We start from the raw sequence: 110,279 nt of genomic DNA, 5'->3' as shown, positions 1-110,279 counted from the left end.
GAGAAATTAGGTGACAAGGTCTTCTACCATCTAGAAAGAAGACACCACTGACCACATACAGCAATTAATATTTTCCAGCTTCAGTATTTTTTTCCACTGACAAACTGGAGGGGCTTCACATGAGTCCTATGTTAAAGGACTACTTGTTTGGGGCTCTGTAAAGGAAGGTCTCTCATTTAAAATTAGAACTTGATCTCTCTTCATTGCCAAGGTAGCCTAGAAAATATAATCAATGCAAACGGATTAATAAGATTGAAAGGAATCTAGAGCTGTATGATTCCTTTGCATTAGGAAAGTGGGGGATGGGGAGGAGAAAGGGGTGAAAGATCTTTTTTCTCTCTCTCTCTCTCTCTCTCTCTCTCTCTCGCTTGCTCTTTTTTGTGTAAAATAGATCAGCCGAATTGGAAGTGTAACCCCAAGAATCTTTCCCCCCTGGCTATGTTATGATCTGGATGCAACCAGGTAAGACAGCTGCTCACCCAACGCAAGCCAGAGACTGCAGGATGACCCACCTGACAACACTGCTGATGGTCTCAAGGAACAGCTACCAAGTAAGGGAGTTGCCTACAAGCGCTTCTATGAGGTGCTGGGAAGGGGAAAGAATACAGTGGGTTGGAAGGTACTGGAACAGAGGATTGGGGTAGGGAGGGACTGATGGATTTGGAAGTATGGAGTTGATTTTTATTGTTGGGAATGGGAGAAGAGTGTGGTGCTGACTAGATACTTGGAGAGGGGAGAAGTATTTTTACCCAGGGGACGTAACACCCTGAAGTGGAATTTTTTTTTTGAGTGTTTCCTGTTAAAACAAAAAAGGCAGCAAATTGTAGTAATGTAAATGCCAATAACTCAGTTCTCAGATGGGGGGGATTCAGGCAAGGTCCTTGGAGCAGATGCAGCAGCAGCTAACCCATGACAAACCACGAATCAACTGGGAGGTGGCCGATGAAGGACTCCATCGGCAATGTAGACTAGATGGGCAGTCTGTTTAGGGAGGCAGCATGGGGATGGGAGATCAGAGACTGAGGGTGTGGTCAGGACCACAAGGAAGAGTCTATGTCGAAAGGCTTGATGTACACTAGGGGAGTTGAGCCAAATTTCTGTGGCTCTGGGCCTGACCTAGATCCTGAATTTCCTCCCACTGAAATCAGCAATAAAACTACTATTAATTTCAGTGTGAGCAGGAGTTAGTCCTCTGTCTTCATCCACACATGGGCCTCAAAAGCATTCACAAGTTATTGCAATGGTATTAAGAGAGCAGCTGAACACCCCAGGTAACTTCTCCTGAAAGCTTTGGCTCTTTGCAGCAATTTGTAATGAAAGAGGTGCTGGGGCTCAAGCAATTATTTTACTTTCACAACTGACTCAGCAAGCCCTGAGGTGCCAGCGTTATGAACTGCCAAGCCCAGGCTCAGCCCTGGGAAGCCCCGGCACAAATTAAGCACTGCTTTGCAGGAGAATGCTCTAAATCACATGCAAAAGAAATTAATCCCTAATGGGTTTTTTTGAATAGATTCTCTTCCTCAGCTTGTCTTCTATATTGTAAAGAAGTTAAGGTGAACACAACCAGGGCCAGTGGAAGGATGTTTCGCACCCTAGGCGAAACTTCCACCTTGCACGCCCCCCCGTCCCCGAGCCCCGCCTTGAGGTGCCCCCCCTGCGCCAGCTCCCCACCCCCCACCACCAATCAGCTTAGGCGCCGCAGGCCTGGGAGGCAGGAGGAGTGAAGCAGCCACGGCATGCTTGGGGAAGAGGCGGGGCAGCGGTGAGCTGGGGCGGGGAGTTCCCCTGCGTGCCATGCTCCCCTCCCCCTTGCTGCAGGCGGCCCTCCCTGCACTCCACTGCCCCAGTTCCCTCCGCCTAAATGCCGGCGGCGACCGGGGCAGCCGAAGATCTGGTCGCTGCCAAAGAAAATGGTGCCCCCCAAATCCTGGTGCCCTAGGCGACCGCCTAGGTTGCCTAAATGCTTGCCCCAGCCCTGAACACAACCAGTTACTGACAGCTGTGTGACTACCTGTCATGTAAGAGAGAGGGTTCTGCAACAATTTTATAGTGGGGGTTTGGAGAGCCATTGAACCAAACTGAAAACCCTGTATATAATGGAAACCACTTCAAGATGGGGTGCAGCAGCACCCCCTCACCCTGCTAGTTCCAGCACCTATGGTAAGAAATCCTGCTGCTTAACTCCAGAATCCTTTTTTTTCTTTTCTTTTTTTCCCAAGAGCTGGTAGCTGCCATGCTATCAGAACTTGTATGAGACCCTGATCCCATTGAAGTTGATAGCAAATCTCCCACTGACTTCAATGGGGGCCAGGATTTCACCTGTAAAACTGTAATAGTGGAAAAATAGCCATCACGTTAGGAGCAATCTTCTGACACCAGTTAGTGAAGTCACATGTACACTTGATGTCTACTTCTGACCATCCAAAAAAGATGGAGGAAAAGGGAAAATGTAGCAAAGAGCTTTCTTTAAAGGGGCAATCTAAAGACATTACTCTTGCGTATGAACATTTTAAAACTATTTTTGGTTACAAGTAACACCCAAGCTGGCTATCGCTGAAAAGGCTAGAGAAAATATTTCTCTTTATTTCAGTTAGTTTATTTTGTGCATTTGGCAGTAGGTGGTGTACAGTCACTTTCACCATTTCTCCTGAATAGTCCATTTCTCCTATATGTTAGTTTGATTCTCTCACAGCAACAAAGGGGAGAGAAATACTTTTCAAAATGTAATTGTAAAACCACAAACAATGGGAAGAGGATTTGGAAGACACACCAGGGGACCGCCACAGCTTAGTTTATCAACAGTGCCCCTCTCTGTAGTCCAGGAGGAAAACCTGCTCTCAGGTGTCAGCTGTTGCCTTTCTTGGGTGGAGACCTGTGTGTCTCTCCCTCCTGAATGGGGTATCTCAGGCTGATCAGTTCCCTGCCTTCACTGTGCTAAAGAGAGTCTGCCTCAGCTGACCTGTTTCACTTCTCTCCTCAGAGATGGTACACGATGTGATTGCTACAGTTATAAGGTCCCAAACATCGTTTCCTATGCAAGCCTATTTTCTTAAGGCGAAAGCACTACAGAGAAAACATGCTGAAAACAGTAAGAACTTGCATGCATGCTAATAAGCTTACCAGAGATCACCCCCTCCAACATGGGCTCTGGGAGGAGCAATCCTTCAAAACCCCACCCAAGGGTTTTCCTGTGATTTCAAGTTCAAGAAGAAGAACTTGAAGAACCCAGTTTTATGAGGGCCTCTGCAGGCCAAAGTCCTTCCAAACCTTCCCTAAGGATTGGGACCCTCCATGGTCCTGTTCATCTGCTGTATCAGAAAGAAGGCCCTGAATCAGTTTAAACTTGGGCTACTTATTCAGAAGTCCTTTCTTTGTCTGTTGGTCCCTGGAGAATCCAGTGTGAGTCTTTGAACTATCCTTATGTAACAGGTGATCAGCAGACAAAAGGTCTCCTCCTTCAAAGGCTGTTCATAAGTGGGGGTTTACAATTCTCCCACCCCAAAACCCAGTATTTCCTAATAATTCCACTTCACATATATAGTCCCAAAAGATCAGTTGTCTGCTACGTTGTTAAACAGTCTTTTTTGGAGTTCACAATACCCCAAATATCGCATTAATCCGGTCCTCCAAAAGTACTTCCATATATCCCACAATAGTATGTAAACATTTGCATTTTTAATACAACCAGCTCCCAAAATACTTAAACTACATTCAACAAGGTTTAACTTAATTCACTGAGGTTTGTCCAGGAAATTGCCCTTACTCACAGAGATAAGGAGCCAAGGATTGGTAGCTGTCACTCTAACAGACCCATATCCTCGGTGGGTTTGATAGATAGGGACATGTTTACACACACATACTTCTTCTGGACAAAGGAAGTTCATCCAAAGGATCTGAGGTCCACAGTAGCTTGGTTCCCAGACATGAACTCTTTCCCTCTGTGGATCAGCATAGAGGGAGATCTGTAGCATGCATTGACCAGTGGGTTACAAGTGCATGGCCTTGTCTTAACTCAGAGGTTGCACCAGTACAACTTAAATCAGTTTGAAAACAGACATAGTTGAACAGGCACAGACACCTGCCTGGGCACACTTTTCAGTTGAACACTGGCTATAAACCAGGTTTAAACAGACTTTTAAGAATGTACATACATAAAGTTGCACCCCGTTTCACTAAATCAGTTTAAAATAAACGTTTAGTTGATGTAGACTTGCATCTAGACCAGGCCCATGAAAATGCACTTAACTCTCTAGCTTTCAATTTGATGGCGTTCCTTTGAGAAAACAACACAAGATTCTTATTTTAAAGATGGTTGAATGTTGTATTGAGCTTATAAGTCAAAATATAGTTTAAAAAAAACCCTCAACTCCTTAAGTGATTGTGTTTTATAATTAGGGCAATAATAGTTTGTAATTTTCTGTCCTGGAAAATCCAGTTGAGAACACCAGCTCCTTTGTTTGTTGGCAAGACATGTGTATGTAACGAGATAATTTCTAAACATTAAAATAAAGACACATGCTGCTTAACTTGACATTTCTGTCTGACACACATAGCTTTAGCTCTGAGTTATGAGTTTGTTTTGCAGCCAGAATGTATGGCTGATTACAAACCGGGAGTGAGGGTGTTCTCCTAGTTGCTTTTAGTCTGGCAAAATATACATTGCTTAGCTACATGGGGGGGAGGTTGTGGAAAGCCTGTCCAGCATGATTTATGCTGAGAGTCACCTTCCTTGTTTTTCCAGCTTCTGCTGTAAAATTACATCATAATGTAAATACAACCCTTTACGTGATGTAATGCTTGGTGCTGCTCTTAGCAATGTTTTTTCCCATGCACTATGTTCTACAAACATTGCTTTAGATGGCTTACATTCTTTTACCTGGCTTACACTGAGACCCCAGTCCATATCCCATCAAAATCCTTGACACAACTTCCATTACATTCAATGAAAGCAGGACTGGTCCCGAAGGCTATTTTAGGTATCACAGCATCACTATGGTATAATTTATCTCCTAAAATAACGTGTCTCCCATAATTTTTTACGTAGAGAAGACTGTAGAAGGGCTTCTGTCTTCAACCATATTTCTATAGATGTACGTAAGATATACAATTTTATAGACAATGGGCATATTAAATACCTGCTCAATCTCCATTTCGGTGCAGATTTAGATCCCTACAGTCCATGGAAAAGTGCCTTGACTATTTTTTTGTTTAAAACACCGAAGTCATGGTGCTTCCATCTCTTTCCTTGGGAGAATATTAGATGTCCTAATAGATCTCACTGTCATCAGTGCCTTCCTAAGAGGGTGATTCTAAAGCTTATTGAACTCAATGGGGGTCTTTCCACTAACTTCAATGGCCTTTGGATTAGGTCCTATTACTGCTAGAGCTATGTAATCCCTTTCCTTGCTTTAAATTATTTGTAGACTCTTTTGTGCACATTCCTCCTCTTCCTGCCCCACATTCTCCATTGATCACGCTCCAAACCCTGGATCATTTCTCTTGCTCGTCTCTTAACTTCCACCATTTGGTCAATATCTTTGCAGGTTTGGGGAGCTGAGGAGCAGCTGGTCTCTATGGCACACTACTTAAGAGACCATAATGAGTTCCAGTCTCTAACCCACCTGCAAGTAACAGCCGCAGTGACCTGCAAAAACTGATCCTGTGTATCTGCAAATCTCCCTCTCCACCAAGATTTTTTTTTTCCTGCCACTGATAGGAATGCATGGTAGCTTGATTTCCAAGACACGTTGCTATACTAGAAGGGAACATTAAAGGAACTGTGCTGAGGCCCAGAGCCTCCAGGCAGTTGTGTTCCATGTACAGCAATGTCCCCAAATCCACATGCTTCTTGGGCTAGTTATTAACTTTAGAAGGTTGAACCCCTGCCAGGTGTGCTGAGGAAGGAGCAATCACGCTGCTTATTGTACTCCCAGGGGAAAATCAGGGAGAAGCTCTTATGGTGTTTCCTGGCATCTACATAAGGAAGTCCACGTAGGAGTAGCATGTGACTCATAGATTTCTGTGCAGTGAGAACTCAAAGCATGAAATATTTGGGGACTACTTTTAAAATAAGTATGCTAGGAATCCAACTTTTCCTGATTTGTAGCCAGCGTTTATCACTACCATGACAAAAGAATGGACTTTGTCCTGCTAGTTGGTAGCACTAGAGGAATACTTCACATTGTTCCCCAAATAAGATGTGGAATCAGTGACATGGGAACAAGGCAAACCTAGTTGCTTTCTTGCCTTTCTTGTACTGCAAAAAAGAGGTGCAGGTTGGAGGGAAATTAGTGCAGGAACAAAAACAAGGGTTTGTTTCTGAAAACAGTGCAACATACTGGTAACTATTGACAGTCTTTTATTGCAGTGATTTAGCTGTTTATTTAGGAACTTTCAATAATTTCTCAGCTTTGTTAAATCCCACATACTTCCTGATGCTTCATTTTGGTGCTTTTCTTGGCATCTATAAAACAAAAAATGGCAGATGACATCACTTTCTGCTTTTCATTAGATTGGACTGCATTAGCTGAATGTGAATGTTCAGTGGTGGTTAGAAACTAGGATACATCCTTCCAGAGTCTTGCTGATTGTCGCACCTATTTTAATGGCCAGTGTGCAGAAATATTGAATAATGCTATAACTCTTATGCATCAATCTCAAAGCATTTTACCAAGGAAGATAATGACAGTTATCTAGCTTATATTATGGATGAGGAGGTGCCTAAAGCATTTGTGAACTTCAAAGCTTGTCACGGTGGATTTGAACTTTTCTCATAAAAATAACCCCTCTGATAATCTCAAATCTTACTAGATGTGGAGAGTTAATTTATGTTGGCTTGTAAGAAATGCTTGCTAAGTTTGATAGGTAATATAATGGCCAGTGGCAGCATTCACAAGAATGGCACCATCACATGCTCTCTTATCTGATCTGAGAATTCTTTAAGGTCCACAGCTAGTCAATGGTAACAACTTTTCTTTGCTACCAACCTATGCCTCACATGAACCAGTGAACTGAAGATGAAAAGTGCAGGGCAATCCAGTCCTCTCCAGTCTAGTGTGTATCTATATTAAAAGATGGCTGCCTAGACAGAATTCAAGTGCAAGCTCCTCTGCTGAAGTATAGTCTTTGTTTGGCACTCTCCAATTCGCAATCCATTGTCAGCTATGCTCCCTTCCTCCCTAGCCTATGGAAACCATCCCTTGACTAGTCAAGTACGAGTTGACTTGAAAATTCATAACTATATCTAAGTTATACAAGCCAGTTACCACAGCTTCAAGACTTGCCCTGGGATCAGGACAGAACCTCAGTTCTGCCTCTCATATCTGTGTAGTTGAGGCAATGTTGTTTGTTTTCAGAGCACATAGACTGCATCTCATTGGGATCTTGCCAAAAAAAAAAAAAAAAAATGCAGGCCTGGGACACGTCTTTTACTACAAGACCTTTCTCAAAGTACTTCATGATGGACTGAAGTGCGAATGCAATAAGAAACTAGAACTACTTGAAAATCAAGTTTTTAAATGCAGCATATATAGATACTGGGAATCATGGATGGTGAAGGTGCAACATGTGCTTGACATTATGATGAAATACTCCCAGTTTTCAACAGTAAGCTGATACATCTTTGTAGATAGAAGAATGCCTAAAGCCCCTACAAAAGAAAAGTATGAAATGGGATAGTTGCACTCTTACAGAGAAAATGCAAAAAATGAGGATAAGTATATTATCCTCCTCAATGTACAAATGAAGAAACTGAATCTTGGAGACATTAAGTGACTTGCCCAAGCTCTCGCATTAAGTTGGGCTGCAGTTGGGAATAAAACCTGGGTCTTCTGAGGCCCAGTCTTGTGTTCTAACCCACTAGACTTTGCTGCCTCCATCCACACCAGGCATTTATGGGCCATGCAGTGTTTATTCTCTAAGGGGTGGGGGAATTTCTTGAGCAAACTATATCCCTTTTTTTATATGACTGATTTCAAAGCAGGTTATAATTAAAGGACTTATGGTATTAACTTTGTTTTCAAAGCCAATGCTCACAAAACACAGAATCTGTTACATTTCCTTTATTGTCCATGTAACTCTCCAACACCTTTCTGAGATATAGCAGATGCTGACATTCTCACCCAGCTCAGACCAGCCTGAACAGTACTCAGCACCTTCTGATTCTCAGCTACTTTTATTTCCTCAGCACCCTCTTTCTCCTCCCCACAATTGCACCTCTGCATTAGTCACCTGACAGGCCAGGGGTAGTCAAATATGTCCAGCTATTACTACTACCTCTAACCTGCCAAATAGTTATCACCCCCAATGACTTACTTTCTTCTATCCGCTGGGAAAAGTTTGATAATTTATTTGCAAATGGTCAGCTGTATGACCAGATCAAAGTGGTCTACAAAAGCAGCCCGAGTATCAACCTTGCCACCTTCATCAACACATCAGCTTCTGGCAGAACATGTAAGTGAGAAATTTGACTCTGAGCTAGATCACAGTTGATATAAATTGGACTTCACTTCAACAGGGCTATGGCAATTTAGCTCAGAATCTGGACCTATAGAGATGAATGAGCTCTCAAATCATAGAAACAACAGTCTTTGGTTACAAAGGGATTACCATGGTTACAGCAATGGATGCAAGAGTCACCATTCCTTACCCAGCAAGGCTGCATTTGAAGCTCAGAAGTGGATATTATGGGATGAAAGTGCAGCTTCAAAATTATAAATATGAGGAAGGAGATGCATGGCAAATGTTTCAAATAGATGCTGATTATTTATTCTTCTCTTTTCCCTTTCCCATGAAGCTCCATGAACTATCTGAGCTGGATATTTTAAATACTAGTAGTTAGAATATGGTTTTATGATCACTTAATAAACCTCATTCATTTTTTTTTTTAACTTGCTGAACAAGATTTCTTGTTGGGGGTGGGGGGGGGGGTATTGTAACCTTTGTCAACTGTTTAGTGAGATATTTTGATCATTTTTTCTGACTGACAGAACTCTGAGCTGCAGGCTGACCCCTTTGTTCTTTGTTAGTTGAAGGATGGCCTTGTGGGTAAGGTACTGCAACACAAAACCCCAAGGTTTTATTCTTGGCTCTGTTCTATTTTTTGTGATTTTGGGAAAACCACTGAATCTTTGTGGGCTCACAGGGATGTTGTGAGGCAAAATTGAGAAGTGCTCAGATAAATGCCATGGGGAAAAAAAATCTACCAATAAAATACATTATTTGGAATTGCAGTAAATACTACACATATTGTGACATTTGTACTATTTAAAAAAAAAAGAAAAGGTTTAAAAGTCCTAACCTGTTAAACAGTTTAGATCATTAAAACTGCAAGCATTTTTAAATGTTTATTTTTCCCTATTTATGCTGTTTGTTAAACTCTTGGATTTCTCTGAGCTCAATCAATGCAAATAGACTGGTCAAGTTTACTTTTTTGAGTGAATTACACTTTTCTTCATACATGAACAAAATGTTGCAGTGTTTGGGCTACTGGGTGTGACATTCCCCAGGGTACAATCTGGACTGTTGAACAGCTGTGTCCCCTCTCACTCTCCAGTCTGGGATGCCTTTTACACTGTTTGCCTTTTACACCATTCCTGGTCTGTTCACACAGAGCCTGTAGCATGCAAAATCACTCCCAGCTGAATATATGAGTGCTTCTAGCCAGCCACTCCTGAATCATATTACAGAGCGACATCAGCAAATTCCCAGTCCCAGACTTGTCCCCAGAAACGTGCATCTTGTACTGCCCAGCTCTTTCGTTCTGTGCACTACAAGCTCATAGCAAGTCTGTCATTTCATTAGTAGAAAATGGTATTCACAAACCCTGTTTCTCAGTGGAGGTTCTCAAGTCCTTCAATCCAAACAGACTTGCTTAGATAAAACAAGTTTAGTAACTACAGATTTTAAATGATTACAAATAATGAGGCATAAAAGAATTGGTTACAAAGAAATAAAATGTAAAACTAATACCTAATTTATCAAGCTAAGTGAACTCAAAGCAAAGATTTCTCTCACTATAGGCTTACAGCAGTATGGCTGGATCTCTCAGCCAGGACCACTCTCCCAGTTCTATGATTCTTCTTTTGTCTTTCAAACATTTTGGATGCCATGAGTAGAGATGAGGGGACAGAGGTGACTTGTGTTCTCTGTTCTCCCTTGTTATAGCCTTTCTCTTCTTTGAGAATCATCTCCAGCTGTGGTTCAGGCGATAGCAAGTCTGACTGCCAAGATGTAAATTTCTCGCTCACACCCTTCTTCCTACTCAACCCAATAATAATCCATTTGATTATGCTGACAACTCGCTGAGGTAATAGCTAACCTTTTGTCTCCGAGGAACTGGTCTGTGCCTGCTTTTCTAAACTTGGAACATGTCTCAATGTCATATCGTAAAATCTTATAACTTCACATGTAGTGTTGCTACCCACATTTTACCAGGATACTAGTGCTCAGTAGATTGGGTTTTCAAAGGATACCTTACAAGGCATACTTTGTACAAAATTTATCAAGAGTCTTGTAAAATTGGTGAATATAAGGGTACAATCTGTGACACAGGAGCATGTTTATTTGTTCAATAATTGTTTAAATGGAATTTCCCTTTAAATGAAGCCTCTTTATCACTGGTAGCTTTTGTGGAAGTTTGTTCCAAAACCTGAGTTTGCAGTTCAATTTGACGTTGCACTGTCCATTTAACTGCAATGAGCCAACTAAAGTGTGATGTAATCATGGGCAGCGTGTATCGTAGGCTGGGGGAGGCTATACCTCCCCCAAGCAGCCCAGCATGGCCCTGCACACGCTCTGTCTGGAAGGCCCCCTCTTGTCCTGCTTGCTCTTCCCCCTTGGCTCCAGCCCAGGCAGGCTGGCTGCTCCTCTTAAAGGGAGTGTGCTGGTTGGTTCTATGCGTAGGGATAAGGTGGCTGCGGCCGGCCGGGCCAGGACTTGGGGTGACTGGGGCCACCCAGCGCTAGGGGGCCACCAGGGTGCTGGGGCTGTGCCACTTGGTACTCAGGGGAAGGGGGGCAGGAGGAGGAAAGACTGTTGGAGCTGCTTGCCCGGCGCTCAAGGGTTGGGGGAAACTCTGGGCTCTAGTGGGGATAGGGGGGTGGGGCCGGCCAGGGGCTAGCTTCCCTAAGCCGGCGGGTCACCTACTGCCCATGGATGTAAGATTGGTCAGATGTGAAGTCTGCTATCAGTCTACTCCAATGTTTTAAAATATTATTGTGAGTTGGATAAACCTTGTCATGGGTTCAGTTAGGCCGCATTGAAACTGATGGGTGTGAATGTGTGCTTCATTTAAGACTGCTTAAGAGATAGTTAAGAAGCCTCACCTGAAACAAAGCATTATGAAGTCTGCCCAGGCATTTGCACTGCTGGGTAGAGGGGCTTAAATGAATATTGTCTGGATGGGTATGTGGAACAGACGTCACAAGAAGTGACGCTCAGGGACAGAGAGAGCGCACAGAGATAAAACCCAAGCAGACACAGCCTGGAAGCAAAGCAATGTGGCCCTTAGCTTTATCTAAGTCCTGGTGTACACTTAAAATTTAGCTCAACCTAGCTATGTTGCTCAGTGGTGTCAAGCCCCAGAGTCAAGCCGATCTAATTCCTGGTGTAGATGCAGCTAGAACGATGGAAGAATATCCAGGTTGAGTAAATAGACTGCACATCTATTTTAAACCATACTACTTTAAAAATGCAGCAATATTTCCATATTTATCTATTGATAAATTAATCTTATTGCTGAAATCTATGGTAAGGATGTAGGAAAGCAAAGGAAAAACAGCAAAACACTGAATCTATGGAGCACCATGTTCAAAACTCTCATTTTCAGCAGAGGAAATAAACATACTTCAGAGCAAAGAACTTATCTTCATTTTTTCCCACCTGCCTTTGCCCTACCTAATTCTGTGTTGCACATCACACTCCTACTCAGCATGGGATGGTTTAAATTCTTTTATTTAGTTAACAAAACAGTACTTCACAACATGAGGGAAAAAATCAATATTAGAGGGTGTCTCTCAGCTCTTAGTCAGAACCTAAATGACTTTAACACATAATAAAGCATTACAGCTTGATCTAATAAGGGAGGACTTCACTTTCATCACAGAGTCTACAAAACCATTGCTTTCAGTAGCTCAACCCAAAATGTTCTGTTTGCAGCAATTTTCCCAGTCACCTTTAGGCCTGGTCCACACTAGAATAGTAGGCTGGCATAACTACATTGCTCAGGGGTGTGAAAAATCAACATGTCTGACTGGCAGAGTTAAGTTGATTTTAATCACCGTGTAGACAGCACTAGATTGACAGAAGAATTCTTCTGTCAACCTACCTACTGCCTCTCAGGGAGGTGGATTACCTATGCCAACAGGAGAATCCACTATTGAAAATTTTCTTTACTCTATCCCTTCTCCCTGGCCCCTTTCCAGATATTGGTACTGTGTACTACCCTGGGGGCTCTGTATAGGTCACTATAAATATTTGAAGGGAACATATCCAATGTTTAAAAGACCATCCAGATGATGAAAAGCACTTTCAACAGGAAAGTAAAGCAAACTGCAACCCTTAAAATTGTGTTAATCAGGTAAAATGTTATGCGATCTTCAGATCTGCAAATCAGACCATTCACTGAGGTGTTATATGGGTTTAGGTACCTAATTTCAAACTCTTGTTTAGGACAGTCTAAGGCCATATAGTAGGTCAGTATCAGAAGTTGGAGTAGAATGCAGGACTTTCTGACTCTCTCTCTCTCATGTTGAATTCCCTAGGCTCTAATTAGCAGGGAAATTCTTTACCACTTTTCTGTAAAACTTATGCTGTTTCATCAAATGCTGTTTTAAATAGGTACGGCTATTCCTGCCTTAATGTTAGTCACATACATTACTTTGAAACTGAAAAATCCACAGAAAACAGGAAAATACTTTAGAAATACATCAGCTCTTTAAATATAGATGTAAATATTGTAAATCCTTTTGGGAAGAATTTAAACCAGAAAATCCAGAAGCCTGAGATGTTTGTATGGTATATCAATGCAGGGAAGAACGCAGCTGTTAGCCTTATCTCTGTGCATTAAAATAAAAGCAACACAAAGTCCATCTGTGACTGCTGTTCACAAATAAACGTCACCTAGAGAGTCTCTGTTTCTACCTTTAAACTGTCTTCACCCCTCTCTCTTGTTAGTGTTTAAACAGCTAAGCAATGTAAATATGTTGGTGTAACCTGAATGCCACAAAAACTCACTTATAAAGAATAAAACCTATAAAATCCTTCCTTTGGGAATTTACATTCTGCTCAATACAAGTAATTATCAGTCCGTTAAGTAACTTTAATGCCACTATTACCATAGTATATAGGTGTAGAGTATGCCAGATCCAGGCTCTGCATACTGTGCCTCATCCACTAATTCCTCATGGTCTGGGTCTGGTCCACATAAGATGTTTAGCTTTGCATCATAAAAGAAATGGATAAAAGTTTAAAATTGAACTCTACTGACTTTCTTATTCTTGGGTGCTATCCTGTCTTCTTTGTCCCTCCCCCCTCCTTCCTTGATTTCAGAGGGAGTTTGGGGTGTGCATGGAATGTATTTTCAGGCCACTCCTGCCTTACTATGTACTCCAAAGAGAGCTAGTGAAAGTTTTTTAAAGCATTTATTCAATGTAACAGCCGTGTTAGTCTGTATCTGCAAAAAGAGAAGAACAGGAGTACTTGTGGCACCTTAGAGACTAACAAATTTATTAGAGCATAAGCTTTCGTGGACTGCATCCGAAGAAGTGGGCTGTAGTCCACGAAAGCTTATGCTCTAATAAATTTGTTAGTCTCTAAGGTGCCACAAGTACTCCTGTTCTTCTCATTTATTCAATGTCACTTTGAACTTGCTTTGGAGGATTTTGTATTGATTTCCACTGACTCTATCCCTCATCTGCTTAGCTGATGACAAAGATGTTTAATAAAAGAGGATAACTGTGTCCACAGAAAAGCTGCAGTGGTATGCAATTGAAGGGGGATTTGTTCCAGCAGCGTGAGTTCTGGCTGCCTCCTGGACACATCCAGGACTGGATAGAAATCGGTGAGAATGCTTTCTTTTTTTTCCTTTGAGAGGGTGTCTCCACCCACACCACTATCATTTTCTTCTTTCATTTAACAGCAAGAATCTGAAATCTCTGATATTATGCATCTCTGTGGGGATTGCAACTATTTACTCATGGAGACTAAGTTAATAATGTGGAATACAATACAGACAATAAAAAAAACAATTGTTCTGAATTCAAAGCAGGAGTGAGAAAAATGTGAGTTGTTTTAGTGTGTCGAATTGGTGGTAAATTTAAACCTGTTTCTGCACAGGCTTATTAAAGTTCAAAGTGTCATTCTGTGGTAATTTATGCCCTGAAATTTAAGATTTTTTTTTTAAATGCAAGTCCTATAATCAATAGGAACGTTTTCATAAAGTGAATTTCTAAAAACAGCTTGTGTTGAAACATGGTGTTTTTATTGTACTTGCAGTAACATGGAGCTGAAAACTCTGCCAGCCCCATGGCACAGTGGTATTGAGACAATTTAGATTTTAATGCCTAATATTTATTACGCATTTATTATTTCCTTTTCCCTCTTGGTTGAATGTTCTTGAATTTTAAAACCCTTGTTGACCTAGCCTGAATATCTGTTTTATACATAACTTTTAAGGTCTGATACTATGGTCTTCATTCAGGCAAAATTTCCACTGGCTCATCTGGGAGCCATCCCTGACTGCCCCAAGTCCAAGGGCTGCAGGGCTAGGCCTAGAGTGTCTGTGTTGACTCAGTGATGATCCTTTATTGTACCTTACTGACATACAGAAACCTTTTTCCTTTACAGAGCTTCCTGCTGGCACACGGGATTTTCTGAAAATACATAATCTCGACTAGTTATGCAATATAGTGCAGTCTAGTGCCAGCTCTTTGTTTAAGAAGGGTGTGAAAGGATTTGACCAACGAGAAGGTGATGCCAAATGTTAACTGCAACGTCATTCAAGCACCTGCCTCATGAATAATCCCGGATCCTCTCACAGATGTACGTACACTTGGAACTTTTATCAACTTAAACATGAAACCAGCCATAAAAATCACGTGACTCCTTTTTAATTGTAGTTACTATACTAAATAAGAACTAGTTTTTGTTTTATATGAACCATGAATGTAAAGGACTTATCAGACATTTAATACTTATCAAACTGCTTTAAACTCTATGTTCTGGACAAATTCCAACTGTAATAATTATTTTGACATTTGTAAATTTCTCCTGCTTTTTCATTTTGGTACTGCAATCTTCACTTCCTGTCTTAAACTATTGTGTAGTGTTGCAGGGTGCTGCTAAACAACTGAGAGTCACATCGGGGTGGCTGTACTTCATTAGTTGTGGGTTATTCCTATATATCCCTTTCTTGAAATAAAAGGTTGTAAAGAGCTTTGGTTGTGCTTTACCAATGCAAAATTATTCAGCAAGGCAACAGCTGAGAGTCTTTTTGCAGGACCTGATGAAAATGGATCCTGAGTAGTCACGAGATTTTGGTTCAAAATTTTATTTTCTAACAATTTAGGGCCCTCTGCCTTTGCATGTTTCTATTTATTTAGGTTCAAAATGCCAAATCTTCTCTTTGTTACTTTGGTGTCTCTTTAGTAATTTCATTGACGTATAACTGAGTGAATTTGGCACAAAAAGCAAACTTCAGTTTTTGTATGTGTTTGGGCATATATGTAGTGAGTACTTTTAGCAATCTTTAAGATGAAAAGCACTGTGTGACGCTAAGAAAACAGTACAGATTTTAAAAGATTTACTTCTGTATTTATTGTCCATCTTGTCAAGGGCTGGGATTTTTTATGTAAATAAAGTTTAGATATGAACAGAGAAAGGTATTTAACAAAACACTGATTGCAAGTAAAGCTGCTTTTTGAAATAGTTGGCTTAGAGCTCAGGCAAGTGTTAGGACTCAGGGTAGGGTCCTTCAGTGAACAAGTACTGCCTTCGCTATTCAGTCAGTGATTATGAATCTTTTAGAATTGTCAGTATGCTCAGCAATGTAGAATTCAGAGGAAGAGGGTCCTTGCTGAAAGGTGCAATTTTGTATTAGAATTGTTTAAAAAAAAACCCTCAGATTTATAACACAATGAAATTTTTAAGATGGGAAAATATAATATAGGTGTGAATTAGTGAAACCATTATCCCCTGATACAACAGTTGAATATGCTTCAAAGGAGACTGAGGTTGGTCATATAATTTCTGTGTTTACACACACACGTGCATCTCTGGTATACTGCACATGTCAGAGACTATAGGATTCTCTGTTACAAAGCTCTGTGTGTATTTATAAAATGAAGTTATAGGTGGGGCTGGTAGTGTTTCCTATTATTAAGGTTGCCTGACACTTCCCATTTTAAGATCCTGTTCTCAGTTGCTCATAACTTTGCTAAATTTTTATGGGCGAGGCTAAAATTTTCCTTGCTCTGGGTGTCTGCCTCATGCTGAATTTGTTCTGGAAGATTTCAGCCAAACAGTTCAGCTGATTCCAAGAATAAGGCCAGGAAAAAATACATTGTTTTGCTCTTTTTTTTAAACAAGAGACCTTTTACTTGAAATGTTGAAGGGCCCTCTATTTTAGAGCAAGGACTTGAAAATCGGTAAGGGGAGGTGACCTTTGTATCATGGATGTGCCTTTTGCCATCCCACAAAAATCTGTCCCAATTTTGACAAGTTATAAACTTTTGAAAAATCACAATGTGCACATGCCTAGACACTTCTTAGCTTTTAACAGCTTAAAATCTCCAATGTCCATCCTCTCTGAGCATGCTCCATCCCCTCTGCTGACTAGACTGCACATGAGCAACTGAATATGCTCCAAACCAGGGATACAGATGCGAAGCAGGACTTGCCCTGTAATTGCTGCTACCAGCTGTTCCTGTTAAGGGCCAGGCACTGAGAATAAGGAGCCTGTTGGCCCTGTGCTCTCAATGATCCGCCATCCCTGCGGGCACCCAGGCATATGGAGAAGGAAGCCATCCGATTCAAATGCAGAGGAGACAAAAGCCAGACCAAAGGAAAGGGAAGGAAGTAGATTTGGAAAAGGAGTCTGATGAGATTGGGGTGGAAGGAGAAGAAGAGATAGGGTTGCCAATTTTGGTTGGATGTATTCCTGGAGGTTTCATCACATGACAGTCTTTACTTAAAGATTAATCGTTAATTCCTGGAGACTCCAGAACAATCCGGAAGGGTTGGCAACCCTAGGGAGAGAAACTATGACAGTTGGAGGGACAAAACTGGGCCTGGCTGGTCAGGGAGCATGGGATCAGGAACCAGTGGGAGGGAATGGGGTAGAGGGGTAGGAGAAGAGAGAAGTCTGAGAAGCAGCTGGGGAGAAATGGAACTGGCTAGGCAAAAAGACAGATTGGAAAGGAAAGACAAGAGACTGAAGGAGGAGAATAGGACTGGGTGGCTGGGACAGGAAGCTGGTGTGGGTAAGCCTAGGACAGGGGCAAATTGGAGGGGGTGGAATAAAGAGTCAGAATTGGGGAAAATGGGCAATAGGTCTGTGTTAACTAGAGCACACTCCCCACTGGAGCCTGGAGTGGACCCCAAGATGCCTGAGTCTCTCCATTCCTCTGCTGTGAGCAAATACCTGTGAAACCCAGTGGCAAAGTGAGTGCTCCATCCCCCACTAGTGCTGGTCCACATAGAGGATGACAACCTATTATTCCTAACATTTTCTCCATTAGCTCAAGTCTCCATTAGCTCAAAATCTCAAGCAGAGGTCTGTGCCTTGGATCTAAAAGTTCAAACCCTGCTGATGACCCATGTAAGTGTCAATAAGATGCCACATGCTGGAATTCTTGTGTTTTTCATTTTGCTTTTACAAAAATCTAGGATATTTCACAGGAAAAATGTTAGAAGAACATTAAGGTTGCAAAGTCAAGCACTCAAAAGTTAGGAAATACAAGAATTGAGATTGCCCGTGTGCATTATAATATTATCTTTAATTACATGATCACAAACTATTTTTTTTCCACCGGCCCTCCACCTCCTTCAATACCCAATGTAGACCTGCTTTTGGGATGGATCAAGGTTGTGTAGTGAAGGTGACTGACCCCTTGCTTTGTTTATTGCGTAAGATGGAAGCTGTGTAGTGAATGAGGCAGGGGACTGCAGAAAGAAGAAAATATGGTCTGATGGTTAAGGTAGTTAAATGCTGCTCTGGGAAATTAGATTCTAACCTTGACTCTGCCACACTGTTCCTATGTGATGCCAGCCAAGTCACTTAAACCAGACTTTTCAGAAGTGGTCATTAATTATATGTTCCTCATTTTATGTGAGTTTGACTTCAGACCATGAAAGTCTGATTTGCAGAAGCGCTAAGCATTCACACAACTCCATCTGACGTCAATGGGAGCTGTATATTGAATGTAATACTAAGTACTCTTTTTAAAAAAAATAATAAAAAAATCAGGTCCTACGTATCTCACATTCGGCACCCAAAATTTGTGATGCCTTTGACTCTAATTTCTGTTTCTCTACCCATCTGTAAAATGAGGATAACAACATTGTCACCTCACAGGGGATTTATGAAGATAAATTGTTTCCGAAGCATTCAGATACTATACTGATGGGTGCCAGAAAAAATCCCATGAGGAAGGGGTGAATAGTGTGCAATAAATAAGGCATGAAGCCACATGTGGAAAAATGAGGATAAAACAAAATATTGAGTAGTTGCTTATTAAATGAGCACTGTCCATCCTATGCACTGAATAAGGCAGGAGTCATGTAGAAACACTAAATGTGATCATGTAATTAAAGACTGTATCATATGCATACACACACGGGCAAAAATTAAGGTTGCCCAGGTAACTTGAATTCTGACATTTCCTAACTTTTGAGTGCTTGACTTTTCAACCTTTAATGTTTTAACATTTTTTTTTATGTCTTATATGACTATATGGGGGGTGTCTGTGTAAAATATATATAGGAGTCAATAATTTCAAAAATGGTTAGTGATTTTGGGTCCCAACTTAAGACACTACAAAGGGCCTGATTTTTCAGAACATGGCTATTCAGCTCTTTCTGAATCACAGACCCCTTTAAAGTGTCAGATCATCTCAAATGGGCACCCCAAATCACTATCTCTTTAACATGTTTGGATTTCTTTTAAGTTTAACCTTAACTCTGGATTGATAATGCTTGGTTTTGTGATTATTATATCGTTCCTCATTCCTATAATAGATTTTACCCTAAATTATTGATCTATATGCTCAACCTAACTGAATCTTAATTTAGTTTTTGTCTGGGAATATAATTGCTTGAGTTGGTGGAAAGTTGTCTGATGAAAATGTTGAGGCTTTTTGCCAGAAAATTGGATTTTTGACTAAATGCAATTTTTTTTGGTGAAAGTTGCCTTTCTGTGGAAAAATTCAACTTTTAATTGAATAACCAAATACCCCAGAACTATAAAGTTTTTGATTTTTGGCCAAAACCTGAACATTTTCTATTGCCAATGTGATACATTATTGGAGTTGTAATTTAGGTTTATCACTCTCCTCAATGGGCAGGGTTTCCCAGCCAGACTACATCTCCCAAGATACACTTCAGCAGATCATGTGGTGTATCTTGGTAGTTGTAGCCCAGCCAGGGATCCCAGGTCATAGAGGAGAATGGGAACATGAGGTATCTGAACTATGAGGCACCATGATAACATGTCTGAATTTTCTTTTTTTTTTTTTTTTTTTTTTTTTTTTTGGATGAAAGATTGGGTTTTTTGGGTTGTGGCTGAAAATTGTCACATTTTTAAGATAGTTTTTTTAATTAATTATTATTATTATTTTATTATAAAAAGTCAAATTTTTCCATCAGTGGGTGGGATTTCCAGCCAACCTTACAAATCGCAGTAGAAATAATGAGCATCATCTCCCTCCCACTCTCCAGTCCCATCATCCTTACTCTTTCTTTAGATATTGCCTTCTCTGAGGTTGTAAATGACCCTCATTTGTACATTTTAAGCTTTTCATTGAAAGGAAATCCCTTCTAAAGTGTTAGAGTTGAGAGGACTTGGCATCTTTCAGGATTGGTGCCAATATTTTCAGCTAACAGTTCCTCCAATTGACAACTAATTTTAATAGTTTAAAAACCCACTAGCTCAGTGTCTTATAATGATATTTTTGAAGATGTAAAGTACTACATAAATTTTAAGCAATGTACAAACATGATCTAATCCTCAGAATATCCATTTATGAATCGTAAACAAATAGTCTTACCCTCATTTTACACTATCCTCTTCATCTACCAGTAATTCACACTCAACATCTGGTTTCATCTGGAAAGAAAAAACTTACGGTAACCTCTAGAGTCACTTGACTCTGGTCCAAACAAACAATAATTCATGACAGAACATCTGCTTGAGAGACTCCCCACATTTTATGATAGATGTTTAATGGGCCTTAATATGATATTTTTTATTTATATATTTCTTGCTGGGTGTCGTTTAATCTCTCTAAGTATTTCAGACAGACATTCCCCCAAAATATTAGGCACTCTGTTTTTTTTTTGTTTTTTTTAAACAAGTACAGCTTAGCTTTTTATTACATGTCAGAGAAACCATGACCCAGGTCCCCTGTATCAGAAGCAAATTGGATCTATATTTTGCAACAAGAACATAAGAATGGCCATACTGGGTCAGACCAATGGTCCATCTAGCTCAGTATCCTGTCTTCTGATAGTGGCCAATGCCAGGTGCTTCAGAATGTGTAACATTCTATACCTTGGGGGAGCATCCTGTAACCCCCATATTCCTCATTTATATAAAATTGTGATATTGCATATATAGCAGGCCATGTGAGCTATCCAGGGAAAGATTATGATCTGCTGAAAATCATTTTTCTATCTAAATATTTATATCATTAATGCATATGAAGTTATGAGAATGTGTTGTATGGTTGTCACTAAAATATACTGTGAGTTTGGGAGGTGCCAAGATACTAGCTTTCCAGAGACAATATCAAGGGAGGTAACCAACACCTGGGTGGGTGCTGAACAGACATCTCCAGCAGAGAAGGTACAATTCAGTGACTCACTCACAGGAGACACACCAGGGTATTGCTTCACCTTGTGACTCTGCAGTGTCCACCAGACATGCCTGGACTTGTGTTCTCCAAGCACATGGACTAAAGGTATAAAACAGAACAGTGGCCACATGCTTGGCCTTTCTCCTTCCTCACCTATGCTGCAAGCAACAAACAAGGACACTCAGAAGACTGAAGACTCCAACAGAGGGGACTGGCCCAGGTTTCAGGAGTGAAATCTGTATACTATGAACTGCAATATCCAGTGGGGTGAGAAAAAACTGCTTAATCTAGATGTTGCCCAGTCTAATAGGATTGAGAGTTTAGACTGCATGCTTATGTTTTATTTTCTTTTGGTAACTAACTCTGACTTTTTGCATATCACTTAAAATCTATCTTTTGTAGTCAATAAATTTGTTTAACTGTTTATCTTTACCAGTGAGTTTGCCTGACATGTTTGGTAAGGGTGTTTGCTCAGGTTTACAAAGGCTGGTGTACCAATTAATAAATGGTATATTCCTGAGGTACAAGGCTGGGAGCTGGGGCGATTTGGTTGATGCCTTTCTCTGTGTGATTCAGGAGTGGCTCTGGGAGCATTCATGCAATCTAGCTGAGTGTGGGGCTCCACATGTGGTTGTGCTGAGTGATAACAGTGCCTGGAGGGGCTTGGCTGCTTGTCACTAGCAAAGCATTGTGAGAGAGAACCCAGGTTGGAGAGTTAAGGGGGCGCAGCAGTCTCAGGCTGCACCACAGAGGAATGAACAGAACAGAGGGAATGAACAGAACAGGGCAACCATCAAGTGATCCATCCTGTTGCCCATTCCCATCTTATGGCAAACGGAGACTAGGGACACTTCAGACGCTGCATTCTGGTGAGACGCAATGCATATTCTGCAGCAGCATTTAAATTTAAAAATGGGAGTTTTAAAAATGAATAACATCACAGGGACATCTGAGAGTCATTTTAATAATAGATTCCCCACCAAGGGAGGCAGGTTGGGCTAGGGATAGGCACACTTGATGGATATAGCTGCTAAAATTAACAGCAGTGTAACAGTTAAGTGTTGACATTTTATATTAGAGAGACAAGGTAGGTGAGGTAATATCTTTTATTGGACCAACTTCTGCTGTGTAAGTTGAAAGCTTGTCTCTTTCACCAACAGAATTTGGTCTAATAATATATATTACTTTACCCACCTTGTCTCTCTAATATCCTGGGACCAATAGGACTACAACAAGACATTTAATATTGTCATCTTTCATTTTCAGAGTCAGAATTTACGGGGCAAGTAATTTTTCATGATTTTCTTCAGAGCCTTAAGGACTAGAAATTTGTTTTATTTTTAAATAAGTGATTTTGCAGCAATGAATAGATCCTGTTACAATTTCTCTAGCCACAAAATTGTGGAATATAGTATAATATTATAAATGAGTATGAATAGAAGTTGCACTTTTAGTTAGGCCATATAACTGATGGTCATTTATTAACTTAACTGTCTGTGCTTTGCACTGTACAATGCAGATCAAAACAGTCTGACAGTTGAGAAGACATGAAGAAAAGCCAAATGAACATAGATTCCTATGAAGAAGTTAACTTGGATAATATTTCTCTCTTCTTAAGTCTTTTCATTTATTCCACTTGCAAAATACTCTGTTCTTTGTACAATAAGGGCCTGATTCCACATTCCATGCACAGCTGAAACTCTCCTTTAGTGTTAAACAGGAGATTTGGGTGTAACAAGAAATGTGGGATCAGGCCCAATATTTGTGGATTTTTACACTTTTTTGTGTAAGTAATAATTTTAGTTGAGCTGCTTATCAGTTTTCTCAGTACTTCTGCTGTCCCACTGATTTCTCATTGCTCTATTACCCAGTTTTATTGTTTAACTTGTCACCCTTACTTGGAAACTACTGCACATTTTAAAAAGGCATGGGATGGGTGTGAATTTGTTGCTCATGAAAGTGAGGAACTGCTAGCATAAAACAGGGAACTCATCCCGTAAAAGGGTCAGCTCTCCGGCCCCAGTTTAGCAAATGACTTTAAGCATATGAGTAGCCCCATTGGCTTCCTTGCAACTAATCACATGCTTAAAGTTAAGCATGTGCTTAAAAGGTTTGCAGAGTCAAATCAGATGGCTTAGTGCACTAAGTGACTTTTTTTACTCCGAGAGACTGAAGAGTTCTCACTATTGAAACAATGCACAAGTTGGTAGGACAGAATCCATCTCCTCATACTCCAACCCAGAGGTAAGGTGTCAATCTACTACTGAAAGCTCCAAAACACGAAGCTGAACAGCCACATCTTGCCGTGTCCTTTACACAGTTTCAAAAATAAATATATAAATAAACTCCTGTGTACTCAATTTGCAGGCTGTTTACAAACTTACACGAGTTTCGTGTTTGCAGGAAAACTCCAAACCTTGGTGATTTTGCCTGGTTTCGCATTTCGTTATGAGTATTTCACAAGGCTGAGTTTAACACTATTCTCCAACCACAGCCAGGTTTAGTTCTGAAGTGTATTTTGGTGAAATGGTCGTAGGGGGGAGTTAATGGCAAAGCTAGTGTACTGTGACCACTGCTTACTACACCAGTCATAATTGTCTCACTGTTTCCTTGTATTCCTCCACATCTGTTTGTTATAACTACCTGTTGTTTCTCATCATATACTTTGGAGCAGGGACCATCTTCTCTTTATATGTGTCTACAAAGTGCCTAGCACAACGAGTCCTTGATCCACGGCTGGGGCATCTAGGCCTTCCCACAATACAGAGAGTAGTATTTCATTATTATTTAGACAATTGGCCAGGACTTATTTACAAAACAAAGTGCTTTTCTTATATCTCTGATGATCTGATGATCATGTGCAACATTTTATTTTAAATGATGATTAAAATGCTTGTTCTCAAGACATGTTTCTTGCTGTAATGTATGTGAATCACCAGCTTTTATGTTGCTGAGAGAATGGTCTTTTGGGGGGGGGTTTTAGGCCTCCGCACTTAATTTTACGCATTACATTAGCCTGGACTTCCCCACGTTTTATCTGCTGCCCTCTTTGGAGAGGATTGCATTTAATTTGATTTTTTTCAAGCCATTTTTGAGTTTTGCCTGGCTGACCAGCCCCTTCTGACATGTCCACCTTCAATTCACAGAGCCTCCATACCTAGAACCACCTTCCTGGCTTATCTTCCTCCTCAAGGTCCTTCTTGAAACACACTTCTTTAATAAAGTTTTGTATAAGCTATAGACATAAGCATACAACAACCCCTTCCCCGTCTTCCCTGGTGTAATGCTCGAGACGTGTGCACTAACCTAGCCAAGCAGCAGCATAAATCTATTTTCTTCACCCTCCTTCATGCTATTTTATTTGCCTTCTCATGGTGTACCTATTTTCTTAGTAGTACTGTCTGTAATGTATTTATTGTGGGAGTGCACAGATGCCTGAATCAGGATCTCATTATTCTAGGAACCCCACTTCCCCACTCCACCCCACACACAAAAGATGGTTCCTGCTGGCAAAGGCTTATAATCTAGGAGAAAGTTTGAGCACTGCCCCATGTATGAGACTGTCTGTTGAAATGTTGGCCTTCTCGTGGGGAGGAAAAATAGTTGTATTCTACTGCTACACAGTGGCTGTTGTAAAGAACAGCAGAGAAATTTAACTCTTGTCTAAGCTACTTATAGTATTGGAATTATGATAGGGACTGCCAGAGCTGAAATCCAAGACCTCTTGTGGTCGGAGGTGTTAGACTAAATAAAACAGTCCCAGCAGTGCAAGACAGAGCCTTATAGCCTCTTGTAATGGAGATTAAATGAGGACACACAAATTAGCCTCCTAGCTCTGGCTGTGGAATTCCAGTACAGGTGCGTGTCTTCAAGATTTGCTCAGGTTGGGCTGGTTTCTCTACTATGAATAGGTGAAATAGGCTAGCAACAATCAGTCTCTCTTGATCCATAATATCTACAACTGGATTTATGTCTGAGAAGACAGGTCCCCAAAGAAATCTTTGTTTAATGATCATTCTGGCAGGAAAAGAGATGTGTATCAATCTTGGAGGGTCTGATACACGAAGTTCAGGTAATCCCAAAGCTGGGAGATGTTTGGAGACAGTGTTCCAGTTTGGCTCATAGAAGAGAGAGCAGGAGAAATTAAATTTGGACTTGGATCAGGATCAGAGTTTTTGGACCCATTGTTCCATTTCAGGCCCATTTCTGATTTTGTTTTGAAGAATTTCTGTGCTTCCCTGAAAAAGAGCACTCTTAAATTTAAGGGCATCCACTCTGCATTCAGAATTTTTTGTTTAATTAACTATGGCATTATTTGTATTGCCCAAGGAATTTACAATCTAAAAACATAACTATGTTATTGAATTGGTTGGGAAGTTTTCAGCGAATCATTTTTATCAAAAAATGCAAATCTGTCTGGTTTTGAAACAGGGTTGGTTTCAGTGAATCTCCCAACTTGAAGAAAAAGTATCAAAATTGTCTAAACCTTTTGCTTTGATGCTTCCTAAATGAAAAATTCCAGTTTTCCAATTCAAACTGGTTTTGTTTTGAAATTAAATTAAATAGACTGAAAAAATGTTTTGGAAAAAATTAAAGGAAAAAAGAAAAATGTTCAAAATAGAAGGAAAATGTTTTGCAATTATCAAAACAAAACATTGACCCAAACTGAACTCTTATTTTCAGTTTTCAATCATGAACATTTTCAAGATTTTGACGTTCCAGATTTGGGATGGGAAAACTTTTTTTTAATTCTTGAAAATATTCATGAGACAGGATAACCAGAAGAAAAAGTTTCTGTCCAAAAGAGTTTACAATCTAAGTGTGAGAGAAGAGTCATCTGCTATTGTTCTCTATTCCAAGGAGACAATTTGAGTGCCCACAAACTCTAAACTTAAAGGAAATCCCATTGTATACAGTAGTTTTAATATGATGTGATCAGTACACTTATTCTGGGGTAGCACAAAATAAGTCAATGGTTGATGTACCAGAGTTAGTTGTAGAGTAAACTTTGGAAAAAATCTTACATAGATCAATTTACCTGGCTGTGTTGAAGTATACAAACCCTACACTGGGATGGAAGGGGTTAAAGGGAACTACTGGGCCCAGCTAGCCCCACCCCTCCAACCCTGCAGCTCATGCTCCAACTGGAGACAGGGTTGAAAAGGCAGCAACCCAACTCAGAAGGCTGGAGAGGAGTACAGACCTACCCACCCCAGGCTCCCACCAAAAGGGGCTAGAGACACTTCCCTAAAGTACCAGGACTATATACTGAGCCCAGGTGGGGTTGATAGTTTGTTTTCCTTTTTATTTTTCCTTATCTGGGACCAGAAGTGTAGGGAACAGTGCTTGAATTAGAAAAGAGGATTTAAATCCTAATCAGAGAAGGCAGAGACACAATAATACTCTGCAGAGTACAGTACTGCCTGAAGAATAAGAGCAATACAAATATCAAAGGTAACTAGATAGTCAACCCAATTAATATTAATAACAAGGGGGAATGAACCGCAACCCAAAATAGGGGAAGAACGCATTAGCAACTTATTTGGATAAGTTAGATGTATTCAAGTTTGCAGAGCCTGATGCCATTCCCTGCACCAGGTTACCCTTCCCTGTCAAGGGACTCATCATCCTTTGAAGTAGCTGCTGCAGTGTGTGCAATTGCTTATAAAGCCAGTCGTGGCTTGTTGTTTTTTTGCTGCTTGGGGTGGCAAAAACATTGGAGCTGGCCCTGATCACTGATTTAAGTGCTCACACTGATGTTGTGGTCTCTATTCTCCAACCATACAAGAATAAAGATGGGCACCTTTACAGAAAGGTGGCATGTTTAGAGGGAAAATATATAATGTGAGAGACTTTGGGTTTGCATTTCACTTTTAATTATTCCCATTTGATAAGAGGTGTAAGAAATCACCCTATGAACTCAGTAACTTTCATGAGCAGATCAGGAAATCCCATACCTCATATCAAGTTATTTAAAACTCAGCCGGTCTCTTTCAATCCCCCTTCTTGTGTGGACTGGGGAGGGGATGATTTAATATTGATTCACTCCTTTCTTAGTGATCCCAATCTATCTGTAGTTGTCCTTCCTTCCAAGTGAGGAATTTTGCTTTCTTTAATTCAAGAGTCTCTTGGAGCAGAGTAAGGGGCTTTGAGCAGGCAGAGAGAACAGAGTATCAGTCGAGGGAGCCATCGTGTGGATCCAAGAGCAGAATTTTGTCCTAAGTTTTTAGCTCTCTCTTTGTCATGCAGTGTGTCTGTTTTAATTATGAACAGAAAGAAACAGCTCCTGGCCTGGTGCAGGAGCAGCCTGTGTTACAGGATAAGAACCAATATGTAGATTAGCCTGTGCTCCCTGTTAACTCGGTAATAAAGACATTAATTAAGACAAGCCTGTTGTCAACTATGTGAAAGGGGGTGAACATAATGGGCCCCATGCCAGCCAGGGATCTGCACTACAGTTCTCACTGGCAGGAACTTCTGAGAGCCCTATACCTGCTGCTCATGGAAGCACGGAGCAGAAGGGCTGCCGCTGTCTATCTGAGGGGACAGTTGGGAAGGCCAACTGCCATCCTTCAGAATCCTGAAGCTAGTCCCAGGTTAAGGAACTGCTGATTGGCTGCTGCGGAAGATAGGCATGACAGCTCAGCCATGCATATGGGGAAAAAATGGTGAAGAGGCCAGTGTGGGGTTGGGGGAAGAGAGGACTGGGTCTATTTTGCTCGCTGTTTTAGAGCTGCACTCAGAGGAAATGAAGTGTCTTGAATACACACAAAAACAAGAATAAAGTGAGCCAAATGGGGACAGCATGAAGAAGAAAAGATTAAGACAAAGGGAATTATTAAGAGTTGGGAAATCCTGATAGTTAAATGCTGTATATTTTATATAACACCTTCTATCCCAGGGTCTCAAAGTGGTTTATAAATATTAGTTCTCACAATGCCCCTGAGAGTTCTCATTCTACAGCTGGGAAAACTGAGGCACAAAGAGGCGAAGTGATTTGCCCAAGGTCACACAGCTAGTCAGCGGCAAAAGTTAAACATAGACCCTAACTACTAGTTAGTACTGCCTGTTCTGCAGCATTCTCTCTACAAGAGAGAATTGCATTGTGGGACATTGCAGGATGGGTAGCGTAATCCAAATAAGGAAAAGTATGGCATAGAGAAGTCAAGTGAGTTGCTCAAGGTCAGGCAAAAAGCCAGTGATAGAGAAGGGAGTAGAAGCCAAGAGTCTTGCAAGTCTCTAGCATAATTTTTTGTGAAATGGCCTCAGTTTCTGTAGAACTGATATAAGATTCCCATAATATGTTGTTAAGATTATAAAATGAGGGTGGTTGTTTTGTTTTGTTTAAACAGATGGACTCACTGGTTTTATATATTGCAGTTGGAGCAATTTTAAAGATGCCTAATCTATCTTCAGGAATCACTTATAATGTGGAAGGCAAGTTGTGATATAGCTCTATGTTAACTTACTGGTAGTCAGTGCAGGAGAATAGTTACGGACTCACATTCAGAGATGTAAAGTGGTAATATTGAAATTATCAGTACCATAGGCCCATGATGACTTACAATGCACTGTCTTGTATCATGTGGCGAGGTACCATAACATTTTTATGCACATTTGGCCAAACCATTCTTTTGTTCAATCTCATTTGATCTCTTTCCCATGCTGATCACTACAGCATTTGAGCGCCTTACAAAGATTATATAATACCAGTAGTCATCACTCGCACTGGATCCCCAGATACTGACACAGGTGAGATGCTTTCTTCCACCTTCAGCTTGCTAGAAGACTATGCATATTCCTTTAAGATGAAGACTTGACAACAGCAATCCATGCATTTGTCACATCCAATCTAATTAATGTAACATTGCTCCTAGAGTTGAAGGTGGAAGTAATACAGAACATCCAGCTCGTGCAGAATGAAGCAGCCTGTCTTTTCAGCAGAAGAAGCCATTGAGATCACACGACAGATTTCTGCATTCCCCTCTCCCTCCCAATTTGTTTTCAATGTCAATTTCTAGGTTTTAGCATTGTTCTACAAAGCCATCAATGGATCACAACCCAGCTTCATTACAAAATACCTAGCTACCCACAACACCCTGAGAAAACTGTATTCTGCTGGAAGAAGACAGATAATGCCCAGAACAATGGCTAGTGAGAGTTTCCAAATAATACCTGCTTGGTTGGGTTGTGAGTATTTTGTGGTTGTTCATTATAATAGGAAAGCTTTTGTAAAAAGATGCATCTGGACGTATCCTTTCAAAGCAGTCAGACTTTGGCTCAGTCTAGTAGCCTCTGGTATTTCATTCAAAATCAGTGTCCTTGGACTCTCACACACACTCACAGACTAACCAAGCAGAGCTCCTAGATTGGCAAAGAGTAGAACCCAATATGAATGTCCATTATGGGCAAAAATATGCAGATTTAATTTACCATGTTCATTATTCAGATACCCTTGTGGGGAGTGTTGTAGAAATGCCAGACAAAAAGAGCTCTGTAGAACTTTTTCTAATTCATACCTGAAAATGAGCAGGCACTCTGGAATTTTGTCAGGAACTAGAGCCTTAAAGATTGCTTTTAATAGTCACATGAGGTTACTGGTGTTATAGTGGACCACAAACTAAATACGAGTCAACAATGTAATATTGTTGTAAAAAAAGTGACTATCATTCTGGGATGTATTAGCAGGAGTCTTGTAAGCAAGATGGGAGAAGTAATTCTTCCACTCTACTCAGCACTGATATTCAACTGGAGTATTGTGTCCAATTCTGGGCATCACGCTAAAGGAAAGATGTGAACATATTGGAGAAAGTCCAGAGGAGAGCAACAAAAATGATTAAAGATCTAAGAAACATGATTTACGAGGAAAAACTGAAAAAACTGGGTTTGTTTAGTCAGGAGAAGAGAGGAATGAGGGGAGACGTGATGGGCTTAAATTGCACCAAAGATCAGATGGTAGGAATAACTTCCTGTCAGGGTAGTTAAGCACTCAAACACATTACCTTGGGAAGTTGTGGAATCTCCGTCATTAGAGGTTTTTAAGAACGGGTTGGACAAACAATTGTCAGGGCTGGTCTGTTTACTTGGTCCTGCCTCAGCTCATCCAGACTAGATGACCAGAGCTGGCTCCAGCATTTCTGCCGCCCCACGCAAAAAAAAAAAAAAAAAAAAAGCCGCGATCGGAAGCCGCGATCAGCGGTGGCAGTTCAGCGGCAGGTCCTTCGCACCTAGAGGGAGTGAGGGACCTGCCGCCCCGAACTGCCGCAGGTGCCGCCCCCTCTCCTTTGGCCGCCCCAAGCACCTGCTTGTTAAGCTGGTGCCTAGAGCCGACCCTGTAGATGACATATCAAGGTCCCTTCCAGTCCTACATTTCTATGATTCTATGGTCAGGTCCTGATAGATGAGTGTAATTTTTTTCAATGTGTTTGCTAATTTTCCTTATACCTAGTACAAGTTAGTACATTATCTTTTTCCTTTCCAAAATTAATATTTAGCTTTAACAGACATTTCTACAAAGGATATTTCAATGATTAAACTATATTTTTGTCTCCCTCAGTGAAAGAGAATTCAAGTTTCTCTTGCTATACTGAACCATTAGATGATGCAAGCCCAAAGCCCAAGGTCATTAAATTGTACCTTGGTTCACAAAATTTGGTAAGTTCCCAAGGTAAGCTTTATATTTGTAATTGTTCAATGCATATGGATAAAAAGTACAGCACTGTGGTTTACTATTTTATTATAATTCGAGGACTGTGGATTAATTCCTCTTAAGAGTTGAAAGTATTACCATATGTGTAAACCTGTCATGTATAATAAGGACTTCATTAAAAGTGAAATAATTCTCATTAGATTGATTGAATGATGACCTCACGGTAACAAATTAGATTTGAGAGTTGACCTATGGCATTGAAGAGTGCAGTGATCTGGTATCATTCAAAAAGGTAATTTCCCCTAGATTTGCAATGGATTACTGCTTTTACCTAACATCTCAGTGACCAAATAATCTGGATATTTCTTCATTGGCTTACTTTTACTAATGGATATATTTAACAATAGTCTGGAATTATCCCAGTAGAGCTATTCCTTCCGATGAATAATGGATATATGAAGAATATCCAGATTATTCGGTCACAAGCTTTGGTCACTGTGATGGGGTGGAACTCACCACTGCTGCGCCTCCTACTGGCTGTCTTGGGAATTAGTTCTGCACCCTCTTCTGGTGGTGTCTCTCCCACCGTCACCTCTGCTCTTGGACCCATGTCACTCCCAGGACCACAGTGTCCTCTTCATGACGCTGCCCTCCAGCTGCACCACACTCTGGGTTCACCACTTTCGGGGGACCTGCAATCTCCATCTAGCCACTTCCCTCAGTTGCAACTGCAGTCCATTGTCCCAGGGCCACTTCCCATGCAGCTCCAGCACCCTCTTTTGCCCTTACCGTAAAGCCTTAGCCTCCAGACTCTAGCAGCCAGCCAGGAGCTCTCTCTAGCTCCCCTGTCTGCAGCCCTTCTTATATAGGCCTGCAGGGTCATGACTGGCTATTCCTCGCCGCCCCTTTCTAATTGGCTGCCTCCAGTGCAGCCTCCCTAGGGCTGCTTTTAACCCCTTTTCTGCCAGTGAGGGGCAGCCGCCCCGTCACAGTCACCAATGTGACACTAAAAATGGCACATTGGTATACTGCACATACACCGTACCTCTTTTTAAAATATATTTGGAGTCGTATGCACTTGTATTTCATAGGCAAATATGCATTTTCTACTATTGTAGCTCCAAAGGCTACTTGACTGCAGAACTGCATTCTGTTCTGTCTCATGCATCAATGGCAAGCTTTCCAGATTTCAAAATCTTACAGCCAGATCTTGATATTTAAACTCAAGCCTGTACTTTATAGGTGTGTAATTGTGCACCTGCAGTCATTTGCAATGGTAGTTTTTGCACACTATCACTTGTATCGCTTTGATCATTTGCCTGTACATTTGGATGACCCTGATTGTTAGACTTGCTTGCACAAATTTGTTTTCCTTTTACAGTTAGTGCATAAAAATGATAGCTGTAGTGTGTAAAACTTACATATAGAAGTGATGGTGCATGTGAAGTTGCTTTCACACAGATAGATAGAGGCCACATTTTGAAAATTAAAGTTGTAATATTATAGGGTTTTGTGTTTAATTAATTACATTGTAATTACCTCTACTGACAGAATCTGAACTCTTCAACTGACCCTGTCCTGATAACTATTAATGAAGATTTTCCTTCAGCTCAAGTGGTAGGGGACTGTGCTTCTGGAACTAGAGGATCTTATTCCTATGCCCACAGTTGACCTGAAGTTCAGCATGGCTGTAATGTGCATTGTAGTGATACTGTAAAGCCCTAGCTGGTCATGGATTTGTTACAATATGTTGATTTGCAGGGCAAATTGATATGTGCAATCAAATCCCACTAATTAATCCACCTAAACTGGCCTGTTGAATGTTTGATCATTTTGGTAACTGAAGCATGTTGGGGGAAGAAAGGTGTTCCCCTGCTAAAAGTTTGTGGGTTTTTTCCTCCTCAAAGAAAATCAGCTGTCATTTATATAATGTAAATCAGGAGGATACTTTGGAGAACAGAAAAAAGCTTCTTCTGCGATATACCTCATCAGGGCTTGCTCCCAGCATTCAGATCTTCAACAGTACCTATTCTGGGATCTTCTACTTCAGAATGAAACTGGTAACATTTTGTTCTTTTTCAATACATGTTTGATAAACAGTAATTTGGCAAGCACTGGTCAGTGTAAAAAAGCAATTTTAGCCTGTTCCTCTCACTTAACACTTTTTCCTTCCTACCAGGCTGTTGGATTACCTTTGCATTTCTGTCAGAATTAGATACAAATACAGAAGAACTGCACTTAAATAAGGTTGCGTCCAGTGTAACCCCTTCATTCCTGATACTTTTCTATAGTTCAGAAATGAAGCAGGGAGAAATGGTAGTAGCAGCTGAGCGGTCAGGTCAGGTGCATGGTGGCTTGGGCTATTTCTGAGAGATGAGGTGCGGAATTTGGAGAAGTAAGAATGGAATGTGAGAGGTAGGTGGAGAGAGGCGGCGCCATAGGGAGGCATGGGCAGAGAAACAGGAGGTAAAGCAGCGTTCAAGAGAAGCTAGAAGAGCTAACTACAGGCCAGCAAGTCAAAAGACTACCAAGCTGCAAACCAATTGAGAAGGAAATGCACTGGGTTGGGATCTGGATGGAATGCCAGAGCCTTATCTGCACAGAGAAAGGAAGTGCTGCAACCTTTCAAAGTTTCAAGCTATTCTGAATGCACCATTTTAATGGCAGATAGGAATTAAAGCGCTAAACCCAGAAGAAACAGGTTCCGGATGCCACCCTTCTTCCCCATGCTTTGTTCAGGCTTTGCAGGCATTTCAGAATAGTGGGTTACAGCCCAGAATAAGTATGATACAATCTTATTTCTTCCATTTTTGGGACATCAATTGATGAGTGTCTGAAATTTCAGCAGTGTTGAATCAGATCTGAATGCCTGTCCTGCTGTGACTACCTATTCAAGCCATCCCCAGAACTTTAAATGAGGCCTTATCTCTACACACAAGTTGTACCACTATACTGTAACCCCAGGGGGTGACTGCAGCGCAAGCTGGCATACCTGAGCTAGTTTGAATCTTGCTAACTTGGGTACTGGAGCAGGAAGCCATAGCAGTGCATGCTTCAGCATGGGCTTTACAAGCCCACCTGGAACCCTGGGTAATTACTCGTGGGGCCAAGCTCACTCTGCCATGGCTTCATGGTGAGGAATGGAATCATGCTTATTCTTTTCAATGAGTTTTATCCGTCATCCATGTATAGATATAAAGTGTGGATACAATGAATAAGTACCGTAAAAGAGAGAATACCGTAAAAGACAGAATCTGACAGCAGCCTGTGTGATTGCAGTGCTTCCATTTCATCACAGATGATTTAATCCAAAGTTTTGACACCCTTTGAAAATAATGGAAAAAAGGGCAAAATAAAATGTGTAACTTAGAATCATAGAGAAATAAAATATTTCATTGATTTTTTTTTTTTAATGAAAGGAAGAAAGTCAGTCTACCTGGACTATTGATATCCCCAGAAGAAATATTACATATAATACAGGTAAAAACTATATTTTTAGTTACATACATATCACTATCACCATGTTCTCCCTCAACTTCAACTGAAGTTTTACTCTTCTTAATTTCATCCCATTATTACTAGGTTTACCTGCTCTTTGCCTCATGGGGGGAGGGGACGGGGCTAGCCCTAGGGCCAGAGACTGGGACAGCTGCATGCAGCACCGGCAGGAGAGAGACATGACACTGAGCTGGGATTGGGAGGGGCGGGCGGAGCTTGAGCCCCAGTGGGCTCTCCCGCCTTATGGGCTCACCCCACAGCCTGTGCACCCCAGGTGCCTGCTGAGCAGGAAAGGGAGTGGGGGGAGGCAGACTCCCCCATCCCTCCTGCCCTCCTCCCCAGGGCACTGGATCCTTTTTGTGGTCCCTCCCCTTCATGCCAACTATCCCTCCCTCCCCTCCCCCCCCCAACTCCAGGGCATGGAATCCCTCCTGCACTCCCTGGTTCTTCCTGTTCCCCTTCCCTCACCCTCCCATCATTGCCTGCCCACCCGAAATCCAGGGCCCACCTAGTTTTTCTGTCCTAGCTACACCGCTGCTTTGTACCACCTTATATAAGTCCTTTTCATTCTTGGCCCCCCTCATATACTTGTAGATCATGTCCTCATATAGTAATCTCTGACCCATTCTGTAAATAGTTAGCCTTGTTAGTCTTTCCTTACAAATCTAGTAATTTTTATTTTCTTCACCTTCATTTAATTTTTAATATCTTTTTGATATTGAGTTATGCAATTCTGAATGAATTTCAGTGACAGCTGAAGGTGCTCATCACTTAACAAATCAGGCCAGAGTTATTTAGGTGCCTAATTTTAGGCACCTATTTTTGAATAACCTTTGCCAATGACTATCTTCTCCCTGGTTGAGATTTCATGACTTCGTAGACAAAATTACACTGGCATATTGCATTGGAAACTCCTGTTTGTTTTCCTTTATCACCTCTGTTTCTTATAGAGTTGTGGCTTTCCATGTTCATTCCCTGCCTTGTGTATCTGTTTTTCATATTGGTTTTCCTCCTCTGTATTGGTTTTCACTTTCCCAATCTGAAACTTTTTGTTATGTTCTGTCCTCCTTTCTAACATATCTAGGAATATTTCTCTGCTGTCACTGTTGTTCACAGTTCCTCCTAATATCCAATCTCCTAGAACTGGAAGGGACCTTGAAAGGTCATCGAGTCCAGCTCCCTGCCTTCACTAGCAGGACCAAATACTGATTTTGCCCTAGATTGCCCTCTCAAGGACTGAACTCACAACACTGGGTTTAGCAGGCCAATGCTCAAACCACTGAGCTATCCCTCCCCCCTAGATTAACAGATTAATATAATCTGTTAATTTCATTATTTGGTTTACTCCCACTTCCACTTATTTAAAGATGTTAAATAAACCCATGTCAGACTAGATAGACCCGCAGCTATATGAGCAGTTTCCTAGTTGTTGGTCCTTCAGCAATTTTTCACTCTGTGCGGCAGTGTTTGTATCCAAGATAATGCAGATAAATATTTTGACTAGGAATCAGTGAGACACTGTATCTTTAGCTTTTTAAAAATCCAAATATACTTCATCTTATATATTCTATGTATTATGTCACCTTGCTATGTGAAATGTTGAGAAATGAAGTCACATAACGAATAGTCTTTGGGCCAGATCCTGATGCACTTTACTCAGTTTTACAGCACTTGTTTAAGAAACCTTCCCATTGACTTCAATGAATGTTTTCGCTGAATAAGGCTTCAGAATTGTTTGGTTCTTTTTATAAACAGGAATGTCATGGGAAGTTATTCAGTTTGGGTGGATTCAAGTTATGGGAAAACCATTGTATGAAGGCAGACTGAAGTATGAACAAAGAACCTTCTGTGCGAATCACTTTTCTGTTGTGTTTTTAGAAGACTCTAAATGCTGTCCATTTATATTCACTTTATGTTCAACCAGATATTGCTCCAATAGAGGAATGGTTTGTAAGATTCACCATGCATCATAGATTAAACATGTTTACTACTGAAGGAACACTACTAGATATTTTTAGAGGTAAGATACATTTAGAAAGAGAGAATCATGTAGAATTTTTTTTTTAAATACCCTGTTAAAATGCAGTTAAGGATGATATTAGTCGGAGTTAAGCTTACACTTAAATCTAAACATTTTAAGAAATGGAAACATACTGCTAAGGCACACAAATAACCTTAACTCTGCCCTTTAGTGACACCATTAGGGGAAAATTGAAAAAAATTCTTTAAAAATCAGTTTCTTCTACACATGCTAAATTGCCTTAATGCCTTAATCATATTCATATAGTTATTGTACAACCTCAGTACAGGATAGAGTTCATCTAAAAAGTTCTGTCTGTGGAAAAATATAACAAGATGATCAGTGCACCTTTTTCAGTTAATTTTATTAGAAAACTATGTCCCTTCTGTAGAGCAAGCTAAAGAGTCTTCCTAATTTCTTTGTCAAGACTATTGTCTTGTAACATGATTATTATTGGCAACACTGCCTAATTAAGGTTGCCCATACTTCCCATGAAAAATCTCCTGTTTTCAGTTGCTTAGAACTTTGTGAAATTTCAGTGGTTTGGGCTGAAGTTTTCTATGCCTGGTGTCTGCCTCAGGCTGATTTTTTTTTTTTTTTATTTCAGCCAATATAGTTCAGCTGTTTCCAAGAACGAGGCTAAGAGGAAAATATGTTTTTCTCCGTTAAAAAATACTTCGAAATGATCTGAGAGCCTCCCTGCTTTGGAACAGAGATTTAAAATTTGGCATGGGAGTAGCCTTTGTGTCAGGCCAATCCCTTGTGCTTTTTCCTGACCCTGTGAAAATCTACTTGAATTTGGCCAAGTGTCACAGGGTGTCTCCGTCACTACCTGGTGAACCTCACTGCCTGGCCAGTTCAGATGGTTCATAATCTCAAACGTACACCATGCCGTTTATCTTTCACCAAAGTGTGAATTTATTTCCCTCTTTCTTCACAAGAATATGCAACACAGGCTAATAGCAAAGACCGGCTTCCCTGCAGCCCTCACTCCCAGCTGATAGCATCCTGTCACACCAAGTTATAAACCTTTGAATGAATTCTTCCATCAACCTGGCTACCGCCTCTCATAGGGGTGGATTTACTCTAGTGAGGGGGGAAATCCCTTCTGTACCACTGTAACAAGTGTCTATCCTACAACAGCACAGCTGCAGTGCCGGAGCTGTACCTCTGTAGTATAGGCAAGCCCTTACATATGTCCTCGTCCACGTGCACATTCTTTCTCTATTGCACTCCAAATGTGAAGCCACTTTAGGTTCATTTCTTACTTAGTCTCTTATAACCAATTACATTTGTCTTCTCTTTATCCATGAAATATATAGGACAAGTGGCAAGGATGGTTAAATAAACATGCAGTGTATTCATGCTTTGTATATTTTAAACATCTAGACTTTTTTCTTCCGCAGAGCCTCTTCTTCAGTGGCATCTTGGCAAACCAATAGGCTCTACTGAAATTGGTGTTCTAATACCAGATGTAATAAATATCACAGTGTCAAAATGCCCCTGTGCTAATGATGTGGCAGTAATTGCTCTTATATGCAACGATACAGTACATGGTAAGTTGTGTATCTGTGTGTTTGAATATATTCACCATAAATCTGTAGACCAGTGCAAGGCAACGTAAGTTGGATCAAACAGTTTGTACTATTCACATATTCTCCCTGGTTCTGAAATAAATAGAACCTCTCGCATTACCTTATGTAAACATCTGTACCCTCCCTTCCAAAATTAGACAGGTCAGTGACATTGTCTGGCCCCGTGTGCAATCACAGCCAAAAGGTGAAAAAAGAAACCTCCCAAAAATACTATATTTCGGTTATGCAAATCAATGATACCGCCTCGCTTTGACTGTTGAATTTAGGGTGCATCCCTTCATTTCAAAAAGGCAAAGCAGAAAGAGAAGAGGTCTGGAAAAAAGCAACTGAAATTATCTGAGACATTCAGAGAGATTTAAAGGCCAGCACTGTTTAGAGGAGAAAGAAGGAAATAGGATTGTCACCTGACCTAATGAATGGTATAGAAAAGTCTTAATTGGCCACTTTTGTTTTGCTCATTCCCAGAAGAGGGCACTCTGACATGCTTTTTTACGCAATACATAAATTACTTGTGGGTCTCAGTGCCTCAGATTACCAGCTGTAAAAATGATCTGAGGCACTGAGGAGTGATGTAACTTGACCACAATCACTTAGCAAGTTGATGGTACAGTTGGAAATAAAACCAAAGTTGTCCCCCAGTCCAGTACCCCGTCTAATGTATCATGCTCCCAGTTATATTTTGATCATCATTTGGGTTCAGGAAAATAATTCCCAATAGGGTAGTGTTGCACACTTAGTTGAATTATGAAGGTTTTAAACCTTCCCCTGAAGAAGCCAGCAATGAACCCCTGCTGGAGGATGGACCATTGGTTGATTTTTAGTATGACCTTCTATTATTAGATGTCTTTTGGTCCTGATAAACTTGGTCACATTTAGACAATCACTCTGAGGGTATGTCTACACTACCCGCCAGATCGGTGGGCAGTGATCGATCCAGTGGGGATCGATTTGTCGCATCTAGTCTAGACGCGATACATCGACCGTCGAGCGCTCTCCTGTTGACTTCTGTACTCCAGCACCGCGAGAGGTGCAGGCAGAGTCGACGGGGGAGCGGCAGCAGTCGACTCACCATGGTAAAGACACCACGGTAAGTCGATCTAAGTAGGGCCGGCTCCAGGCACCAGCTGAGCAAGCTGGTGCTTGGGGCAGCAGATTGTTGGAGGCGGCATTCTGCCCAATCCTAGGGCAGCATGGACGCTTTTTTGTTGTTGTTTTTGTTCCGCTCCATCCGCCCTGTAGGGGGCGGCGGCACGGAGAACCGGAGTGCCCTGCAGGGCAGTCCTCTTCCTTCCCTCCCTGCTGACCGGAGAGGAGCCCTCACGGCAGGAGGCGGTGCAGCGGGAGGGGCCGTGTGGCAGCACCCCTGCTGTAGCCCTGGCCGCCCCCTTCTCTCTCTCTCTCTCCTGCCCGCTCCCGCCCCCTCCCCCCCCAGCCAGTCCCCCTGCACCCGCGCTCCGGCCACGCCGCAGGTGTGGGTTTGTGTTTTTTTTTGCTTTGCTGTTCTGGCTGCCCCGTTTTTTTTTTTGTTGTTTTTTTTTCTGGGGGCAGCCAAAAAGCCAGAGCCGGCCCTGGATCTAAGTACGTCGACTTCAGCTACATGAATAACGTAGCTGAAGTTGCGTAACTTAGATCGATTTTCCCTCCCTCCCCCCCAGTGTAGACCAAGGCTTATACTCTGTTGTACAGTATGGTGAAATTAGCTTTAATATCTCAGACAGAGGAGGACTGAGATGCAAATAAAAGTGAGCACTGCCATCTAATGGTCGATGTAGGAAATGCTGAAAAGTAAAACCAGCACAAACTTGCTTAACAGTAATCTTGTAAAACAAAAACCAAAGTAAAGATAGAGATATTCAGTAACTTACTATTGTTTAGCTGTATCTGTTGGAAAAAGCTGAAGAGTTTATGGGTAATCTGGTCTGTCACACCATTATGGGAAGAGCTACCAAACCAAATGTTAATCCATTTTAGAGACGGACAAAATGGTTTTATTTATTTACTATTTATATAGCACCATTGGTATCAAAGTTGCTTTATAGACATGTAAAATGATAAATTCACAGACCCAAAGATTTTAGAATCCAAATTAACAAAATAGAGGTAGGACAGGAGGGAAGGGAAGCAACAGAAAAGCAAAATGATTGAGCAATTTTAAAAATTGTCTTCGCTCACTTCTTGTGATGAGTGTTCTGAGTCTGATGAGTCATCCCTGAGCCTGCATGTTCTGAACCTCACACATCACCTGAGATAATTATCTGTGAGTCCTAAGGGTCCAGCCAATCAACAAGCCAGGGTCTAACTAGGTGACAGCAAGGCAGGTATAGAGGCTGCTAATACAATATAGCCACCCCAGTCTGCTCAACATCACTACCTTGTTCGGGATACTCCCAGCAGCCTGGTAGTTCTGACAGACTGCTCCTGCTCTAGTGACAGTCAGATGCCTGCCTGCCTGTCCTGACACTTCTTAGCAATTCCATGGTGCATGTTTTTTTTAATACATATTGGCCTGAATCCTGAAGTTACTACTCGCTTTTTACTCCATTTTTACTCAAATCAAACTCCTTTTGGCATACATGGGAGTTTTGACTGAGTATAGACTTCAAGATTCAGTCCATTGTGGTCAAACCATAATATAGAGTAGATGAAAGGATTATGAAGAGAGGTCTGAGAGCAGGGATGAGTGAAAGCCTTGCTGAAATAAATGGATTTTGAATAGGGATTTGCAAGGCATACTAGATCAGGGAATCTGTTTCAGGCATAGGAAGAAGCATAGAAACAGGTAGTCTCACAAGTGGTAGGAGATGAGAGGTGGTTTTGCACTTGCTTGTCTGCATATAGACTCACAGACTTATAGACTTTAAGGTCAGAAGGGACCATTATGATCATCTAGTCTGACCTCCTGCACAATGCAGGAGACAGAATCTCACCCACCCACTCTTGTAACAACCCCCTAACCTATGTCTGAGTTATTGAAGTTCTCAAATCGTGGTTTAAAGACCTCAAGGTGCAGAGAATCCTCCAGCAAGTATCCTCCATATATTCCAGTGTTGGTTGTCAAGATGAATATTTTTGCTCAGCAGTGTCTGTTGGGACCGCACTTGCACCCTATGTGTCTTCGTGCCTCCAACTGAGGGCATAAAGAGTTGTTCCATCCATCTGTTCCTTCTCACCATCTGTGGCTACAAGTCAGTCAGAACTTGCAGTGTCTGAGCTTTTTTTGAGTTGTGTGGCCTTTTTCTGTATATGTGAATAGTCGTAGGTAGTCGTAGTAAGCACATACTTAGTGATTAGTATAGTTTGTCTTTTTATAGCATTTCCTTTCATCTCTTTGTGAGGAAACTAGTTTTATTTTGCTTGGGGGAGGTACTTTCAGCACTGAGTTCAGTCACTTTGTTTGATCATAAACCCCAGGCTTTAAGAATTGCCCTTTGTATAAGGCCATAGTGACTTTAAACTATGGGCATCCTAGATGCTATTGTGTCTAAGGGAAGGGCACATCACGGGAGAGATGTGCCAGCTGTAAGTCACGTTCAAAGACAACCAAAGAGCCAGGGAAGCTCAGCTAAAACTTTTTCTGATGGAGAGAATGATGCATCCTTCTTCTGATCATGGATCCTGGGTTTCCAGGAACAGAAACATCTGAGCACTCTCATCTGAATGTGCTCCTGCTGCCTCTTCCACTTGTGTCTCTGATGTTCCTGTGCTGAAGGATTTGTTCTCTTCCTCTAGGAAAACATTGGATGGCAGTAGGAAGAAGGAGCTTTTAGGGGAAAAAGACAGAACTCCTTCTCTGGGTCCTTCTACTTCTAAGGCCCATTAAGCTTCTTGAGCATCAGAGGCCAAGGATAGCTCATGAGACAAAAAAGGTTTGACCAGTGCTCATTCAGGCACCAGTCACTTTATCTCAGAACCTTCATCTTTGGTGCTAAAGAGATCACCTGATAATGATGCCTCAGTGCCAAGGCATCTGGTACTGATGTCCCCAGTACTGACTCTTCCGGTATCCTCTACCCCAGTACTGGCAATGGCAGCTTGCTTATCATAGGCACTGTCATATTTAGTACCAAAGATTTACTTAGTATCCAAAGACCTATCAGTCTCCTCAGTAGCGGACTCCCCCCTGTTACCAGTGGTAAAGTCACCATTGCCAGTACTGGCCACTGTCCCAACTATGGTACCGAGTGCATTCTCTGTGAACTAAAACATTCTGTGGTGGCTCCACACAAGCCTACTGGTACTGCCTCTCCTCTTAAAGAGGAATATTCTTTTTCCTCTTCTAGTCTGAGGACAGTAGAGAGCCTTCATCAGCTAAATTGCTAAGGTCAAGGTACTCAGGAACATTTACCTGTGGGAGAGATTCTAGGGTTGATTCCTATTATCATAGGCATAGGTATGGACACCACTCCCTGGAGCTCTCTTCCTTGGCTACCAGTCCCTTATGCTTACCAGTACCTTTGGCCATATTGAACTCTGTGGGGAATAACTTGAACAAAAAGACCTGAACCAGCAGCCCAATCCAGGGCTAGACCCAATTGTGCCCCTCAAAAGGGGTATCCATCATCAGCCCATCCTATGCCTTCATTACCTGATCTCACTGTCTGAGTTTTGGATGAGGATTCCTAGATTGGAGACCATCTGGCCCCTATACATTTGTCCTCATTAAGTCTGGATGAGGCATTAATGCCTGAGTTATCAAGTGCCACCCCAGATGATGACAAAACATTCCAGGACCTTTTGAGGAGAATTGACAATACGTTGGAAATTGCTGTTGAGGTGGCTCAAGAAAAATCACACAAAGTCCTGGACTTTCTCCAAACGACAACTCCTGGATGTCTAACTTTACCAGTAAATGATAGACTTTTAGTACCTTGGTGAGGTCTTTGCAGATGCCTGATTCTCTGGTTCCAACATCGAAGAGAGCAGACTTCTGCTATCACATTCTCTCAATTGGGATTTGAGAAATTTTATATTCATTTATGGGAGTTGCAGCAGCCAATCAGAGGACACATCAGTGTCAAAATCTACTCTGAAAACCACAGCCCAAAAAATTGGACTTGTTTGGAAAGAAAAATTACTCAACATCTACCTTCTAAATGAGAGAGACTGGTAGTCTTTGCAATGTGGCTCGGCCCTCTGACTAGCTTACATTTGGTCTCAGCCCTTTTGGGTAAACAAGGGTTTTCACTCAGTATTCCCAGGACCTCACACTAGGTCAACAACTCAGGTCCAGGCCCAGTAGACTTTCTGGCACCTTGTGTTTGGGGTTTTCACAGGGTGGCTGACCTTTTAAGGCATACTGGGCTCAGCTTTGCCTGTGACCAGAAAGCTGTGTCCCAGCTGAGTGGGGTGGAGACTTAATCCCAGCTGCAGGGGATCAAAAGAGGACTGCCTAATCAGAGCTGTGTACTCAGTCTAAGGGAAGAGAGAAGCAAAGGGAGTTTCTGCTCTGGGAAGGGCCTGGGGAGGTCAGGCTGGAAGAGACCCACAGGAAGCAGGTTAGTTCCTGTAAGGAGCAGGGTGACCTCTGAGGTCCATGAACTCTCTGCCAGAGTCCACGGGGAAAGGAGGCAGTGGATGAATCCTTTTGGGGAAGAAGAAGAATAGAAGGAATTCTGCAAGTGTAAGGGCAAAAGCAGAAGATTTTAGAGTAGCTCAGAGAGACAGAAAAATTATTAGTTTGGCTTTATTTGGATTTATAGTTGAGCCTTTGTTATCCCAGAAGGGCTAGAACTTTTAAGTGACCTGGCTGGAGGGCCAGGCCACAAAAGATCCTTGGCCCCATGATAGCCTGTCTCTGTCTGGAAGTGGCCACCAGAGGGTGTTAGAAGTGAAGTATCCTGCAACATAGTGCCCTGATGCCAGGGAGTGGGACAACAGTAAGAGCAACTGCTTACAGGGGTCTTCATGCTAGTCTCTTTGTGAGGCTGTAGGGAAACCCTGGTCCCTCCCTCTAGCCTGGGTTCTAACTCAGGGACCCTAGTAACAGGTGGTTACATCTGTCTGGTCAGACTTCTTGCTTTTTCTGTGGACTACTTCCTACGTTGACCCAACTTCTCCTCAAAGAGCTTGTATTCTCAGCAGATGTTTGCCTTGGTGTCAAGTCCCTAATCTCAGGTCTCAAAGTAACAAAGGAAAGGAGACTAAACTAAAGAAATGAACTACAGGACCAGCTCCTTTGTCTAGCCAAGATCCTTCTGCTGTCTGTCCTACTCTCTGTGCTCATGGGTAACCAAAGGTAGCATGGTTCTTTGCTGTGCTCCTCTCTGGGAGCTGAGGGTGAGAGGTCTGCCCATCTCATCAGACTGGGCCCTTCTGAACTGGGTGTTTCCCTTTTTAAGGCTCCTCCTCCAAGACTGGCATGCCTTGAAGGGGCAGGGCTGCCTGCACCCAAAGCTGCTTTTTAACTCCTCCTTGCCTGTTGCAGGGTTTATGCACCCTGTCACAGGTGGGCTCATCCATCCAATTGCAAACCCTCACCCACATTCCCTGTTCCTATTCAAGTACCCATCTCATGACAGCATGGTATTTCAAGAGGTGCAATCACTTCTCAGTCTTGCAGTAGTACTAGAAGTTCCTCAAGAGTATAGGGGACAGGATTTTTAGTCTCACTATTTTCATATTCCTCCAAAAAAGGAAGTTTACAACCTATTCTGGTCCTGAGGCAACCATACACCTTCATCCAAAAGCTCAAGTTCAGGATGGTTCCCTTGCCTCTATTATCTCATCCCTTCATCTGATCAATTAATATGCTGTTCTTGATCTTCAGGATGCCTATTTTCATACCATGATTCACCCAGCCCTCCAAAGATATATCATAACTAGTACAGAGTATTCCAATCATCATGTCAGCAGCACCCAGTTTTCACAGAGTGCTTCATGGTAGTGGCAGCTTCCCTCAGAAATCTATCAATTCAAGTGTTCCCATACCTGGCTGATTGGCTTATTCATGGGAAATTATACCAGCAAGTTGTGGGCTCCATTCAGCAAACTGCATCTCTCTTTGGACTGGAAATAAACAAAGACAAATCAATAGTGACTGGAAAAAATATAAACCTCATAAGAGCCAGTCTCTACTCCACACCAATGGTGGCTTATCTACCATCAGAGAACAGAAGAACATAAGAGAGGTCGTACCAGGTCAGACCAAAGGTCCATCTAGCCCAGTATCCTGTCTACCGACAGTGGCCAATGCCAGGTGCCCCAGAGGGAGTGAACCTAACAGGCAATGATCAAGTGATCTCTCTCCTGCCATCCATCTCCACCCTCTGACAGACAGAGGCTAGGGACATCATTCCTTACCCGTCCTGGCTAATAACCATTAATGGACTTAACCACCATGAATTTATCCAGTTCTCTTTTAAATGCTGTTATAGTCATAGCCTTCACAACCTCCTCAGGGTAAGGAGTTCCACAAGTTAACCGTGTGCTGCGTGAAGAAGAACTTCCTTTTATTTGTTTTAAACCTGCTGCCTATTAGTTTCATTTGATGACCCCTAGTTTTTGTATTATGGGAATAAGTAAATAACTTTTCCTTATCCACTTTCTCCACATCACTCATGATTTTATATACCTCTATCATATCCCCCCTTAGTCTCCTCTTTTCCAAGCTGAAGAGTCCTAGCCTCTTTAATCTCTCCTCATATGGGACCCGTTCCAAACCCTTAATAATTTTAATTGCCCTTTTCTGAACCTTTTCTAGTGCCAGTATATCTTTTTTGAGATGAGGAGACCACATCTGTAAGCAGTATTTGAGATGTGGGCGTACCATCGATTTATATAAGGGCAATAATATATTCTCAGTCTTATTCTCTATCCCCTTTTTAATGATTCCTAACATCTGTTTGCTTTTTTGACCGCCTCTGCACACTGCGTGGACATTTTCAGAGAACTATCCACGATGACTCCAAGATCTTTTTTCCTGACTTGTTGTAGCTAAATTAGCCCCCATCATATTGTATATATAGTTGGGGTTATTTTTTCCAGTGTGCATTACTTTACGTTTATCCACATTAAATTTCATTTGCCATTTTGTTGCCCAATCACTTAGTTTTGTGAGATCTTTTTGAAGTTCTTCACAATCTGCTTTGGTCTTAACTATCTTGAGCAGTTTAGTACCATCTGCAAACTTTGCCACCTCACTGTTTACCCCTTTCTCCAGATCATTTATGAATAAGTTGAATAGGATCGGTCCGAGGACTGACCCTTGGGGAACACCACTAGTTACCCCTCTCCATTCTGAGAATTTACCATTAATTCCTACCCTTTGTTCCCTATCTTTTAACCAGTTCTCAATCCATGAAAGGACCTTCCCTTTTATCCCATGGCAGCTTAATTTACATAAGAGCCTTTGGTGAGGGACCTTGTCAAAGGCTTTCTGGAAATCTAAGTATACTATGTCCACTGGATCCCCCTTGTCCACATGTTTGTTGACCCCTTCAAAGAATTCTAATAGATTAGTAAGACACGATTTCCCTTTACAGAAACCATGTTGACTATTGCTCAACAGTTTGTTTTCCTATATGTCGGACAGTTTTATTCTTAACTATTGTTTCGACTAATTTGCCCGGTACAGACGTTAGACTTACCAGTCTGTAAATGCCGGGATCACCTCTAGAGCCCTTTTTAAATATTGGCGTTACATTAGCTAACTTCCAGTCATTGGGTACAGAAGCTGATTTAAAGGACAGATTACAAACCTTAGTTAACAGTTCCGCAACTTCACATTTGAGTTCTTTCAAAACTCGTGGGTGAATGCCATCTGGTCCCGGTGACTTGTTAATGTTAAGTTTATCAATTAATTCCAAAACCTCCTCTCGTGACACTTCAATCCATGACAGTTGCTCAGATTTGTCACCTACAAAAGCCAGCTCAGGTTTGGGAATCTCCCTAAAATCCTCAGCCATGAAGACTGAAGCAAAGAATCCATTTAGTTTCTCCGCAATGACTTTATCGTCTTTAAGCGTTCCTTTTGTATCTCGATCATCAAGGGGCCCCACTGATTGTTTAGCAGGCTTCCTGCTTCTGATGTACTTAAAAAACATTTTGTTATTACCTTTGGAGTTTTTGGCTAGCCGTTCTTCAAACTCCTCTTTGGCTTTTCTTATTACATTCTTGCACTTAGGAGCATAAACACTGCCAAATTTTCTATTTGCCTTATTTTTAGTTCTTTTACTGTGTTTCTTAATTTGGGGTATACATTGATGTTGGGCCTCTATTATGGTGTCTTTAAAAAGCGCCCATGCAGCTTGCAGGGATTTCACTTTAGTCACTGTACTTTTTAACTTTTGTTTAACTAACCCCCTCATTTTTGCATAGTTCCCCCTTTTGAAATTAAATGCCACAGTGTTGGGCTGTTGAGTAGGGTTACCATATTTTGAGTGCCCCGGCCCTGCCCCCAGCCCCGCCCACGCCCCAACTCCACCCCTTCCCCAAAGTCCCCGCCCCCTCCCCTGCTTCCCGCGAACATTGGATTTGCGGGAAGCCTGAAGCAGGTAAGGGAGGGGTGGGGGGAGGAGGCGCGGCCCAGTCTGGCCCCCCCGGCGTCTCCAGCCTGGGTCGGCTTGGGCCCTGGGCCAGCCCCCGGATGAGCACCGCCGGCCCCCAGCTCAGCACCACCGGCCCGGTCCCGGCCCCCGGCTCAGCACCCCCGGCCCTGGCCCCCGGCTCGGCACCGTCGGCCCCCGGCTCAGCACCGCTGGCCCCTGGCCCGGCACGCCCGGCCCGGCACCGCTGGCCCCGCCCCCGGCCCAGCACCGCCGGCCCGGCCCCCGGCCCAGCACCGCCAGCCATGCCTGTCCCGATTTTCCCGGACATGTCCGGCTTTTTGGGATTTCCCCCCAGACGGGGATTTGAGGCCCAAAAAGCCGGACATGTCCGGGAAAATCCGGACGTATGGTAACCCTATTGTTGAGATGTTCTTCCCACCACAGGGATGTTGAATGCTATTGTATTATGGTCACTATTTCCAAGTGGTCCTGCTATAGTTACCTTTTGGACCAGCTCCTGCACTCCACTCAGGACTAAATCTAGAGTTGCCTCTCCCCTTGTGGGTTCCCGTACCAGCTGCTCCATGAGGCAGTCATTTAAAATATCGAGAAATTTTATCTCTGCATTTCATCCTGAAGTGAAATGTTCCCAGTCAACATGGGGATAATTGAAATCCCCCACTATTATGGAGTTCTTAATTTTGATAACCTCTCTAATTTCCCTTAGCATTTCATCATCACTATCACTGTCCTGGTCAGGTGGTCGATAATAAATCCCTAATGTTATATTCTTATTAGAGCATGAAATTTCTATCTATAGAGATTCTATGGAACATGCGGATTTGCTAACATTTTTACTTCGTTTGATTGTATATTTTCTTTCACATATAGTGCCACTCCCCTCCCTGCACGACCTGTTCTGTCCTTCCGATATATTTTGTACCCCAGAATGATTGTGTCCCATTGATTGATTGCTCTCAGTCCACCAGGTTTTTGTGATACCTATTATATCAATATCCTCCTTTATCACAAGGCATTCTAGTTCACCCATCTTATTATTTAGACTTCTAGCATTTGTGTACAAGCACTTTAAAAACTTGTCACTGTTTATTTGTCTGCCCTTTTCTGATGTATCAGATTCTTTTTTATGTGAATGTTTATCATCTGATCTGGCCCATACTTTATCCTCTTCCACTCTCTGCTCCTGACTATAACCTGGAGATTCTCTATCATTAGACTCTCCCCTAAGAGAAGTCTCTGTCCGATCCACATGCTCCTCTGCAGCAGTCGGCTTTCCCCCATCTCCTAGTTTAAAAACTGCTCTACAACCTTTTTAATGTTTAGTGCCAGCAGTCTGGTTCCACTTTGGTTTAGGTGGAGCCCATCCTTCCTGTATAGGCTCCCCCCATTCCAGAAGTTTCCCCAGTTCCTAATGAATGTAAACCCCTCCTCTCTACACCAGCGTCTCATCCATGCATTGAGACTCTGAAGCGCTGCCTGCCTACCTGGCCCTGCGCGTGGAACTGTGAGCATTTCTGAGAATACCACCATAGAGATTCCAAGCCATTTTAGACCTATGTTACCATCTAAGAGTTCAGCCCAGGACATCAGTAAGAACTTGCGTCAGACTGCTGGGCCACATGGCTTCCTGCACCTTCATAGAATCATAGAATATCAGGGTTGGAAGGGACCTCAGGAGGTCATCTAGTCCAACCCCCTGCTCAAAGCAGGACCAATCCCCAACTAAATCATCTCAGACAGGGCTTTGTCAACCCTGACCTTAAAACCTCTAAGGAAGGAGATTCCAGCACCTCCCTAGGCAACCCATTCCAGTGCTTCACCACCCTCTTAGTGAAAAAGTTTTTCCTAATATCCAGTCTAAACCTCCCCCACTGCAACTTGAGACCATTACTTCTTGTTCAGTCATCTGCTACCACTGAGAACAGTCTAGAGCCATCCTCTTTGGAACCCCCTTTCAGGTATTTGAAAGCAGCTATCAAATCCCCCCTCATTCTTCTCTTCCGCATAGCTCAGCATGCCAAACTTCCCCAGTACTGTATGCAAGGGTCATTGAAGTCTGTATATCAGCCAAGCAAACATCAACTTGTCATGCTGTACGTATTCCACCATGACTCCAGTCATCATTAAAATGGTGGATGGATCCAACAAAAGTCTGCAATGAGGTTCCATTCTCCCTCCTCTTCCATCTAAGGCTGGTGATTGATGCTTCCACCTTCGGGGAGCCTATCTGGATGACTATAAACACAGAGTTTATGGACTCCTCAAGAGGAGAAGCTCCACATAAATGTCCTGGAGTTGAGTCATTTGTCAAGCATGCTCAGTTTTCCTTTCAACCCTCAAGAGCCTCACTATAAAAGACATGACAGACAACTACTGCAGCCATGTTTTATATAAACTAGCAAGTGTGACGGAAGATCCACTTCACTATGTCAAAAGCCTGCACTACTTTGGAACTTACGTAATTACTGTGAAATCACCATGAGGGCAGTGCATCTACCAGGAATACAGAACATGATTGCATATTGCCTCAGCAGACAACCATACATGGCCCATAGATGACAATGTGATTTTAACCAAATTCCTCAAATCGGTTTCTTGCCATCAGAGAGAACAGGAATTATCATGGCTTCTGCTCCAGATGGGGGGCAAAGCCTGGGATCCATTTCAGAAGCAATCCGGATGCCATGGTCCTTGGACTTTTGCTATACATCCCCCCAAATTCCATTAAAACCAAGAATTCTCAGGAAGCTCAAGCAGGTCTCGATCAAGATAATCATGGTTGCCAAGGCAGTTTTGGTATTCAGGTCTTAGAAACCTCTCCATCTAAATACTGATTCTACTACCAGACCTAATTCTCAGTATTGTGGCCAAGTCCTGCCTTCCAATCCATGCACTTTCTATCTTGCGGCATGGATGTTAGTTGGTTGACCGCATCAGAGCATGTTTGTTTGAAGCCCAGGACAACCTTATCTATAGTAGAAAAGACTTTACCAGGCACCCATGTTCTGCTATGTGGAAGAGATTTATAAAATGGGCCTGTCAGGACTTAATTGTCACCTTTCAGAACTGAGATTCTACACTATCTTCTGGAATTAAAGAATTCAGGACTATCAATGAGCTTGTTCGTCTAGTAGCTATGTGATCACTCCACCTTCCAATTCATGGATATGCTACATTATATCGTCCCATCATGTCTAGATTCTTAAAGGGGCTTATGAGGGTCTAATCCTCCCTCCCTCTTCTTCCCCCTCCCACACCCCCCTCTCCCCCCGGTTAGAGACCTATCCTTCTCTTGGTTGTAAATATAGTCATAGCAGGGCTGATGTGACCTCTACCTGAACCCAAGGCTACTTGCTCTTTGTTTCATCTTTCTGTTAAATCAGATTTCCTGGTAGCAATATCATCAAGTAGGAAGATGGGGGAATTACAAGATTTAATGGCAGGCCCTCATGTACAGCCTTTCATACAGACAAGACATCAAGACCTCACCCAAAAATTCTACCAAGAGTGATCTGTGATTTCCATTTAAGTCGAGTTATTCACCTTCCAATATTCTTTACAAACCCATGTTTGAAAAAAGGTGAGGCAAAACTGCATACATTAGATGGCCTCTTATTACACACAGATAGAACGAGGCCACTCAGAGCATCCCCCAGACTATTCATAGCATATAGAGATAGGGTTAAGGACCAGGTCTTTTCTACTCCAAGACTCTCAAACTGGATTTTAGTCTGTATCAAACCTTGCTATGAGTTGGCTTCTGTAATCCCACCATTAAGGGTCATAGCCCACTCTATGAGAGCACAAGCAACTTCTGTTGCCTCTCTGAGCAATATACCAATCATAGACTTTATAGAGTAATAAACATGGCCTTTAGTTCTCATATTAATCCAACACTGTTCTGTCATGGAACATCCAGACCTGATGCAGACTTTGGCAGAGTTTTCCTATGGTCATCATTTAGGTAGACTCTGAGTACTTACCTTCTATAATTTAGATCACTGCTTGTGAGTCACTAGCAGTGAAATATATACTGTATATACACAAGCAACAAAGGAGAAACAATTGCTTATGCTACAGTAGCTGTGGTTCTTCAATACATGTCCCTATATATAGATTAGACTAAATACATTCCAGAATCTGCCTCAACCTCTCCCCCATACTCGGTGCTATAGAGTCTGTTAACATCAAGATTTCATGGGGCAAAGAATCTGAAGGGTGGTTGGGGCAACACCACTCTTCAGTCAGAGGCATAAGGATATATAGGGCATAGACTCCCCAACAGACAATGCTGGTTAAAAGAATCCATCTAGAGTGCAGTTGGTGCATGCACTCAAAAAGTGGAATATATATGGACAACACATCTTGAAGAGCCAGTTATTGTAGGGTAAATAACTTTTTATTTCATGAGGTAGCAAAGCCTGAAACTTCTCCCCAAACTAAAACTAAACCAAATCTATAATTTCTTTGCAATTTTTTTTTTCTTTTTAAAACTTTCCATACTCCTCTGCACTTACTGCTTTTTGGCCAGGACGGGAAAAGGAAATCTCATGACCACAATCATTAATGTCACAGCATTTCAGAGCCAGATGATCTACTAGAACTCCAATAAAGCCTGTTTTGTTAAGATTTACACATTAGTTTTCAGAGTTTTGGGTAACAAAAACACTATCTGAAACTTTTTGTAGTTTCTCAGTCACTAATTTCAATGAAATCATAACACAGTGCTTGAAATACAGAGTGAGACACCTATAGGAATTCCCATTGAAATATCTATTGTAGCTGTTCCAAGCTTTCATCACAAACACTGACAGTGGTCAAACTCAGCTGAGGAAAAACCTGATCCCATAAAAGTGAATGGTAAAACTGCCTTTTAAGGGACCAGGCACTTCAATAATTCATGACAAACTCAATGTGTACATCTTTCACTCTTGTTAGATACACCCTTCCGTCTTCCCTTTTTACCTCTGTGCTGAATGACTACTCTCATTCCATTGAAATGCTTCCTGAACTTTCAACAATATCCCTCAAAAGCAAGATGTGCTTAGTTAAAATCAGGGAAGAAATCTGCACCACTGTAAGTCTGGACCTTCATCTGGGCAGGTGCATTGAGCACAGACAGCATTTAATAAATAAAAATCACAGCTCAGTCTGTGTTTCTAAAAAGTCTGCGAATCCTTAAAATGAGTTCTAGTCTCCATTTCAAAATAAAATAGGAGTCTCATTTATGGTTTCATATCAAAACTATGTGGTACGGATTGATTTGGAAAGTCAACATCTGAACCTTATTGTGGTTTCCAAATCACAGTATGAAAACAGGTAAAACTTGGCAGCTTCAACTGAGCTTTATTTTTGATTTTGGGGTTTCAGCCCCAAAATTCAAGTTAAAAGCTCTGAAAAGTGGTTCAAAACCAAAGATAATGGAGTTTCAAACATCTCTGATATCTGTAGCCAGATCCCGGAGTCCTTACTCAGTTGTCATTCACTCAAAAGTTACACAGAAGCTTCTGTATTGAAGTGATCAATAGAAGACAGCATTTCCAACCCTATAATCAATCCTATGAAGTCAGTGAGAGTTTTTCCAGAGTGAAGAGTATAGGATTTGGCCTCATATGATTGTACCAGAAAATACTTTTACAAATTGTGAGACATCTGCTTTTAGATTGTCCTTTTTCCTTTCATTGCTACATCAATCTTCTTCTTTTTTTTTTTTTTTTTTTATTTGTAGGAATTTATTTAGGAGTTACCAATTCTGGATTTATATCTCGAGATACAAAGTGGTTCAATATGACAGACAGCCTGTGTAGTCTCCTAGACGATGGTAATTCCTTCTTCTTCTTAATAATTTAACAAGTGCAGTGTTCTTGGTTGCTTGGGTGGTACATTCATTACACTGTCATGTGAGAGACTCAAGTCTGCACTTAGACTTGTGTTGACAGAACCGTGGTGGGGTGCCCTGACCCATTTCTACCCACATTTGCTCCCCTTGAGGTCAGTAGAGATCATCTTGAATTACATCAAAATATAGCATAATGTGTATGTAATTGTCAATAATAAAACAAAAAAGCTTAAGAAATAATAATAAAATCAAAACTTATAAATCCATAGCAGGCATGCATAGAGAAGGAAGGCTTGCTTAGATCAGTGGCAAGTAGTAGAAACTAATTTGAAACAGTCTTGGTCCCTTGCTTGACCACATTCTCAAACCAGACAAGAGAAAAGGTAAATATCACAGGTGGTGCTTTGAACCCTGTCAGATTGAAGACAAGGACATTACAGAGTTGCCATGGTGGTCCCTACAAGCTAACTGGAGTGGAAAGTGTGCTCTGGAAAGGGCTATTTTCCAGTCCTTTGTAAGATAAGAAGTACTTAAGTACTGGGTGAGTGCTGAGCTGGCCTAGGAAGCTCTTAAAGAGTCCGTGCTACAGGGTTACCATATTTTGTGCCTCCCAAAGGAGGACACTCCACGGGGACCCGGCCCCGCCCCCGCCCCAACTCTGCCCCCACCCCCAAGTCTCCGCCCCCTTCCCTGCTTCCCGCGAACATTTGAGTCGCGGGAAGCCTGAAGCAGGTAAGGGGGAGTGTGGGGGGAGGAGGCGCGGCCCAGGCTGGCCCCGGCCCTGGGGTGCCGGGCCCGGCCCCCGGCCGACCACCCCCGGCCCGCCCAGCACTGCGGTCCCCGGCCCGGCCCTCGGGGGCCCGGCCCTCGGGCCCCCGGCCGAGCACCCCCGGCACCGCACCGCCGGTCCCCAGCCCAGCCCCCGGCACCGCCGGCCCGTCCCCCGAGCCCCTGGCCCGGCCTGGCACCACCGGCCCGGCCCCCAAGCCGCCAGTGCCGGCCCGGCCCCCGAGTCCCCGGCGCCCCCGAGCCCCCAGCCCCTGGCCCGGCCCCGCTCCCCCGTCCCGGCCCCCAAGTCTCCGGCCCGGCCCCCAAGTCCCCGGCCCGACCCCCGGCCCGGCCCCCGAGCACCCGCACGGCCGGCCCGGCATGTCCCGATTTTCCCGGACATGTCCGGCTTTTTGGGCTTTCCCCCCGGACGGGGATTTGGAGCCCAAAAAGCCAGACATGTCCGGGAAAATCCGGACGTATGGTAACCCTACTGTGCTATAACCTGAAAGGCAAAAGGAATCATCAGTTCCTATGGGAAGAAAGATGTATGGTTTGTGAAGCTATTCTGAAGCAGCAAAAAAACAACCCTAATTCCACACTACCTATCCTTTTGGCCTTATTTTCAGGTACAGGCTGGCCAGCTAAATGGCGTTCATGTCAAATTCTAAAACATACATGATTTGTAAAAATGTCTTTAATTTTATATGCTGAATCCAGAGGGGAACCAAGCACTTGTAATGATACCCGCAAATGTTCTGAATGGCTAAGTGATTCTTTGGCTTGCGTGTTGTAGACTATAGTCATGACAGATGTGTGAATGCACAAAACAAACAAAGCAGTGATTATTCATAATGCTGTTTTTTCTCTTCCATAAGACTGTGCTGGCCTTTCACTTGTGAATATAATCTTAACGAATAATCATTTAATAATCCTCACTACATTGGGCCTTTTCATCAGTCAAGATCTACGCTATCCAACTGGAAGGATTTTAAATGTATGTGAGTTTACTTATAAATTAAGTAACATTTTAAGGCATATTTGCAAAGCGTAAGACAAATAAAAGTTTGCACAATTGTGCAGTTATTTTTAGAGCAGTCCTCATGGAAATATAGTAAAGGAGATTTTTAATTTGTGTGACTACCTTTTTCTCAGCCTTTTAACATGAGATTAGGAAATTCGGAATAAAGGAAGATTCAGGATTGTTAAAATTCAGAATAAGGACATACAACTGTCCCACAGCATAATAGTTAATTTGTTGAGTAATCTTGTTGTAAAAATGCTTTGTGAGAAATGTAGCACATTTAGTCATGCTCCTTTTAACTATTTATTAGATTAATAAACTTTAATGCCAGAAGAGTTCTTTTGTTTCATCTAATTTAAACTATCCATACAAGAAGTTCCTTTACTCTTATTCTGAAGGCAGGGTTTTTAATGGACTTGCTAACTTATATGTTCTGAAACCCACATATGTATGGGTTCACCAGAGTCGCTTTGTCACCATAGCAAAAGAATTGGATCCATCTTTTGCAAATGATTGGCTGTGCCACAAGTACCGTGGCAAGGCCAATTCATTTGATCAGCACTAGTGGTAAGTGGAAGGTTGGTTGATCACTTAGAATTTGATGCTGCAAGATGCTGAGCCTTCTGGTCTTCATCCAGAAAAGCACTTTGAAGTGTATTCTTTTGAAGTACAACCTCAGATAAAACACTTCTCACCCATTGTTCATTTTCCTGTGTGCTCCTTTCCTGTTGACTTCACAGGTCTCTGATGACTTGGAATGTATTTGCCTCACCATGCTTAATTTACATCAGAGACAGGGATAGGTGAATAGGCATGCTTCGTCTGGCAGAAAACCCATTTATCATCTCTGCCTTGTTACAGACTTTACAATATATCTTCAGTATGTATACATAACTCCTTATACAGTGTCAGTACATACATTTCACAATGATATTAATGACAAGTGTGTCACTTGCTTTCATTTAATACCTTAAACAACCCTACTTATGGATTAATACCATGAAAGCAGTGTGTTAGGTGTAGTGAGTGCATCAGGTTTGGTAGGAGTTACTGTTACAGAACAGCGAACTCTTTGTCAGTTGGCGTTGGTGGTTCTGAAGGTCACACTCACTCACTAAATGGTAATTTTGTCTGAGTAAGGATTTATGGATTAAGATTTAATGATTTGGCCTGATGTGATTACTAATTTACCTTGTTTAAAACTCAAAGTACGTGTCACTAGCCAAATTTTGCCCTTATTTACACCTGAGCAAATCAATAGAGATTTGTGCAGGTGTAGCTGCGAACAGAATTTGGCTCCATGTGCTTCTATATACTTATAAAATGAAGCTATGAGAATAAAATTAGACTGACTGTAACTAAAATATTTATATAATTAAAAACTCCTAATCACAAGTTGTCAAAACAAATCCTATTAACTTTTAAATAATTTGTACTGTACATGTTTCTACAACTTGTTATTGCATACTGGATAGCCAGTGGTTTTCAATGAGTTTATATTGGAGATAGGCCTGAATCAAAACCATGGATTCAAATGTCCCAATAACTTGAAGAAATTCAAAACCAAATTGGGATCTGAACTCTGGAGCTAAAACCCATCTGTCATTTCTGTTAATCATGAACATATTTAATAACTGATAGGAAAAGCATTTCTTGATTGTTAATGACTGCTGCAGAAATTGAATATGCTTAATATTATTGTTCATGAATTGCCAAGAAATGCCCTCCCCTATTGATTTTAATATGTATATTATATGCAAAAAACTATGCTAAAAGAACATTATTAAGTTGCAAAGTCAAGCATTCAACATTTAGTAAATACCAAAATTAAGGCTTAATTTAATCCCCTGGTGCACATGTATTATGATAATCTTTAATTACATGATCACATACTAGTATTACTAATTTTTTGCTTTCTGTTTTTCCCTAGTTCACCAAACCAAGCTTCTGCGGCTTTGAAAGGGTGAGAATCTTGGAAAAGCAGTTTTCTTAATTTTCTGTTTGTTTTACTTGTTCACAATACGAGATCACTTTACACCAGTGAATTAATATTTAAAAAAAACCAACAGAAATATTTTAAATTTCTGGGTTAGAACACCACAATTGCCTAACAGTTCACAAAAACATTTTAAGTTAGGCCAGCCTACTAAGAATAATACACCAGATCCCTCACTTTCACAGACCTTGGGAGGCAGGCCAGTCCTCGCCCACAGACAACCTGCCAACCTTAAGCATATTCTCACCAGCAACCACGCACCGCACCATAACAACTCTAACTCAGGAACCAACCCATGCAACAAACCTCGATGCCAACTCTGCCCACATATCTACACCAGCAACACCATCACTGGACCTAACCAGATCAGCTACAACATCACCGGCTCATTCACCTGCACGTCCACCAATGTTATATATGCCATCATATGCCAGCAATGCCCCTCTGCTATGTACATTGGCCAAACTGGACAGTCACTACGCAAGAGGATAAATGGACACAAGTCAGATATCAGGAATGGCAATATACAAAAACCTGTAGGGGAACACTTCAACCTCCCTGGCCACACAATAGCAGATGTAAAGGTTGCCATCTTACAGCAAAAAAACTTCAGGACCAGACTCCAAAGAGAAACTGCTGAGCTCCAGTTCATTTGCAAATTTGACACCATCAGATCAGGATTAAACAAAGACTGTGAATGGCTATCCAACTACAGAAACAGTTTCTCCTCCCTTGGTGTTCACACCTCAACTGCTAGCAGAGCACCTCACCCTCCCTGATTGAACTAACCTCGTTATCTCCACACTGATATATACCTGCCTCTGGAGATTTCCATTACTTGCATCTGAAGAAGTGAGGTTCTTACCCACGAAAGCTTATGCTCCCAGTACTTCTGTTAGTCTCAAAGGTGCCACAGGACCCTCTGTTGCTTAATACAGCAGAGGGAATTGTAGGCACGCACAATTTACTTTCTCAGATTTGAACTTGGCTGTAGACACTGAGTAGCATTATCATGGGATCTTTTAATGACTACCACTTATCAAGGCTTTGGTTTCACATGTTGTTTGAAAAATTACACCTCCAACAGCTTTATGTTCAGGCCTTGCTTATTCCTGACTTGGAGATTCAGGAAATGGCTATATTCTCCAACTCCTCTTTCCCCATCAACCTGTATTTATTCTTATCTACATTATTGATCAAGCCCAACCCTCCTTGTACCCTCCAGTGTCTTTGCAGGATTCTTTAATGCAAACTAAGCTATTATTTATGTACAGAAAAATTACATCACAAATGGATGCAATTATTTTAATTATGTATTTCCCTCTGTTTCTCATAGGATGATTATTTCAGCGCAAATGTATGGTATAATGTGCAATGTCTAGCTAACGCAGAGAGCTATGAAGGTGAGAAGTTCAGATGTGAAAATTTTTAAATCTATGAAACGGAGGGAGAAAATAAAAAAAGAGTAAAGCATAGTTATGAACTGAGTTGTGATCGGGTTAATCACTTAACTTGGGGTTTTCACAGGAGCCTAAGGGAGTTAGGCACTCATATCCCACTCAGTTTCCATGGAATTTGGGCACCAAACTCCCATAGGATCTTCTGAAAATCCCAGCCTTAACTATAAAGTGTCTTTAGTTTAGGGTCTGATCCCCCAACCATTCTCCCACAAGTTATGTACCCAAGAAAAATGCTAAAAAACAGTAGAAGTGCTGTTGTTCTTCTTTAAGTGGTGTCCCTGTGGATGTTCCACTTTAGGTGCGCATGTGTGTCTGAACCTTTGATGGGAGATTTTCTCATTCAACAACAGCGAGATTCCTAAAAGGATTTATCAATCTTTTTCTGCAGATTAGAGCCTCTACATAGCTTTGGGATCTCAGCCTAGTTCTTAACTGTCTCATGAAACAATCCTTTGAGCCTTTAGCTATGTGCTCACTATTACATCTGTCTATGAAGGCTGCCTTCTTGGTGGCCATCACTTCTGCTCTAAAGGTTGGGGTGGGGGTGTCTCTAATGGCCAATGCTCCCTTACCTTTTCCTTGGAGAACAAAGTAATCTTTATGACCTCATCCAAAGTTCTTACCTAAAGAGTCCTCTGAATTTCATATCATCCAAACTATTCACCTTTCTTTTTTTCCTAAGCCACAGTCTACGCAGTAGTCTGCTTTTCTTGCACTAAATGTTAAGAGGACATTAGCCTTTTACTTGGATAGAACTAGGCCATTGAGGAGGTCCCCTAGGCTCTTTGTTTCTATTGCAAATAGGTCTGAGGGAGCACCTGTCTCCACTCACAGACTTTCTAAATGGATCTTTGGATGTATTTGCTTTTATGGATTAGCTGAGGTCACACCTCCTGTCATAATTATAAAGGGAAGGGCAACAGCCCTCCTGTGTACAATACTATAAAATCCCTCCTGGCCAGAGACTCCAAAATCCTTTTACCTGTAAAGGGTTAAGAAGCTCAGGTAACCTGGCTGACACCTGACCCAAAGGACCAATAAGGGGACAAGATACTTTCAAATCTTGGTGGGGGGGAAGGCTTTTGTTTGTACTCTTTGTTTTGGTGGGAGTTCGCTCTTGGGACTGAGAGGGACCAGACATCAATCCATGCTCTCCAAATCTTTCTGAACAAGTCTCTCATATTTCAAACTTGTAAGTAAACAGCCAGGCAAGGCGTGTTAGCTTTATCTTTGTTTTCTCAACTTGTAAATGTACCTTTTGCTAGGGTGTTTACCTCTGTTTGCTGTAACTTTGAACCTAAGGCTAGAGGGGGGTCCTCTGGGCTCTTTAAGTTTGATTACCCTGTAAAGTTATTTTCCATCCTGATTTTACAGAGACGATTTTTACCTTTTTCTTTAATTAAAAGCCTTCGTTTTAAGAACCTGATTGATTTTCCCTGTTTTTTAGATCCAAGGGGGTTGGATCTTGATCCACCAGGAGTTCGTGGAAGGGAGGAGGGGGGATGGTTAATTTATCCTTGTTTTAAGATCCAAGGAGTTTGGATCTGTATTCACCAGGGAATTGGTGAAGTGTCTCTCAAGGCTACCCGGGGGAGGGAATTAGCACATTGGGAGTGGTGGCAATGGACCAGATCTAAGCTGGTAGTTAAGCTTAGAAGTTTTCATGCAGGCCCCCACATCTGTACGCTAAAGTTCAGAATGGGGAAGGAGCCTTGATACCTCCCGTAAGAGTGACTGCACAGTCTACGTCTGTAGCTCTACTCAAAGACATTCTGGTTGCTGAAATCTGCAGGGCTGCAACATGTTTCTCGGTGCAAACGTTTTCCAACCACTGTGCCCTAATTCATGCTGCAAGATCAGATGCAGCAGTAGGCAACACAGTTCTTTCTTCAGTGGTGGACTCTGTTCTTAAACTCCCACCTTCTTAAAGGGTTACTGCTAGGGAGTCACCTAAAGTGGAGTTCCCCCAGGGATACTTCTCGAAGAAGGAGAGGTTATTCACCTTGTGCAATAACTGGAGTTCTTCGATATGTGTCCCTGTGGGTGCTCCACTATCCACCCCATTTCCCACGCTTCGGAGCTGTCTTTATGGGGTTTGCGATAGAGAAGGAACTGAGAGCAGCTTGCCCACATAGCCCTATATAACCTCAGTGCAGGGCACGAGGATGGGTAGGACACATGCGTGGGCTGAACAGGCGTTGCTATCAAAAATCTCCAATCAAAGGTGCAGGGATGAATGCTCCCCTAAAGTGGAGCACCACAGGCACATACACTTCTCAAAGAACTCCAGTTACTGCCCAAGGTGAGTAACCTCTCCTGCTACACGAGGGATAGGCGGTAGAGAAGCTTCATGGAAAGAAACCTGTGCTTTCTAAGTGCCCTACAACACTGCTCTGCACCAGTTCTCTGCAAGGAATGGGCGGAGAATCTATAAACTTCACAGATCTACTGATTAGAAAACTATTTAGTGGACACAGAGCAAGCAGTAGCTGCTCTTATAACCCAGACACTGCTGTAGTGGCCACATAGTGGCTGCTCTGAAACCCGGCTCCAGGTTAGGATGACAATTCTTCCCTGTGTAAAGCCCATTCACTCAAGCTTTGAAAAGGGAGCAAGAATTTATCCCAGACAATTACACACAGGTTTAAATTATTTACAGGTGTATTTGTGTAAACACTTACAAGAGGACTCCTCATCTCCCATCCTTCGCATGAGCACATGGGGTAAAAGAGGTTTTTTAACACCAATGAATATTTTTTATGTTCTTAATTTTCATTTGTACTTGTATGTGGGTGCACAGTAGCTACTTTAGACAGGCAGATTGAAATCAGCATTCCACAAATCCAGTTCACAAACTCTGTTCCATGTAAATGCAGTCTATAGAGTAAGGAGGATTTGCTTGTCCATATCCCAGATTTGTCATTTACTTTACTCGTTTGCTCAGTTGGTTATAATTTCCCAGATTAGTGGTTCTCCTTTTATTCATTCTGTGGACCACTTTAGTGTAAGAGAGGGGAGTGGGGGGAAAGGATTAAAACAGGAGGTATGGAACAGAATACAGTAGAACCTCAGAGTTACGAACACCAGAGTTACAAACTGACCGGTCAACCACACACCTCATTTGGAACTGGAAGTATGCAATCAGGCAGCAGCAGAGACAACAACAAAAAAGTAAATACAGTACAGTACTGTGATAAACGTAAACTACTAAATACAAAAAAGAGGAAAGTTTAAAAAAAAAAAAAGATTTGACAAGGTAAGGAAACTTTTTCTGTGCTTGTTTTATTTAAATTAAGATAGTTAAAAGCAGCATTTTTCTTCTGCATAGTAAAGTTCCAAAGCTGTATTAAGTCAATGAAAGAACAACCATATCATTTTGTTCAGAGTTACGAACATTTCAGATTTACAAACAACCTCCTTTCCTGAGGTATTCGAAACTCTGAGGTTCTACTATACGTATATCTTCTTGTAGATCCACCTCCCCTCCAAACCTCTTCATCAAGGGAAAATGAAAGGAACAATTATCCTAAAATTGTTCCCCATGTAGATAACTGCCTTTTTCCAGTGCTTTCTGACCTTTCAGCCATTTCCTGTTCTCACTTGGTGTAATGAAGGCTTAGCTCCTGGACATTCTAGCTTTGCAACAGAGAGCTTTTCACATTTTCATTTATAGCCTTTTCCAGTTATCCTTCGACTAAAAAGTACTTTTCATATCTAAACAATATTGATTTCTTTATTTTACTGCTCTAACCCTTAAACTCACAGATTTTGAAGAATCCTCCTGAGGAGAGGGACTGCCACTTAAAGGCTTCCTGTCTCTCCACTGGTGCTGAGCCAAACTCCCAGCAATCTTCTAGGAGTTCCCTCAACCAAAGATGTTGTTTGAACAGAACCCTGAAGGGGATTTTCAAATGGTGGAGGGGGACACAATGTAACTTACCTAGACTCTGGTGGGATGGAGAATCAAGTGGAACCGGAACCCTAAAGAGAACCCATGAAAAGGTCTCTATAGGGTTGGATGAAATGTGGCACATACCACAGAGGTGATCGTTCCCTTTCCAACCTGCCAAAACCCAAAACAGCTTGTACAGGTTCCCCCTCTGTATAAGGAACAGAGTTGGTGTGTGTGGGAGGGAGGGAGTATAAATTTACATATATATGATATATATACATTATATGAGCTGATATAAACCTTTATTTTCAAAAGTGCTGAGCATGTTGAGTACTGAGCTATTTTGAAGAATTGGCCCCAATTCTGGGAAATCTGTCCCATAAAGATGAAACCAGATTGGTCTTTTTATAAAACTATATTACAGCTATTACATGCTGACTTTGATGTTTAGATAATACCTTTGTTTTTTCCCTAGTGGATTACATTAGCCTCTCGTTCAACAAAGATAAGACATTAAGCCAGGTATGGTAATGCAGTAAACCAGGTAAGGTTTGCATTGGTTGATCGTAACTGCAGTACTAATGCAACAGTATTCCCACTGATATCAGTCTATATTTTTTAACTTCCTATTTCTTTGCCATTTTTCTGTCTGAACATGTAAAGTCTTGATGTTATAGCTCATTAGTAAAAAGTTGGCATGCTATATGTCCCCTAGTTAGTTTCCTAGCTTTAAAATTGCTTTCCAAATTAATATGCAATACCATTTAGCTCATACTATGACCCTGTTGATACTTCCATTGGGTAACATTGGTGGCCCCAGCACCAATGTGGATCCCACTAAAGTCAATTAGGCTCCACATGGGCACAAAGGGCTGTCTACATGGATCTAGTTGCAGATTAAAGGGCCTAAAGTTGCAATTGTTTACTTGAGCTGCTTCCTTAATACTCCAGGAAAATTCTCATTAACTTCCACTTACTTACTAGTTCCCATTTGTCCATATCACAAATCCAACATAGAGGTTGGCTTGATTCCAGATAGTTGTCAATTTCTGCCCAAAACAAGAAACCCAGGACCCAAGTAAGACTGAGTTTGGTCTTGCTGAAGGGATTTGTGCAAATGCTTGTGCAGTTTTGTTAGTCTCATGCTCACAAGCATTTCATTGAAGTCAATGGAGCTGAGCCAGTTTACACCAGCTGAAGATCTGGTCCTCCATTCTGTTCTGAAACCAAGCTTATGATACACTACATACAAACCCATTCAAACTTTCACCATATTGAGTTCCTAATCACATATTTCCTTCCTCTTAGGTATCTACCTGTTTCTATAGTAATGATCCATACACAGAATGGTACAGTTGCTTGCCCCATAAATTTCACGGTGGAAAGACACTTTCTAGACGAGTAGTGGCATTTCTTATTGACTATCAGCAGAACACTGGAATAGGTCTTATAACTGTTCAGGTACAGTATGGAACCCCAGGCATAATTTCTGCCGCTTAGCACATCTGAACTTTAATTTATAATTTAAATTAAATTGCCCACCCTTCTATGCCATTCTGTTGTTTGTTCAAGACAATCGTTTTTGGATAAAGAATGCCAAACAGTATCAGTGAGTATTAGAGGAGGGGGACTGAAACTTAGGAGATCTGAGTTCTATCCCTGACTCTTTCACTGGTTTGCTTTTTGGGCAAATCACTTCACCTTTCAGTGCATTAGTTTCCCCATCTGTAAAATGAGGATAATAAAAATTTATTAATCTACAGTGACATTCTCCCCTGTGCTGAAGTCCAGAGCAAGGCCTGTGTTGAGTGGAAGTGGTGCATTGGCTTGGTGTTGGACTTCTGCACAAGGATGAACTTCATCCTAGTGTTTGCAGGTGCTTTTTGAAATCTTTGCATGGAATGTGCTACAGAAGTGTGAAGTAGTAATGGTATATTTCTCCTTTATTTCTGTATATAAAATGGGTCCTTCTTTAGGTGCCTTGCACTGAAAAAAGGTTATCTGTGCAAATGGCTCTTCATGAGCAACTATATTTTGACAAGGAAAATCGAACATTTAATTGCAGTTCCCAGGGTGTTTTGTAGCACAGCTGGAAAGGAAACCCAGCTCTCCTGGTTCCCAGTCCTCTGCTTTATTCACAACCCCTTTTCCCGCTCTTCAGAACTTAAGTTTCCATCTTTTCTAAATGCCACAAAAGTCTTTTCCTTCAATTACTAGAAATTAGGGAATGTTTCTATTTGACCGGTCAATGAAAAGCAAAAATTTGTGCCCAGTTACACAATAATGTGCAGGTTTCTCTCTCTAAATTCCGTGTATTACTGTCACTTGCCAGACATAAATTTATAACCACTTAAATGTGCTGTACATTCTGGCTCTTATGATATTCTGTATGCTAGTGGTTTAATGATTGTGCAAAAATCTTACCTGTCTATAGTTAATATTTTTTTCTCTTTAGAATAAAGAAATGGTCTCGGTGTACAAGTTAACAGACCACAAATTGAACAGGAAAACAAAATTTCCAGTATTCTGGTTTCCAGACCCTAAGTTTTTGCCTTTTGGAATGTTTTTTCACCCAGGAAGTCACTTTCTCTATATTTATGGGAGCCAGGTGTGCATCTATGGGAATATATATGGAAGTGAAGTATAATTTTTATGGTGATTTTTAGGAATGAAAGGTCCAGTTCTATCCTTCTTGATGAAATTTTGTAAAACTCCTATCGATTTCAGCAGAAGCAAGATCAAAATGAGAAACTGTCATGCATTTTCTAACTGTGGGAAGAAATAACTTCTCACAGGGCCTCATTCTGCAGTGCTTGCTACCACTGAACAGAGTCTGTGAATGGTCTCATTTAATTCAAGTGTGACTTTGTGGAGTGAGGTACTACTCATCTTAAGTAAGGATAGGCCTAATTCTGGGGTGGTGGAGGAGAGAGGAAATACTCAAGAAGTGAATTATAGTTAATTATGAACAAATTTTAGTTACAGGGAAACATATTGCCAGATAGGGGTTATTTTCTAAAAACATTAAGTTGTAGATTTTGGGACAGCCTGGTATTTCTGTAATACTTATGTATGTGTGCAATAAAATGTATTGCATTTTTATAACTGTGAGGCTGGGGTGTTTACTTTGATTATTTCCAGCAAATGTTAATTTGAAAAAGATTCTGTCTCTATAATACTCTGTGAGCAAGCTATGAATGCAGATAGCAGTTCAACAGTCACAATTGTTTCTTTTCCACAGGTCTGGTTTTCTGACGATGGAGGCAACACTTTTATGTTGTTAATCACTCTGGAGAATGAAATAATTATAAAAACAAATATGTGTGTTTATAGTCACTCAATTGCATTTGTGACTGACAAGGGAAACATCTTCTTTACTAAGGCAGGTGAGGAATTCAGAATTAATTCTGCAGTGGTTAGGAACTGACCCAGGGCAGCTGCTTTGCTAACCATGCTCCGGGAAAAACAATTAAAGCTAGTTTTTTGTTACCATTATTTTACAGTACATTGGCTGAAGGGATACAAGAAATCTTTTAAACTGCTACAAAAAAGAATGTATTCAATTCATATCTTCTGTTAAGTTCTGAACGAGCTGTCATTCGGTTGGAAAAACTCTGTGTTGCTAACATTAACATACACATCTAAAACTGCAAAGCAGATAATCTGTTTGGGCTGAGTATCAATAATGGTATGCTCCACACTATGATTGAAGTCAGTGGGAGTTTTGTCATTGACTTAACTGATTGCAGGACTGAGCCTTGGGGCTTTGAGCCTGCAATGAGCATGTATGCATGGATCCCTTGACCCAGGCAGAGCCTCCTTGACAATAATGGACACAAGGGCTTATCCCAGTGCTCAGTGCAGGATCAGGACCTTAAATAGTATGTGCCTTAGGAGATAATCATTCAATCACATTTGTTTGTGATTTTGTTATAAACAGTTTTTATTTATTAACTTACCATAAGCTTGTTTCTTCAGAGATTTTTAAAAACAGAGGCCTCATCCTGAGCCATCACAGCTCCCTCGGAAGTCAACAGCAGTCTTCAGCCCTATTGCAATAAACCTAAGCTCACTATGCTACCAAGTTTTGCTTGTGCAGGTGACCTATTTTCAACATCTTGTCCTATGTTCTTTCTCTGTAGGTTTTGAAAGATATGCCAAGCTTACGACATCAGCACACGATGTTTTCAATTTGTACTATGACCACTTGGGGTCTTTAAATATAATTTCTCTGAATGAATCAGTCTCTGATAGTCTGGAAATACACCTGCTTGATGTTATCACTCTAATACAGGTTAGTTGTATAACAAAATTATCAAACTCTTGTAGAATACTTTTAAAACCCCGCCTGCCTCGCCAGGCACAAAGTTCAAGGAAATTGGGTTTCATGCGAGGAAGTGGATGAAATCCACCCTGAGTTTTTGGACAAGCTGCAACGCTGCTGTGCAGCCCCTGTTTGGGTATTTCTAGTCCAGGACCTGGAATAAGTCACAGACCTTTCTTCACTTTTATGCTGAGTACAATTAAGTGTGGATCCAGTAGTCCATCTCTCCATTCCACCTCAAACATCATCGTCTGACCCTCCTATTTGGGTTCAGCACAGGTTTGCACAGGCCTTTCCCCACTAGCAGATGGTGCAATGCTATGCTTGAATAGAGCAGAAGGCTTTGAGTGTGCTCTTCACACACGAGTGGATTTCACCTTAAATGGAAGAGAGCTGAATCACCCAGTGCTGCTCACACATAGAGTGGGTGCTGGTAAATTGTATTTCTTTTTATATAGTATCTTTTATGCAAATTTATTTCCCAATGCTTTGCAGAATTTGAGTTTAAATAGTAACATTTTAATTAAGTGAGCAGAGAAATTCCCAAGCATATAATGAGACAGAATTGTGACGGGTTGGATCACAGAAACCCCCTTGGGAGCTACCACCCGATGTGCAAAGACTACCCCTGCTTCTGTTTTCCCTGCCAGCTCAGGACTCCAGCACCCTGTCTTGCTGAGCCAGACACACCCATCTGCTCCAACACAGACCCAGGGTCTGAATCACTTGTCCCAAAGCTGCAAGTTTACCTGAAAACAGCTCACAAAAGTGTGCTTGTCCTTCGCACTCAGATGCCCAACTCCCAATGGGGTCTAAACCCAAATAAATCTGTTTTACCCTGTTTAAAGCTTATACAGGGAAAACGCATACATTGTTCACCCTCTATAACACTGATAGAGAGAGATGCACAGTTGTTTGCCCCCCCTCCCCTCCCCTGGTATTAATACATACTCTGAGTTAATTAATAAGGAAAAAAGTGATTTTATTAAATACAGAAAATAGGATTTAAGTGGTTCCAAGTAGTAACAGACAGAACAAAGTAAGTCACCAAGTAAAATAAAATAAAATGTGCAAATCTATGTCTAATCAAACTGAATACAGATAATCTCACCCTCAGAGATCCTTCAGTAAGTTTTTTTTTCTCAGGCTGGACACCTTCCAGGCCTGGGCATAATTCTTTCCCCTGGTACAGCTCTTGTTCCAGCTCAGGTGATAGCTAGGAGATTCTTCATGATGGCTCCTCTCTTCCACCCCTTTATATATCTTTTGCATAAGGCGGGAACCCTTTGTCCCTCTGGATTTCCACCCCCCTTCACTGGAAAAGCACCAGGTTAAAGATGGATTCCAGTTCAGGTGACATGATCACATGTCACTGCAAGACTTCATTGCTCACTTGCCAGCACACACATATACAGGAAGACTCACAGGTAAACACAGCCATCTGAAGACAATGGGAGTCATCAAGATTCCAAACCATCATTAATGGCCCACACTTTACATAATTACAATAGGCCCTCAGAGTTATATTTTATATTTCTAGTTTTAGATACAAGAGTGGTACATTTCTACAAATAGGATGATCACACTCAGTAGAGTATGAGCTTTGTAATGATACCTTACAAGAGACCTTTTGCACGAAGCATATTCCAGTTACATTATATTCACTTATTATCATGTTTTTATAAAACCATATAGATTGCACAACATCACAAGAATAATGTACTGAATAATACCAAAAGAAGAGAAGGCTTAAGAATTATGAGGAAATGAACTTTCTTTCACAGTAATAGAGAGAAGCGCATGATGCAGGAATAAGAAGTGGGAGGTTGAGTGGAGTTTAGTCACAGAGGTAAAATCTGATCAGTCTATGGGCCTAAGCATAACGTGGCTAACCTAAAAAAATAATCACATTTCAATGATAAATATTCCAAGAAATGTGACCCTGGTCCGTAGGTGCTAATAACGATGCAATAAGAAGTTGGCATAATACCTGTTAAATCAAATGGGTAACAAGTAATTGTCCAATAATATAGTCCTTATACTTACTGGGTTTTTTTCTTACTATTTAAAAAAAAATCAGTAAACTCAAAAGAAATACCTTTGTTGCCATTTAAAAACATTTGCCAACAGTTACACATCTCAGATGCTGCAGTTTTCCCTTTACTTAGCAGAGGAAATAATTGCTGTTCCTCAAATACCACTCTCTTAAGCTTGGTTACTGTTGCCTTTTTAATAGGGTGGTCTCTATATTTAGAGAGTCCTGTAGGTGTTAGAAAACATTTGTAACATTTTATGTGGGGGGAAGAAACAGATTATTTGAAATGTCCTTATTTTACTAATTTGTCTTTAATCAGTTTTCAAGGCATCAGCACAATTTTATATTTTACATTGTTTAGGCAAAGAAGAATAAAAAGAAAAAGGATAACCACCAACATTTTCCCTTCATTCTAGGAGGACGACATAGGTTTTGATGGCCCATTGTCGCCACAATACATCACTGAACAGCAAATGGTATTTTTTGAACATATCCCATTGAATGGAAAATCAAGAAGTATTAAAAAGTCAAGATTTTATGGTCTGCACAAAGGCAAGGTGTTACAATATCGGTAAATAGATGAACTCTTGCTATATTATTAGTATCAAAGAGCATTCAATATTTTCATGTTTTAATCATTTAAAAGAGCATTGCTAAATACTTTTTTTCATAGTTTGTATTTTATTAAAAATTTTTAAATACCATTTTAGGAACGTGGAAACATTGGGCAAAGAGCTGCCCTCAATCATACTTTGCAAATCTATTGGCTTCAATAGGGTTACCAGGGTATAACCAAGGGCAGATTTTAGCTGGATATAGATTTTTCTGTCAATTTTTACTTTTTCCATTCTGCAAAGGATGGGTCCAGTCTTGGTATACTGCAAGCAAAGCTTGCACTGAAGTCCAATAGATGCTCAGTGGCCTTCAGAAAGCCTTTCTTTGCCAGATGGCTAGCAGCAAACATTGCCCTCTAATTGTCCAATGGAGCAACGTCGGCAGCAAACAATCTAGGTAAAATGGCAGAATCATGAAGGAGAGTCATAAGTGGTGTTTACTAGGAGACCATTAAGACATTGGGAGTTCAATGGTAGTTTTATTTGATTTAAGACTGTAGTATCTAGCCCTTACATTTGTGTGTGTGTGTGTGTGTGTTTTAATGGAGCTTGGATTTATTGCAGCTTTTTATTTACTTCCTTCTTGTGTACACTAACATCATGTGTTAAATCAGCACACCACTGGTGTGAAGGGTTTTTAGAGATAGCTGAGAGCACATAAAGCTTCATTTTGGTCTAGTTCCTGTATTGTTTGTGGTTATTTTTGGTTTTAAATTTTGTAAATGAATGTAATGCTCATGAAAATGTCCTAATACTGCTCTGCCAGTTTACATCAACTCTGCTTCTCCAGCCCAGTGCCTCATTTGCATAGCAGCAGACAGTCATAACCTAATTGTGTGTTGACTTTGTGTTGAATATAAATGTCTGCTAGAGCGTTCAATATCATTAGAGACAGTTTTTCTGGCTAATGGGTTAAATCTTACCTTCTGATTGCTGTGTGAAGGACATTGTGGCAGTACTAGTGAACAGGCACTCACCTGACACAAACCGCCACCACTACAATTCTTTGCTTGTATCAGCAGACAGGCAAAGGGCTGCATAGGTAAAGACGCTAATCAACGGTGTCAATCAGCAGTTATGTTTTAAATATGCTTTGAGCTCTGCAGCAAACCAAGCTTCCCCACTCTACCCTTGCCAGCAGTCACCTGTCTTTCTTCAGAAATAACAGTAGAAATCATCAGTACAGCCTCTTTCACTCTTCTTTCCCTTTGCATCTGGATTGATTTTTTTTTCAGCTGCAGCTTTCTGATGCACCAAGAATTTACTTCAAGCTTTGTCTACACTATGGACTTGATACAAAAAAATTCCTACCGTTTCTAAGACCAGTTCAGCTGCAGTGGTGCTGGGACCACTGGGAACTCTAGTGTAGATGTTTCTCTGGCTCTGGCAGCATTTTTAGCACCATGTGTGTTAAAACAACATGGTGATTGAAAACAGCTACCATCGTAAGAGAGCCTCTGCGCTAAGTCCTCCAGAGGCAGGAACATAGTAGAAGAGGAACAGAGTGGCAGTGTCTGCTTTTGTGGTCCATGGGCTGGAATATCAACTTTAGAGGGGTTGCACTGAAGCTCCATAGCCTGCCTGCAGATTAGGAAGTGAATTCTATCTCTGCTACCCGCACCCAACATTGTACACAGTCCAACTGTTCTGGCTTTGTGTTGGAGACAGACATGGGTAATTTCTACTCTACTGGACCTGACTAGCACCTTAGTTCATGAAAGCATATCCATTCAGGAATGGTGTTTAAATATATGCTTGACTGTCTAAACTTATGCTTAAATCCTATTGAAGTCAATTGGATTTACCTATGTTCTTTAAGTACTATTGTGAATAGGGTTGGACTTAAGCATGTGTAAATTCTTTAATTAGCGAATTGTCTAATGTAATAACAAATATATGCTTCCTGCCCATGTAGGCCAAGCGGATCAGCTACAATAGTCAATGTTTTCCATCATGAATATCCTCCACAATATTTATCCTCTGTCATCGTAGACGTTCTGGAGAGGTTTCCCTTTGAATCTAAAGATAAAAGCTTCTTTATGGATAATACTTTAAGTATTTTGAAGGTGTCAAACACCACCAGAGTTAAGCTTCAGCTTGTTTCTGAATGTAAGTTACAGATATCATTGATTCTGTACAGTAATGAGGTCCTTTTTTTGGAAAATAACCTCTTATATGACCTTTTACAAAAAAAAAAAATCCCCATTCTAGCTGTCTGAATGTACACTATATTTAACCTGCAGATAAAGGAATTCACATTTCAGTGGGGTTAGTTCTCCAAAAGTGTAAAACTGAATTTCTTTTCTATTTCTCCATGGCTAGATATCTCAAATTCTTCTCTGAGTGCTTGTCTTTGCTTTGGCATGGCCTCTAGCATGGCCAGTACTGAGATAGTGTCAGTATGTGGTGTTGTGCCACAGATGTGGAAGGAGTTCCTTCTGACTTTGGACTTGACGTCACCCACCCAGGTGCCAGAATCAATGGTTCCATCTTCTGCGGTACCGAAGCAGAGGAATACTTAGACTTAGACTGCACTCTACTCTTATCCCCATGCCTAATAGACTTCAGTGCCAACAATCTCCCCTGCTTCTTATGCCTCTTCTTAGGCACTGGTGATGGTAAAAGCTGTTGGGACTCAGACATGATATGCACATGTGCATCACTCAAGAAGAACAAAAGTACATATACCAATTGCGGGGAAGGATAGCTCACTGGTTTGAGCATTGGCTTGCTAAGCCCAGGGTTGTGAGTTTATGGATCCAGGGCAAAATCAGTACATGGTCCTGCTAGTGAAGGCAGGGGGCCAGACTCAATAACCTTTCAGGGTCCCTTCCAGTTCTGTGAGATAGGTATATCTCCATATATTATTAATTATATTATAATTATTAAACAATGAAATCAGAACTGTTTTAACAAATTTGAGACAACTTTCTCTTGCTTCATTGTTAATTATTACTAAGAAATATTCATATATAATGCTTATATTACATAGTGTCCAAAGGCCCCATAGTGCTAGATGATATACAAACACATATGAAGATCTCTAAACCCTGACGATCTAAGGAGACAAGTGATATAAAAAGAGTGGAGGGAGAGAGTGTTGGAAGCACAAACGTGCTTAGAATTCTGAGTTGTTTGCAGACTTCCTCATTTTTCTTTCAGAGTAGCCAAATGAGCAATATTACAACCACCGTTAACATATTTTGAAAAGCCATTGTATTCTAAACCCCAATTTTCACTCCCTCTAAACACTTCCTTTGAGTCTGTAACTCCACATGTTTTTTTCTCAGCCTCAGGCTGAAACTGGAAATTTACAATCAGTTCAGATGAGCTGTCCTGGAGTTATACAAGCATGAAAAAAGTGTCCAGTTTTTTTATATAGATATATAATCTTTCAGTGGAATCTAGCTTGAACTCCACTCAAAATGGTTTGTTTGGTTGCTTGTTTGTTTGTTTTAAGAAATGCCATGGACTTAGTCATTTTTCCTCTGGGAAAACTATGACTTATTTAAAGAAATTTTATATACAAATAAATTATAAGCAATTGAAATGGTGCCACTGAAAGAGAGTGTATTGCCACCCTTAAACTTATTCCAGAAATGGTCATTTGTATCAATACTGAAAGCTGCAAATTCACCCACCCAAAAATGCCCTTCTGTAAACCTAGGGCTGGGATGCTGCCTCCTCCTGCTGTGCACAAAGCAGCTGCAAATCTGGCTCAAGCAACTACCTGAGGGTTTCCTCAGTATCAAAATCCCATGTTAGAGTAGAGCTGAAGGTGCAGCTCTTATGTCATGGTAAGAGGAGGATCAGAGGATCAGAGCCTATGTTTAATAAAATGTATCGCAGTTATAACAAACACAAATGTTTGAAATCCAATATGAATTTTTATTTCTAAACTGTTACTTATGAGCATTCTTTGTTGTAATTATGAGCCAGATTCTGACACCATGATTCACACTGAATAATATGTTAATTTACATGTGGTCATACCAGTGAAGGAATAAGGTACTACTCAATTTTAGTAAGGGTGCCATAATCTGGTCCTAGATTTGCATACTAAAAATTATTGAACAGAAAATGTAATTATTCTGTTTTCTTAATTTAGATTATAATCGTTCGGTGAAGGTTGTTTCTTCACGTCTTAATGTATTTAAACCTTCTGATATTGAGAAGACTGTGGTGATTCCTGGCTTTAGCAGCTTCCTGATTGTTGAAATTCTAGATGGTCTGAATGCTTTGGCAGATGCTACCATGCCTGAGAGAGTGCCTTTCAACAAAAACTTTTCCTCAGGCATGTGGTTTGTGTATGACTTTGGCACTAAGAATGGAAGAAAATGGAAGATTATAGTAGACACCTGTAGATACTGGGTACGAGAACTTGATAATCTACCACTGAATGCCATTAAATACCTGGATCTTACCCAAACCTTCAATTTTGGATTCAGAGTAACCCCTGTTAATCTAGGTGAGACGTTTTGAATTTTGTTTTATTTCTTGAGCTCTATAGTCTGAACACAAAACATTAAATAGCTATTAGGCTGGTTTGGTTGAATTTTACATGATAATGGCCAGATACTGATTTCAGTTACATGTAAATTTGGAGTAACTCCAATGAAGACGATGTTCTACATTTCAAGCCCCTGCCACTTGCTGGAATTATAAACTGAAATTATACATGGTTGTTTTTGGACAAAAGGAAATTTTTGAACCATACTCTACTTACCTTCACTCTCTCCTCACACCCAAAACCAGGCTCCTTAGTATGGCCATTGTAACATTTACAACATTTTGACAGATGGTTTCTCTTTGCACTCATAACTAGGTTAATTTTAAAACTTCAAACTTGCTATAGGTGACGGGTTTGGTCACAGAGACCCCCTTGGGACTGTCACCTGATGTGCTGAAATTACCTCTGAGCCTGTTTTCCCTGCCAGCTTGGGACTCCAGAACCCTGCCTTGTTGAGCCAGACACACTAGCCTGCTGCAGCACAGACACAAGTTCTGGGCCACACCCCCAAAGATGCTGGTGTTAAGTGAAAATAACTCTGCAGGTTACTTGACTCCAGCACCCAGATACCCAACTCCCAATGGGATCCAAACCCCAAATAAATCCATTTTACTCTGTATAAAGCGTATAAAGCATAAACTCATAAATTGCCCGCCCTCTATAACACTGATAGAGAGAGATGCACAGCTGTTTGGGTTTACTAATAAACAAAAGTGATTTTATTAAGTATAAAAAGTAGGATTTAAGTGATTCCAAATAATAACAGACAGAACAAAGTAAGTTACCAAGTAAAATAAAGCAAAAACATTCAAGTCTAAGCCTAATACATTAAGAAACTGATTACGGGTAATATCTCACCCTCAGATGTTCCAATAAACTTCTTTCACAGATTAGACTTCTTCCTAGTCTGGGTCCAATCCTTTCATCTGGTACAATCCTGTTAGTTCCAGCAGACATCTTAGGTGTTAACTGGGTGTTTTCTCATGACTGGCTCTCCCTTTGTCCTGCTCCACCCCCTTTTATAGCTTTGGCACAAAGTGGGACTCTTCTGTCTCTCTGGGTCCCCACCCCTCCTTCTAAATGGAAAAGTACCAGATTTAAGATGAATTTCATTATCAGCTGACATAGTCACATATCCCTGTGAGACCTCATTCTTCATTACCCAAAGGCTGGCCCACATGTACCCAGAAAGGCATGCAGGTAAATAAACCATTTACAACCAATTGTCATAGTCAATGGGAGCCATCAAGATTATAAACCACCATTAATGACCTAAACTTTGCATATTTCTAGCTTCAGATACAAGAATGATACATGCATACAAATAGGATGAGCACACTCGGTAGATCATAAGCTTTGTAATGATACCTTACAAGAGACCTTTTGTATAAAGCATATTCCAGTTACATTGTATTCACATTCATAAAAATATTTTCATAAAGCATATGGAGTGCAACGTAACACTTTAGACTTTAAGGCATGATCTAAATTTCATTAAGTCAGTGGGAGTCTTCCCATTGACTTCAGTGAACTTTGTATCTTGCCCTCTGTTCTTAGCAAAGACAAGTAGCTTTTGGCGTGCTTGAAAAAATACGGTTGAAGAAATTTAATGCAAAGGTGAAGCTGATTTTTTTCTTTTAAAATGTGTTTTCATTGATTTTTCAATTACATATAAGCACCAGAAGATACCCTGACTTTTGGACCCTACATTTATTTTTGGCCAACTATTTTAAAAGTATGACTAAATCAAACCAATGGAATAAAATAATAACAGGAAAGAGAACAGGAAGTGCCAGGGGCCACAATGATTAAACACAATTTTTCATGTAAACAGTACAGTATGGGTACTTTTTCCACTTGTGTGTTAATCAGCAGTGTCACTGGGCCAGGCTTCTCCCCACCTCCAAAATATATGTTGCCATGCCCATTGTCTTGCAAGGAGGCTTACTTTCTTAATAGAAGCCATCAAATAAGGAGAAAAACAATTTTAACTCAGTCCTTGCTTTCAGGTTTCTGCTCCACCTCTCTCAGGGCCCTCTGGCAGGTTCTCAGTTCTGAGCAGCCTCAGGGCTGTCTCCCTGAGCACCAACCCCCACTTTGTTCCAGGGGACCTACCAGGAGTTAGCTGTATTCCAGTGTGGCTCTCCCTCCCCAGGCACAGCCTGTGTCAATCAATCCCTCCTCTTCCTGCCCACTACCAACCCTTTATAAGTACTGAGTTGGCTCAGCCCTCTTTAACTGGCTACACTGAACTCACCTGCTTGGTCCAAGGGAGCTGGGCCTAGTCTATCCTCAGGGACTAACTGCTTTGTGACGCCCAGTAAGAATCAAAGAAAATTAAGCGTTGGTGAGAGTGTTAGAAAATTAGTGTCAGTACTTTAGGACTTGTTCTTGCACATGAAGTAGCTTCAGTTACGTGAAGAGTCTCCTTGACTTCAGTGAGTGTCCTCACATAAGTCAAGTTTCTCACATGTGTAAATGTTTGCAGGGTCAAGACATTTAAAAAGATAACTATCAGAATCCCCGGTATAGATCTCTCCCATATATGCCAATGTAAGTGAATGTAGTTGCATGGATGTATTTGATAGCAGAATTTGACCCTAAATCTGCATTTCAATCCCAGGTTGAAAACTTTAACCATATGATAGTGTTGTTGATGATGTACAAAACAAAGAGCAGCTCAGTACCTAGGCAAGGATTTTGCATCCTAAATTAGGGGTACATAACACTTCATGCACATCCGGTGGGATTTTCCAAAGCACTCAGAGAGATATAAATACAGGTCCCATTGGAAATTTAATGAGACTTGTGCTTCTAAATTCCTTAGGCACTTTTGAAAATCCCATCATAGTGCAATATACTAGCAGAATATATTAGCACAGGATGGTCAAATTTCAAAGTGATGCAGAGTTCTTCTTCCTTTTAACACACGCGCACACACACACACACACACACACACACACACACACACACACACACACTGCATTGATGGATTAATGTTGGTAAGCTTTGTGGCAGAATTCTGTTTTAACAAAGAAATGGAATGGAGAATGATTGTTTGGAAAACAACAGGATGCATGATATTCTAAGCAAAAGAGGTGGCATGGAAAAAGGTACAAAGGCCAAGGTGGGTGAGGCATACCAAAGCTGCATTGCTGATGGTAACAATATTGGTGAGAAATGAGAGCTGAGATACAGGCCAGCATAGAATTGTGCAGAGCACTGAGAATGAGGGCGAGAAGCTAGATTGTGAGAGCATGTCTGATTCAAAGACAACGGGAGTGACGTGATCGAGTGGTGAGACGGGAAAATGATTTTAACAGCGGCACAGACTGGAAAGAGTGGGATAAGATGAGATGCAGGAAGGCCAGAGAGAAAAAACTCAGGAAATTCTCAGATATGGTTCCCACAAAAATCTGCACTCATCTGTGTAAAGACACATTACAGTAACAGGTCAACTAACCTGTTTGGCCAAACTAAGAAGCGACTACTAATATTGAGGAGGAGGGCATTCAGAGCTGTGAGTAGGAGATAACTCTTCCCTGTTCACTCCATATGGACACACATCTTTTCCCTTTGAGTGGAGCATTAGATGGCAACTCTGAGTTCAAACTTTGAGTCTTGTGCTTAATTGTTCCTCACTTGAGTTTTTCCTATAGTAAGGGAGCACGTGGCTCCAAGTAATTATGATCTTCATTTCTGTGTTTGATTTCACAGCCTATCCAATCTTTCACATGCCACTAATGAAGCTAGTAGTTGGAAATCCATCTCTATTCAAAGTGAAGACAAATGATTACTGGGATGACACTGATAGTTACACGATGGAATTCTCTGTTACTAACAATTTTTACAAACAAGTAAGAGCAGACAAGTAGTGAGTAACATACTGGCTCCTACAATAGTATCTTTCATTTTTTATTTAGCAGAATTATGATAAAGGGGGGCAGAGCAGATGATTATACATTGAGAAAATTTACACTTATGTAAAAAGAACAGGAGTACTTGTGGCACCTTAGAGGCTAACAAATTTATTAGTCTCTAAGGTGCCACAAGTACTCCTGTTCTTTTTGCGGTTACAGACTAACACGGCTGCTACTCTGAAACCTACACTTATGTAGTGACTGGGTCATGTAGAATATCTTTGTTAAAGGACTTTGCTATGAAACATTTTCAACATTTGATCAACATTTTGTGAATATCTATTGCCTGTTGACCCTCAGTCCTTGTGTAAAGTTCTCATACATGTCACTGCGAGTTCCACCTATGGAATGAGTATGGCTCAAGAATCTATCTATCTAGTATATATAATGTAAAATTACTTCCAAGGGCCATATTCCTTTTCACTTGTTTCTGTTCTCCCTCACATCTCTACCCTGTAATTTGTTATGCATTCATATTATTCATTATCAATGCAGTTTATTTTCTAACTTCCTCAGGGCAGAGACCTTGTTATTCTAGTTGTCTGCATGTGGGTCTACATGAGCATATTGCCTATGAGGTGTAAAAAATTAATGGAGATCAGAATGTAGGCTTTGGAGCTGATTAATATTAGTGTGAATGCCCCATGGGGAAGTGACACTGCCATGCCAGAACATGGAAATCTTAGATTAATGATGGGAGAGTTACCCACCAGGTTTCACCTTGACAGTCTCTTTTTTTCCTTTCAGTGTGTTTGGTGTTGGGGTAAAGTCAATGTTTGTCAGGTAATATGGAGCAACTCAGGGAAAAATTACCCCTTTGTAAAGTTTTTCTTTTTATTCTTTCACATACACCCCCTTCCATTGCTGTGGGCTCTTTCACAAGCATGACACAAGCACATAAAAATAAAATCAGCACTAGTGAAATAATGACTTGTCTACACAAGTTCATATGCTATATGTACCCACATTAATTCTGTTAATCAGAACATCCCCTCTTATCATGTCATAATCCTTAATTCACCCCCTTCCCCAAAGTATCCTGGTTTTAAAAAAAAATGGCCTTTACGTTATGACCAGAAAATTAACAAGTGTGGGCTGTGGTAGATTAAGTGGAAGAGTGAATTCCTGAGTCAAGGACACCTCACAGAGCATGTCCTGCCATCCCCTCCCCCACCCTTCCCATCTAAAACAGGTAGGTTGAGTACCCTGCTGATCACAACCATAGTCCTATTACATGTAGAGAGAGGCAGCTGTTGTGGTAATTAAGCATATAAATTTATCACAATTGTGAGCTCAACTTTGAGAAGTGAGTGCAAGTTCATAAACGGTCACAATAAGCTATACAAATATTGATGGGAAAGGTGCAGAAGGGAGACAGACTGAATTAGTCCAAACAAAAAGGCCTACTGATCTAAGTCAGGGACTTTATTAAGATCATGCTTGGTATCCAAGAGAAGTGTGGGACCAGAAATCAATGAACCAAAATCGATGTGTCGGAAATTAGTCCTATTGGACAAAATAATGAAGAGATGGGCTATTTCACCTATCATCCCTTTTGGGGTTCTTCAAAAAAATAAGATTTGGGGAGGGAATTCAGATGGATGGAAGTGAACACAATAATTGCTGACTGCATAATTGTAACTGTAATTGCACAATTTCCTGGTGCAACTACTGGAGGAACCAACCAGGGCCGTTCTCCTCTTGACCTGCTGCTTACAAACGGAAGAATTGGTAAGAGAAGTAGAAGCAGGTGGCAACCTGGGCATCAGTGACCATGAGATGGTTGAGTTCAGGATCCTCACAAAAGGAAGAAAGGAGAGTAGCAAAATACAGACCTGGACTTCTAAAAAGCAGACTTTGACTCCCTTAGGGAACTGATGGGCAGGATCCCCTGGGAGGCTAATATGAGGGAGAAAGGAGTCCAGGAAAGCTGGCTGTATTTTAAAGAAGCCTTATTGAGGTCGCAAGAACAAACCATCCCGATGTGCAGAAAGAAAAGCAAATATGGCAGGCGACCAGCTTGGTTTAACAGTGAAATCTTCGGTGAGCTTAAACACAAGAAGAAAGCTTACAAGAAGTGGAAACTTAGACAGATGACTATGGAGGAATATAAAACTATTGGTCGAGCATTCAGGGGTGTAATCAGGAAGGCCAAAACACAATTGGAGTTGCAGCTAGCAAGGAATGTGAAGGATAACAAGAAGGGTTTCTATAGGTATGTTAGCAACAAGAAAAAGGTCAGAGAAAGTGTGGGACCCTTAATGAATGGGGGAGGCAACCTAGTGACAGATGATGTGGAAAAAGCTGAAGTACTAAATGATATTTTTGCCTCGGTCTTTACAGACAAGGTCAGCTACCAGACTGCTGCACTGGGCAATACAGTATGGGGAGGAGGTGAGCAGCCCTCAGTGGTGAAAGAACGGGTTAAGGACTATTTAGAATAGCTGGATATGCACAAGTCTATGGGTCCAGATCTAATCCATCTGAGGGTGCTGAGGGAATTGGCTGTTGTGATTGCAGAGCCATTGGCCATTATCTTTGAAAACTCGTGGTCATCAGGGAGGTCCTGGATGATTCGAAAAAGGAAAATATAGTGCCCATCTTTAAAAAAGGGAAGAACAGGGGAACTACAGACCGGTCAACCTCACCTCAGTCCCTGGAAAAATCATGGAGCAGGTCCTCAAGGAAACCATTTTAAAGCACTTGGTGGAGAGGAAGGTGATCAGGAAAGTCAACATGGATTTACCAAGGGCAAGTCATGCCTGACCAACCTGATAGCCAGTTATCTCATCCTAGAATGCACTGTAGATATGGGGAAGGCAGTGGACGTGATATATCTTGACTTTAACAAAGCTTTTGATACCGTCTCCCACAGTATTCTTGCCAGCAAGTTAAGAGTATGGATTGGATGAATGGACTAAGAGGGGAATAGAAAGGTGGCTAGATTGTCGGGCTCAATGGGCAGTGATCAACAGCTTGATGTCTAATTGGCAGCCAGTATCAAGCGGAGCACCCCGGGGGTCATTCCTTGGGCAGTTTTATTCAACATCTTTATTAATGATCTGGATGATGGGATGGATTGCACTCTCAGCAAGTTCACAAATGACACTAAGCTGGTGGGAGAGGTAGATACACTGGAGGGTAGGATAGGGTCCATAGTAACCTAGACAAATTGGAGGATTGGGCCAAAAGAAATCTGATGAGGTTCAACAAGGACAAGTGCAGAGTCCTGCACTTAGGATGGAAGAATCCCATGCACTGCTACAGGCTGGGGAGTGACTGGCTAAGCAGAAGTTCTGCAGAAAAGGACCTGGGGATTACAGTGGATGAGAAGCTGGATATGAGTCAGCAGTGTGCCCTTGTTTCCAAAAAGGCTAACGGCATATTGGGCTGCATTAGTAGGAGCATTGCCAGCAGATCAAGGGAAGTGATTATTCCCCTCTATTTGGCACTGGTGAGGCCACATCTGGAGCATTGCGTCTTTTCTTCTGTTTAATAAGAATTTGATTTAGCCAATTGGGGCTATATATTTTGCAACTTTGCTATAAGCTTGTGATAAGAAAGGCAGTTAAAAGCAATAGCCTACCTTGTCCCAGGCTGGAACAAGTATGCCATGTTTCCAAGTGGCTGAAAAGATTGTTTCTTCAGCAGTGTGACTGCAAGTGAGATTCTACACCAGGGACAGAAGCTGCATTTTCCATCTTGACTGTTATTTTCTCTTCCCTCTTGTGTGTGTTTTGTCATGTTTTGTCTCCTAGGAAAGGGGTTTGGACTTTAACAACAGCTCCAGCCCATCAAAACTAAGTTCTTCTTTTCTCCAAAAGGACAATTATTACCATCTTTAATTCCATCTAAGAGTCTGTCAGACAAGGGTGGTAGGGGTGGGGTTCCTTCTAAAGATTCTCCCCCACTAAAGAGAAAGGGAACAAGAGATGTTGTTAAAAGGAAACCTTCATTTAATACTTTACATTTCAAATGCTTTAACTATTTTCCCTTCTGTTTCTGTATTTTTAATAAAAGGTTAAAAAAGATTTGTAATGTGTTTGCCCTGGTACTAAGCAGGCTGAGGTCTCTGTATACCAAATCCCGAACCTTGTTTAAAACTGTTTAATGTTGAACGGTGAGTGGGTCATGTTAACAACTTTGACTTTTTGGCCCCATATATTCCATCTAAATTAATGCAAAAGTCTCCAGATAAATGGTGGCAAGTCATATAGGTTAAAATTTTCTCCTTTAACTCCACCCAGCCAACCAATCAGAATAAATTATGAAGCACTGCTGTGTCTAATGGTACAGACCATTCCTGAAGAAGACTGTATGAGCTATAGGCCATTTCTAGATTTATTTGCTATTTTCATTGTAATGGTATATTGTATATGTTTTGGATGTACTCATTTATTTTTACCATATGAACTTCCACAGGGTAAATCTTCAATAGCTGTCATTCTCACAAAAGCATCACTTGTTTGTGGTGTGTCAACAATTGTGCTAACACTGAAGAGTGGCTGTTCGTACAGTAAATCAATGCACTACATTTCTCCGGTTTCAATCTCTGCCCAGAGTTGGCTGCATGGGGACCCAAAAGACCCATATGGTTTCAAACTCTTAAAACAGTTGCCGGTAAGAAAGCTAAATAGTCAGCAAATCTATATCCAAAGAGAGTAATGTTCAGCCTCCCATTTTGTGCATCCACGTTTGTAGGAGACACTGATTTCACAAGAAAAAGTGGAAGCATGCTTATTTGCACACAAAAGTTGAGGAAGTGAATACATACACTGGTGTCAACATAATTTTGTAGATGATTTAGTTGTGCACAAAAATGTGTGTGTAAAATTAGAGGCCAGGGCTTGAAAGTTAGATCAAAAATTATTATATTTTGTTACAAATATGCTATCAGTATTTAGTATGTTTAGGCTAAGTAAATCAAAATGTTTGTAGAGTCCAAGGCCAGAAGGGACCACTGTGATCATCAAGTCTCACCTCCTGTATAACAGGCCATAGAATGCCTCCAAAATAATTACTGTTGAATTAGGGCATATATTTTTATAAAACATCCACATTTTATTTAAAAATTGCCAGTGATGAAGAATTCACCATGACCCTTGGTAAGATGTTCCAATAGTTAATTATTCTCACTTCAAAAACTTTTACACCTTATTTCCAGTCTGAATTTGTCTAGCTCCAATGTTGAGCCATTGAATCATGTTATACCTTCAGTCTGCTAGACTGAAGAGCCCATTTTCAAATATTTATTAACCATGTAGATACTTACAGACTGTGATCAAGTCATCCTTAACCTTCTCTTTGTTAAGCTAAATATATTGAACTCCTTGAATCTACCACTGTAAAGCATGTTTTCTAATCCCTTAATCATTCTCATGGCTCATCTCTGAACCCTCTCCAATTTATCAATGTCCCTCTTGAATTGTGGACACCAGAACTGGAGACAGTATTCCTGCCGGGGTCACACCAGTGCCAAATACAGAGGTAAAATAACCTCTTTACTCTTACTCGAGATTCCCATGTTTATGCATACCAGGACTGCATTAGCCTTTTTGACTACAGCATGTTTGGCTGATTATCTACCATGACCTCAATATATTTTCAGAGTCACTGCTTCCTAGGATAGAGTCCCCCATCTTGTATGTCCAACATTCATTGTTCCTAGATGTATACATTCACATTTAGCCATATTAAAACTCATATTTTTTGCTTGCACTCAGTTTGCCACATGATCCAGGGTTCTTTTTATCAGTGAACTCTCCTCTTCATTATTTACCACTCCCCCAATCTCTGTGTCATCTGAAAATTTTATCAGTGATGATTTTGTTTTCTTCCAGGTCATTGATAAAAATGTTAAATAGCATAGGGCCAAGAACTGATTTCCCCCACTAGAATCAGCCCCACTAGACGTCCATTTGATGATGGTTCCCCATTTATTGTTACATTTTGAGATCTATCAATCAGCCAACTTTTAATCCTTTTAATGTGTGCCTTGTTAATTTTATAACATTCTGTTCTTTTTAAACAAAGAATCACATGGTATCATCTCAAATGTTTTGCAGAAATCTAAGTATATTTCATCTACACAATTACCTGTATTAATTAAACTTGTAATCTCATTTTTTAAAAAAGGTATCAAATTAGTTTGAAAAGATCTGTTTTCCATAAACCCATGTTGACTGGCATTAATTATATTATCCTCCTTTAATTCTTTATCAGTGAAGTCCTGTATCAGCCACTCCATTATCTTGCCTGGGACTGATGTCAGACTGACAGGCTTATAATTCTCCAGGTCATCCCAATTTACCCTTTTTAAATATTGGCATAATGCTAGCTTTCTTCTGCCAATTCCCCAGTTTTCCAAAACTTATTGAAAATCAACATTTACCATCCAGGAAGTTCCCCCGCCAGGTCTTTTAAAACTCTTCAGTGCAAGTTGTCTGCTGATTTTAAAGTATCTAACTCTAATAGCTGCTGTCTAACATCTTCCTGAGATGCTAGTGGAATGGAAATAGTGTAATTGTTATCATCATCATCATATGATATGACAACATCATCTGCTTTTCCCCAAATACTGAACAGAAATATATATTGAATACTTCTGCCTTTTGTGCATTATTATTAATAATTGTATCATTTCCATCTAGTAATGGACTAATAGCATTGTTAGGTTTCTTTTTGTTCTTAAGAGTAAGTTTTTTTTATTAAAAAAACTAACTTTATTATTGTCTTTAACTCTGCTGGCCATAAATTTCTCCTTGTGTCCCTTGGCTTCCCTTATCAGTTTTTTACAATTCTTAGATTCTGATTTATATTTATTACTATTGACTTCTTTTTTTCTTCCATTTGTTATATATCAGCTGGGAGGAAGAATTTAATCGGAAAAAACAATGATAATTGAGAATTGTCTAAGATCTAATATATAATTGTTCTTAAACAATTCCCAATTATCATTGTTTTTTCTGATTAAATTCTTCCTCCCAGCTGATTTGGTTCATAATTATTTTCAGCTTTGTGAAACTGATCCTTTTTGAGCACAAAGTATTACTGATTTGGACTTTTTTTCTGTTGCATATTACAAATATGATCAAGTTATGATCACTTGTACCAAAGCTTCCATTAATTTTTAGTTCTGTAATCAATCCCTGTTTATTTGTCAAGATGAGGGCTAATATACAATTCCCCCATGTTGGATGCAACACTGTTTGAGTTAAGCAATTGTCATCTATAATATTTAGAAATTCCAAGGATGTTTTAGTACTGGCAGCATAAGACGTCCAGCATGTCACTCAAATTGAAGTTCCTCATGACCTCACAGCTTTTTTCCTGACACTTTGTAGATAGGCACTACAGGAGTAGGTCATCCTGTTCTGTAGTGTGATTTGGTGGTCTGAAGCAGACAACAAATAGTATCCTCTCTTGTGCATTATCATCTGTTAGGACATTGAGCTCTAAGCATTCAAGAGCATTTTTTTCCAAGTTGTCAGTGACTTCGAAACAGGTACTGCCATTTTTGGCATACAGAACCACTGCCCTCCCCTTTTGCCCACTCAATGTTTTCTAAATAGGTTATAATAATTGCTTTTAACATTCTAATCATAAAAATCCTCTCACTACATGTTAATTCGTGATTTCAAGGCTACTACTGTCCTCCAGAATATTTTGTGTTTTTCTCTCTCAAGATTCCTAAACCCCACAGTTACAGGAGCTCTGAAATTGGATTGGAAGCAGGGATGGGGGCAAGACAGAAAACCAAGTTACCGAGTTATGATATTATTAACTTGATCATTGAATACCTCTTTCTTAACATTGGTTATCTTAAACACATTGCCAATTCATATGATTGAATGGTTCATTTTCTAACATGGCTTTTTAATAATGTGAAATGTTCTAGATCAGACTTAATATTGGACAATTCTGTAATATCTTAATTGTATTTAAGACACAAAATATACAAAACTTTGCACATTGTTAGACCCATATTTCAAACATAGATGCCTAAATAAGACAACCAAATCCCCTACTAGGATTAGCATATAGACATGTCAAATGTGTATGCATGTGTGTCAATTTAAACATTCAAATATAGGATCTGAATGTTCCATTTAGATGCCCATGTTTGAAAATTGTGTCCACTTGGTTTATAATTCATTTTATTAAACATTATAATACATATATTTTAAGGAGATAGATACTTTTCCATTTGGGACAACAGTGGACATAGAAATGTGATAAAAAATAAATGAACAGGTCTGTTTTTCATCCTCTATGGTATTAATACCATATACATTTCTTCTGCCAGTTATTCTGACATTAAGAAATTCTTGTATCATCCTTTTGACTACATCTGAATGTGTATTTATTCCATATCCATTTCTCTTCTGTTGTATTATATACAGGTAAACTACAGGCCTCCATCGAAACTGGGAATAGCTGTTCCACTCACTGATAACTTTTATAATGCTGACCCCAGCAAACCTAGAATGAGAGATTATTTTGCTGGATCAAAAGTAAGTCTTCTGTAATCATTTCACTGCTGCTGAATGTTCTGGGATCATGCATGTTTTCTGAGGCTGTAAGCTAGCTAAGTTGAGGAGGTAAACACGCCACTGACAGCCCAGCCAGCAGGTGGCTGAAAACAATGGCGAAAACAACATGGAAAACCACGTCTCAGTTCTCGGCCCGTCCCTCAATACCCACTCCGGAGGCAGTGAGGCATTCAAACGACGAGAGGCTGCAAAGAATCTCAGATGCCAGGTCGCCAAAGGGAAACCGGACAACTCTCTCAGTATGCACTTATAACTGCAGAACACTGATGAAGGAGGAATCGATAAACCATCTCATGTAGGAAAAGACAAAAACAGCCTGCAATGTGCTGGGTGTTTGTGAAACACGATGAAAGAAGGAGATGGAGGTCAGCTGGAGGGATAGAAGCATGGTCATTCTAGGAAAAGGAGAAGGCACGGGGACAGTTGGAGGAGTCGGATTCATCATAAACAAGGAATGGTCTTCGAAAATTGTCTTATGCCATTTGACTCATCGCGTATCAGGGTGCTTTACCTCCGATTGAACCGAAATAGTACCCTCAAAATCATCCAGCTCTATGCTCCCACAAGTGCATGCGAAGATGATGATGTGGAAGGAGGAAACCCTTGTTCAGAGTTCTACATATACAATTGTGATGGGAGATTTTAACGCCAAGGTTGGAAGAGGGAGAGAGGGCGAAAAGTTCATAGGAAGGTGCGGTATCAGAGAACGAAATGCGTGAGGAGAACGACTAGCTATATTGACAGAGATGAGGAGAAAGTTCATTGGGAACACCTGGTTCCGAAAGGAGGCCAACAGAAGATGGACCTGGATTGCACCAAACGCAAAGACAAAAAATGAAATCGATTACTTTCTGATCGATAGACGATGCACGGTGCAGGATATTTCAATAGTGCCATCATTCAATATTGGTAGCGATCATTGCCTACTGAGAGCCAGACTCATGTTCACTGTGAAGGTGGAGAAAAAGGCGCTGTGTATGGCGAACAGAAGACACCAACCGGCAGCTTTCGACGAGGCAATCCTGAAGGAAAACATTTCTAGGGAAGATTGGAGCCTCCTGAATGACTGCGATGACGATTATGAGAACTTCAGTAAGAGACTGAAGAGACTCAGCTGAACGTGAAAGACCAAGAAGAGCTAGCGGAAGAATCTCAGAGAATACAAAGACTTTATTGGAGAAGAGGAGAAAAATGAAAAGAAATGGTAGCAACAGGCTCGAGTACTCCCTTCTCTGCAAGCTCATACGAATGAAGCCGAAGGAAGACTTCGAGAAATTTCTAACCAAAAAGCTCCTAAAGACTGCTGAAGATCGTAAAAGTCTCAAAAAATGCAAACAGGAATTGGCATTGTACAGGTCATCATTATCGGCGTTGAAGAACAGGGACGGAGAATCAGTAACTTATCGAACAGAGATGGAGGCAATCTGCAGGGATTTCTATACCCAGCTGTTTGCATCCTATATAGACATCCCAATGCCATCACTTCAAGAAACCGATGAACACATACTTCTGGTTCTCATTAGCGAAGTCCGTCATGCAGTCCATCAAATGACAGAGGGGAAGGCTCCAGGTAAGGAGGGTCTGACAGCAGAAGTGCTTAAGACAGGAGGTCAGGAACTTTGGAAAGCTCTCGCCCAAAGGTTCAGCCGCTACCTGGAAATCCAGATGATACCCTCCAGTTGGAAAGAGTCCAATACCATCTTGCTGCATAAGAAAGGCAATCGAGAAAATCTAAAGAACTATTGCCCGATCTGCCTGCTTTCGCATATCTATAAATTGTGCACTAAAATAATAATAAATCGACTGTCGCGAAACCTGGATGAACAGCAGCCTAGAGAGCAGGCTGGCTTTTGAAGGAATTATCACACGATCGACCACCTCTTCACTCTAAACCAACTACTAGAGCGTCGAAGGGAATATAAGCTCCCTTTATGCATTGCCTTCGTGGACAACGAGAAGGCATTCAACAACACATCCCCTAACACCGTCTTTGAAGCTCTTTCAGAACAAGGCATCAGCGCGAAATATATCACATTACTAAAGGAAGCAAACTCTGGCTGCAGCATGGACATATCGCTGTTTGATACTCCCCTCCAAATCCCCACCGAGAAAGGTGTGAAACAAGGAGATACAGTTTCACCAAAATGATTCACAGCCTGTCTTGAATCAGTTTTTCGACAAGCAGACTTGAAAGATGGGATTAATATCAACGGCGAGCGGCTAAACCATCTCAGGTTCACAGATGATATAGTGCTGATAACCGAAAATACAGCCCAGCTTGAGAGAATGCTTAAAGAACTGAATGTGAAAAGTAGTCAAGTTGGATTAAAAATGAATCGGTAGAAAACGAAATACATGAAATCAGATGTTCTGCCAAAAACCCAAATAACTCTTGGAGGAGAGCCAAATCCAAGAGGCTGATAAATACGTTTATCTGGGTCAGGAAGTCAACATGCGACATGATCAGAAAGGCGAACTGTCACACAGAAAAAAAGCTGGATGGTGTGCATTCAATGACATCAAGGACATCCTCCAAGGAAAGATCAGCAAAACAGCTCGTGTGAATCTTTTCAACTCGACCATGCTTCCAGCAATGTTATATGGCAGCAAAACATGGTCGCTGACAAAGATTGAAGAACATCAACTATCTGTCACACAGAGGGCAATGGAACGAACATTTTGGGGCATTTCACTCCGCGATCACATCCCCAATGAAATAATTAGGCAGCAGTCTGGAGTGCAAGACGTTGTTGTTGAAAGCAGGTTCAGCAAAATGCGATGGGCGGGACATATGGCCTAATTCAGCGACAACAGATGGCCCGCAGCTATATCCGAGTGGTATCCGCGAGAACAGAAACGGCCATGCGGTCGGCCTCCAAAGAGGTGGGATGATTTCCTAAAAAGGAGATATGGACAAGCATGGCAAAGGATGGCCAGAGCAAGAGAAGATTGGAAGACGTATTGTGATTGGCTCAGTTTCAACTGATGAAGGACCGACAGTCTACGCAGTATACTTTGACGGAAACGGCAGTGTACAACTGTGGATTCTGCAACAATAGAGAGGAAGGACAATGGAAACTGACTGGCACTAGAGCTGTTGGAGACTTTTTCAATGGAAAATGTCAATTCCTCAGAAATATCCATTTTGATTAAACTTTTTTTGGGAAGGTTTTTCAGATCCAGGATGGAAGTTCTGGTGAAAAATGAGGTGAGGGTGAATGGAGGAAGAGACCCATCCCAGAGTAGCCAGGTGGTTGCGGCACTCATGTAGGATGTGGTTCAAGTTCCTGCTCTGCCTGCTTTGGAACAGGGGCTTGAACATGGGATTCCCACATCCCATGTGAGTGCCCAACTAGTGGTCTATTGGATATTGTAGGGTGGGAGTGGGGGTCTCTCTCTCTCATTAACTTGAAGACAGGTCTGGTCAATTTCACAGCTTCTATTCAATGGTGAGCAGAAGTGAAACTGACAAGGATCATATTTATTTCAATAGCCACTACCAGACCTTCCAGCATTCCCAGCTTCACTGCAGTGGGGGATTCTAGGGGAATATATTTTGTTTTGGAAACACTATGCGCTTCTTCAAGTGGTTGCAGAGATGTATTCCACTCAGGTGTGCATGTGCCCAGCACGCCAAAAAGGGAGAACTTTGCTTAGCAGTGCCTGTCAGGTGGCACAAGCACCCTCATACCTCCTTTTGGTCCTTCTCAAGGTTATATAAGGGTGACAGTGCCCCAGCTCTCCTCAGGTCCTTCTCAATCCCCACAGCTTGAGTCATAGCATTCAGCGTGGTCACATTTTGGTGTCACAGTGGCTTTCTCTGTGAATGCCTGTAAATAGTTATAGATAGTGGTAGTAGTAGTACTCTTACTATTTAGTTAATTAGTGTGATGCTGGTAGCACTGGTGCCAGCTCTTGCCAAGGCTGTTGGTGTCAGCTGAGCACTGACAAATTCATAGCTGGAATCCAGACCAACTTGCATGTATGTTAGTATTATTCAAGACCGGTATTACATTTGTACAAATGTGTTTAGACTCTAAAATGCTTGTTAACTGCTTCATGCATTAATCTTGTTATGTCTGTATCCCATGCTATAAAGTAGGGCTGTCTATTAATCACAGTTAACTCACACGATTAACTCAAAAAAATTAATCACGATTAATTTTTTTGAGTTAAATCACACTGTTAAAGAATAGAATACCAATTGAAATGTATTTAATATTTTTGGATGTTTTTCCACATTTTCAAATATATTGATTTCAGGTACAACACAGTATACAAAGTTGACAGTGCTCACTTTATATTATTTTTTATTACAAATGTTTGCACTGTAAAAATGGCAAACGAAAGAAATTGTATTTTTCAGTTCACCTCATACAAGTACCATAGTGCAATCTCTTTATCATGAAAGTGCAACTTACACATGTTAATTTCTTTTTGTTACATAACTACACTCAAAAACAAAACAATGCAAAACTTTAAAGCCTACAAGTCCACTCAGTCCTACTTCTTGTTCAGCCAATTACTTAGACAAACAAGTTTGTTTACATTTATGGGAGATAATGCTGCAACACTCTACAGAAACTACAGAACCCAAACTACCAAAAAAGAAAATCAACCTTCTGCTGGTGGCATCTGACTTGGATGATGAAAATGAACTTGCTTTGGTCTGCACTGCTTTGGGTAGTTATTTCTTTTAGGGCTAACCCAAGTTGTTCCTAGGATGTCTCTGCTTTTGTTTCCTAGCTCCAATCCTGGGAGAGTTCAAACAGGAAAGTAAAGAAAAATTTCCTGTTAGCTATCTTTCCCTCTTCCAGGGGCTTATTGGACACCTTCAGATTTGCTCTGCCTCTCTGTCTCTGTCTCTCCTTTAATACAAGCATTCAGCTGTGGTGATTTCTTCTGCAGCCTCAGGACTGCCTGAACTGATTTCAGATTGTGCGCTGTTGCCAGTGCTGCCTTCAGCACTGCTTAAAAATCAGTGTGCAGAGGCGAAATCAGTTCCTTTTACTGGTACAAAAAGATCCCTTTGGCACTGATGGCAATGTTGCCTTGTGCAGTTTCAGTGCAGACCAGATCTACAGGTTCAATACTAACATTTGTTCCAGTGCCAACTGTCTGTGCAGCCTCAGTATCCCTATTGGTACTCAAAGCGCTGGTTACCATACCATCTTTAATACCAATGTGGCCCACGTTTTGAACCACAGTCAAGTATGGGTGCTTGCTGACTCCACCAGGGCTGGCTCCTCTGTTGTCATCACACTATTTCGAAGATTCCTTGCATTTGAGCTCAAGGTCATCTACTGCCTCTCTCTGTCCTTCCAAGTACCAATCTTGAAAGTCTTTGAGGCCTCCAGGGAATCACTATCGTTACCGGAACCAGCACCATTCCCACAGTAGTGGTAGGGGCTGGGGGCCCATGTGGCTCCCCTGAGTTCCCATCAGACTCCACTTCAAGTTGTTTATAATGTCTGTCTTTTGATTTCCCTTTTTAAGCTCCTCCTCTCCAGGCACAGCAAGCCTTACAGATGTGCCTAGTTAGTGCTGAACAAGCCCAGAAGAGCTCATTAGTCTCCTCTCTATTGCAGTGAGGGTGAACTTTGGGATGCTTCTCAATCTTCAAAGACCCAATCCTCTGCTCATTGCAGAGCAAGATCACTGAACCCTCCTATTGTCTCACTTCCTGACCCAGCTAGACTGGAGACTCATACTCATTGCTCCCTCTGAGCTATTACAGTCTGAACCAGTATTGCAGGAGTGAGCTTTGCTACAGGAGATTCCACTGGCTCGTCTTCCTTCCTCATCTTCCTCACTGGATGATTCCATAATGTTGGATTTGTCTTCTTCTGTTACTCAAGACTGTAAGTCTTATCAAGTCTTATCTGCTGAGGCGAATGACTACAGCCTTGGGCATTTAGACAGAGTTTGCTCAGGAGAATACCTATAAGTTGGTGGACATTCTCGAACCATTAGCTGCAAGAGCTTTCCCTGTAAATGAAGCTCTTTCGAAACACACAAAGCATATGGATAAGCAATACTATGTCCCTATGCAAGGCTTTGAGAGTTTCTACTCCCATTCCATCCCAAACTCTCTCCTCATAATGGCTGCACATGGGAGGCTGAGACGAGAGATTCAAGCTGACACCTGAAGATAAGGCGACTAAAGGGTTAGATTTAATGGGAAGGAATATTTATTCTACCTTGTCATTACAGATGCACATTGGTAATCAGCAGGCACTGTTATTGAAATATGACTTCCTAAATTGGAACGTCATGTCTAAATTTATAGATAAATTGCCAGAAAACTCCAGAGTTCAAAACTGGCTGGCTTTACAAGAACCAGGATCCAGTCTTTCATGAAAACACCCCAGCTCCACAAGATATTTCCTCAGTGAATGGATCCAGAGTGCCTCTTCCTATTCTGTGTTATACTGAAACTGTCTTTTGTCCCTACTCATAGGCAATGTGATCCCCTGTCTGTTGTAAAGTTCCTTTTTTACATCTAGCTGGTTTCAATTGTTTACCATTGTCTCTGATAGTTTTCCATTGGTAGCCTTGCTCCATCCCAAAATTAGATAGTTGCCTTGCATCACTGGCTAGCCAGGGAGGGGTGACAACTCCCGCCTGTTCGAATGTGCCATCACCAAGACATATTTTTATCCCTTGATAACTAACTTCACTCCAAGACCATACTTTCCATATAGTTACATTTTCCCTTAAATATTACCCATACATACTCAATGATTATAGGCCTTGTTACAAGCTATCTGTCGATGCCTTGCAGGTTACACCTATGGATAAATACTCTTCAAGACATGTTTGGAGTAGTGAGTTTGTCAGACCTGAGACGAGAGTTGTTTTCAAAGAAGAGAGGATCCTTTGCAAAGGGGTCTCTGTGTCTCAATGGGCCACATCGTCACAAGAAACCAAGCGGCTTCGGTCACGTTTGTCAGTGACGTTTCCATATTGGACATTTGCTGGGTCACTACCTGGTCTTCTGTGCATATCTTTCCCAAACACTATACTACACTATTATGACTGCATCTAGTCTGGATACAAATTTTGGAAAGTCAGTTCTACAGTTGCTGTTTAAATAGCCTCTGAATCCCACCCCCTTCTATTACTGCTTGTGAGTCACGTGAGCAGAATACATGTCTGCAACCACTTGAAGAAGAAAAAACGGTTAGTTACTGGACTGTAACTGTTGTTCTTTGAGATTCGGATGCAGATGTGTATTCCATGGCATATTCTCTATCCCTTCCAGTGCGAAGGAACTGAGGAGGGTCAGGGCAGTTCCACCCTTAAATAGCCTTGGGAGGGACCAGAAAAAAAGGCATGAGGGCACATGCACAAAGTTCTCTGTCTTCAGCACGCTGGGCATGTGCACATCTGAGTGGAATACACATCTGCCCCCACATCTAGAAAAACAATAGTTATGGCACAGGTAAGTAACTCATTTTTTCAATGTTTCTGAAATAAAATATCATGGGATTTCAGTTTTGGGAACATTTTTGAAATTTTGGCTTTGTTTTAGTATAGAAAAAAAAAATTTCCCCCAAACTCAAAAACATTCACAAAATTGAAATTCAGCTTCCTGAACAGCTCTAGTTTATATAATGTAACATAAAAGTCAAAATGATACGGTCAAGATTAAATTAAGCATTAATTAAATATTTTTGGAATATTGCATTTCAGGGAAAATTCTGAGATTTTGGTTTTTTCAAAAGCACATGAAATGGAATCATACTTCGCAACCTCAGAATTTCCCACAGAATGGAAATTCTGAATTTTGACCTTCTCTAATACCCAAATTGGTCTCTAGCAAATCACACATTTACATTTTAAATCTCTCTGATAAATGCAGATTAAATAATTGCATTTGTTTACTCATGTTCTTTCTTTTAAAAAAAATTAAATCTTGTTTTCAGAATTTAGGTAGGAAAGTGAGGTAAACTGTTTTTATGTCCTTTCTACAGAATTCTGGAGCCTACAAGCAGTGTGCTAACAAGTCAACTCGAGCAGAATGTAACTGCGATGACAACAAGAAACTTTCCTTTTTTGTTGCTTTCTCAGATTGCAAAGAGAAGGTGAGAACTGTAACAAGACAAGCTTGAAAATAAATTTTTATTAAGACTGAATTCTGCTCTTAGCTATGTCTAGGCAACTCTCCTGACTTGAGTAAGAATTTAAACAGGGGCAAAAAATCTGACTCTGAAGGAGACATCCTAGCTCATCATTCTAGGTATGTGAGTGTGGAAGAGTTGACTCACTGTTAACATTCCCCTCCTAGCTAGGCATGATGTAGCAGCTCTTTCTGCTCTAGTGATCCCCTGCCAACAGTCATTCTGGTCCTGTGGTGGTCTCATCTCGCAATTCATCCTCTGGCCAAGTCACATTTGTTACACCAGATGGGGTGCAATTAAAAAGTACAACTGAAAGTCCAAAATTGTTGCAATACAAATTATCCTTTTGCCCCCTCTTGGGCTACTATTTAGCCCTTTCTTGAGGCTCCATCTTCGGCCCAACCCTGGGCTAAACAGTCCTTCTATCAGGCTTGCACATGCTTTCCTCAGGGCTGATTGGAGAACTCAAGCACACCTTCAGCTCTGTGTTCTGGCCTAGAGGACCCTGTCTTAAGTAGCTCGGTCTTCTTCAGACATACTGCTATTTCCCTGGGCCCATCCTATCTCTGATTCCTCCTGTGCTACTTCCCAGCATCCCCACACAGCCTCTCCTCTGTTTAACCAGCCCTCTAGCTTTCTCTAGGCCTTCCCAGCTCCTCCTTTCTCTGCTTGAACACCTCTCCTTCAGGCAGGGCTGGCTCTAGGTTTTTTGCCGCCCCAAGCAAAAAAACCAAAAACCTCAGAGACCGTAACTGCTAAAGCAAAACAAAAAACAAAAACAAAAAACTCAGAGAACGCAATGCCGAAGCAAAAAAAAAAACACCCTCCCGGAATGCCACCCCTGGAATTGTGCCGCCCCAAGCACGTGGTTGGTTTGCTGGTCCCTAGAGCCGGTCCTGCCTTCAGGACTCCTCTGTGCCATGCTACCTTTCCAGGGCCCATCACTGGGATTAATTCCATCCCTGTAGCTTTCTTCCATCTGCTTTCCCCAGGCCCTTCCCAGACAGGGAACTCACTACCTTTTCTCTCCTGGTTTCTCTGTCGGGGATCCTCCCCTCTAGCTTTCAGTTCCTTCTTTTATCCACTTATCCCCAGCTGGGTCTAATAACAAATCAACTCTGACACATCCTTCAGGTGCATCAGAGTGGGCTAACTGAGCTCTCAGATGCCTGTTAACCTTTGTTCATCTGTATGGGATAGACACCCCCATCACAGTGAGGCTTCAATATTTAATGAGTGAATTAAAGAAGCAAAACAATCTTTTATTTTAAATGTAACTAAATAGCAATATACAACTTCGATTTTAGGCTTTGAGGATGAAATATCCAGTTACAAGACTTCCAATCCATTTCAGAGTTGACCGTGAGAATGAATATACACCACTGGCATCTCCTTTTTTTGTCACAGTCACAGAGGTTAACCATAGGACAAACTGGGAAGTTGCAGGTATGGATAGAGGATTTGCAGAACAGTTCTTTTTGATAACAGACAAGACTAGGAACAAATGTTAAGATCTGTAAGACCTCCCTAAATGGGCATTTCTGCTGGAAGTTTACCTTTCCTTTCTCATCTGTTTTCTTAACGGATCCAGGCGAGGACTCCTGTTTAGACCCTGATGTATGTACCAGATCTGTTTCAGGGTCAAGTAGGACAGCAGAGGGTTGTGATACTGAGCATTGTCTGATTTCACTGTTAAAAAGACAGAGTAAAAGATGCAAGAGGAAAATGTAAAACCCCAGCCAGGCTGGTTTGCTGGCTCTTTCCACTCATTTACCATTGAGTTAAATGGGAGCAGAATTCAACCCCCCAACATTTAAAGTATCGCATAGGACCCAATTGGGCAGTCTCCTTCCACAGACACATTGAAGACTATGGGAGTTTTACTTGCCTGAGGTACTGCAGGGTTGGAGCTATTGAATTTTTGAATTTTGGCCCAATAGAAGTCAATGGCAAAATTCACAGTAGATAGGATTTCACCCATGGATTTTCAAATTTAAAAATTATGCAAGCTGTTCAAGGCAGGGACGCTGGCTTTAAGTGTATTTGTACAGAGCCTAGTCCAATGGGTCCTGATCCTGATTTGGTTCTCTGAGAGCTATTGTAATCAATAAAAATTAGCATCATAATATTAGAACAGAAGGATTTAAATTTGTCCAAATTAGGACGCAGAGTGTAATCAAACATATTAGCTGCCTAGGTTAATCCATTACCATTTCTAAAAGAAACGATTGAACAAAATCACCATTAAATCATTTCTGTTTGGGCCATATATAGTAGCAAAATACCTGGGAACCAACCTCCTTTCTGAGCATTGCTTAAGAACAATTGTATATAAATAATGAAATAATGCTTCTGCAAGAATATTATTCCCTTTCCCTTGTTTTCTGTTATTTCTCTTGCTTTCCTACTTTTACTATGATTTGTTTTTATTCATTGGGGTATCAGTATAATTTATTTTCTAACCTCCTCAGGACAGGAACCATATTTTTCTCTTTGTCTATCAAGAAGCATGAAAACCTGTGCAACAACAAAAATAATATTTTTATTCATTAAAATTGAGGCACCATATTATAAATAAAAAAAAATTGAGAGAAATATTAGGTGACTCACTTCACACTCAACTCTCTTGCATTTCTTCTTGCTTGTCTGTAACATTGTATGTAAGAATCTCTCCAGAGGCACTGTTGGAAGAAGTGAGCTCTGGGGAGGAGGATTAAAAAGGAGGAGGGGCAGTCACATGATATATGGGACTATGGACATACTTCTGCACAGAATGGGGAATAAAGGTGATGGGGTGGATACAAAGGGGAGGTGAGGAGAGAGTCTTGGGTGAGTGAGGGGGGAGCAGGAGGAGTGGAGCTGGGTAGGTCCTAGCAGGTGAAGAGAAGTCTGATCTTGATGCAGAAGTGTCAGGGAGGGCAGTGCAGGGATCTAAAAAAATGAGTGACATGAGCAGAGTGGCAAGGAAAGAAGATAATTTTAGCAGCAGCATTTTAGCTAAGCTGAGGGGAGCAAGAGGAGAGGTACTGAGGCCAGAGAAGAGAGGGCCGCAGGAGTAGGGTGACCAGATGTCCCATTTTTAAAGGGACAGTCCTGTTTTTTGGGACTTTTTCTTATATAGGCACCTATTATCCCCCACTCCCTGTCCCATTTTTTTTTCACAGTTGCTATCTGGTAATCCTATGCAGGAGTCAAATGAAGAGATGACCAAGGCAGGGAGCAGAGATTGAGGGGTGGGGATGGAGAATAGAGGGGATTCAATAGCAGCCTACCCCTAGGTGACACGATGGAGTAAAAGGCTGCGTGGAGATTGCAAGTCTGAGTGGTGGGGAGGTCAGGGACAGACTGAGGAGCAGGAGGGGCTCAAAGTAACAGGAACTGTCTGTAATGAATCTCATTTTCCTTTGTCTCCTGTTGGCCTAGAGGGAATCCCCTCAGGCCTGGAAAGCACTTTGAAGTTCTCAGAGGGTGGTGCTCTTGGAGGCCAGGTCATTGAGGTTCAAGATAGAGACTGCATTCCTGCCACTGCCACACCTATTTCAGCAGACAATCCTGCTGGGTCCTTAGCATAGCAATCACATACACTTTGGTTTGAAGGGTTGTGATTCCGCATAAGATAAGAGCATTGCAACATTTTAGGGAATGCTGTAGCCCTCAGAGGGCAGAACCCTATTGATTTTGGTGAAAATCAGAAAATCAGAAAACCTGATTTCCACTATGTAAGTGAGAGGAAAATCCGCCCCTCAGAGTTCCCATTTGGTGCTGCAGGTAGAGGAATCTTTATGGTGGCACACATATCCTAGCAGCTTAATATGCTGCTCTCATTGGGTACACAGCTTAGCCTATATAAGTAATAAAGTGTAAAACCCTTTAGTTTGAAGTTGTCATCTGTAGCAACTGTCAGAGTTTCAGGATAACTGCACCTGTATTTCCCCTCCATGGTCTCTCGAGGGCACCCACTTAAGATTTCAGGCTCCCAGCCATCATGTCTCTTAGGTGGAGACCGGTGCCTCTTTCTCCCTCCTGACAAGGTGTTTTAGGGCTGCACAGCCCATGCCATCCACTGTAATATCCCCAGCAGGCCAGGTCACCTAATGGCCAGCATTGTCCAAGGACAATGTTTTTACCAGTGACCACACAGCTCTTCCAAAGCAAAGTACATTCATTCTTAGCCAAAAGCATCACAGAGAAAACATAAAATAATCAATGAACAGATTTAAACATGCACTAAACATTCCAGAAATCAGCTAGAAATCTTATGAGCACTAGTAAGCCAAAGTCTTTCCAACTTTTCGGGAAGGGCTGGGGTCCTCTCTAGGACCTAAGGTCCTGACCATTTTTTTGAATCAAATGCAAGAGACACACACAAGTCTATTTAAATTCTGCCCTAACCCAGTATTTGCAAACCACCCCATTAGAGAGTACTCCTCTGGAGCTATTTACAATCTGTGGGACTGTAGTGATATCTCTCTCTCTCTCTCTCTCTCTCTCACACACACACACACACACACACACACACACACACACACACACACACACACACACACACACACACACACACACACACACACGTTCTGAGTTCCTGGAGGAGCTCTGATAACCTTGTCCCATGGAATTGCATACAATTTTTGGCCTACAATGATACATAAACATTTGTAAACTTTATACAATAAGGTCTCCAAAGATACTGCATGCAGTTGCACTATCTGCCACAGCAACCTTAAAGTACACCTCTACCCCGATATAACACGAATTCGGATATAACGTGGTAAAGCAGAGCTCCAGGGGGGCGGGGCTCCGTGCTCTGGTGGATCAAAGCAAGTTCGATATAACGCGGTTTCCCGTATAACGTGGTAAGATTTTTTGGCTCCCGAGGACAGCGTTATATCAGGGTAGAGGTATATGTTCCTTTATTTTGCTTTTTGTAATACTGTATAATTGGAGTCCCCAGTCTGTATGTTTCTGTGGATGCAGGGAAATTTTTCAAGAAAAGGGAGACTTTTTTTTTTTTTTTTAAACAAGGAGGCAAAAATTGTCCTAATTATCCTTTCTCTGTGATGCTCAGAAACTCAAGGATATGTGAGTGATACATAAAGGCTGGATCCTACAAGATTCTGAGCACCTCTCCTAGTACTGAGTGCCCCTAGCTCCCATTTTCTTTAATGGAAGTTCATGGTACTTAGCATCTCACAGGAAGCTCTCACCATCTCACAGAGACAGGCCTTTAGACTAAATGGGCTAAAACACTCCTCTTCCCTTGTCTGTCTGTGAGTCATAGAACCTATATTACCCATAATATAGAAAATGGAATTCTTTAAAAAATGTGGGGGAAAGAAAAAATGGAATACCTCTACTGTTTTACAGGTACCAATGAAACACCAAGCATGTTAAAAATGAGAGCGTATTTAGCTGATAAACTCAACATTACACTGTATAATCCAGAAGCCCTAACCCTAAACATATATGTAAGTTGTTTTTTTTTATTTCAGATAAAAATAAATATTTTGGACTAAAATAGGCATGAATCGAAACTGCATATCCAAACACCATTCAACTCTGAGGCAGTTCTGATCTGAATCCAAACTTCCTTTCCGTATAAAACCCAGATCCAAGCACACCCGTTCATAGATCAGACCCATCTGTAATCTGGATAAACTGTCTTTTATACTTTATGACCATACCATATGTAGCCTTTAAAGGTGCTGATCCTTTAAATAGTAAAGAAAGTATTTGGTAGTTGTTTCATATATGATCCTTTTGAATATGTTACTTTATAAGTTTTGTTCAAGATCTTACCATCACTTATTTCACCAGCCTGTTGTATATGCAGTCACCAGGATGTTCCTTTGGAAAAAATACTGATTACTAAATAATGGCATATTTGATCTATCAATCTAATCTATTATATCTATCTAATTTAATCTATCCATAGATTATGTTTTCTAAGCAGTTTTAGTAAGCCTCTAAATTGCTCCTGATATACAAAATTATGGGTACAGTCTTTCAAAGACACTTTTAAATATTTTGCCTAAACTTTTAAATATCAAAACTGCATATTAGAGCTGAGCAAAATTTAGAATTTCAGTTCCATCCCATAAGAAATTTTGGGGGAAGTTCTATGACTTGTATTATGCAAGAGGTCAAACAAAATGATCACAGCAGTTACTTCTGGCCTTAAAATTTTGAAAATATTTGTTTTAATCCTGAAATAGAAATTTCAAAGTTTCATCCTTTTTTTTTTTTTTTTTTTTTTTTTTTTTTGCTGAATGGAAAATTTTTTGCTGAAAATTTTCACTACAGAAACTTCAAAATGTTTCATTTCAACATTTTTCATTTTTGATAAAATCAAAACATTTTGACATTTCTGAAATCTAAATGTTTCATTTTGTTTTGTAGAAATGACCCGAAAGCTTCTCTCAAGTCAGATCAACATTAAATTCATTTCCCTAGCTTGGTGAACTGGATCCACATTGCATTGTGGGAGATGTAGTCTTCCAGGGAATCAGTCTACAACTCCCATAAGGCTATGTGCTAGGGAAATGCAGTTTATATCTTTTATTTACTGATCTGAAGTTAAATGTTTTGGGGCAGTTCAGTAAACAAAATATTCTAATTCTGGTTAAACTGAGTCCAAAAAAATTTCATTTCATTTTTTCTATGGAAAATCAAAAATATTGGCATAACTTTTTATTTTTGTTTTCAGTTGAAAAATCATTCTAATGAAAAATTCTCAAACAGCTCTCCTGCCTAGTACTCTAGCAGCCCTTTCTTCCAAAATGCTTTTTTAAAATAATTTTATTAAAATGCAGTAGCATTTTATTAAAAATATGCTTTGCGTAATTTTAGCTTTTTTTGCTTTCTTCTAAAGTTTTCAATAAAAATATTAAAATAATATTAAGCACAGATTAAAAATTAAATTTTGAAAGATTTTGGTGTGTTTGGGAGAGTCCTACACTTTTCTTCTGCATAAAAGAGTATGGGCCAAATTCAGCCCAGGTGTAACTCCAATGAATTTATGGCCATTTATACTGGGGCTAAGATTAGCACTTGGTTTTTCACTTAACTTCTTTCAGAAGTTAGATTGCCCTTTCAGAACTAGGCCATTTATGGAAGCAGAAACCAACATTGGCATCTCCTAGTGAGGTATTCAGGGGACCAGTTATGGCCCCATTTCCTAGTAAATCTACTTAGAGATGCCACTTTCTAAGAGCAATCTGCTCTGCATGTTTTGGAGCAGTAGAATGCATGTCCTCTGCCCCTTCAAAATGTAAAAAACACTCTAATTTGTCCTATCATGCTAATGGGATTGGAAAATTCTCAGTCTTTTGATTTCCACATCAGCTGTTCTGAAGTGGAATTGGAAGTAGGCAAGAGTATTCTGTTCCCTTTGCCCCCATGCTGTCCTGCTGCTGAGTCTTCTCTGATAATGAGGGAAATGAAGATGACCCTCCAGATTTTAGGAGCAACCTACGGAGAAAACAAGCGGTTTGCAGTGGCTCTCCTCATGGTCTGCTCCCCACCCCATGTCAATTTTACATTGATGCACACCACAATCAAGAAATAACACACCGTTAAAGGAAGATTGTCAGCCCACTGATGGCCCCAATTAATCCCTTGCCTTACTGCATCTGCAAGCAAGATAGGTTTGTCCCTCACTAGTTGCTCTTACTTTTGCCAACTTTGCATGCAAAACTGCAAAAAAGTTTCAAGGAACCAGTTGAAAATGCTTTCTGTGCATGTTTCTGCTCAACGGAGCCTTCAATATGTATTTTCTTTAATTAAACAAATTTTGTTCTTAAAACAAGAGATCCATCAATGCTGTTTTGTTTTGTTTTCACAGGGGTCTGAGCTTTTTCATTTCAGGGTAGCAATTATTCCTGGAGTCTCCTTTTGTAATCTACTTGATGAATTTCAGGTACAGTAAATAGCCCATAATTTTAACAAATGTCACTTTAAAAAAAATGATCACAGCATTTCAAATGAAAGACAAGAGCTATCACAAAAGGTGTACTTGCTAAACTTGGATTTACACAGTTTGTAGAACAGGGATACTGCCCCCCACATTCTGCCATTCACACAACTGGTCTTCCTCAGATGTGTCCCAGAGTCTAAAATTTCCATGGCATTTTATGGAAGTTTCTGGGCCCTGCAGCTCTCCAAAGGAGGTATATAGGAGTTGCACGATGGCAGCTGAGGATGACCAGATTCCAAGTGACTGCGCAAATTAACAGGAAGTGGATACTGGCAATAAAAAGTGAGTTTCAGCTTCCTTATATAGCTGGCCATTCCACTTTTGGTGGTCCTAAGCCAGAGGAAGAAAGCAAGTATCAAATGGGAACACTGTCCCATCCATACTAAGCCACTACTTCTCTGCAGCAGGTATGGGACTCCTGCAGCTCTGTCCTGGCTCTCTGGTCAGTATGGTGCCTGGCCTACTCATTCCCAGAATTCACACTTCAAAAGGGATTACAAAAGGCATGGAAAGTTAATGAATGCAAATTAATACAATCTCCAGTCCCCTTCCTGAAACCTTTGGGTGGGCCAGAGTTTACTTCATTGCCCTTCTTCAATGCCTAAAAACCCCAACTCTCATAGAAAAGTAGCTGGAGACCCAGAGTTCAGTCTCTAAGGATTTTCAGCAAAGATTGCACAGGGTCAACCTCCCCACATTCAAGTCCCAAAAGGAACTAAAGAAATGAATGTAATTAAATAACTTTGTTTCTTTATAGTAAGATTTTATAATCTAATTTTTACAGCATAACATGGCTATCTTATAATCCACAGACATTATCTTCACAGTTTTACATAAAAATAAATAAAGAAAACAAATTGAGATCTGAACAGTTCAGTCCCCAAAAGCTTAGGTTTAGTTCACCTAAGTCTCAGTTACAGTTTTTGATCAACAAATCTATACACCCCTCCACTTGCTTATAGGAAGATTCAGTTGGAATCCATGCAGACTCTTCTTCTGCTGAAATCACTGTTAACCAGTCAGCTAACTGATTAACCAATCACTCAGTTAAGTGTATAGATTTAAAGAAAACCCTGTTACAAGAAAATACAAAACTGAGAATAACAAAATATAAATGACTCTTTCCCCATTACTACAGTTAAAGAAAAGTTGGTGAATCATATTAGTTGAGACAATTTAACTAGAACAATTTAGCGAAAATCAAAACAACATTCAAAGCATACAACTAAAGTAGAAGTTATTTTCCCTCCCAATTTGCTATAATTAATTTTCTATACAATATAAATAAAATTTGCTGTAATTGACATTGCCCATGCTTCCCTTTTAGAGGGTTAACAATATCACTAATCTGCTGCAAAATGCTTCAGAGTTAGGGACAACCGCCTGCTTTCTGCTCCTGGCCTCAGCTTCTCTTAACTCATACAGGGACATGGCCCTTTGTAAAGCAGCTGCCCTGACTGCTTGCCCTCATGGAATCTGACCCCAGCAACATGGAACCTATTGGAGCATACCCAAAACTTCCACACCAAATCCAGAAGCTTCTGGATGGGGAGTGCTAAATCTGCCGAGCAACAATGATCCAGACGCTACTCACTTCTACCTCCCCCAATGAGTCTCTTAAAGAGATATCTCCCTATTAGGCACATGGGTTACATTCCCACTTGCAGATGCCCACATGTGCAGAGAACTCTCCAAGTGGAATGCTATTGCTGAGGCAGCTGACCGTTTTTCCATGTGGCGTGAAAGAGCTGCACATGCAGAGGGTCCCATTTATGTGCATATTATTATTTATTATTCGTTATTTTATGTAACTACTACTACTAACAATAATAATACATGAGTACTTCTATAGCGCTTATCCATAGATCTCAAAGCGCTTTAAGAAATGGTCAATATCATTATCCCCATTTTACAGAGGGGCAACATAGCACCTAGAGGCCCAAATCAGGATCAGGGCTCCATTATGCTGAGTGATATACAAATCCATAAAATAGAAACATAATCCCTGCTCCATAGTCAAAGAAGACAAATGATCTATTAAGGGTGGGGAGAGAGAGTGTATATGAGAGACTTGGTGGGACAATACACATGACTGGAATGTCGGTATAGAAGGGTACAACTTAGGAAGGACAGGCAGGGAAAAAAGGAAGGAGTCGTTATATATCAAGGATATATACACTCAGACTGAGTTTGAGATGGAAATAGGAGACAGACTTGTTGAAAGTCTCTGGGTAAGTGTAAACAAGGTTAAAAAAAACCCAGGGTGATGTCATGGTAGGGGGTCTCCTATAGACTACCTTTTCAAGAAAAAGAAGTGGATGAGGCTTTTTTTAAACAACTAACAAAATCATTCAAAGCACAGGACTTGGTGGTGATGGGGGATTTCGACTTCACAGACATCTGTTTGGGAAAAAAATACAGCAGGGCACAGATTATCCAACAAGTTCTTGGAATACACTGGAGACAATTTTTCATTTCAGAAGGTGGAGAAAGCAACTGGGGAGAGGCTGTTCTAGATTTGATTTTGACAAATAGGGAGGAACTGGCTGAGAATTTGAAAGTGGAAGGCAGCTTGGGTGAAAGTGATCATGAAATGATAGAGTTCATGATTCTAAGGAGTGGTAGGAGGGAAAACACCACAATAAAGATAATGGATTTCAAGAAGGCAGGCTTTAGCAAACTCAGAGAGTTGGTAGATAAGATCCTATGGGAAGCAAGTCTAAGGGGAAAAACAGTTTGAGAGAGTTGGCGCTTTTTCAAGGAGACATTATTAGCATGCTCAAGGAGCTAACTGATGAGATATCTGAGCCATTAGCAATTATCTTTGAAAACTCATGAGATGAGAGAGATTCCAGAGGACTGGAAGAAGGCAAATATAGTGCCAGTCTATAAAAGGGGGAATAAGGACAACCCAGAGAATTACAGACCAGTCAACTTAACTTAACTGGAAAGATAATGGAGAAAATAATCAAGCAATCAATTTGCAAACACCTAGAAAATAATAAGGTGATAAAGAACTGTCAGCATGGATTTGTCAAGAAAAAATAATGTAAAACCAACCCAATAGCTTTCTTTGACAGGGTAACAAGCCTTGTGGATGGGGGGAAGCGGTAGATGTGGTATATCTTGATTTTAGTAAGGCTTTCGATATTGTCTTGCATGACCTTCTCATAAACAAACTAGGGAAATGCAATCTAGATGGATCTACTATAAGGTGAGTGCATAACTAGTAGGACAACCATTCCCAGAGAGTAGCTATCAGTGGTTCACAGTCAAGCTGGAAGCCCATGTCAAATTGGGTCCCACTGGGTCCAGTTCTGTTCAATATCTTCATTAATGATTTAGATAATGGCATAGACAGTACACTTGTAAAGTTTGTGGATGATGCCAAGATGGGAAGGGTTGCAACTGCTTTGGAGGATAGGATTAAAATTCAAAATGATCTGGACAAACTGGAGAAATGGCCTGAAGTAAATAGGATGAAATTCAATAAGGACAAGTGCAAAGTACTCCATTTAGGAAGGAACAATCAATTGCACACATACAAGATTGGAAATGACTAGCTAGGAAAGGAATCTGAGGTTATAGTGTATCACAAGCTAAATATGAGTCAACTGTGCAACACTGTTGCAAAAAAAGCAAACATCATTCTGGGATGTATTAGCAGGAATGTTGTAAGCAAGACACAAGAAGTAATTCTTCTGCTCTACTCCGTGCTGATTAGGCCTCAACTGCAGTATTGTGTCCAGTTCTGGGTGCTACATTTCAGGAACGATATGGACAAATTGGAGAAAGTCCATAGGAGAGAAAAAATTATTAAAGATTTAGAAAACATGACCTATGAGGAAAGATTGACAAAAATGGGTTTGTTTAGTCTGGAAAAGGGAAAACTGAGGGGAGGGGGACATGATAAGTTTTCAAGTGCATAAAAGGTTACAAGGCAGAGGGTGAAAAAATGTTCTAGTTAATCTCTGAGGACAGAACAAGAAGCAATAGGCTTAAATTGCAGCAAGAGCGGTTTAGGTTAGACATTAGGAAAATCTTCCTAACTGTCAGGGTAGTTAAGCACTGGAACAAATTGCCAAGGGAGGTTGTGGAATCTCCATCACTGGAGGTTTTTAAGAACAGTTTAGACAAATACCTATCAGAAATTGTCTAGTTATTACTTAGTCCTGGCTTGAGGGCAGGGGACTGGACTAGATGACCTCTTGAGGTCCCTTCAAGTCCTACACTTCTATGTTTCTGTAACTTCTACATAATTGTTTTTATTTACAAAAATACATTTCCCCACTCCATCTTCTCACTGTGTTCCCCCCCAGCTTTGAACCTAGCTGTTCTATGCTGGAATATTTGTTGTAGGTGTTGTGACAGAGATGGGTCTAGGAGAGAGATTTGTAAGAAAGGATGAGTAGTGGCTTTATGAATCAGCTTAGGAAGAGCATTCCCTGTTTAAAGAACAAAGTGGAAGAAAGTGTATAGACGTCTGTCTGAGAAGCTGAATATGAGACCTTGAAGCTGGCATCACTGGAAGAGCAGATGAGGCAGGGAGTGATGCAATCCGAGATCAGAGCAGATAGGTAGGGAGAGGGAGATCCATAACTGGTCTTGAAAGGAAGAACAAGAAACTTGAACTTGATACAGTGGCTAAGTGAGCATAGGTGCTGGAACTAGGAGTGCTGGGGGTGCTGCTGCACCCCCTGGCTTGAAGTGGTGTCCATCATAGGGTTTACAGTTTGGTTCAATAGCTCTCAGCACCCGCACTCTACAAATTGTTCCAGCACCCCTGAAAGTGAGAACCTCATGGTAGGAAAGATCCAAAGAAGGGATGATGATGTGGTCAAAGCCATGGCCAAGAAAGATGGACATTAGCAGTTGCTTTTTGTACAGACTGGGGAGGGGTGGGGGCTGATTTGAGTATGAGGGAGGCCAGAGAAAAAGAGGTTGCAGTAGTGAACATGGAAGATGCTGAGAGCTGGGATCAGAGCATTAGCGCAGAAAGAAATGTTCAGATTTTGGAAATGTGATGGAGGCAGAAGTGGCAGGGTTTGAACATAGCCTTGATGTGCGGGTCAAGAGAAAGGAAGGAATCAAAGATGACCCTTAGGTTAGTGAGCAGTGAGGAGGCTGGTGATGGTGGTGACAGTCAGGAAGAAAGGGCAAAGCAGAGAGGGTTTCAGATCATGAGTACAATCTGTTGCTATGTTCCTAACGCAGCTCAGTTCATGGCACTGCTTGATTAAGAATTAAGTTTTTAGGGCAGTTTTGCCAGTCTTCCAATGCAGCTGCTTAGAGAACCAAAGCAATTTCAGTGATGGAAAACCCAGAAAGAAAGATTATATTTACTAACCATAAATTTGTGCCTGGATATTATGGTCATGAGTGTGTTAAAAATACTTAGGTGGTCAGATTAGATAGGAACAGCTTTTATATCTTTAAGAATTATATTTAGGATTTGATAGACATCAATGACATATTGGAAAAATAGGGGGTTTTTTTTGTTTGTTTGTTTGTTTTTATAGTAAGATAGGTAACACATTGTAAAGTCCTAGTGTAGTCATGTCAAGATGTAATTTTACCTCTGTGTAGCTGGTCAAGATGAATCATAGGCTAAGCAGAATTTCTAAGAGGAAGCTGATGATGAAGGAAGAGATAATGTAATATTTAGCCAAGGAAACCATTTTTATGAGAGATGAGTGTAAAGAAATATTATACTTGTTTAAGACAGACTGTTTCACAACTTCAAAGATCTTAACAAACATTAACTAACTAGTAAAAGGTTGAAAGCATGGAGTTTTATGTAAAAGGATTGCAGTTGTTTTTTTTAAAGTGTGGACTCTTATTTCACTGAAGCAATTGCTAGAATATATTTACAGCCATAGCCATGGCAAATTGCATTCATTAAAACAGTGGTTTTGAAACTTTTTCTCTGGCGACCCACTTGAAGAAAATTGTTGATGCCCATGACCCAATGGAGCTGGGGATGAGGGGTTTGGGGTGTGGGAGGGGCTCAGGGCTGGGGCAGAGGGTTGGGGTGTGGGGGTGAGGGCTGCGAGCTGGGGCCAGGAATGAGGGGTTCAGGGTGTGGGAGCGGGCTCTGGGCTGGGGCAGGGGGTTAGGGTGTGGGAGGGGGTTAGCGATCTGGGCTGGGGGTGCAGGCTCTGGGGTGGGGCCAGGGATGAGGGGTTTGGGGTGCAGGAAGGGGTTCTGGGTGGGGGCTTGGGGCTGGGGCATGGGGTTGGAGTGCGGGCTTACCTCAGGCAGCTCCCAGTCAGCAGTGCAGTGGGGGTGCTATGGCAGGCTTCCTGCCTGTCCTAGCACTGCAGACCGCACTGCACCTCATAAGCGGCCAGCAGCAGGTCCGACTCCTAGGCCGAGGCCCACAAGTAGCTTCACACAGCTCTCACCTGCAGACACCGTCCCCCCGCCCCCCAGCTCCAATTGCCCAGGAACTGGCCAATGGGAGTGCGGAGCCAGTGCTCGGAGCAGGGGTAGCGTATGGAGCCCCATGGCCCCCTGCCTAGGAGCTGGACCTGCTGCTGACCACTTCCAGGGCACAGCGTGGTGTCAGAACAGGTAGGAACTAGCCTGCCTTAGCCAGGCAGCACTGCTGATGGGACTTTTAACAGCCCGGTTGGTGGTGCTGACCAGAGCCTCCGTGACACAGTGCCTTATATTCCACGATCCAGTACTGGGTCGCGACCCGCAGTTTGAAAACCACTGCATTAAAGGACATTATGGTCCTTAAAATAATATCTAAAATCAGTGTTCTCTGTAGGAGAAAAGTATTTCCTTTTATATTGTACAAAAGACTGCCCAGAGCATAACAAATGCAAAATAATGCTTCACAAAAAATGATAGTCTAGAGTATACTAACCAAACTCATCCCTGGTATAACTTCTTTTGTGGAGTCATGCCAGGAATGAATTAGACCCAGTAAACCTTCTGTGAAGCCTATCCGGGTTTGTTAATACATCAAAGTAAGAAGGCATGTGCATAATCTGAAGTTAGACCACTTTTATGTAGTCCAAAATATTATATCTGAACTGTTTAGTTGTCTAATTTAATCTCCAACATTGGTCCCATTGAAGCAATGGCAAAACTTCTGCAGATTTCAATGGAGCAGAATGGGGTCCTATGATTGTCAGCTCCCAGGGAACAGAATCTCCCTTTATTTTCTCTTTGTTGAGCACACTAACAGTATTAACAAATAATAAATAAGGACATGTTAAAACTTTGATATAATATTTTAGTAGTTAGGCTAAGACAATATAAGGATATGTTAAATGTTTTCTGTTGCAGATTTATGTTGATGATGCTCCTTTGGCCTTCCCAGGACAATATCTTGTTAGCACAACAACAGCTGTATTAGTAGGAGGCATCATCTTTGTCATATTTATGATGCAAATGTATGAAATAAACATATGGAACAAAGTGAAAAGTAAAGTGAGGAAAAAGAACAAAGTATCGGTGTCTGAAACCTCAGCAACTGTTACTTCTACTTCTTTCTAGGTTGGACAACCACACTTCTAAATGAAATACAAGGTGACACCCAATAGCAAGTTATTCTATCCCCCTTTATTAAATCTATCTCTTACTTACATTTCCCAAGACATTCGCTGAAAGTAATTTCCTATTTAATATTGTTATGTTATCTATCTTCCTTCATTGATATTTTTATATATGTAATTTTTCCATCAGAATTTGGTTTCTTTGTAAACGTATGTATTGAAATCTACAGGAAAACCTATTCATTTTCAAATTATTTTATTAGGAAACTGTTTTCAGATGTTGTAAAGAACATCATTTGTAATAAGGCACCACTTAACATAAGTGAGAATGCCAATACAGTAAAAGTGTGTAACAACACTTACACTTTGTTATGAAGAGTGCTGGTAAGCCTTGGCTAGGCAGCGT

General features: G+C 41.1%; 1 protein-coding gene and 1 long non-coding RNA gene across 2 annotated transcripts; one reads left to right on the top strand and one right to left on the bottom strand.

Annotated features, from left to right (window-relative positions):
• The first annotated feature begins 28,420 nt into the window (after positions 1-28,420).
• On the top strand, positions 28,421-109,874 carry CATSPERB (cation channel sperm associated auxiliary subunit beta). The gene is made up of 26 exons (XM_054026174.1): positions 28,421-28,505; positions 30,625-30,722; positions 32,625-32,777; positions 34,137-34,197; positions 36,140-36,235; positions 37,642-37,791; positions 53,065-53,157; positions 54,822-54,940; positions 56,898-56,930; positions 58,300-58,366; positions 62,791-62,837; positions 63,624-63,776; positions 64,771-64,923; positions 65,557-65,701; positions 66,458-66,609; positions 69,091-69,245; positions 71,204-71,397; positions 73,397-73,756; positions 77,516-77,655; positions 82,141-82,338; positions 86,121-86,231; positions 94,247-94,357; positions 95,701-95,899; positions 99,758-99,858; positions 102,234-102,308; positions 109,665-109,874. Exons 1-26 carry the CDS (start codon positions 28,421-28,423, stop codon positions 109,872-109,874), a joined length of 3,459 nt encoding a protein of 1,152 aa, XP_053882149.1.
• On the bottom strand, positions 95,927-97,089 carry LOC128836464 (uncharacterized). The gene is made up of 3 exons (XR_008444780.1): positions 97,004-97,089; positions 96,857-96,910; positions 95,927-96,082 (listed from the first exon to the last, which is right to left on the bottom strand). It is a non-coding gene; the product is annotated as an uncharacterized LOC128836464 (long non-coding RNA).
• Positions 109,875-110,279: the final 405 nt, after the last annotated feature.

This window comes from Malaclemys terrapin, chromosome 4, assembly GCF_027887155.1.
Source record: "Malaclemys terrapin pileata isolate rMalTer1 chromosome 4, rMalTer1.hap1, whole genome shotgun sequence".
Taxonomy (NCBI): Eukaryota; Metazoa; Chordata; order Testudines; family Emydidae; genus Malaclemys; species Malaclemys terrapin.
Note: the sequence above shows the minus strand (reverse complement) of the source record. Positions and strands in the feature narration are given on the sequence as shown.

What these genes read in the sequence shown, in the direction of transcription:
- CATSPERB (XM_054026174.1), top strand. Translation starts at nt 28,421, where the DNA reads ATGGACTCACTGGTTTTATATATTGCAGTTGGAGCAATTTTAAAGATG. An exon ending in ACCTTGGTTCACAAAATTTG is followed by an intron (nt 30,723 to 32,624) that starts GTAAGTTCCCAA and finishes TCCTCCTCAAAG; the next exon opens with AAAATCAGCTGTCATTTATA. An exon ending in ACTACTAGATATTTTTAGAG is followed by an intron (nt 36,236 to 37,641) that starts GTAAGATACATT and finishes TTTCTTCCGCAG; the next exon opens with AGCCTCTTCTTCAGTGGCAT.